General features: G+C 41.5%; 1 protein-coding gene across 9 annotated transcripts; it reads right to left on the minus strand.

The window, feature by feature from the left end:
- Nucleotides 1–31,694: 31,694 nt before the first annotated feature.
- Nucleotides 31,695–121,590, minus strand: COL6A3 (collagen type VI alpha 3 chain). Of its 9 annotated transcripts, XM_019553714.1 has the most exons (45): nucleotides 121,428–121,590; nucleotides 119,263–119,880; nucleotides 113,759–114,361; nucleotides 107,750–108,352; nucleotides 103,462–104,061; nucleotides 101,356–101,922; nucleotides 98,286–98,903; nucleotides 95,017–95,610; nucleotides 93,982–94,584; nucleotides 89,901–90,503; nucleotides 87,036–87,382; nucleotides 86,255–86,333; nucleotides 84,504–84,649; nucleotides 82,271–82,363; nucleotides 81,511–81,564; nucleotides 80,323–80,394; nucleotides 79,124–79,150; nucleotides 78,959–79,003; nucleotides 78,810–78,863; nucleotides 77,569–77,631; nucleotides 76,535–76,600; nucleotides 76,110–76,163; nucleotides 74,121–74,156; nucleotides 73,095–73,157; nucleotides 72,624–72,686; nucleotides 70,515–70,577; nucleotides 67,785–67,847; nucleotides 66,893–66,943; nucleotides 66,688–66,723; nucleotides 66,520–66,582; nucleotides 65,273–65,335; nucleotides 63,152–63,184; nucleotides 63,013–63,049; nucleotides 62,907–62,918; nucleotides 62,221–62,714; nucleotides 60,729–60,828; nucleotides 58,002–58,700; nucleotides 56,055–56,157; nucleotides 54,563–54,825; nucleotides 51,993–52,256; nucleotides 49,098–49,181; nucleotides 44,586–44,756; nucleotides 44,419–44,469; nucleotides 33,519–33,689; nucleotides 31,695–32,523 (listed from the first exon to the last, which is right to left on the minus strand). In XM_019553714.1, exons 1-45 carry the CDS (start codon nucleotides 121,513–121,515, stop codon nucleotides 32,483–32,485), a joined length of 9,621 nt encoding a protein of 3,206 aa, XP_019409259.1. In that variant the 5' UTR covers nucleotides 121,516–121,590; the 3' UTR covers nucleotides 31,695–32,482. The 9 variants fall into 9 exon arrangements, with proteins under 9 accessions (XP_019409259.1, XP_019409266.1, XP_019409265.1 ...); XM_019553721.1 differs by lacking the exon at nucleotides 119,263–119,880; XM_019553720.1 differs by lacking the exon at nucleotides 103,462–104,061.
- Between the last annotated feature and the right edge of the window lie 16,362 nt (nucleotides 121,591–137,952).

A 137,952-nucleotide genomic window follows, 5' to 3' on the forward strand; every position in this document is an offset into this window, starting at 1 on the left:
TGCTCCAGCCTCCATTAGCAGTTAAGTTGCCCTATTGGCCCACCTCCTGCTGAGAGAGTGGGAGAGGCTAAGGCTTCTTAATGGGGTCCTGCACCATGAGGTGTGTAATGTGGAGGAGAAGGAGGTGTTGTAGTTGGTCCTCCCCAAGGGGCAGCAGGCACTTGTGCTCAAAGTCCTACATGATGACTTTGGGCAGGTGGGTATAGAGTGCACACTAGCTCTGGCTTTGGAGCGGTTCTTCTGGCTGTGAATAGTCAATGACATAAGAACTAAGCGCCTTAACTGCGAGTGTTGCGTGAAGCAAAACACCTTACAGATGCGTACAGCCTATGTACATATTCTACAAAGCTCACAGCTATTGGAGCTGATATGCATGGACTTTTTATCTATTGAGGGGGAAGGAAGCCAAAAAGGAAACATCCTTTTAATAACTGACAATTTTACTCAGTATGTGCAAGCTTTTGCCATTCGTGATCAAACAGCAACGACTGTAGCAAAAGTGTTCTGGGAAAAATATTTCTCAGTGTTTGGGTTACCCGCCAGCATACACTCAGATCAGAGCCAGGATTTTGAGAGCAAGTTGCTCTGGGAAGTGTTGACAGTGTCTGGAATTAAAAAATCATGAACCATCCCATACCATCTGGAAGGGGACCCACAGCCTAAGCAGTTTAACTGCACCTTGTTAAATATGCTAGGCACACTACATCATGAGCAGAAAGTCACCTGGAGCCAGCACCTGGCCTAGTTAGTACATGCCTATAATACAACCTGAAATGATGCTATTGGGGTCAGCCCCTATCTCCTTACGTTTGGGAGACAACCCCAACTGCCTATAGATCTGTGCTTCAGGATAGAGAAGGCCTATGGGCAGTACTTAACCCACAGGCAGTATGCTCAGCAGTTGAAGGACCACCTGTCCAGCAGCGGATCTGGCGGGTCAGAACCAGCAGCACCATAAAAGAAACTACGACGCCCATGTTTGGGAACAGGGATTAAGCCCAGAGGACAGGGTCCTGCTGAGGAACCTGGGATTGATTGCAAAGCATAAAAACACAGGTCGCTGGAGAGCAGAGCCTTTCACTGTGATTAACCAAATAGGGAACCTCCCAGTGTATGAAGTCATCCCTCAGATGAGGCCTGGACGCAGTCAAGTAGTGCACAGGAACCTCCTCCTGCCCATGGGAGAGCTAGTGGGACCTAATCAACTTGAAAGGGAGCCACTGCCCAATAGGCCAACTTTTCCATAAGAAGAAGCTCCCTGAGAAAAAACCCACGCCTCCAGTGCCCTCCGTGGAGTCGGACTCTGATTCAGATTACAACGGGTGGTACCCCATAGAGTTCCACCCCAGCTTGGGGGTCCCCGCTCCAGCAAGTGGTGGGAATTCAGGAGCTGTTCCAAGTGAGGCCTTGGCTGACAGGCCTGAAAGGGAGGTGGACTCAGCTGATTCTTTATGAAGAAGACACCACCCTGCCATCTCCACAGGGGAGCAGAGGGGACTCCCTAAGTGAAAGGGGACCTACATCACCGGGACCCTCATGGAGCCCCACACGTGACAATACCTCTCATCTCCAACACGATCGGTGACCTGTTAGGAGGTTTGCTTATGATGCCCTGGGGCGCCTGGAGAGGTGCCCATCACCGCCCCATGGGCCCAGTAATCTTCAGGCCTGGGGGGTACACCCTTCACCAGGGACAGTGAAGGGTCCCACAGGGGAGAGTGTGGTGGGCTTACTGATAGCAGCCCAGTGCGTCCGAGCTCAGAGAATCCTCCTTGTGATTGGTGGAACATTTCCACCAATCAGGCAATTGCTGGAGAGGAGAGCATATTCTGGGGTGCACCTGGGTTACACAAGCATGGCCTTAAAGCAGCTGCTGCCTAGTGTCCAGCTCTCTCGAACCAGCCACACACTGCTGTAACCACACACAGCTTCAGATAGATGCCATGGACAGCTTGTTTATAGTGCTACCTCTGGAGCAGCTGACTAAGAGTATGCCATATAACTTCAACTTTTCTTCTCCACTCGGAGATACCCAGGGTGAGCATTAGCACATCTTTGCTATTCTATGCACCATGCAGTGAAACAGATCATAAAGTTCCATCTTTTTGAGCTGGATACAAAACATAATAGACCAGTTACATTCCTTCACACATTTCCCTCTTCCTCCTCCCCCCATCTCTACTTAATGTCTTCCAAACTACCACTCATTTGCATTTTCACAGACTTGCATGTTACAAATTAGCTGCTTTTCTACCTTGGAGAACACATCACACCAGCAAAGTCTCCCTATGCCTGAAGAAGGGCATTTGTACCTGAAAGCTTGCAAAGAATATTTTTTCCAACTATTAGTTGGTCTAATAAAAGATATCATATCTACCCAAAGAACCTTGCCTGCCTGTGTCCTTAGACCAACACGGCTACAACCAACAACCTTGCATTTTTTTCAGCTCTAATCCCATGGCAGGAATGAAGCTTGGAGGTAGCTCTATTCTTTTCTGCTAGGCAGAAGTGCCTCTTTCAACTATACTGTGCATACATCCCAACCTGTAACAGTCATCTTCTGAATTGCTGCAGATAAGCATGCTGTTATACATTAAAGTGATTTTGAGTGGCATACAGAGAGCCTGAATTCAGGTGGACCAGAAAACATTTAAGTCCTGAGTCCCTCAGTTATTCAGAGGTAGTTTATTTTCCTGAGGATCTATAGATTTGTTGTATTAGATTTTATTTGCTGTTAATATTATTTTCTTGTCCTCACAAAAAAAGATACTGGGTGCATCTACAAGTGTCTCTATGGCGCCATTGTTCCTGCACCATCTTTTAGTACTTCCAAAAGTAGCGGCCATGCACAGTTATTTTCAGGCACTGTGTCACCATAGCAATGTGCTATAACAAGGGAGTGGGTCAATACAGTAATCTAGCTGCAGCATGACGATTTTTGCCTACAGACGCTATCTCGCCTTAGTGCGTTGCTGTGGTGAGGTAGCATCAGAGTAGACGCACCCACTGAGTCAAAAGGAAAGAATGGCATCTCAGATGTCTCAGTTTTCTAGTGTAACTTAAATGGACGCACTGTTGCCCAACTGAGGATTCAGGATTGTTTCTAAGGGAGAGGAACACTGTTGTGATGACTGCCTAATCAAGTACCGCATGCTCTGTGGCACAGACAACACAGACCTACAATTGTTTCCCCCAAAGAGCTTACAGCCTAAACCAGTGGTGCTCAACCTTTTGGCCCCAGTGGTGCCAGGATTGGGCTCCGGATGCCTAGTGCCACTCCTTCCTACCCTGCATGCCAGGGTTGGGCCCCAGGAGCCTGGAACCCCACTCCCAGCTCCCAGCACTGAGATTGGACCTTGGGCCCAGGGCTACCTCTGCACCCCCTTGGGCCTGGCACTGCCCTTGCCTGGCTGTGTACACTGAAATTATGTGTCCAATGTAGCATGCAGGGCCCGGGGCTCCCCATTGGTCTAGATATTTGGCAGGAGGGAAGCAGTGCCTTCACTTCCATGCTGCCAAATTTCCAGACCTGTGGGAAGCTCCGTGACCTGGGTAACATGGCACTGCAGTCTGGATGTGGTGCATGGGTTGGGGGTTGAACATCCCTCGTCTAAATAGCTGGATCCATAGTCCATTATCCACCTCAAGCCCAGGCAGCTTTAGCCTAGCTGAAGTATGCTAGGGTCTGTAATCAGTGGCACAAAAGGAGCAATCTGGTAAATAAAAAAAAATCATGTCACCTGCCTTTGGTCCCCCAGGATGATGAGCAGATGAGTCAACACAGACCAGACTTTGACATAAATCCAGGACAAGGCTCAAAGTCATGCATCTGGACTGTAAAAAAACATGCAATCATTCACAAACATAACAGCTTGGGCAAACATTGACAAGCTTCTCAATTCTGTTAACAGTCTAAATGCCTTAAAATACTTGTTTAAAATCCCACTCATCACAGGAATGAGCTGTGTATAGTCCTCTCTACTCCTCCACTGAACTTTTTTCTTAATCTGCTCCCGTGATTAAAAATTAGGGCTGTAAAATGTCATCACTTGCACCATCCAACTACATCTCACTTCAGCAAAGTTTACTCTGTTCAGCCTGGACCATTAAGCTGACATCTTTCCACTCAGTTTTGCTAGACTAATTCTGGAGAAAATTCCCACTAAAGCAGACAAGCCAGGAGTACTTCTTCTAAATCCAAGGTCCATCCAAGCCGAAGGGTCCATGCAACTAGTGTAATGAAAGCATACCACTTTGTAATGTCAACAGCACACAAGGGAGTCATGTGCCTAACATAACATTGTGCTGCCATTGACTCTTCAATCTGGATGACCAGGTACCTAGTTACAGCTGGGATGACTGAGGGCAGCTTTTGCATAAGTCCAAAGTGGGGCTTGAATTCACATTTCCCATTAATGTAGCAAGAGGTCTTAACCAGTCTGCCACCATGTCCTGTAGGAAAGGAAAATATACTGCATTTGCTCTCAAGTACAATGCCAATTCAAAAACAAGTGGGGGGGAAAGCACATATGAAAAGAACATTATATGTCTAACATCAAAAGTGAGAGAGGGGCCTGTCCAAAAAAACAGAATCATTGCAAATTATGAAGCATCTAGCATATTTATATGGCCCCTATTACTGTAATAGCTATTATCGGACAAGTCCTAATGACCCTGAAAGGTGGAGAAATGTTACTATATCTGTTCTACAATGGGAAGCTGCAGTACAGAAAGAGTTAATTATTTGCCCATGGTCACACTCCTGTATGGCAAAGGAAGTCATTTATCCTAGGTCTGCCAGCACCTAGATTAGGGTTTTAACTACCCAAGTATCTTCTAAGTATATGCTTATTTGCTTTAAGTCTCTACATCCATAGATGAGATGTGCTCTAAGTGCTCTGATTTTTAAAAGTGCTGAGCATTTAGGTATGCTTTTCAAAATAAATAAATAAATAACTCTGGATCCAAGAAAAAATATCTACTGTGCATGACCTTCCTTCAGAATTTCATTATTAGAAAACCAATTTTTAAATGCAGGGGATTAGATTCTGTGTGTGTGTGTGTGTGTGCGCGCATACACGTGCATGCACAGGCAGTCTGGTTTCTTTTATAGATGCTATAAACTTAATACTGGCTAATAAAATGTTTCAGAACCACTTTAAATGTACTTATAAAAGTTTCCCAGGTTGGCTATAATTTAAAGCAAAACTTTAATATTAAACACAGCATAAAGGCCAAGACTTTAAGGCCTCAAATGTTAGTAAGTTCTAAAAGTTAAAGCTCCTGTTAGTGGCTAACTTTTCTACACTTCACATGCTATATCCTTATACATAAAAAGGAATAAAATGAAATATTACATTTTAGAAGAGCAGCAGGAATACTAAATGAGCAGTAATATTATGGATATGCAGCTTAGAAGAGTTTGATGTTCAAAAGGCAATTTCCTAATCTTTTCGATACTCACCATTCACATTATAATACTGCATTTCATTTCTCTGGGTGTGTTCAGGTTGAGAAGAAATTGAAAGCAAAAGACAAGGTAGGGGTGGGAGGGTAAAATCAGAGCTATTTAGCTTTGACTTTGCAAGTTTTTTTGTCATATTAACAGACTAGCTAATCGGTGTGAGCTCTCTGTTTATCAGTTAAGTAAACCTAAGCAAGAAAATCCATCATACAAACATCTGAAAGATTAGATCACCTTGGTACCATTCCCTGAATGTCAAAATGCCCGACTGATTTGAACCAGGAAGGGGAAGGTACCTTCAAGAGCCAAGCATGTTATAGAAAGTATATCCAGACAACAGCTCTTAGACATTACCTTCTACTTAGCAGTTTTACTTAAGCTGTTGTTAGCCATATTCTCATGTGTCATTTGCTATATAGACAGGATCTAAATCATAAAAGGCATTATAAATCAAAATGAACACCCCCGGAAACTAAAATAGTCTCGGACTGGTCCTCAAGATCCTGGACTGATCCTCAAATCCTCAAGGGTGGATTCTCAGTTTTGTCGTAGCCATAGGAATTGACAGGCCTATTATATCAGTGATTCATTTTATGACGTATTATGTTTGACATTGGCCACTTGAAGAATTTTTTGAGGAAAAATGATCTAATTATAGAATAATTTACCCATAATTGCAATTTAGTGGCCACTTGTATCATGGAGCATGGTGGATTAGTACGTCCTTATTTTTCTCCCACCTCACACAAATGGATATTATTATTATTATCTAAATGTTAAGCTTCTTTTGAATCACACCAAGCTTTAGGCATAAATGATATCTTGTTTCAGCCAGTTCCAGCGGCAAATTAAATTAAAAATATGATCCTTGTATTGGACTCTAATCAAAACCATCTTGTTCAATTTCCTTCTAACTAATGAAAAAAAAAAAAGTCTTCAGTGCCTCAGCATCCTAGTTTTCAGATCAACAACATGGCCACTTGCCAACGTCTAAGGGAGCTGAAGACCGCCTTTAGAATGGTACTACGACAAGCTCCATGAAAACTGATGTCCCGGAGAAACAATGAGATAAAACACAATGGCTCACCTCTGTTCTGCTGTCTCAGCCTATCGCTAATTAATGCAAATGATTTGTTAAAATAATAATAGTGCTCAGGCCTAATGTGGTGCTTTTCTTCTGTAGACCCTGAGTTCTTTACAGAGGCGGGCAAGTCTCATGCTAAACAAATGTCATATGCCACACATAGTGTGAACATAAGCAGAGCTCTTAGTATTTAAGCTACTCAGGACTGCAGACACCTACTGTTAAATTAATGAATAGGGAGATGAAGACTTCTTTTAAATGTTACCAATCACTGACATGACTCAGTCTCAGCATTCCCACAAATAACTGCCTTTGTACTCACACTATACTTAAGTATTTTGGACTTATTAAAGGCAGTAAGATGAGTCCCTTTCACTTTAGTCGGACATGTATGAGGCCAGTAAGCTTTATAAAGCCAACAGAATTAGCTTTACCTGGAACCCCATCATAAGGAAGAAGGGAAGAAGCTGTGGCTGAAAAAGGATGTTGGGTCATGCTGAATCTTTGATGAGGAATGTCAGTGATTAGTAACACCTTTCAAAAGATCTTTCTTGCTCTGTTCTTGGGGTAATGCTGATCCCTAACAGATAAACACAGATGTACAGAATCTGCCTGAATTATACTAAGACCACGGGATTTTCTGTGAGTAACACTGTACTAAGATGCTTTCTGTAAACTGAAGCCTTGGCTTCCCCATAATACTGGTTTCAAAATATTGATAGAGGTTGGCTTTGATCTCAGTTAAGTTTAATGTTTATCTTTGTCTTCTCACCATCAAAGACTTGGGGCCGGGGGAAACATCAGACAGTTTAGATCTTAAGACAAAATCACAACCCATAACAGATGGTGCAGGAGCCATTTGATATTAAAGGATGAACTTTCTTCTTTGAATGCAGGACCGGGAAAGTAAGGAAACTTGAGGTTGTCCAGGATGTAAAATGTTAGAGGACAGGACTCCAATATAGCACCTCTTGTATTCCACCTGTGCCTCTCCTTGATTTCCTTTGTTGCCAGGATTTTTTCCTCTTCATCTTCCTGTCACTTCTCTGGATTCTTCTTTCTTCTTTCTGTAGCATCATAGAAATATAGGGCTGGAAGGGACCTCAAGAAATCATCTAGTCCCACTACTGTGCTTATAAATAGAGAATTGCCTCTTACAAAGCTGTCATTCATGGTACAGTTCAGGGGACTTACAAACCAGTCTGCCCTTTTTTCTTTTTTTTTGGTCTTACTGTGGGATAGTGGGCCATTTTCATTTTGAAACCATAGTAACTAAAGCTGTATAGACATTTGTCATGGAAAATTTTTATATTGAAAAAGGGAGAAAACTTTTTTTTTTTCAAAATCACCTCCATTTTGAAAAAAACTTCAGTGAAAATGCATTTAAAATGTATTTGCTCTTTTTCAGACTCTTTGTTAAAAACTGCAAAACTTTTTCTAAAATATTAATTTAACCTGGGGTTATATTTTTATCTTCATAATCTTTTATGAACTAGCACCTAAAGTTTTGAAGTGAGAAATGGAATTCCAAGTTTCAGTTAACACTGCTTGAAGACAAGCTTTCACTGATACATTTTCCTCTTAATTTGTCTTGGTAGTACGTGACAGTGTCCTTATGTGAGCATGATTCTTACACTGACAGTATATTTATTTGCATTATATTAAGGATGGCTGCCTTCAAGTGAGATCAGGGCTCTTGTATAAGCACCTCAAAAGCGATAGTCCCTTCCCTTTAGAGTCTAATGAAGAAGGCAGGCTAAGGATGGAAGAAATAAAATACTATTTTGCCTATTTTTCAGTAGAAGAACTAAAGCACAATGAGATTAAGTGAGCTGCCAAGGTCAAAAATGACAGTCTCTGGCAGAACCTGCAACTGATCTCAGCTCCTCTGTGTCCCAAATCATTGTTCTGCTCAAAAATGGTCATTATTCACAGATAACTTACTGAATTTTCCTCTTAGGAAAGTTTTTAAATGAATATTTGTGAGTGCTGTTGCATTTCTGCTTCAGTATTTAGAAAAACAAAAGTCATCCTCTCTCTCTCTTTTGGTGGTGAAAGGATAGTTGGACACAGATTTTTTTCCATTGGGGGAAGCTATTGCTTTTTCCCTTGTTTTTCATTCTGGCCACAGCCAAGGAAAAAACTAGGAATAGGGAAAGACCAATATCTATGATCCCTGATCTGGGCTGCTTCTATTTGCTAAAGAGCTGCTTTTGGAGATCACAATCAGAACAAATAGAATGGTTGTGCAAGTTAAGAATGGCTGGAAATAATTAATGTATCCACAAGATCAGTCAGGACCATCTGCCCTATGAAGTAAATGTAAAGTGACTACAGACAAAGCTGTACTGCTGCTGCAAAGAGCTCTGAACTGCACTGAGTTATTTTTGGTCTGGCCACGCTGGCAGAAGCTCTCCCAGCTGAACAGCAATCAGTTCCATGTGTGCAGGCAGGAATGCAGGCATTGAACAGATTCCAGTGACATGATGTGCTTCCTTAAAAGGATTGCAAAACCTGATTGGAGATGCCTGATGTGGTAGGAGGGAAAATGGATTTCTTCCAGCAGTGCCACCACTGAAGCACATAAGTTTGCTCACACCACAAATAATTAATCATTTAAAACCGTCTTCCATGGAACTCGCCTCTGATCCAGGCAGATGCAATAGGAAACACTGTCTAGCATTAAAAATGGGTGGTGTGCAAGAGGGAACCATGAATCATCGGTAACTTCTTTGTATTTTCATAGATTCATAGATTGTAAGGCCAGAAGAGACCTTGGAAGATCATCGGGTCCAGCCCCCTGCACCAAGCAGGAAAGAGAACTGGGGGTCAGCTGGCTCCAGCAAGGTGACTGTCTAGTCTCCTCTCGAAGATTTCCAGGGTAGGTGATTGCACCACCTCTGGAGGGAGCTTATTCCACAGTCTGGACACCCTGATTGTGAAGAAGTTTTTCCTAATGTTGAGCCTGAAATGATCTTCCAGGAACTTGTGGCCCTTACTCCCAGTTTTCCCCTTGGGTGTAAAACAGTTGTTCACCGAGCCCTTGATGAACTCCTGTAATGTAGCAGAAAGCTGCTACCAGGTCCCCTCTCAGCCTTCTTTTCCTCAGGCTGAAGAGTCCCAGATCCCACAGCCTTTCCTCATATGACTTGCTATGCAAGACTGATCATACGGGTGGCTCTTCTTTGAACTCTCTCAAGCTTGTCCACTTAAAAGCTGAATCCTTTCTTTGACTTGATCATTCATCAAGGTATGCTTTCTTCTGCAATTCTGCTGTTGGTTAGCTGCTCCTGGAAATGTAGCTCCTAGCTAGAAACATTAACTCTGGCATGGAAATAACTTTCAGTGAATTATTGGATGCACTATCAAGATGCTCAAGAAAGCTAGATTTTGTTTTATGAATCTGAAAAAGAAATGTACATGTAATTTTAATGACTATAGGACTAAAGAAACAATTTTTTATTTTTGCCTAATTCGTTGTGTTGTTATACATAATATATGATATAGCAAATTAAGGCACATTCCAATACAGATCTTTTCTTTTGCTTAAATTGAATCTTAAAATTTAATAATATAACCATAGGCCCCTAGCATATTACTAAAGCTTTTACGTTTCTTTTTAACTAGAGAAAAATGTGTGGTTATATGTGATGATGTACCACACCATCTGCATTCCTAGATCTGCCCATGCCTACACCTCACCGACCCACTCCCACTCTGAACATGCCAACTTGGAAATGAGATCTATCTTAAAACCACCATGCTCAAAGTCTCTTTCTCTGGTGCACATGAACCAGCAGAGCACCTCAAGTGCCTCATTTCTGTGATGGGCATGTACTGGGCAGGCCTGTATTGTAGCATGCTTATGTGAAAACATTACAGATATGCTCTGATATAACAGATCAAACAAAAATTACAGATACTACAAAAAAACCCCAAACCCTCTCAACAAATGCTCCTTCTCACTTCTATAATTAGGTGCTTGAAATGCACTAGAAAACAAGTCCAAATAAACATTCACTTAACTCAGCTTCCAAAGTAGAGAAACCCAAGTCTGGCAAAACACTTCTTCCATGTAACACTTCTGTCTCTTGTCAGAGCTTCCCAACTCTTCCAAGCCTGTGCCCTAGCTAGGACAGCTCTGTAAAGCAGGAAAGAAGCAGACCAGTACAATGGCAAAGGAAGAGTGAGAAGGAAAATCTACCCTGAACAAAAAGTGCTTCCTGTAGATTAGGCAAACATCTGTCCTTTGTGTGGCAAGACTGAATCTTCCTGGGAAGTAGAAATGGGTGAGGATATAATACTGAAGTAGATATACTTGTGTTGCCAAGCATGCCCAGAATGGGAGGCAGGACTTTTTTTCATACAATTCATGGCATGCATGTGACTTCTTACCTTGAAGTTAACCAAAAGCCTGTGGGCTGGAAATCATGTCCTCATTCAGAAGTTAAGAACGATTCATATGAAATCAATTTGTCTGAGTATTGCAACTTCCATATGTACATTAGCTAAGATTAAAAAAAAAAATGCATGACATATAAAGTGCCCTGCTCTGGGGAATACATCAGATATTGCCTGACTAGCTTTAAGGAAGGATTACCCAAATAGGTAATTCTTTCCAGCTTCTTTTAATTACCATAAAAAGAATAAGTCAGGTCCCACATGGTCATGTGAAGGGTATTAAAATCATGAGATTTTTTTTTAATGAATTGGGGATTTGTTTGTCTTCTGAATTTTGAGTCATTAGGGTATACCCATGTCATGTTTACCAGCTTTTTAATCTGCAACCATGACAGCTAGAAATCTTTTTTTTTTTAATGAAAGCTGAGGTATACTCATATTTTTTGGACATAGACCTTTTAGAAAAACACTAACTATCCCAAGACCCATGAGTGACAGCAAGACTGGGGTTTATGTCTAGAAAACACTGTGACTTGCTTTTCCACAAATTTCATGGAAACCAGAAGCATTCTGCCTGCACAGCAGTAGGTAGTCTTAAGCTGCCTACTCCAATTATTAAGATCCAAAAATAAATCTACTGAAAGTTGGTGTGATAAACAGCTTGATCCTTTGCAGCTGTTGTAGAACATTGAATGGTGAATTCCATGTGTTAAGCCAATTTAATGAAATCATTTTTTATCTTAATGATGTCATAATGGGCAAATTGTCATTCTGAAGTAAGCATCAAACCTATAGAAACTACTACAGGGGAAGAATTTATCGTCAGTCTAGTTCAGTGTCTTCTGACAAAAGCCAGCACAAAATGGCAATAAGAAACCTACAGTAGGGAGATATAGTATAACCTGCCCTGTCCTAGGAAGATCACAACCTAATCCCTAAGGGTTAAAGTTTGGCCTTAGCTTCTAGTAAAAAGATCTGTCTCCCTTCCAAAAGTTTTATTAGCATTACCGTTTTAACTGTTGTCTCATGGAGCATATGAATGTTTAGTCTTGTTTGAATTTTACCAACTGTTTGGCTTAATGCATTAATGCAGCATCAGGAAATGTCTGGTGCCATATTTTCAGTCTCTCTTTTTTATTTTTTTGGGGTCATCATAGCAGTGCCTGCCTTGTGTTTCAGTTTCCTCCACAAACCCACACCAGCCTTCTCTCCCTCCCTCCCTTGCCCTCTTGCAGACGCTGTCACCCATCTCCCTGCCTTCCCCCAGGCAGGGCTCTGAGCATGTGGTGCTGGCCAGGCAAATGAGCACTTCATTATGCCTGGTTGGTTTCCCCTCCAAACACACAGCCGCCCTAGCCTTCACTCCCTCCTCCCTGCCTCCCCAAGGCTGTCACCCACCTCCCTACAACCAGTGTCAGCCAAGCAGGTAGGCACTACCTTGTGCCTGAGTTTCCACCACAAACTGGAAGGGGACTTCTTCTAATGACCATGCATCCAGCCAGGACGTTGCCAGGCAGCCTGCCAGCTGGAATGGGAGCTGGGCCAGGTGGAAACGTTTGGTGGTTGTTGCCAGAGGAGGGTGGATGGTCTGCAGCAAAGTATTGAATAGGGTGATTAACCCTTCAAAAGCCTACTCAGTCCCCTAACTAATTTTGCGTGAACCGATAGGCGACTGATGCCTCCTGATACTGGGGGTCCCCCAGTGACTGATCACCACCACCAGCAGAAGTGCCAGCAGCAAACCAGAAGTGCCACTGGTGCTTCTCTCAGTGCCCCCACAATCTCAGAGGGGGCACTGGCCATTGCTCCCCACTCCTTGGCCAGTGAAGGCCGATCTCATCACCTATGCATGAACCTCTGCTTGTTAACCATTGAATAGGAATAACAACATGGCAGTATATTTAAGAATGGGATTTTGACCCTAGTGCATTTAGAGATTGACATGACACCTCATTTGAGGAATGGCAGAAAGGCTTTATTAACTACACCACAGAACAAGCCTTAAACAAAATGACAGAAAGGCTCTTTCTCAATATTCAAATAAACAAGCTATTATTAAAATCCAGTGTATTTTAGCTGTAATAGCGTATCTCACCAATACAGGCAAAGAAGTGGTCTCAGTCTTTACAGCCTTCACTGGGCATGGGTTCATTGTTGAAGGTGATCAGGTAGGTGTAAGTTACAGTGTTACAATGAGTGAATCCTTTCTCTTGGAGCCCAACTTGCCAGCAGCTCCATTTCTCTCTTACACCCTTCAGGTGTGTGCCTTCAAAGCATTCTTTCTTGATAGATGGACAGTTAAAGCCCAAACAAAGCAGATAGGGAAGAGGCCTTCATATTTTAATTAGATTGCAATTGTTAGCTGCTCAGATCCTGTTTGGTTCATCCAGTTGTGAAACTTGCTTTTGCAAGCTCTTAATCGGCCTGGAGGTTACAATTTAATCAACTGAGATGGGACTTGATTGACTGTATCAGACACCTTGGGACACTGATCGCAAGGCACTGTTTAGAGAATTGTTTTAACAGTGGGGCAGAACGCAAAATATCTTTGACTGGTAGGAATCTATGGAGATAGATCAAAACCCCAGACAGACATTCTCTGTCTGTTCCAGGAAATATAAATTGATCAGGGAAGGACGTGTGGGTAAGTAAGAGACAATCACCTAGAGATGCTCAGTTATCCATAAATGATTTAGCATATTTAAACATTGGATATATCCAAAACTAGCATGGGAGGTGGATCAGCTGTGATTGCTTCATTTCAAACGGCCCCAGTCACAATCTTTCATTCTTGTGCAAGATGCAGCTGTTGCTATAATTTGGTAATTTAAACTTCATATGCAGGTCCAGCCAAGCTTCATGGCTAGCACATGGTCACAGTCAGAGCTTGGATCATGTCCTTGGAGTAGTCACCTTCCTGCTCATGTGTGGCCACTGCAGGGATACTGCTCTGTCATCATTACTGTCCTGGTTGTACCTCACAGGGCCTGCAACTGTGAAGTGCGCTGTGTGGTGGGGAGCAACAGCATGGTCCTCCTTGAGGATCCAAGACCGCTCCTTGTGGTAGGATCACTGATCCAGAAACCTTGTTCACGTCCCTACCCCAAACATACTAGGACTTGGCTGACTTGAACTTGGCATCTGTCTAAACTCAGTTCCACTGGTACCCCCAAACCTCCAATGCAACATGCGGGTAGAACTCCTGGTGTTGCCTGCTGCCCTTCAAGCCCTTGGCAGTGGTGGCAAGTATTTTTCCCTCACCCTGATGGCAATAGGTCCAGCACCTCAGTTGAGTCTTTGAGCTATAGTTCAAAAATAAGCATAACCATCCTCTCCAGATTCCTCATTTTTTACATCATGCCCACCTGCTCTCCTCCTGCATACTACCCTCTGCCTCAACTTCAGTTACGTCTATGGACTTCATTACCAAAGAATCTGAGCATCTCCTGACCCCTAATCTGGCAGCTGATCTGCCCCTTCATAGAAGAGCATAAGACCCTCTAGCCAGATACCAAGGAGCTTTCTAAGTACTGACCAGAAGCACCAGCTCACCCCAATCAAAATTCCTACCTTTCAGCTGTGCCAGTATGCAATGCAGAGGCAGGCAGGGGAATATGACCAAGCCAACCTCCTGGTCCCTACAGACAACCAACCAAAGCCCCAAAGATAGGATTACTTGGCACTTCCCTCACAGAGAAAGTTGTCTCTTGGTGATAACTTGAGGATTGCAAATACCTGAATCCCTGTAATGCCAGCATTGATTTACTGATTTAAGAACACCCCTGTCCCACCGTATTATCCCTTTCAGAAATCCGTTGAACTCTGTCTTGAAGTGGTTCAGGTGCTCTGCCCCCACTATTTTGCTCAGTAGACTATTCCAAATATATTGTTCTCTCCCCTGAATAGTTTTTTCACTGTCCCCAATATTCAATCTGTAAATGTATTTGTCAAAAGTAATCATATCCCTTCTCAACCTTCATTTTGCTAAGACGAACAAGACAAGCCTTATTTTACTCTGCTCTCTTAAGATAGGTTCTCTTTTCCTTTAACCATCTTTAGTGGTCTTCTTTGAACCTATTCCAGTTTAAATTAATCTTTTTCTAGGTGTTGGTGATCAGTGGGGTATGCAGTGTTCTAACTGGGGGGGTTTACTGATGCTTTGTACTATGGTGTTAGTACTTCCTCATGTCCGTGGAACACCTCCCCACACACACAAACACACACACTTAATGTATCTAATATTGCACTGCTATTTTTCATTATATAAGATAGTATCATGAATGGACCCTTAGTGCTCATTCTCTACCTGAGCTGAAGTGCTCTTCCTACCACCAAGCCCCTTTCTTGATGTACTCTCCTTGAAAACTTTTTTTTTTTACTTTAGTTCCTGATTTATTTCAGTGATCTCTCCTTAATTCAGCAAGGCATTACCACACTACATCATAGTAAGTTTGCTTCACTGAGCATCTCAGAGGGCTGTAGTGGCAGACAGATTAAAGCTCTGGAGGTATCAGCTCAGGCTTTGCTTAGCTCTGTGCCAAGGGCCTATCTGAACCAGCTTACCCACCTGGAAATGAGTACCCAGCTGTTCAGGGTGGAAAGTCATCAAAGGGCATCAGTTGCAATATAGCCATGTCCCTTGTATACCACTGACTACAGAAGGTGGTGTGCTTTAAACATGCTAGCCTTTAGATAAAGTAGGCTGCTAGGCTTGGATACACTTTTCGTACAAAGCAGCACTGTTATATATGATTCTTTCTATGGTAGTTATTTATTCTTTTTTCCCCATAATTTAGAGCTTACTGCCCATACCCTGCTCTTCTTCCTAATTTCCTTTTATCTCTATATGGTAAGATTTTTTTAATAGGAGGAAATAAACCTAGAAGTTAATAGTGTTATATTGCGTTATACTATTCTTCATACATGTGAAATCTATCTGCTGCTTTCAAATGTAATAGCATAGAGCAGGAAAAATGCAATATAAATGAATGAACAGTAGTAGGAAGTTATGGAAGAAGAGTAAGGATGCAGAAGGAGACAAAGATGGGGGTTGATTGTTTTCACTTAAAGACTAGGAGGCAAGGGCTCCTTGGTTCTATTCTCCATTCTGCCAACTGACATATTGCATGACCATGAACAGATCTCCTTTCTGTACTTTTGATATTTCCCTGTTTTTCCTCCAGAACTCTGCCTGTCTTGCCTATATTTAGACTATAAGCTCTTCGGGGCAAGGATGGCTTCTCATTATTGGCACCTCCAGGGAGTATTCTAATATTAATAGTAAACCATAATGCTGATATTGTTCTCTGCTACTTTATTTATAAATTAGTTCTTCTCCTGAATGCCATTTTAAAAAATCCTTTAGTAAGTGATGTCTTAAGGATTAACGAGCATGATTCACAATGAGTGAGTCCTAATGGTGACTTGAAGCCAACTTAGAAAACTAGCTCTACTGTTTCCTATAAAGGTTCATTTAAGAAAAGAATTCCTGAAATCTCCCTCTGATCCATGCCTTTCTTGTGACTGTTCAAATGGTAAATCTTCCACCAGATTGCCTGCTTTGAGGCAGTATTTTTGTCTCTGAGCTGCTTTCTTTCTAACTTGGATTTTCCAACAGATAAAATTATTTGGATAAGGTGGGGAAAATTATCCTGCTCTTCTAAAATTCTCTTGAAAAACAGATGCCAAGTTCTAACTATGTATGAAATCTTTCTGCAGCCCACAAAAAGCTATCATGAGACAATAGTATTGGATATCTCATCATTCAAAGGAAATATAGTAAGAGACAAGTATTAGGTCTTCTGTTAGAGCCTGGGGCCAGCCTGCTTGTACTTAGTGGCAGGCTGGAGATTGATATATGGACCTGGGAATTGTGCCTCTTGCAGAGGAAACTTTGCAGAGGGACTGGAGACTGAAGAAGCCCAGCTTAGCTGGGAATGTGACAGGAGATGCTGGGGGATGTGGTGATTCCATGCATCTCAACAACAGTCTCATTTTTTAAAGCTTCTCCGTTAATGCTGATCTCTTCTGGCAGAACTCTAGGGCCAGTGCCATAGACTATGCTACTTAGATCTCATTTAGCAGGTAGAGATCAAATCAGCATTCTCTGCCCTGGGAGTCAATCTGAGATCTGTGTGTTGTAGGGTTAATAGCACTAACATGTATGGGTGTTTGTACATGTCATGTTTTTGGCCCTTTCTTGCACTCCAACAGCGTGAAAGTTTGCACGAGTGGATTTTCTATGTGCTTTTAAAGTCTCTCTGGTGCATTAAAGTAAAACTCCTCGGGTGTAATTTAGTTTGGCTGGCCACAAATTAAAATGTCACATCCATGGATTCATTATGTGCAAACACAAAGGCACTCAAAGACATGTAATAAGCATCTTTGTCCACCAGCTGGCACAGCAACATTTTTGTAGTTCACCTCTTTGTTCCCCAGATGTCACTTCAAATTGCAGCTTCCCCATTTTGATAAATGGATGCAATATGTTTCACCAAATGCTAGGTGTAGCACAGCAGATGCAGCAGTCCACCCAGTCCAACATGCATCAGTATTCATGAATCAGTATTCAAAACTCCTGGAAAGGCTAGGAAACATCTTTTAGCCCTTGCTTGGAATGGAGAGTCTACATTCAGCCAAAACAGCTATGGGCATCTGTTCCATCCTTAGTATAGTCAAAGAGGTTCCTCCCCAATCTAATTTCCAAAGAATATATAGAGGGGCATTGCTTCCTTCCTGTCTTCAGCTCTGATTGATACGCCATTGTTGCCACCGCTACTGGTGCTGCCACTGCCGCTGAAGAAAAGCAGACCATATACAAAGCCTGAGAACGAGGCCTGAAAATGCCATCACTACCTGTGCAGCATGGTCGAGATACATCAGTGTTAACTTACAATGGTACTACAATTGCCTTCCATAAAAGCCATGCACAGTGGATGCGTGGTAACAGCTAATAAAACTCTTGGTTAGGTCCTGATTGCTGCTACTGTTACTTAGTTGGTTGCATGAGGTGGGGCTGAGAGTTTGGCGGTTCTACACCTGTCTGCCTGCCTGCTGCCTCTGCTCTCTGCTCCACTGGCCATGGGATGCCCTCCCTACTTGCAAGTAAAAGTGATAAATAAAGTATGATAAAATGATAAACAAATAAACAAAGATAAGTTTTAAAAGGACAATAAAAACAATAAATAAAAATAGTAAAGTATTTTTAAAACCCTATCCTGGGACAACGTAAAATGAAAATGTCTCAGACAGCTGATACTGTGCCCATCCTCCATGAAAATCCAGAAATGTTTGTGCTTAAATAACCATTTAAAAAAATAACCCACAAGTACTATATAGACAGTACACAAAACATTTCATCTACTTACACAATAAAGTTAAAACTGTTAGCAGCTCAATATTATTCTTCCAGTGGGCAGTGCTGCTTATGCTCTTGTTATTGTTTGAAAAAGAGGTAAATAGTTTCTAAACAGGTACAAAAAGCACCTCAAGCTCTGCCTTGCAAAGTGTTTCATCCAAGACAAATCCTACTCCAGCCTGGTTCCTTCTTATGGAAAAATACCAAAAGCTCATTAATAATACATATCTGAATTAGTTATCAGGCACTGGAAGAAGCCTGGGGCAGGTTATGTGTTAACTGTGTCATTCTCAGTTAAGGGCTGCCAGCTGCCATGGGTCTGTCTGACTGTGGGGTCACCTCTTGTGCAATCATGAATGGTGCAGCAGGGAGCCAGTACATGGCACAAGAAAAAAGAAAAAAGTGGTAACTACGGGCTGCATTCAGTCAGGGACAGGGGCAGGTAATGGGGTGATGGTGCCATTGACATCCTGGCCAGGGCATGGCCGGGGCACTCATGCGCCCCCTCAGTTGCCTGCACTGTGTTTTGGAGTACAAGCTCAGCTCAGCTGTAATGCTCATGGCTACCTCCTGGAAGAAGCAAGTCAAATGAAGCTAGTGTGCCCTTTTGGGAGTGGGACCCGCTTATGGATGCTGCACTTGTTAACATGCTGCAGGACATTCTTAATCAAGCCTGGTGTTGTCTGCACATCAACATGGCACTGCGTGACCTGGTCAAGAAACTGGCGTGTGTGGTCTAGGAACTGCTTCCTGAATTGTATTGTGTTGTCCATGCTTCGATTCTCCTGGTCCTCATCAGACCTAAGCACATCCTGGACTTCATTCTGCCAGCCATCTGCGGCGGCAACTCAGGTTTGTGCCGCCCCCACCAAAGCCTCCATCATGCTGTCTCTGGAGCATCGCTGCCTGTGGTGATAATCCTATGAAGACTCTGATCTAAGGCGAGCTGGGATCCGAGGTCCAGAAGCATGTCCCCAGCTGGCATCGATCATGGTAGCCTGTAACAAAAGGAAAACAAAGTGTTCATGGTGTAGTGAAATTTCCCTTCCCTACCCCCAAGCATTCAAGAGGATGGTGACCCACCTCCAGTGCTACATGCACTAACTCCCCAACATATATGCAACCCACAGGCACCAAAACAGTTCCTGCCACAGTGGCACAAATGGATAAAATGCCCATTCCCCGATACTTACAAGTCCCTGGTTCAGAGGCGCATCCCTGGCTGGCATTGGCCATGGTAGCTAGTAACAGTTAAAGGAAATCAAAGTGTTTATGGTGTGGTGAAATATCCTTTACCCACCCCCACAAGAGGACAGTGACCCATTCCCTAATGCTTACAAGTCCCCAGTCTTGCATCCTCTTGCATCACAGGAACAGAAACCATTCTTTGGGTCTCTGAAGGAATCACATCCACATCCTGTTCCTGACACAGGAACCACATCCAAAGCGGTTTCCTCCTCCACCTCCTCCTTCTCCTCCTCCCTCTTATCTGTGCTGCTCTGCAGAATCAGGGGTCATGATCAGAGTCACCTCCTTTTGAGTGTCCCTCTCATCCAGCATCATGGAGCAGTTGCCCCACTGCTCCAACATGGTTGTGATTCCCCTCTCAGGACACTCTGAGACTCCTTCCGTAGGTGTGCTCTCCAGGACAATGCCAGTCCCAAACAACCAGAGTCAAGAAGCCTTGCCCGCATTCTTGGAGCGAATGACGGACAACTGGCTGTTGAAAGGAGCAATTGTGCTCCATGCCCCAGAACAAGAATTTTCATCCTTGGCCCAATGAAAAGCACTTCTCAGGGTCTTGATCTTGCTCCAGCACTGTGGCCAGTCCTGGTCGTGCCTTTGTGCCTGCATTTCTTTTCCTATTGCAATATATAGGGGCTTATTCCTTCTACTTCCCAGCTGCTCTATGATATTTTCCTCCAACTAAATGTCAATCAAGTCCCTCAGTTCTTTCTGGGTCCAGTTGGGGCCCCGGTTGATGGATGTTGGGGCCTCCTGCTCCATCACCTGCATACTTCTGGACTTGGTTTTCTGAGAAATCAGGGAAACTGTTCGTGCCCAAGAACTTGTCAAGACCAAGGTATTCTGACAACAATTGAATCATAAAAGGTTGCTGGTAAATGTGGCAGGGCTGTTATATAAAAATGTCTTGAATGAACCTTTTTGAAAACTCCATGTACTCATAGTTGTGAAGGTGTCAACTGTGTCTCAGAACTGGCAGTCAGGGATATGTGATCAAGCACTATATACAAACAAAGCAATGGTGATAAGCTTAGCCCGACCCAAATTGACCCCCATTATCCATTTGGATAGCTCAATAATGTCACATAATGTCTCAGTGATGATCACACCTAAGTGTCTGTGCCTCGCTGCTCATCCTACAGGCCAAACTTCTTCTAACCTTGCTGTGCCACTGAATCAAAGGTACTTTGTCCTTCACTGCCAGAACCCCAACTTTTCTGGCAATGAACAAACTGAATGATGGAATTGTATCTGGGAGGGGGGTGGGGATGCAGAATTCATTCTAACATGTTAGGAGAGGAGAGCAGGGCACAGGAGGCTCTAAAGCTCATCCAGCACTAATAATGCAGCACGTCTGCTAACAAAGGCCCGTTCCAAAACCAGGTAGGGGTCAAGTACACAGAGACATTTTTTGGAAGAGAAGTTGATGGTTGTGGCAACTCTGCCTGCCTTACCCCTCTGAGAGGTGTCAATGGTAGGTATCGAGACATAGAGCTGTCCATCACACACTCCTGTTTCAACTCTTGGCTAGTGCAGGGGAAGGCTCTTTTCTGGGGCGAGGTCACTCTCAAGCCAGGGATCTTGCAGGGAAATTTTTTTCCTGGGGACAGGTTACTTTCAAACCAAGGTTTTTGCAGGCCCTGGGCTCCTGTCTGGGGAGAGATTGCTTTCTAATCAGGGTTCTTGCAGGCCCAGGCTCTTTTCTGGGGAAACATGCTTTCTTCAAACCTGGGCTACTGCAGAGCAAGGCTCTTTTCTGGCAAGATGTTGCTTGCAAACCTGGGATTTTGCAGGCATGGGCTTCTGTGTGGGGAGAAGTTGCTTTTAAACCAGGGTTCTTGCAAGGCAACTTTTTTCCCTAGGGAGAGGTTGCTTTCAAACCAGGGTCCTTGAAGGCCCAGGCTCCTGTCTGGGAAGAGGTTGCTTTCAAACCTGGGTTCTTGCAAGGCAACTTTTTTTTCTGGGGAGAATTTGCTTTCAAACCAGGGTTCTTGCCATGGGTGACTCGTGCCTCCTGAGTCTGGAGGGGCACATGCCCTCCCAGCAGCCAGTCAACAACTGGGGGGGGGTCCCCCACAGCTGATCTTGCTGACTGGGGGAGGGGGTCCCTCATAGCCAATCTCGCCAACTGAGAGGGGGGTTCCCTCACAGCCAATCATGCCGACCCACAAGTGGGCAGTCCCTCACAGCCAGTTGCACCAACCCAGAAGCACCAGTGACTCTTCTCCTGCTGCCCCCATGCACCTCCGTGCATCCCCTACACATTGCCACTGGTTCTTGCAGGCCCAGGCTCTTGTCTGGGAAGAGGTTGTTTTCAAACCAGGGTTGTTGCAGGGCAGTTTTTTTGTGGGGGGAGAGGTTGCTTTCAAACCCGGATTCTTGCAGGCCTGGGCTCTTTTCTGGGGAGACATGTTTCCTTCAAACCTGGGCTACGGTGGGGCAAGGCTCTTTTCTGGGAAGATGTTTGTTTCAAAACAGGGTTATTCATAGGCAATGCATAGGGAAGGCACGGGAAGGCACATGCCCCCCTGAGATTGGCCACCATCAACACTGCTGCCAGCATCTGCAGATGGGTGCCCTCCCTGGCCACTGACACTGCCGCAGCTGCCTGCGGGTGGTCCCCACTTGGCCTACACCTGCGACTGATGTCACCGCAGCCACCTGTGGGCAGTCCCTGCTTGCCGCCGCCACACCCCACCATGTCCCCGCCACTGACACCATTGTCACCACCTGTGGGTGGTTGCCATGCTCCTGCCAGCTTCAGGAGGCATGAGACATTCATAAAGTTATTACAGGTCAGACCTGTTTTCTGGTGAGATGCTTCTTTCAAACCAGGGTTCCTGTAGGGCAGGGTTGTTTTCTGGGGAGATGCATCTTTCGAAGGACAATAACTCAGAAATAAGTAGGCACACCCGAGAAGTATCTATCATTTTCTGGGTAGATACTTCTCGGACATGCCTATTCACTGATCCACTCCATGCCAGTATCATAAACCCAAAGCACATGAATGGGTTCTAGAGGTCATCCTAAACCCCACATTTGAGTTTGAAATGGACAGAAGGTACATCACCTTCCCCACACCCACCAAGCACAGTAAAGGGAAAAGGCTCTGCTGCACCAACACCCAGCACTTGGACACCTGACTGAGGTAATCATTTACGTGCAGATAAGATGCAACGTGCAATGCTAATTGATTGTATGCAGCTCCCATTACCGTTCAGAGCCTCCCCGCAACCCAGTACCCCCCTGCTTGGTGGTGGTGCTGTGAGCTGAGAAGCAGCCCTGCTGCATACATGTAAAGGATCTGGCTTTGTGGAATCCAGACAGGATGAGCGAGGAGAACCAAATGGAGATTCCAGATTAAATGCATGAGGACAAGTATATGGAGAAAGGTGGCGAAATGAATGAGGAGCCAAAATGGAGAATCTGGATGACATGGGTGAGGACGAGGAGGACGAGGAGGAGGAACGGTTGTTAAGTATCCTGCTGCTGGCTTTGGACTTCCTACATAAAATAGAGGTGCAGCTACTGATGGCAGCATATGTTTCTAATTCTAAACACTTGCAATGAGATACCTGAGCATAGACGTGCCTAGCAAAAAAGGCACTGAGATGTGTGGTGGAGTGGGATAGCTGAGAGCCAGGTGCAGAAGTGGACACTGACAGGGCTTTGTGGACCACCCAAAAGAGCAGCAACTGCAGGGTATGGGCCCACATGAGCAGCTTGGACTGGTGGGAGTGAATCGTACAGACCACTTGGAATGATCAACAGTGCCTAGAGATGTTCCAAATGACTGGGGAGACTTTTAATTACATCATCTTGATGCTGGGGCCAAAAATTGTGAGACAGGACACTATCATGCATCAGGCCATTGCATCGAACAAGAGGGTGGCCATGGTCATCATGAAACTTGCCACCCTGTCCAGCCTCCACTACATCATGAACCAGTTCAGCGTGGCCAGGCTGGTAATTTGCAAGGTATGCCAGCTGCTGAAAGACATTGCTGTGATCAACTTTATTTGCTTCGGTAACCCCCAGGAAGTTATTGATGGCTTCAATGCCATGGGGTTCCCTAACTGCATGGGGGCTTTAGAAAGCACACACATCCCTGTGCAATTCCCCTTGGGTTGGAGGGGTCATTCATGAACAGGAAGGGATTTGCCTCAGTGATCCTGCAAGCCATGGTGGATCACTGGGGCTGGTTCATGAACATTTATGCAGGGTGGGCAGGCAGTGCACATGATGTGTGTGAGTTTAGAAACTCTCTACTGCCTGGTTCAATGCAGAAAGGGCACTACGCACCTGGAGTCCCTAAGACAGTGATCTGTAGTGTTGCCTTCCCCCCACTTATTAACAGCAGATGCTGTTTATCCCTTCAAGCCCTAGCTCATGAAGCCTTATGGAGGGTACATTACCAACCCACAGAGGATGGCTTCCAACTACCATCTCAGCAAATGCAGGATGGCTGTTGAATGTGCCTTTGGCCATCTCAAAGCACAGTGGAGAGCACTGAAATGCAGACCCCACCCATCCCAGTGATGTATTATCCCATGGTCTTGGTGGTGCACACACTGCCACCACCACCGCAGGTGGTGTACTTCCTCCCCCAACACCAGCCACAGTCACCACTGGTGATGTGGAGGAGGATGAGGAGCAGGCAGGCCACCTGCTTCTTACCCCATAAAAATGTATATTTATGCATTTATAAATAAAAATTGTATCTCTTGTGTGTGTGTATGTATATATATATTTACATTAATTTTTTTACATGGTTCGGGGATGTAGGAAGGATGATGCATATGGCTTGGTGTGGGGGTCCCTCCAACAGGCCACCTGCTGGAGACCGGAGCCTAGGGGCATGCAAGTAACAGGGCACCTATTTGGTTGGGTGGGGGAAGCCGAAAGGTAGGGGTGTTCAAAGCAAGCCCTGTTTGATTTGGATTTAGCCTGAATCAGAAAGAGTGATTCGATTCATTGATTCGGATCACTGTCCCTGACTCGATTCGGCTGACTCCAAACTGAAGATCCAATGCTGATTCAGAGAATCAGCGATTCAGACATAGACACAGCTTTAAAAGTTTTTTCTACATACCTTGAGGTATCAGGCATGGCTCATTATCGCTGCAATGCTGGGGCACATGGAACGTCCCACAGGAGTGCAGGGGGGCCCTCCACGTGCTTGGCGGTCAACCCAGAAGTGGACCAAAAGTACTTCCGGTCCACTTCTGGGTCTACCAGGGAGTGTGCTACCCACCCCCGCCACGCCTCCCTGGCTTGGCAATCGGCCGCAAGGGGACCCCGGGTGCCCCCTCAGACCCAGGAGGCACCAGTCGCCAAGCCAGACGGGTGCAGGGGGGGCCCCCCAGCATGCTCCCCAGTGGACCCAGAAGGGCTTCTGGTCCATTTCCAGTTCTGCTGCCAAGGTGCTGGGGAGCTCCCTGTGCTTCTGTAGCATGCTCCATGTGCCCCAGCATCGCAGCACTCATGAACCCCTGCTACCTAGAGGTATGTAGAAAAAATATTTAAAGCTCTCTCTATGTCTGAATCTTTGAATCTTTCCTAATCTATCTGAATCGATTCAGAGGGTTCTGATTTGATTCAGAGAGATTAAAGGGTCCTCTGATTTGGTTATGATTTGGCGATTCAGCCACCAAATCTCCACCAAATTGACTTAGGGACTGAAGCTTTGCACAGCCCTACTGAAAGGTCCCCTCCTCCCCAGGTGGGTTTGGGGATGGATGGGGTGGGGTTGTGTTGACCACAGGCTACCATAGAAATCCCTTGCTTGGGGGGTTAAGAAGGGTCATTTAGGGGTATTGGCATGGGGAGGTTAAAGCAGGGTTCAGGAGTGAGAAGGGAGGGGATTAGTGGTGTATTAATGGTTTACACGTGCCCCCTGCTATAATTTATATGTGCCCTCTGCTGTTTACAGCAGTGGGGTAGATTGGTATGTGGCTCTCCCTCCTGGAATTTACAGAAAACCACAAACTGGGCTTAATTTTTTCAAAAGCAACATGCAAACAACATGCAAACACTGATGTGGTGCTCTAAAATAAACAATTTTAAATTTTATAAACCTATTTAATTTAATAAGGATTAAACCCTGTGACGTGTACAGCTGCCCATAGTGTTAATAGCACTTGAAACTATTAGATTTTAAAGCAACTATATTTTAAATCAAATATAGCCCTTGAGGGGAGGGTCAGGGTTTCAGAATCACATTTTCACTTTTTTAGAGCTATGAATATACCCTGGCTTTTTTCCACTCATGGAAATGAATGCCAATTCTGGTCTTGCATTGGTTCTCTGAAGCCCTTCTCCTAAATTTCCTAATTTAGAGGGGATCCTTTTAAAGGTAACAGATGCTCCTATCAATATGTTGACTACTGTCTGTGTTTTATAATCTGGAATAAATCTGAGAATAATCAGTGCCAAAAATATTGTGGACAACATGGGAAAGGTCCTGAAGTTCTAGCTCCTGAAAGATTTTAAATTTCACTTTTTGTTTATTTACAACTTTCACTAAAACAATACAGTAACATTAACAAAATTATAATATTAGATTGTATTAATTCTAGTTATTAGTAAGAACATAAATATTTTATCAATTTGAACAAAATTGTAAAAGCATAATATGCAATGTTACAAAAATAATGTAAACAACATACAATAGTAGAAGAAAAGAATAAAAACAGGGGAATTGCATTTGATTTTGGCACTTATTCTATGTGCAAGTAACACAAATTCACCTAGAGCATATAGCACATGCTGCAGGTTATTAGTGAGTAGCCAAATTGCTTTTTCCTCAGCAGTTTCCACCAATGAAGAGATGCATTTTCCTGTTTTTGCTTCATAAGGAGACCACAAATAGTGATTGAAATAATCTATCTCATTCTTCTCCATAAAACATACCCTGTCTCTATATGGGGTCAGCTATCAGCTGCCCATAATGACTGCACATCTCATTTGAGAAACTCACAGTCTAGTAATGACTTCTTGTTGTTTGCAGTTTTGTACTTTGGATAGGTGGGTTTCTAGGACTAAAACAGGCCCTATTAATTTCAAAAAGGAGAAGTTTGAGCAGATCTCACTGCCTGTATATCTGTCTGCATGCTGGCATCTTTTTAATTCTTAAATTTATATCGTGTTTTAAATATAGCCGCTATGTTGAGTCAATGACTGTCAGCACATTTCCCAGACCATTTGTCTTGAGAAGAAAGTAAACGTTATTTAACCATCCAAACAAGGGCTTATTTGGAAGAGGAGAGGCTCTTAAAATGTACTTCTTAGGGTACAGAATCTAAATGTTATTCAATAATTTATAATTCTTAATTAAGCTGAAGTGCTCAAGTTAAGCAGCCCCATTTCAGATTGCATGAGCCCCTCCCAACCCCTCTGTTCCTGCACTTAAAAAATGGTGTCAGGGCACTTTGAACTAAAGCTCATTGAACATGTTTTATATCGAAGCCCCACCACCACCACCACCATTTTTTCAGAAGGGGGATGCATGGGGACATGACGCAGAAGGTTTCCAGAATGCATCAATTTCTGTGCTCCAGCAGACTCAATTAATCAAGTCTGCTCCAATTCACTGGGTTTCCAGCATGTAGGAGCAGGCTCCCCACAGGTGTATAGGAGCCCAGTGTGTCTGCACAAGGAGTTTCTAAAATGCCTCAAATGCAAAAGGAAAGTCTACAGGCAATGCAAGAATGGGCAGGTCACAAAAGACGCATACAAGGAAATAGCAAGAACCTGTGCTGCGCTTAATTAAGTAATCAAGTTAGGACAAGGGGCAGGCAAAACAGATTAAATAATTGATGAAGCTATTCTGGCTTCAAAATTAGATTTCTTAACAGTAACTAAATACAATTGGGACAGAAAAGGGTATATTTACTTAGGCCTTTCACTCAACTCCAGAATTTTACTGGCCAGGCTTCCTACAGGTGCTGGGGCTGGGGTCCTCCATATATCTTTTTTCTCCACAAAATTATTTACTTACATGCAGATTCCCCACACAAACCATATACACCAGCAGTTTTCCAACTGTGGAAAGCACCCCCCTGTGGGGGCATGAAGGAACTGGGGGGGAGACGGGGGCACAGCATATAGGCTCCAGCAAGCTCCCCTCAAGGAACCAGTGGATAAGGAGAGAGAGACATCTGAACTCCAGCAAGCAGTGGTGGGGTGAAGGGGCAATTCACCAGCTCTTCTTTTCCCTTCTGGTTTTGCCTCCTGGGCATGGAGCTTGGAGGATGCTGGCTGCCCAGCATGCAATGTGTATGCCTCCTGGCCCCTTGCCCAGGCTGCACCATGTGTCTGCAAAGTCCCTGGTCCTGGCGGGCACTGCAGGCTCAGCCCCAGCAGGAGGCGCCGGGGGAGCAGCAGGCGCCCTGCGCCAGGAGTGTTATCCCTTCTCCTCCCTGCTGCCTGAGCATGTGGTGCTCCCATCCACCTGGGAATCCCACAGGGAGTAGTTGGGTTACTGAGTTCACCGAGGAGCCAGGTGCCACTAGGGGCAGGAGCAGCAGCAGCAGTGCTAGCTGGGGCATGGCAGCAGCAGCAGGTGAGACTGAGATGGCCCCAGGCATCGGGCTTCCTGCCTGCAGGACACATGGTGGCCCGTGGAGCATGATGGCAGCCGGCGTTCCAAATGCTGCTCCCACTCCTCCCGGGATGGACCACTGAGGCCCAGCTGCCGGCACCGGGGAAGTGGTGCCAAGGTGCTGCAGCCTTAGCCCTGCAGTGGTGGGGAGGGCTGGTCTGAGCCCTGCTCATGCTCCTGCTCCTGCAACAGGTGCAGAGCCCACCTGCAGTCCCTTGTGGCTGCATCTTGAGCTTCCTGACCTGCTCAGGCAGAAGATCTCATTGAGGGAAAGCAGAGAAGTCCTCCCAGCCTGGCTACTAGAAAATTAGCCCTGAATGTGGCTTTAAGGAGCCTTCCCTGCACTCACTGAGGCTGGGCTGTGGACTCTGATCCTCCACTTTCCCTGGGTCCTGACCCCCCAACCCCAGGCAGCTTCTCCTTTCCCCTGGGGGAGCTTGCAGCTGAACCCTTTTCCTGTAGTGATATGGCCCTAAACTGCAACTAGAGGCACTTCAGGCTGGAGATTAGGAAAAACTTTGTGACTAGGAGGCTTGCCAGGGATGGGAACAGGCTGCCTAGAGAAGCAGGGGCATCTCCATCCTTGAGAGTGAACAAAATTGTAACTCAAAGGTCAAAGTTTGAAAACTGCTGAGCTAGGGGGAACCCCTAACCAAAAATGCCAAGAAGGCAAAACTACTCAACAGCTACTATGTTTCAGTCTTTGCAAAAAATTAGCTGTAGCCTAATAGGATAAGGCTACAGCTGTAGCCTAATCTGGATAAGGAAGGGGGCAAGCTTAGGGAGGAGATAACCAAAGAGACAGTCAGAGAGCTTTTGTTGGGTCTGAATGAATTCAAGTCAGCAGACCTGGATGAACTTCAGCCCAGGAACAGAAGGACTTTGCAGAGATCTTGGAGTAATTGGCAATGATCTTCATGACATCCTGAGAGACAGACCAGGTACCAAGGGACTAGAAAAGGGCCAACATAATGCCGTCTTTAAAAGGGCAAAAAAGAGGACGTGGGGAACTACAGACCAGTTATCTTCACCTCAGTACCTTAAAAGGTACTGGAACATATCCTAAGGAAGGCGATTTGTAAGCATCTGGAGGAGGAAAGGCTGATGACAAGCAGCCAACGTGGATTTATGAGAAACAAATCATGTTAAACTAACTTGATCTCCTTCTTTAACAAAGTAATCACTTGGGTGGCTAAAGGGAATGCTGTGGATATAGTGTATCTGGACTTCAGCCAGGCTTTTGACAAGGTCCTGCACAACCTGCTCATAAACAATTTGGAAAATGAGGGTGAGATAAAAATACTACAAGGTGGCTATATATAACTGGCTCAATAGCCACAAGCAAAGGGTAATTATTAACAGGTCCATTTCAGAGGGGCAAGAGGTTTTGTGTGAGGTCCTACAGGGGTCTGTGCCGTGCCCAGTGCTGTTCAACATAGTTATTAATGATTTGAATGCTGGCATAGAAAGCTTCTTGAGCAAGTTTGCAAACAACACAAAACTGAGAAGGGTTGCAAACACACTGGATGATGAGAGTGAAATTCAGAAGAATCTTCACAGATTGGAAAGCTGGATAAGAGCTAATGATGCTACAGCTTGGGAGGAATAATGAAAAACACAAACATAAAATGGGTGACAACTGTCTGGATGGCAGCAGTATGGAAGAGGCTTGGGAGTCTTTGGAGACCACAGATTCAATACGAGTCTGCAGTGTGACATAGGCAGATATGATTTTGGGGTGCATTGGTAGAAGCATTAGGTGCAAGACCTGGGAGATGATAGTGCCTCTCTGCTCGGCACTGGCTAGGCCTCATTTGGAGTACTGTGTGCAATTGTGGGCTCCGCATCTTAAAAAGTACATGGAGAAATTAAGAGACAGTCCAAAGGCAGGCAATACCAATGATAAAGGGTTTGGAAAGCAAGTCGTACAAGGAGAGGCTGAAGGAGCTAGACATATTCAGCTTACTGAAAAGGCATGCAAGATGGGCATGATAGCAATCTTCAGATACTTGAAGGGCTGCCATAAAGAAGAGGGAAAGCACCTTTCCTCTTTTGGTGCAGAGAGGAGGACGTGGACCAATGGCTTGAAGTTGCAACAAAGTAAGTTTAAATTGGATATCTGGAAAAACTTCTTCACTGTTAGAGTAGTGCTTTCTGCTTTGTGTCAGGGTGTTTTAAGCCTTCCCAGAGGCATGGAGTGTTGGCTACAGCCAAGGCTGGGGACGTTGACTGACATGTGCCAATGCGCCTCTTGAAAACAAAGCTGACTAGAGGGTCTTGTCCCCCTGCTCAAGGTCAGGCCGACCACCACATTTGGGGGCAGGAATTTCCATGGTCAGATTGGTATGGACTGTGGGGATTTTTGCCTTCCTCTGTAGTGGGGGGCACAGGATACCACCTGGGATCTCTTGAACATATATTGACCACATTTTATAAAAGCAGGACATTGGCTGCTGTAATTTCTGTGCTTTACCTGTGGCAGGTTAAGATGCTATGTCTGTGTTGTGTCAGGGTTGATGGTAGTTTTATGTAGAGTCTAGATTATAATTTGTATGGGATGGTTTGGATAGGGATCATCCTGCCTCAGAGAGGAGGCTGGACAAGATCAGTGGCTCTCAAACACTTTTGTACCAGGGCCCATTTGTAAACGTTGATGGCCAGTCCTGACCCAGTGCCCCTCACTTCCTAATTGCTGTCCCACCCCCAGGCCCCAGCCCTTCAGTGTGAGGGGCAGGAGGTGGGGGTATGTGTGGGGCACAGAGGGCCACAAACAGCCCCTTGCAAGCTGCAACTCTGACAGCCTGAAAGGGAAAAACCATGGTTTCCCACATTTTTCTCCTTTTCATGAACATGGAGACGAGTACTTGTACATGCGTATTTTTTACTATGAAAGCTTTCTAAGTGTATGACCCTTCACTCACTTAAGTTGATGGGAGTGCGGTGATTGCCTTCTCCTGCCCCACTCTTCATTTCACCTCTGCAGCTTCTGCCCTTTCTCTGCCTTCTTCCCCTCTTTACTGTCAGGCACAAATCAGTTCCAGCTATGGCTGGAGTCTCCCCTGGGCATAGAGCACATGGAAACTCTGCTTCATGCTCAGCCAATCAGACCCTAAATGACTGAACAACACTTAAAATGAATGTCCTACATTCTTTTGTGAGTCAGCCTGGCCCACTAGATGCACCAATGGATAGTAGCTCAGAAGAGCAAGTTCTATTCCTGTCTGCATCACTGATGTACTGAGTGACCTTGTACAAGTTACGTCCCCCTCTGTGCCTCAACTTCACCTACAAAATGGGAATAATGGTTTTGTAAATTACTTTAACATTTATGGGCAATAACTGTGATAGGAGAGTGAAGTACTATTATTGCCTTGTCTCTAAAATTCACTTTTAGTGTTTTGCTTGCCCTTACAAAAATAAAGGATAAGTACCTTGACCATGCGCAGATCTATGCATGCGCTAAAGTTATACACGCAAGTAGTTTCCCTGAAGTTATGAACGCAACCATAATTTTAAATAAATAAGACACAACATACAAGTCTCAAAATCTCCATTAGACTTCATTTAAAAGTTCTTTTGTATAGACTTCATAAAAACAAAAACCACAATAAAAATAAAATCCCCAGCCCCGCAAGAAAAAAAATTATAAAACACACAACATTAGAGGAATGCCAAAAACATTCTACACCACAATTTAAAAATTCTTTAACTGAGGCATTGGTCCCAGCAGTGCATTTGTATTAAAAAATCTTGCTTTTTTTTTTTCCCTTTACTGGTTTGATTGATCATGTATGTTACAAATGCATAAAAGACAGTTAGTTTGAGATCTAATCCAGCAAGAGTAAAAACAGAATGAACAATTTAAACTGCTTGTTTATCAGAATTAACTACTCTCCTACACACAGGCTTTCCATCTAAAGTTATGCTCAGATATGAAAATGATAAAAGCAGGTACATAAACAGTTGCAGTGAAATGATTTCCCCCCTTATTTTCTACATTTTACATTGCCTTAGATAGGCGTAATGCCGGAATCCAAAAGAAATGGTAATTTGTAGACATGTTCAAACAAAATAACCTGCAGTGGGTAAATACTACATAATGTTTAAGCTCTACAATATAACCCGGACACATGTAGCACTCAGTCCACAAACAGTTTAGCACCATATTGATAGGTCATGCAGCAAAACACTTTCTTCAAGGCTTGCTTGGAATTTAAAGCATGAAATAGTACAGTGCAAGGTAATTTATACCCTTAGCTTCTAAAAGGGTAAGATGGCAATGGCTGACTCCTGGTTCTCTGAGAGGTATATGTTGACACATTGCCGTCTTTAAGTTCCTATCATCGTAACAACCCCAGGATTAACATGACCTGAAAAAATGAAGGAGAAGAAAAATAAATCATTTATTTTGTGACCACTGCATGTTCAGCATCTCTTCTCATGGCTGTACTGTATTGACCATATTTACTCAAATATAAGCTGATTTTGAATTTAAGATGATCCCCCTCCCACTCCCTAATAATTTATATATAGAAAATTTATCACAACTTGAGATGGCAAGCAGTTCCATTAAAGGATTCAACTTATGTATTTTTATGTAAATAAAAGCTGATTCTTTTTACCTTTTGGGCTTTTTTTATAATTTTCCAGGTATAGAATATAATTTTTGGAGGGTTTTCTTAAATTTGTTCCCTCCTCCCACCAACTGCTACAGCAAAGAAAATAGTGTCTGGGGGGAGGCCAGGTGGACACATCATCCTTTGCTCCCCACCCCCACTTCTTCCAGTCACCAACAGTTGCCCACCCCCTTCTCCTCAGTCTCTGCCTCTTCCTCTACCCCCACACCTTACTGTCAGATGCTGCTTAGAACTGATTTAATATATTTTCTTCTTTCTAGTTTTGTGTACTTGGCCCTTGTGAGCAATGCCTTTTTCACAACCTTGCTTTAATTTACTATTGCAGTTCCTCCTAAATTAATGAGCAAAGACAGTCCAGCAGGAAGATTCTCATTTATGCCACTTGGTTTTAAATTAGACCTTGTAAGAATAAAAGGAGACTTCATGATTGTCAGGACTAATACTTTTAAAAGAACTCTCTTTCTCGAATGTTCATATGATGCAGATTCTGGGGACAAAAGTCTGTGTTTTCAGATCACACCAATGATGTAACTTCCTAAAGCCATAATGGCTATAGACTGGACCTTCAACCAGTGTATATCAATGTAGTTCTATTGAACTCAATGGACCTACTCCAATTTACAGTAGGTGAGATCAATTAATAATTATTATGACCAGTAGTTCCTTTGCGTGCTTCCAGGTAATATACCGTAATGTAAACTGGTAATAGAAGATGAGACTCCACTTACCAGGAATGCAAACTTTTTCACATTCTTTCTGTGTCTTAAATTTGTTTTCATTTCCACCGCAACCACCATACCAGAACCTTGCACAGCTTTTGGTATCTGGGTCATAGTACCATTTTAGCGTAAAATTCCTGCAGGTTCCTTCTTCTTTTTGCAACCTGCAGATATCTGTAACTATAAAAGAACAGAGAAATAGAATGACTCGGCATTAGACAAAATGGGAAGACCGTGCCCTGCTTTTCTGTAGTTCCACAGACGTACAAAGTCAAACATGTCCTGTTACAATATGCATGCAAAGACAGAGACTCACTGTTTTCAGCGGCCCTATGGTTATGGATACCATGCAGTTTTAAAGAAGCAACCTCCTTATTAAAACAGAAATCACAGGTTGATGCTGTGCTCCCTGCTGCGATGTACAGTGTTGGCCAGAGCTGCACCCCACTGAGCACCTGTGCCCTGAGCATCTCACCTGCTGCTGCTGCACCGTGGGAGCAGTGCAGGGGTTTCCCCACACACCCCCTGCCCTCCCTCACACCCCACAAACCCGCAGACCTATACCGTGCTCCCACAAAGCCCTACATATACACAACCCCCCAACATACTCTATGCCTCTGCACACACGCCGCCACACCCCCTCACAAACCCTCCACACACACCCCTACATCCTACCATACACATACACCTACACCCTCTCACACCCCACCACACTCACACACACACACTCCACCCACACCCAAACATACAAACACACACACCATACACACACACAATATACAAAACTAAGAATTTATTTTTGAGTCAATATACAGCCACCTCTATATACAATACACAAACACAAATCATAACAAAATATTTTTCATAATAAAATTAAAATATGTTATAGTCAGTGTTTGACTTAGTGTATGATTTGGGGTTTTTTCTGGTACTAAGATGGCAAACACCCCCCACAACGAGGATTTCTGGGGGGCAAAGGGAGGGACTTCTAGTGACAAAGGTCATAGGTTAGGGGTGGGACTTCCAGTCCCAAGATGGCAACAAGGGGGCAGGGCAACTGTCAAGGGGTGAGGCTACCCATGCAGCCCTCAACAGCTCAACAAAACTTATTAAGCGACTTTCCACCTGAAATAATTGCCAGTCCCTGTTGTAGAATATCTATCCCTGGAAATTTTCAAGAGCAGTTTTGACAGACATTGGGTGCATCTATACGTGCAATTAATTAGAACAATAAGCTCTGGAGCAGTTTGAGCTGAAGTAAACTACTCCCAGGTGCCCAGGACAGCAGTAATTTGAACTAGCCCAGAGCAATTTATGCCAGGGCCACTCCTGCCCTGCTCTGCCCCAGGCTCCAGGTGGCAGCATCAGATGGTGGAGCAGTTGGCCAGGGCACAGGGGTACTTAAAGTGTAGAACCATGTGGTTAGGTGGCAGCAGAGCTGTCCCTAGGGTACAGCGAATTGGGGTGACCACCCCAGGCCCTGTGCTTTGGGGGAGCCCCATGGAGCTGGGCAGAGAGGCCACGGCCCCTCCTGTGGGGGGCTGCCTGGAGCTGGTGGCTCAGACACATGCCGTGGAAGAAGCACAGAGCCCACCCCCGGCCTTTGCAGGGGTACCACAGCCCTGCACAGTGTTAAGGGGACCCTGCACAGACTGATTTTCCCTGGGCCCCGCACCCTGCTAGGGTTGGCTCTGGGTGGCAGTCAGGAATCTGGCCCCTTGCTGGCTGGGCTGACCAGATATGATTTAAGCCCACAGTCAGCATCTAAATGTGTAATTGCAGTTAATTACTCCACTGTAAGATAGTACTGTCTCTGACAATACTATTTTATGGCAGTATTAATTAGTTAGTTTACTGCAGCCTAATAGCATTGCACTTGTAAATGGTGACACTTTGCTCTGCAGCTGAATAGTCTACTCCACAGTAAAGCACACGTGTAGACATGGCCACTTGGTTTAGTCAGAGCTGAGCCTGTCTTGAGCCCAGGAGGACATCTGATCCAACTGAACCAAATGACTTCCTGAGATTTCTTCCAGCCCTACTTTTCTATGATTCTGTGAACTGCTCAAAATTACTGAGATTTAGCTTCCACTTACTTGGAGATAAAACAGACACATAAAACTATTAGAACAGCTTGAAACAGGGCAAATCCCCCTCTCTCCCCCTGCCATCAGCATAGTTGTGTTGTTTGTCCATACCCTATGTCACAGATTAGTAAATATTTGCTAACAGATTATGCAATTACGATCATTCTCACAGTGGCTTCTGGCTACACTGTGCTCTGCAATCCCAGGAGGCTACAAAAAATGAAAGTGGTCAAGTTTTTGACAGCAACCAGAAAGTAGAAGTCTCTCAGCTGGGCTTATTGTGTAGCAACTCATACAAAAGACATAATAACAAACCGTGTATCATCCAAGAGATTCACCACCCAACAGAGTCTGGCACAAGCATGAAAAAAGGATTAACAGAGCCACAGCCTTTCCTAGAAATACAATTTACAGCATTCAAATAATTTGCCATGTAAAAAGTGCTGCTTTCTGCTGAGCACTACAGTATCAACTATTGCCTTAAATGGCCATGATGTGATGGGCAGAATCTGGCAAAAATATTTTACCATTATTAGCTGTAGTAGTTCTGCGCTTGGCCAAGAACAAAATGAAAACTAATGAGAACACATTCCATAGAGCAGTGAGTACAGTGGCAAAATGTTTGCAAACAGATAAAAATAACATAGGAACTCCTTTGTCCTGTAGAAACCTGAAAACTTATAGCACAGGATCAATGGTCTAATAGTTATTGTTAAATAATGGTTGAGGTTCAGGTCCTACAGTCCTATTTGTATTGCCCCAGTGCCTCAAAGGGCAAGGAGGGGAAATGAAGAGGACACTTCTGGTGTCATGTTTCTATGTTCAGATGACCTGTTTGGCACAGCAGTCATAGAGAAATTTGAGAGCAAAGAGTGAAAGTTAGAGTGGTCCTTAGCTGCTCAAATTTGCATTAGAGATCTAGCAGTTCCTCTGAATTACAGGGTGGGGTTAAAAATTGTTAATACCCTTTGGGCATGTCTACATGTGATGCTTTAATGTGTATTAACCTAAGTTAATGTGCATTAAGGGTGCATGTCTACACGTGCTCACCCTTAATGTGCATTGAAAATAGTGAATTTAAGCTATTCGGACCTAAATTTGATACCTTCAAATGCAGGTATCAAATTTAAGTGCAAATAGTTAAACCGCATTAATGCACATGTAGATGTATTGAAGTGCATTAACACTGTGTGTGTGTGTGTGTGTGTGTGTGTGTGTGTGTGTGGACAAACTTGGGACTAACTTTAGTCCCAAGTCAGTCCACACATAGCATTAATGCACTTTAAATCCTGCACATGAAGATGCTTGCCTAAACCTACATAATTTGTATTAAGTTAATGTGCAGCAAATTTAGGTGTGCATAAATATGTCCTTTGTTTCCTTTCCTTACGTGCTGTACCAAGAACAGCTTAGCCAGACCCAAATATAGTTTTAAGTATTTCCAGTTGCTTGGTCTCTTGTTTAATGCTGGCATTCTTCAGTATAGCACATGACTCTAATCACATGCAGCATATGAAAACAAACAAATAAATATACAAATCCCATAAATGGTCTTAATTAAATTGAGGAAAAATCAGATACTTAAACTGTAGGAATATTTTTTCATCTCTTAGCTACACACTTTTTTGGTAACAAATTCACTGTTTATGAAATTTATAAACAGTTGCAAGAGTGATAACACTCTACAGCTAATAAATGGCCTTCAGCATTATAGCATATGCATTCAATTCTGTAAGATATGTGCGAGATTTGACAACAGGCAAAATCAAAGCACCTTTTAATTGATTGATTTTTTTTCTTTTAATTTATGTCACCTATGTACTTTTAAAAACTTTCCTTTTCCTGCATAAAACTTAGATGAGACTTCTGTACACTGTATTTAAAAAAAACAAAAAGAGTTTATTTTAGGTAATTCAAGTTTTGGGCTCCCAGTTTGAAACAACCTAAAATAAAAGCCTTTTGTAAAGTGTTGCAAATTGGGCAGAGAACATTTTCAGCTACCTAAATGATTAGAACTGTTTAAAAATCCTTGCCTATGTATATGACAGCTTCTGTAATTTGCAATCCTTTCCCCAATTACAAATTTGAATCAACCTTAACAAAACCAAGAAGGTGAAAAGAATTAGCCTTTTTTAACATAAAAATGCACAGCTCAAATCCTTTAATGGGACTATTTACCACGTGGGGCAATTAATGAGAATAAAGGTCCTAGCTTCCCGAAAAGGGAATTGTAAACTACCATTTCTACTAGTTTCATTTTTCCCATTAATAGTATCAAACATCAACTGTTCACTCACTACAGCAATGGGTTTGCCAAATAGAAAGCAATGACAGTTCTAGGATCCCAAAGTGCCAGACTGGGAGGAAATGGAGAATGAAAGGTATATTGGCAAGTGCGCTTATTTTAATCAAGATAAATGCCAAAGAACACAGCATAATACTCCCTGAACTCTGTTTTGGGAAATAATTTGGGATTAATTTGAAACTCTGATTAAAAACAGGCTTGGCAAAGAACCCCTTAAAAATGGCCTCTCGGGACAGGATTACAGTATTTAGAAATAAGAAGACTGGGTATTGGAAATTGTTTTGGGACCTGGAACATTAGTATAAGTTTTAGGGACTGGATCAAAAAATTGGGGTGTCAGATTCAATTTAAATTTCTTCATCACATACCTGTGCACTTTATCACATGGCCATTACCTGCACAAGCACCGGGACACTTAGCTTCTGATATTGGCATTTCATTTTAATTGTTTTCTTTTTACTGCTGAAATGTTTTGAGCTGTAAATCCCTCTGCTTTATGACACATGTTTTGACAATCTTTACCAAATGTGAGTCTCATATGTCAGTCAGTTCAGTTTCTGCACTGTTAACACACTGATAATTTGCTGGGGTTGCTTTAGTTAAGACAGTCCCTCCTTAGCAGCTAATGAAGATGCTGTTAAGAGAGCATCTTTGATTTATTCTATATGATGCAGCTCTACTCTGCTTTCTGTCTGACTTCTCAGCCAACTACCTCTCTCTGTTTTAGTTAAAACAAGATTATTCATATAAACTATGGAAAAGATGAAGTAGCAATATCTCCTTTCCATGTCAGGAGAAAGTTTTAATGGTAATGGCCAAAAAATGTCTTTATTTCCCTGTTCTGTTATAAAGACAGCTTTTTGCAAAAGAAAAAATTAAATTCATTTTCCCATTTTACATTTTGTGAAGGAGTTTGCTTTTTAAAAAAGAACCCCTTACCCAAGTTTATTGTTTTTATATATCAATTAAACATGGACAAACATTTTAAAAAAACCCATCAGATGCAAACAAAAAGCAGCTCTACAGACAAGGACCTGGGGCTACAGTAGAGAAGAGGAGACTGAGCAGGGATTTAATAGCAACCTTCAACTACCTGAAGCAGGGTTTGAAAGAGGATGGAGCTAGACTGTTCTTAGCGGTGGCAGGTGACAGAACAAGGAGCAATGGTTTCAAGTTGCAGCAAGGAAAGTTTAGGTGAGATAATAGGAAGAATTTTCTTACTAGGAGGGTAGTAATATACTGGAACAGGTTACTCAGAGAGGTGATGGAATCACCATTCTTGAAGGTTTTTAAGACCCAGATAAACAAAGCTTTGGGTGGGATGATCTAGTTGGGAGTGGTCCTGCTTTAAGCAGGGGGTTGGACTAAATGACCTCCTGAGGTCCCTTCCAACCCTAATTGTCTATGATTCTATGAAAAGCAACATTTTCCTATACACTTAATTGTTTCTCATTTGATTATGTGATTTACAGCCTTATGAAAGATCATGCATCCTCGGTAGTATCCCATCCTGTTTTCAAGTTCCAACCATTATCACTATATTCTGACCAGTTTTACTCTTCTTTACTTTTAGCTTTATTTCATGTGAAATGTTATTTTAACATCAGTCTGTGGGTTGTAAACCATACATCTTTCCAAATACTGTGCACTCAGCATTCCTTCCTTCCTTTGTCATGTCCTTGTGACAAGGTATTTAACAGAATTCACAGATTCATTGGAATCTGACAGGTTGCACCATAAGCACTTCTGCCGTGGCCCCAAACTTGCACGCTTTGCGCTGTCTACCATGCGCCTTAGCACTTGCTTCACCCCAGCCACACTCACCATTTATAAGAGAGAAGTAAATAATGCAGAGGTTAAGCATGATCTCCTAATCCAGTTCTTTAGAATACAGTGAAATATGTGTTTTTTTACATACATCAAAAAATTCTGTAATAAATCTAACCATTATCCTTTTAAAAACCTCCATTTTTTCTCTTTTGGTTTTGGAGGGGTGGAGGGCAGGGATTGGCAGGTTGTGGGTTTGCTTAGGCCAGACAAACTCTCATGTATGAGTTCTATTTCTGTTTAAGTGATCAAATTCTAATGTTAGTTTCCTGTGCAATTGTTAATAGATCTTTATCTTCAGTTTGCAGCCAAAAGTACCAGACTAGCATGGTGCATCCAACCAATCACCATTAACTGACAGTGAATGAACCAGTGATCTATTCACAACAAAAGCACAGAATTTTGTTTCAGACGTTGCAAAGAAATATCAAATAATTTTGAAATAAATCTAAGAATAATCTTTGGCTAATCTTTGCATTTTTCTTATATTGTTGTGAAAAAGAGCTCTGCCTGGCTAATTCTGTATAAGATAAAGGACTGCATCTTTTACCTCAATAATCCTCTTGTGACAGAGAGCCTGGGATGCTCTGTCACTTTGAGAGAAGCAGCCCAGAGCGAGCACTGCAGGGCAGGCAGGGCACAGCTGTGACTGGGGGGCCACTAGCTAAAGAGATTAATTAGCAGGCATCTGCAAACAACCAAAGAGAGTCACCTAACCAGAAGAGGCAGGGCCCTGGGAGAGATATAAGGCAGGGCCAGAGCCAGGGTAGCCTGTCTGGCCATGGAGGCTGAGAAGGAAGAGCTCTCCAGAGGTGCCGGTGACTATAAGCAAACTGGGAGAGCCTAGGGAGACTCAGCAGCCCAAGAGAGGACATAAATAAAGACCTTGGAACAGATGGGTCTGGGGCCCATACAGATAGAGGGGGTCCAGGGAGGCTGCAGGGGCTTGGATAGAGCCCGATAGGGCAAGACAAGAAGCAGGGAACCCTGAAGCTCAGTCCAGTCCATGAACTAGAGCTAGAGCTCTCAACTAGAGTAAAAAGATGGAGGCCAAGAAGACCAAATTCTGATATGGGAACAACAGTAGGCTCACTTTAGGTCCCTCAGGCAACCTTCCTCCTTCCAAAATAATACCATCGAAGGGATGGCACGCAAGTGGAGTTGAGGGCCTAGAGCTGGAGCCAGGGCAGGAATTTTGTGGCCACCAGGATATGTCACGGCTGCCCCTGGGATCTCAACATATCACACTACCATGAAAATTTCAGGTGTGCGTGGGAAACTGTGTGCTGTTAATGAGCAAATCATTCATATAGTTGACTGAATTATGCTAGTGGTTTAGGCACTGAGGCTGTCACTGGCTCCAGGGCATCTAATTTGTATCTAGAGTTTACAATACAGATAAACATACTGGAACAGGAAAATACCATGGAGTTAATGCTGCAGTACCACTTGCCAACCTAAAGTGATGACAAATTGTGATAATAGCTTGAAAACCATGAGCAATTTTAAAATTAAACATGGCAGGTGGTCCCTATTTGCCTCTTGTGGTTTTTGAGTTTATAGGAAGCAAGAGGGGCATACTTTTAAGTTGATCACTTATCTGCATCTCTAAGAGCTAAGAACTTGATCTTTCTATTTTCAGCTTAAATCTGAGAATATCCCATCATCCTGTAACTCCATGACCAGGGACAATAAGCAAAGTACTAAATTATTTGAAACTGAATTATAGCATCAGAGGTGGCAAGCAAAGCAGGTTGGGAATATTCTAGCCAAACAGTTTTCTGACAGGAAACTCCATTTCTACAAATTTCAGATTTTCCATGAAAAAAAATTCAATTTTGCTGGAAAAATATTGATTTTCTGCTGGGTATGCTAGGAGTATTAGGTTTCCACATTCCCTAGGTATAAAGTTCCACACTCAGAGCTGCTAGGGATCCAGGGAACCTTTGACGCTGAGGCTCTGTAACTCCCCAAATGGCTAGGTTACCCAGTTCTGCTGCCGCACACCACATGGAAAGTTATCCATGCCATATATATCAGTTAGTATTTCAAAATATATATGTTTGAATATTTGGAAGTAATACCAAAACATGTTAGTATTTCCTGTATGAATGTATGTGTGTGTGTATGAAAATGTATATATATAAAATTCCAAATCCGGGGGCGGAGGAGAATCCTTAAGATTTTGATGTTGTTTGCAGAACAGAAAAAAAATCTATATGTATATGCTTTAAAATAGATACTGGAAATACTAACATGTATCACAGAAATTAAGGATTGAGTCCAACCACCCTCCTCTGAGCAGGAATACTGCTGAGATCACATGATCCCTGCAAGATGTCTGTCCCATCTCTTCTTGTAGACTTCAAAGGTTGGGAACTTCATTACCTCCTTGGGAAGTCTATTCGAGAGTCTGGTCACCCTTACCATAAAGAAGTTTTTACTTACAACCAACCTGAAACCATCCTATTACAGATTATGGCCATTGCTCCTTGTCCTCCCCTGGAGTGCCCTAGTGGACAGTTTTTATCCCAGCTCCTGATAATCACTCCTTACATACTCATAAATGACCACCAAGTTCTCCCCTCAGTCTTCTCTTCCCCAGGCTGAACAGTCCCAGATCCTATAGTCTTTCCTCATAAGGTCTGTCTTCCAGGCCCTTAATTATTCTTGTGGCCCTTCTCTGGACCCTTTCAAGATTCTCCACATCTTTTTTGAAGTGCAACACCCAGAACTGGACACAGTACTCCAGCTGGGGTCTCACCTGTGCCAAGTAGAGAAGAAGGATCACTACCTTAGCCCTTCTTGCAATGCATCAGCTAATGCACTGCAGTATGCTATTAGCTCTTGACTACAGTGTTGCACTGGCAGCTCATGTTCCTCTTGTAATCAACCCCATAACCCCGAGGTCCCTTTCAGCGATTGTGCTGGCCAGGACATCTCCTCCTAACATATATTCATGTTGCTGGTTACTTCTCCCCAGATGAAGTACTCTGCATTTATCCTTATTGGACTGCATCCGGTTCCACGTCACCCACCTTTCCAGCTTATCCAGTTCCACTTGGATCCTCATCCTATCCCCTAACATGACTGCTTTTCCCCATAACTAAGTATTGTATGTAAATTTTATGTAAACTTGGCCATCGTGCTTTCCACATCCTCATCTAAATTGTTGATAAAGATGTTGAACAGCACAGGACCAAGAACCGAACCCTGCGGGACACCACTGGCCACCTCCTGCCAAAATGATACAGACCTGTCTAACACTCTCTGGGTTTGACCTCTTAGCCAGTTCCCAACACACCTGACCATGGACTCTGCCAACCCACAATCCCCCAGTTTTTTTATGAGTGTCATGAGAGGCCATATTGAAGGCCTTCATAAAATCTAAGTGTATGACATCAATTGCATCTCCTTCACCTAAGGAGTTCATTACTTGATCATAGGTTGGTCAGATATGACATGCCCACAATGAAACCATGCTGACTATTCTTCAGCATCATGCCTTCTGGCAGTCTCTTATAAATAGACTTCTTGATAACTTTTTCCAAAATTTTACCTAGTATTGGTCAAACTGATTGACCTATAGTTTCCTGGATCCTCCCTCCTCCCCTTCTTAAAGACTAGCACCACACTGGCCCTTTTCCAGTCTTCTGGGACCTCTCCCAAGTACCACAAGTCTTCAAATACCATTGCCAATGGTCCCATAATGACTCCAGCCAATTCCCTCAGCACTCTTGGGTGTAGAAATATTTTGGTATTCTGCCTGCCTATGTCCTTAGACCAACACAACAATCACCTGAAACCTCCAAAACCTCAGCATTTTTCAAAGAACTGAAATTACATTTCCTGGTCAGCTAAGTGAAATTACATTTTACTCTCAGCAAAGTGTCACTGTATGTAATGATCACCAGGCTGAATAGATACAGTGTAAGAAGACATGATTCCATTAATGGTAGCATGATTCTACTACATTCAGTTTCTTGTATTATGTCTGTCAATTTAGAGGGAAAAGTTCTCCTATTAGCACCGATAGTTCCAGTTCTCTGCTTTCTATTTTATTCTTCCTGACCCAAAATGTACCCAAGGTCACATCTCCTCTTCCAGTCTACATGGCTGGAAACCCTTGGGTCTAGAGCAGAGGAAATTCTTGAAGAAATCTTTGCTATTTTTAGTGAATTCCTTCCTCCTTGGTTTTTTTCAGCCCTGCATAAGAACAGCACTTAGACTCAAGATTCAAGCCACAAGGCACATTTTTTCACTTACATAAATGCTGATTTTATACTTGTCTACTGAAATATTTAAGAGGAAAAAGCATCCAACTAGACAATGACATGTTAGTTACAGAGTGATAACTTGGGTTACCTGCTGATAGCACTTCTCTAATTTAGTGAGCACATGCTTAACATGAAATAAAGTGCACCATTTTGAGACAGCTATGTTCAACTTGCATCACTGTTGCATTTTGTGGTATAAGACAATCCATGCAGACAACATATTCATGCAAAGCATGTGATGGGATCTTACTCAAGTCAACCAATGGAGGGGGGAAAAAAGAAGACATACAATCCAATTACATTTCACCTAGTCCCATGACAGCAAAGCTTGCAGCAGAAGTGCTCTACACAATGACACAACTGTAAAATGATCTAAAGATTAAATACAGAATCTGCTTCATTTGTGCTTTTACCTGACAATAATCTGTTCTCAAGGGGTGGTTGCTGCATGGCATTCTCAGTTGCTGTAGGGGGGAAAAGTGTGTTGGAGGTTGTTTTTAAACCAGTATTTTTTGCCAGTTGGAAACTTTATTTGACAGTATTATAAAATGCAAAATGATGAACCCTGCATGGTACTTACATGGCTTCAAGCATCTGCTAATGCAATCAGCTTCTGTCTCAAATCTATTGGCATTACCGCCACACCCACCATACCACACCTGGGTGCAGATCTTGTTTTTGTAGTCAAAGAACCACATAACCTGATACTCCTTGCACTGAGTGCCCATGTCAAAATCCAGCAAGCAAGGATCTGTCAAATTTGAATTTCAAAATGTGCAAAGGTTAAATGACTCTGAAAGGGTTAAAAGCTGAAAAGCCAAACAGCAAACAAAGAGAAGTCAAGCTTTTAAAAATGTCATAAATAGAACTGTTGTGAGCCTGAGCTGAACCCTGCTTGTGGCTCCTACCACAGAATAGCATGTGCACATACATTGCACTGATCCCACTAAATTAAACATGCTAAGCAGCTGGTGCATGCACCTCATTTGCATAGGCTTGCTGTCTTCATGCCTCTAGTGCCTAACAGAGCATAGTGAGTGTGCCAGAACAGCATAAAATATTACATGGCCCATATGAAATTTGTGGCATATCACTTTTCTGTGATTCCACAAATAAAACACTTCTTCCCATTTCCCCTCCCCTCCTCCCTCCACCAAATTTCACTGCTTCTCCAAATCCAGGTTGGGTTTCAGAGTAATTTATCTTACCTGAAGGGCTGAAGGCTCAGTTATAGGCCAGAGTGCATGGGGCTGCCCTTACCAAGCAGAGGTAAGGACAAGCATCATGACTGCATATGGTATAATAGCATAATAATTTCTGAGGAAGCCCAGCACAAAATGATACTAGCTATACCTGTTGAAAAGGTAAAGGGTGTGCTGCCTTGGCACTGGCTAGAGGTGCTTCCAGTGGTCAGGATTTGCCCATATTCATGTCCTGATCAAGTTAGCTCCTTTTGGATTGCATAAAATACTGCAATCACTGCTAGACATGCCCTCCTCAATTCATGCACTCACAAAGCTTTAGCAGCCATATTATCACTCCTTTATGTATGAGTGCAGTGAGAAGTCCCTCACCAAGCATCACACTTGAACACGGCATCTCCAAATCCATATTGGGCCTCCCTCACAGAAAGTAGAACCTGACTCAGTGAGCACTGACAAAGGAAAAGGAGAGTGCTCCTGGACACTGGCTCTTCTTAGCTCATGCAAGGACTGCACAGCTTGGCACATAATTTTCACCCTAAGTAATTAATTAAATGAAAGCAACAATGTAATTGCTACATAATTTATCTACCACTGAGCTGTACTTGGTATTTAGTAGTACATGTTCTACAATATGGTTTCATAGTTTAACATCTAACTAAACTGGATGGCATGCCCACACCTACCACAATCAGAGGTGTTTGCTTACTGAAGACCAGATTATGAACCTCTGAGGAGCTGGCTGCTATTTACACAGAAACATCCTCCTGAAGTCAGAGACTATTCCTATGTGTGCCCAGATCCTACCAGTTAAAAAACTGTTCAACTTGGGTGAATTTTAGTTTTAAAACGCTTTTTAAATGCTCTTACTGGGTGCCTATATACCTGCTCGATGGTGGCAGAGATGGCATTTTAATTTAAAGCAGTTTCTGGACAGCTGCTACAATTAAAACACTACAGCCTAATATGTATTAAGCCCCCGCACATTGAAAAATGGCCACAGGACACTTTAACTAAAAATCATTCAACAAGCTTTAGTTAAAGCACCCCATGGGCATTTTTAAACCCACAGGGGCTTACACACATGATGCTACAGCAGTGCCTGAGCATTCTAAGTACAACACTTTGAAATACCTGTCTAGGCACCCACTGTTTTCAGGTCTCATTTAAAATTAATACAGACTAGAGTATTTCACTTGTGATCCTGAACTAATATTTTGGGACTATATCCTACAGTTCTTCCTCAGCTCCTATTCATTAATATCAGTTTTTGTCTATATAAGGACTGCAGCATTCAGCTTTTACTGTGTGACATGTTAGAACTTTTAAATGCATGCCTCTTATCCAAGTCAGATGACTGCCGCAAAGGTTTGAAGGAAAGTTTATGTTAAGCAGTGCTTTTCAAGAAGAGCATTCTGTTTTATGTTGTATGCAATCCAGATAAGCAATGCCATCCATGAATTATTTATTAAGTGGTATGTTTCTACAAGATTGCTAGCTACTAGACACTCTTCCTTTTTTGGGACCAAAGCACTCACAGCAAAAGTCTCAGTGTACACAACATATATTTCCTATGAGCCTGTATTCCACGTTCACATATGCCTGCTAAAATACATACAGTACGACAGCTTAATGTATTTTGATGCTGCTTTGTTCTTCACATCAACCCCTAAGAGTTCCTACAGTGTGGTGTACAACCTGTGAAGTTAAATTTGGACAAATGGACTCAGTATGACATGAATCTTGTAAGGCTGTTTCTGAAGAACTGAAAAACAAGGGTTAAACATACAGACAAGAACAAGTACCCTCACATGCTGGCAATGGCACTGCAGATGTAGAATAACACATGGTGGTGCGGAGAAGAGCAGAGGCCAATAATGCACAGAATGGAACTATTAGAGTACACATAATGGACAATGAAAATGAAACAAGTGAGTATGGTGGCATGTATCAAATGAAAAAGGGACACTGAAAAAAGCATTTGGTGTACTGCAGCAAATCCAAGCAATGATATGCTGTCCAGAAAAGCACGGAAATGAAATGTTCCCGGTCTGGAGCCAACAAGTTCAAAGTGGTGTTGCTGAACAGTACAATTCAGATGTATTGACAGTTACACACACTGAGCCAGTAATAAGATTTCCCTTCTGTGCCTACATCAACTCTGGGAAAGCTAGTCATGCTTTTTCAGAGCTCTCAGAAATGTCACTGCCTCAGAGCACCTTGAAACTGCCAGGACTTGTAAGTTTCTTTAGTAGTTTATATACCACTTGAAGAAGCCTAAACTTGGTTTCCAGAAAACTGCTGAATTCTACCATGGTTTGCACTCATTCTTCGGCAATCCCTCACAGTCGAGGATGATTGTCTTCCATGATTGTCTTCTCTGTGTCTCAGATACACAGGGACACATATACCAATATACACAGGCACCCATACACAGGCCCCTGTACAAATCCCTTGAAATCAATGCGGCATGTGGACTGGCATTAAAGTTGTTTGACTCCCACAGGGAACAAGAAAGAACTGGGTGCCTGAATCTCCTAATCCCCTACACTGCTGTAGAAATCTTGCCTGTTCATACATTTTTAACTCTCAAAAGTATATAATCTGTTTACAATGAAAATAACGTTACAGTAAAGACAAGACTTTAAAATAAACAAAAGATTAAAATAAGCCCTTTTTGCATGCTTTTGGTGGTGTTAATAGAAGGTCTCTATGGCCAATGAAAACAAAATGGAGATGTTATTAGCTATAATGATTATATGTTAACAATGAATGGTAATAAACAAATTGTTAATCACTGAGTCGGGTTCCATGAATTGCTTATTACAATAAAACAGGGTGGACTGCTTGCTCATGAACTGCTTGCTCATTAATTGTTTATTACAATAAAGCAGGGTGGAAAGAAATTAGTGGGAGGATGGTCTGGCAGTCGGAGGTACAATATAAGGAAAACCCAATAAATCAGTTGCATTACTGTACATTTATAAAATATCATGCGACTAATCTTTTTTGGATGCCCTGGAAATATTTTACCATTGTCTGCCTAGTAGATAACAGGATTTTGGTAGAGCTTTTTGTTACATTGTGGAATGGAGACTGGTGACCTGACTACCACCAAAAGATACCATATGAAATAAGCATCTGATGATGTTGCTGGTGATGCTCAGTCCCTGGACAGTTCATCCTCTTCCAAAAACAGGACCCAAATACAATGAGGAATGTCAGGAGCACAAAGCATTCCTTACAGCTTCTGCCAGGGAGCAGATTGTTGAGAGATGTGCTAACTGGGTGGCTCTTAGCCTCTACTGAAGGATCAGATGCTGCCAGCCTTATTTGCATGAGCCCTGATGCAAAGCCTCACTGAAATTGATGGAATTCAAATCAGTGACATGAGCAGGCTTTGTCTCAGGTCCATGGAGTACTACCTCACTCCCTATGCAATTCCATTAAAATCAATAGTCTTTAAGAGGAGGCTAGATGTACACTTTTCCTGCCATGGCAGGGGGTTGGACTCAATGATCTGCTCAGGTCCCTTCTGACCCTAGAAACTATGAAACTATGAAACAATAGGATTGCATAAAGTATAATGCAGCATTCAGAGGCTGGACAGCAGACTGTGGCCGTAAGGGAAAAGAAACTTTCCAGCTCTTAGCACCTTAACTACCTAAGTAAATTATTTATATCCTGACAAAAATAAAGGGCCAGCTTTTCAGCTGGTAGAAATTATCATAGTTCATTGATTCCAATGGAGCAACTCTCATTTACAGTAATGGCTAATTCAAGGCCCACTTAAGTCACTAACTTCAGTAGAATTGCAACAGATTCTAGCTGAGAATCTAGTCCAAGACATCAAAACTTCCTGTTTCAGTGATTCTTGCTGCGTCACTTACCCGTTTCTGGGACTTCCAAAGGCTCGGTGTTCACCATGAGGTTGGCAGTTGCTACTGAAGGTGCCCTGGGCTGGGGTGGACTCTCTGTAGGAGCAAAGTCAAATGGAATGGTCATACAAAGAGAAAACATCCTGCAATGATGTATGCAGTGAAAGGAAAGGAAGCACACCTCCTAACCATCTTTCAAAACCCTTACTTTATCTTGCTTGCCTACTAGAAATCTACAGTCTTCAATGACAACTCTGTCTCTCAGCCAGAAACAGATAAGTTCAAACAGTCAAGGACTGAAATAAAAGCTGGTAAACAAAATTGTTGGCCCTGGTTCCAGTATGGAAAGGGAAAGCAAAAATGAACTACAATGTTCAGATCTGGGCTTGTTTACATAAATGTTAGAAAAGTTTATTGGTTGCAGCTGAGACAATGAGTAATAAATTTCAGGTTAACCGTGGCAGAGCTGATTTAATTTCACAGTCTCCACCAACAACATTAACATGTCTGCTTTATTCTGTATTAGAATTAGAAGTAAGGGAGAATTTGCTTGCACCCGTGGATTAGTTCTCAAACTCTAAGCACTGCACTGGAGCTGCATGGAGTTGCTGCAACTTCACACCTGCTCTTCCCCCACACTATCAATTCCCAGAGGTTGGCCTGACAGCCACATTGCAAGGGCACTACTGAGAAGAGTCCCTGGATGTAGCTTCTTTCAGGAACCTTGCAGGGGAGAAGAAATCACCACAAGGCATCCTGCCTAACCTACTCCTTCTCCCTTCCAGTACAGCCACTGACCCACTTTTCATGTTGTTGGAATTGCAAACATGGCTGAAACTGCTCCTTTCTGTGTGGGATGGGGGAAGAACTACATGTGGATTTGGGTGGGGAAGAAATGATCCAACCCAGTGGGCTAGATTCTCAGCTGGTTGTAAGACTGCTGCTTCATTGGTGTTAATGGAGCTATGCTAATGGACATCAGCTGAGGTTTTGGTCCCCTCAGGGCATTTTGTAATTGCAAAGTTGTTGGAGTTATACTTGTGATTTGTAAATAATGTTTGGACTGAATATAATCAGTGACACACAGATCTACTCAGCACTTGGACAGTGAATGTAAATTCTGCTGGGAAAGATTTTTCTGCACATCGCAATGGATAATTTTATTAAATAGATTTTGCTAAAAGTAAGGGAAAAATTAATTCAAAAGTATAATTTAGCTAGAAGAAAGCCATCCCATCCACAAATCCCATAGTACTAGTTCCACAAGGAGGATTTCTGCTTAAATTATGGGCATACATGGGCATCACTAAGTGTATCTTTATGGAAATAACTGAACTAGACATCATTGGTTCTAATTCAATGTGTGCAAACACCTCTCTCTCCTCTGGGTTGATGTCTTTACTTAACATTTTTGTGGGAGAGTTTATTGCTTGTGAACACAAGAGATTTCAAGCCTGATCCAAATCCACCGAAGTCAACAGAAAGACTCTCACAGATTTCATTGGGTATTGGATCAGGCACTAAGAACACTGGGCTAAGCCAGGCATAGTGTTGGCAGGAACTACGCAAACTACCATCAGCTTGCCAGTGTACCTTAGAGCTGACCTGCCAGGAACCTGGGCTTGTATTGAGCAACAACAGCCAGCTATGCTAGAGGGTTTGGTAGTTTTCTACTAGTTATGTATACATGGACTCAAATCTTCAAAGGATTAGCCAGTGTGAGCCAACCTTTTTTGCAGGCACCCCACATATCAGCTCCAAACCCTCCCAGAGTACCATTTTGATCCCCTTCCCCTGCCCAATCTGCTGTTCTGCTTTTTGCTCCCCAGCTTCCTGCTGTATCTGCCGCTGTGCTTCCTGCTCTCTCCCTGATCTGCTGCATACCACACACAGAGGCTACCCATGCCACTTGTGGCACCCCTGCTACAAGTTGGCCACCCCTGGATTAGACCATGTTTTGATCCCATCCATATGAACACATGGAATAGGTGAGAGTAGGACAAATAAAAGGTTATAGAAATGGTGATGAAAACAATAGCGTATTTGAGCAATTTTTTATTTTCAAGGCCTAAATCTATACTGTTTCCCTAGTATTATTATCACTAATAATATTAATGTTAATAATAATCAGCTAACCATCACAATCAAGATTGGGGCTCCAGTGTGTCAGACTTTTAAGCTATACAGTAGGAGACAAATACCTAGAGTTTGTGTCAGTTTAACACAGCTGACATGATAACTCATATTTGCCAAAAAAATCAAATCTAATTCATGTTGTACTGCCACACCATGGCACTGAGCTAAAAGGAAGAATGTGAGCCATATTTAGAATTTAACACCAGTTTACTCTCTCTTGTTTACACAGATCTTCCATTTAACCTTTCCAGCATCTCAACTGGGTTTGAATGAATGATCCATTTACTTTAGTGTAAACTGTCCTTCCACCAAAGTAAAAGAGATGACACATGACTTTTATCACTACCCTACTGTAAATGACTAGAATCCAGTGAACGTTAGCTCAGGAAAAATCAGGGGTGAAACTACACTGGCATAAGTTACAATGGATGGATATCATGTGTTGTCTCCTATTACAGGTAGAAGTGCCTATTGTGGCAACTGGCAGTCTGTCTACTTCACATACCCATGCAACTTATATGATGAAAAAAGAGGTAGTTAGCTATGTTACTTTGAAGTCAGATAGAAGGCAGGGTGAGAGAGAGAGCACTTTAAAGACTAACCAGTTCAGAGAGTCATAAACTTGTAGGCATAATCTCATGCCCCTCTGAATCAGTTAGCCTTTAAGGTGCTACCCTGCCCCGCCTTCTACGCTGGTGTAAGTTACACTGTTGTTAACATGTCTTGTGTCCACAGTTTTTTTCATTGCTTGTGTACATAAAACCAACTTACTTGTGCTGAACGTTGCCATGTAGTTTAGTTTGATTTGTGATTTTTGATAACCAATAATTACTACATGATATTTCTGCCCACTTCTGAGGCCTCCAATGACTCGTTCAGTGCCAGTTACATTTTGCTTCAGGACTAGGGAGTGGTCATGTGCTGATGTGACGGTGATGTCAAAAACATAGGCAGACTGAGGCTCAGGGTTTCCCCAGCGGAGCTTAGCACTGGTCTCAGTGATGTCAGTGATCTGGATTTCATTTGCCATTTTAACTGCAATGCAAAATCAAAACAGAAACTATAATAAGAGGCTTCAAAGGAAAAACAGTGCAGTGTGGCTTCAAATCAGCAATTACTTAGGATGATAATGTGAAAGTTAATCAAGGTGTTGATGCCCACTGTCTACAACAGATTACAGAAAGAAGAAGTGTTGCAGAAGTGAACTAAGTAGTTGGGCTGTCTCAGTTTATGCCCAACCTGAAAGACCTTAAAAAGACCAAATATTCAAATACTAGGTGACTGCATCACAGCCTATGACCAACCACAGGCCATGAATAATCCTAATTAATCAAAGTTCTGTTTCAGACTAAAGGTATTGAAAGTCTCCCATAGACTGCAGTGAATATGTATGACCCTATGGGTCAAATCATCAGTGTAAAGAGACATAGCTCCATTGAAATAGTGGCACTCTGGATTACATCTGCTGAAGATTTTAGTCCAGTCTCTGTCCAACAACAGCAGCTGAGCAAGCAACAGTCTAAATGAGCCTAATTAATTTAAATGAAAGAGTTTTCCCGGCCCTAGACAAAACTGCAATAAAACACTGGATGAGAAATGCTGCCTGAAAACGTATTGAACCTTGTGATGTGTACAGATGCTGATGAAAAAGTTGACCCCTAATGAAATCATAATAATACGATTATACTGAGGCATGTTCCTCTACAAAGATCTAGCATACATCCACTTTGCCATATAGTGTTGTTGGTTTCATTTCCTAAAGAGCTGTACAAACCCCTGGACCAAAGTATATGTTAAAACTCTGCTAAAGTTGGCATTGCTCACACGAAAAGACACTTTGTTTTCTTATATAGGATGTCTGCATTGCCTTTGTTTTGCACAATCTGTGACTTCTCAGTATAACTGACCGAACCAACAATGCACTTAAGTATATGCAATATCTTTGAGCCAGGCTTTATATAAATATTGTCTGGTTTCTGATTCAGGGAGAGCCACACAACCCCCAAGGCCTTTGGCTTTAACTCTGGTGGCATTTCTACAGTAGCTGGGGCAGTGGGAGTGGATGCAGCTCTGCTGGAAGGAGGAGTTTTTTGGGTGCCAGAGCTACACCAGCTCTGGCACCCGAAGGACAGAAGATTTGCTAACGGAAGGCACTTTCTGATGCCAGAGCTGTGTCTATATTGGGGATTTTGCCAATGCTGAAGTAGAGGCTACAGGGTGTGATCTTTTCACAGCCATAGGCAGCCTAACTCTGCTGACACAACGCAGACATGTAAACATGGCCGCTCTGCGTGGAGACAGGCCTAACGCTTGATGCATTCCAAAGTGCAGCTGCACTCTGAAGCAATTCCAAAACGCAGCGCTTCAGCCATGGACACATGTGCAGCCCCCTGCCATGCTTCCCAACAGGAACATTTCAAAATTACCAGGTTACATGCTCTCCAAGGAAAGAGCACAGCAGGGAGCTGCTGCATCCTGCAGGTCTGCTTTTCCCCCACCATACAGTAGTGCTGCAACATCAGTGCAGCTCTGCAGCCCCCTGTCTCCAAGAGGCAGTTGCTCTATTGTCCTTCCCGAGTTGTGGGGAGCAGAGGCAATGTAAAAGTGCTCTCCTGTCCACTTTGCCTTGCGTCTTCTAGAGCATCTTCCTTGGTGAGGGGGAGGGTGCAGTGGTGGAGTTGCAGCCCTCTTTGATTGCTGATCCACCCGAAGTTTAAAACTAAGTGTTTGGCAGCAGCGGCAGCATTTCTGTTCAGGCAGCAGTGAGAGAATCAATTCAATTCATGGGTCATTAAAATCTACCTAATTCCTTCTGAACTCTTCATTCTACAGGTGTTAAATAGCTGCTCTCCTTTTTAATAGTGTTGATGTTCCACTAATCAAGCTAGCCTTTCTTTTTCAAATCTACTGTTTTAGCTGCTGCTGGTAGCTCCTATTTCACAGCACTGCAGACTCTTTGTAGCTTATTCCAATAAAGTTATATTTGTTTTTGCTTCACTCTCAAAGAATAATACAGCCCTATGCCTTTGGCATAGTAGTAAAGATTCTAGTTTCCTTTTTTATGTGGAGAAAAATGTGCTGTGTTATATGTGCTGAGGCACCACACCATGTGCACCTCCTTTTCAAAAATGTCATGGGAGAGGCTGTGGTCTCATGACTCTGGTGGGTGGAGGGGCAGGGGAGGGGGAAGATAGAAATGCTTTGGGAGAGTGGAGGTGAAGCAGACAGGAGAGTGTTTTCTGACTTATTTCACAGTATTTGAGACAAGAATGCAAAATATCATTGATCAAATCCCAAACCATGACATTAAAAATGGGAGGCATGACTATTCCTGTACCCACCTGCTGCTTTTTTTTGAGGACGTGCAGTGGCACTTGCAGTGGTAGTGGTGGTGGCAGTGGTGGTGGTGGTGGTGGTGGTGGTGCTGGTAGTGGTAGTTGCTGTAATGCTGGTCATGGGGCCCACTGTGGTGCCTGCAGTGGTGTGTGCAATGGTGCTGGCACTGGTGACTGCCATGGTGTTGCTGTCGCTGGTTTTGGTCCTAGCACTGGTGCCAGTACTTGTACCTACACTTGTGTTTTTAGTAACATTGGTTGCAAAATACCTATTTAAACAAAAAAACAGTTATCAACAGGCATATTTTTCTAGATAATATAACATATCGACACATCGAGCAAAAGTATCTTTAGTGTTATATTACAGTTCTGAAGGTAGAGGATCTGAAGTCCATAGGGATCAATGGAATTCTTGCCATGGACTTGCATGAACTATATACCATGCCCACAGACGAATTAGAATATGTTTCTTTTCCTTGTCATACTGGAAGAGACCACCCTTAAGGCTATGGTGGCAGGAATATTACAAATGGAGTGGGTTGTTGCTTAGATTGGTATACAGATATGAAAATATCACACATACTTGTTGGAAAAGAAATTCATCTTTCTCACTTTCAAACACATCTGGTTGTCTGCCTCCTGGTCTTCGTTCATATATTGCACCTATCACTATACAGATTGAGTCATCCTGGCATAGCCACTCTATGGTACAATGCTTGTGCCAATTATGCTGATTATGTTAAAATGCAACAACTGTCACCATACATATTGCCTGATAGCAGACTCATCTTCATGGTCATTTACAGTGATACAAGTGAAAGAACAGAAAGAAGGACAACTAGAGGTGTGGATATGCTTCCATTTGGAGGCTCTTCAAAAGGGCAGCAGCTGTTAAGTTCTTATTGTTATGTGCAAACCAACTGACAATGATTCAAATGGAGTGATATTGCTATAATTTTAACACCGCTCCATCCAGATGTTTGTATGTCCACACCCTAATAGACAAATGAACTAAAATGTAGGGAAGATAAGGACCCCATCTTGCTTGCTCCAAACTTGGAGTTATCATTGAAATCACTGGGATTTTCAAGAACTGAGAACTTATAGATTTGAGTCTACTGACCCCACTTAAAGGTTTCACTCCCAAATCATGACTAAAATTTATAATTATTGTTTCCAGAAGCAATTCGCACTTTGGAACATCTCAATTTTTGGTGTTCTTCTTGGGACTAGTAATTTTTGGAAAACATAGCCTAAATAACGAAAATAGCTGCAAATAACGAATATGCTGCAAAACATGACCAAACACACATGACTCCAGAGTGGAAAAGTATCTAAAAACAGACAGTCCCTTCATAATGCACTAGGAAAACTGAAAAGAGGCTAACAAACTTGTATGAAACTTAGAGAACATTAGGGAAGTTCTTATATCAGGGTTTCAACAGAATTTTAAAAGCAATACAAAGACAGTGATTGGAACTCATTTGGTTGAACTTACATTGTTTTTTGGCCAAATTTAGTAGGGTTCTTAGCTGGCTGATCACCCTGGAACCAATCACATTGCTTCCTTACGTCTGGAGACAGGTAAAAAGCATTTTCACCTACAGAGAAATACAACTCAACATTAAATATTGTTTAAAATGGTATTAAAAATGGCGAATGCTTCAAATGAGCAAAGCAATTACTTTGTGTTAATGCAGATCCCACTTTGGTCTTAAGCTGTGTGTAAAATGGAAGTCAGGCTCTACTCTTAATAGCTTTATGGCACATCTGATCTCATTTGGTTTGATTACTAAAATTTAAGTTGTTGCTTACAAATGTAAATGTATTACTGTGAGGTATAAAACTTTAGAGGTGATCATCAGTTTGCAATTCATTTCAGGACAACCTGCAATAATATACATAACATAATAGAGAGTATCTAATCCTGTGATTCTCAGCTAGGGTACTGGGGTACTCTGGGCTGCCACCACATCTTTTGCAGGGTGCAAGGAAATAAGTGAGGTGTGAGGAGATAAACAGATAATCCAAGATCAGGCTTGTCTCTACCTGGACAATGCCCCACCCCTACTGCCCAGCCCCTGTGTAAGGAGGCAAGAGAACAGTATTTTTCAAGATATTGTCTCAGGGGAGATATTCAAAGTAAACCACATGGAACAAAGTTATCCTCCTTCTACATAACAGAGAGCTGAAATAATGAGTATGACTTGTATTTCTGGCTAGCAGATGCTGTGGTGGGGTTAAGAAGGACAAACTCCTAGGGAGTCTTTAGCATGTGTAGGACAGCAAAGACAAGAAAAGCATTCAAATCAAATTCAAAATGAGGTAATAAGCAGGGTTAACCACACTCTTTCCTGCATCAGCAGGAATATCACAAGCAGGTCTAGGGAAGTGATAATTCCCCTCTATGCAGTATTGGTGAGGCCACAGATGGAGTACTGCATCCAGTTTTGGGCGCTGTACTTCAAGAGGGATGTGGATAACCTTGAGAGGGTTCAGAGGAGGGCTACTCGTATGGTTGAGGGCCTGCAGGTAAGATCCTATGAAGACAGACTGAGGGATCTGAATCTCTTCAGCCTCCGCAAGAGAAGGCTGAGAGGCAATCTTGTGGCTGCCTACAAACTCATTAGGCGGGGCCAGCAGGGAATAAGGGACACTCTGTTTACCAGGGCACCCCTCAGGGTTACCAAAAATAATGGCCACAAACTGAAGGAGAACAGATTTAGATTGGACATAAGGAAGAACTTCTTTATGGTAAGGGTTGCCAAAATATGGAATGGGCTTCCAAGGGAGGTGGTGCTTTCCCCTACCCTGGAGATGTTCAAGAGGGGATTAGACAGGGATCTGGCTGGGGTTACCTAACCCCAGTGTTCTTTCCTGCCTGGTGTGGACCCAATGATCTAATAGGTCCCTTCTGACTCTAGAAATCTATGAATCTATGAATCAAGTCCTTGAGTATCTCTACAGTCTCTGTGATTCACTGCTTTACAATGACTTTGCAAGCATTTCATATGGATAAAGATTTTGCACTGCAGAAAGCAGCCAACACAGAACTCTTCTCTTAGGGAATTAATTTGCAAATGCAAAGTAAAAGGATGAACATTTTTATAATTCGTTCTATCTCTGAGCTTCAGGTCAGATTGAAATCTAGACTTCCCAGGAGCTCCAGAGTTTAGGGTTAGGGTTTCATTCATCCTCCCTCATGATTCAGGCCAGTTGGATTAGCTTATTTCGAAGTCAAATTTTCATACCATTCCTGGATCTTCAGATTTGAGCTTTGGGCTTTTAGCCTTTCTCTAGTTAAAATGTCAGATTAGTAAACAAAAAAGGTATCCCAGCAACTGCTATTTTCCTTTACTTTCTTGCTTTCCCCATCCCCATATTATACTATTAAAGATTCATATTGACACTTTCCCACGTTTGTGCTGCATGTTGTTATACTTACTGCTTATAAAAGATGGTAACAGTCTCCCAAAACGCAGTAAGGAATCTTCCTGCAACTCAGATGGCTTATCAACTAATTTGAAGAACACATCATTTGGCTCACTAGCCAAGCTGTAGATATTCTTGACATTCACCCTCTTCCCAATCCCCATCACAACAAAGGCATATCCTTTGCATTTAGCATGTACAACAACTCTTTGAAGATATTCAAGTTCTTCTTTTTTAACTTTTCCAGTCATCATCAAAACTATGACTTTCAGATCCCTTGGGTTAGGTGCACTTTCAAAAACTTGTGCTATTGTGTATTCAATTGCACTTCCAAGAGCCCTTGTGCCATGTAGCTGAGTCATTTGATTCTGAATAAAATTAGTGATCTTATCTTTGGATCCATAATCTGTTAGTGACATCACTACTTTCACTGGTGATGAGCTTGTGTTTGTTTCATACTCATAGGGAGCATGTTGAAGAACTGCTACTCTTGCGTGGTGCTGTGATGCCTTTGGATCAGAGCTGATTACCATGTGTCTTACTATGTAGGAAATATACTTTTTTATCTCACTAAACTGGAGAGGAGTTGTGCTTTCAGAGCTATCTATGATGAATGCCATGTCAGTGTCTACATCTGTAGAGGCTGCTCTTTTGTCTCTGACACCAGTCCTTCGAACAACAGGTTCACAGTCAGTATCAGGATCGCATGTATCTGGGAAAAAAAACACATGGTGTTTAATATGTAAATCCTTAAGAATATAATTCCTTGACATAATTATAACCCATTGTCTGATGAGACTAAACCAATACAAAGATGGTTTCCTGTAGGATATTTTGGTAATTTACCTGGAGAATTATATAGTTTTGCTATGTGAACAAACAGGTCAAAGGTCTACCAAGTCTTGGTAGCCCAACATACTACAATGGTTAAGGCACACACCAGTTTCTGTAACCAACAGCTCAGATGGAATGGACAGCATCACATCTAGTCACATTTAATTTCTCAGTCTGTGTCACTGGTGATGACCTTCAGTAAGAGTTTGGAGAGAGGTTAGAAGTCATGATGCTGGAGCTAACGTAAGTTACTTTAACCACTTTACTACCTGCCCCCCTGTTTTGCTCTAAAGGCAAATCAAGTAATAATCTGGCCTTTGTTTCCATACCATTGGTATTCATATCACTAGATGCAAGTGAATTGATTTTAAAAGAAAAGGCTTGATTAGATCACATAGCTACAGAGTAATATGATCAAATTACATTTCTCTGTATCCTTTGTATCTGTACTATGTTTATATATTCCATAGATTAAATATTTTTACATTGCAACCTTGACTCTCATCACATAAAATGCTCCCGAGCTTTGAGCATAAATCAGTGATACAACACAGACAATATTTCATCTTGAGATATCTTAAGATACTTGAACACATTTCTGAAGAATCTGAGAATCTCTTGCTATGGAATCCACTGTGATCCTTCAGGCTTCTGCCCAGCTGCAAAATTTGGTAATAGGACTAGGCAGTAGAGGACTGAATCTCAGAGAAAAGAAGTGAGCCATTTTGAGAGTGCTCAGAAAAATGTTCATGCTGCAGAGCTACTGTTCTAAAATGCAATGGAATAAGCAATTTTATTCTGAATTTCTCTCAAACCTAAGAGTTCAGCAAAGAAATATGCACATTAAAGTAACCCATCTTAAACTGTGTAAGAGCTATAGCATGCTGGCACATTCCAAATGACATGGCTATTGTCAATTTGACTAGCACCATAGGTGATTGGTGGTGGGGCACAGGTACCTGCGGGTGTTCAACATGCCCCCACTGCCAACGCCACCAGTGGTGTCTGTGGGAGCTTGCCAGCTCCACCCCTGCCGCCGATGCCACCAGCAGCATCTGTGGATGCTACCAGCTATGTCCCCACCGCTGACGCTGCTGGCGGCTTCCATGGGTGCCCCCCAGACTCAGGAGGCACCAGCCACCCGTGACTAGCACCATGACTGAAAGCGACCGTGGGGTAATAATAGACCATAGCATGAACATGAGCCGTCAGTGAGATGCTATAGCCAGCAGGGCAAACAATATTCTGGCATGCATCAACTGATGCATCTCATGTAAAACCAAGGAAATGATTCTTCCACTTTATTCGGCATTGGTGAAACCGCAACTGGAGTATTGCATCCAGTTCTGGATGCTGCACTTCAACAAGGAGGTGGAAAAGCTTGAGAGAGTCCAGAGAAGAGCCACCCATATGATTAGAGACTTGCAAGGGAAGCCACATGAGGAAAGGCTGAGGGACTTGGACCTCTTCAGCCTAAAAAAAGAGAAAGCTGAGAGGGGACTTGGTAGCAGCTTACCACTACATCAAGGGAATACATCAAGGGCTCAGAGAACAACTGTTCACCAGGGCACCCTTGGGGAAAACCAGGAGTAATGGCCACAAACTCTTGGAAGACTGCTTCAGGCTCTAGGAAAAACTTCTTCATAGTCAGGGTGTCCAGACTGTGGAATAACCTCCCCCCTGAGGTGGTGCAATCCACCTTCAAGAAACCTTCAAGAGGAGACTGGACAGTCACCTCACTCGGGTCACCAGACCCCAGTTGTCTTTTTGCCTAGTGTAGGGGGGCTGCACCCAATGAGCTTGCGAGGTCCCTTCCAGCCCCTTACAATCTATGACACAGGCCTACAAAAAAAGAATCTGACACTAACTGATCAGAATCACAGAGAAGAGATATCAAATGCCTTACCCAAACAAATATGACATCTCAGTAATCTCTGAATAGTTCGATTCAACTGATCTCCGCCAGTCGGAAGGACAGTAGCATGTCCCACTGCGGTGTTATTGATCTGGTTTAGACAAAAGCCAAAAAAAACAAAAAAGGCATGGGGCTCATTATACAGTATTTTTCAGATGTAAACTTTAAGGCTCTAGGGGTAGGTGGGAGCTTGTGATTAAGGCACACAATCAAGGATGTCGATCTATTGTTGGGTCTGTCTTAAACTCTTTCCCAGTCATGTTGTTTGGTGCCAGCTCCAAACAAGGATTTAGCTTATTAAACTTGAATTTAGGCAGAAATTCCAGGGTTCATCCCCTACTCCAGGGATGTGTTATGTTTTAATGCCTATTTAATGTAAAATACACAAACAGCACTGGGAGCAGACACTTGAATCACAAAATACCCTTGCTATCACCTGGCTGTTGCGATCACTACACTATGGAATCTTGTTCACTCTTGCTCCCTCCTCTTCTTTGGTCCAATGACTCTTGCATTCTTTTTTCTGCACATTGGTTTGCCTTCCAAATTGGTCTGCTCCCCCATACACACCCTAGAACAGGCTAGGGAACGCCCCTGGGTGGTGAGAAATGTGGGTTCAAATCCCCTCAGCTCAAGCAGGAAATTAAACCCAGGGCTCCTACTTTCCAGGTGAGTGTCTAACCACTGAGTTTTGGACATGTTCTAAGCACTGACTCATCTGGCTGTGTTCTTAAAGAAAAAGTAATCATTTGTTCAGGCTCCAAAAGAATAGGAATAGACACCTTCCTTGGAGAGGCTTCCTGGCTGTGAATTCTAAATGGAAAGAGACACCTTCTAGTACAACTGAAAAAGGACTGAAGTCCTGTGAATTTAAAATACACCCTTATCTTCAGTATTTCCCTGCTGGCTAGCACTATGCTATTCCTCACTCACTATGCTGGTTTTGTTGGATCCACACTCTGCTATGCCTAACTTTTCCCAGGCATTGTATATGTCCCCTAGGTACCTAATTTACAGCTGTGGATTCCATTGTGAGAGCCTGGTGTCTACAAGTTAGGTGTTTCAAGACTCAGCATTATGGCACCAAGGCCATTTCATAAAGCATGGCCTTGCACTCCTACACTTCCCCTTTACTTGTAAACTCTTTGGGGCAAGGATCATCTTGTACAGTGCCCCACCAAGTGGATTCTTGGTCTATGGTCTATAATACAGCTAAATAATATCTTTTCACACAATGCACTGTGCTGTGAAATAATCTGGTACTGTTCAAATCTGCTCCTTGCTTATATAGTCTTTTTTCCAAACTACATAGATGTAAAATGTGATCCAGGGCCTCTTGAAATCAACAGAAACATGCCTTTGGACTCTACTGGGAGTCCAGAGGCATGTTTCTGTTGATTTCAAGAGGCCCTGGATCACATACTGGGAGCTATATTGTGGCCATAAAAGAAAAAGCCATAAATAAGGTATTAGTGATCCAAACCTTCAGTGCGTTTACGAGAACTGAATCGTCTCTGTTAGTAAGGAATACAGGCCAAACTCCAGCATCATACAGTTTCAGCACAGCATCAGTAAGTTGTGAAGATGACCTTGTTGGTCCATTGCTGAAGAAAACAGCCACCTTCTTCATAAGAAAACCACTGCGTGAACGCTTGAAAGTATTCCTGGCTACAAAAGCCATGGCTGTTTCCAGGCTACGTTGCTTTGTTGTCTGAATTGGTTGCAGGTTCTCAAGTTGTTGTATAAGGCTTGATTTCTTTCTGGAGTCAGCAAAACGAATCTCTGTGGTAACCTCATTGTTGTAGGTAACAAGAGCTACCCGGGCACCTCGTGGGCAGTTGCTCTCAGCAATAGTCAGATTGTTAACCACCTTTAGCACCGCTTGTTTCATTCTGTTGAAAACATCCCTATTGACGCCTTGAGAGGTATCTATAGCAAATGCCAGTTCTGTTGGGTAAACAGGGCATTCCTTGGGACCTGAAGGAAATTCACGTTTAAAAATGGTTAATAATAGTTCTTACTGATAAATGGCAAAGGAAGGCCTGATCCTGAGATGGCATAAATAGAATCATTTCCATTCAAGTCAGTGGACTGATTCATACCATTTGAGCATCTGGCCATTAATATAGAAAATCTGGACAAAAAAATAATAAATTAGAAATGACTTACCATAGCAGCAAGCTGCAAATAATAAAAAAAAGTTGGTCAGTTACTTCAGTTTATACAACATGATCAATTGAGCTACAGAAATACAACATAGCATGGGTATACTCACGACATTTGTCTTTGATGTTCCGAACAAGTGCACATTCCTTTAGAAAAGAGGTAAATGAAAAAGAGAAAGCTATTGCATACTGTAATGCAGAAAGATATTTCAAAACAATATGGAAACAGAAAAGTAATATTCAACTTACATCTCTGGCTTCTCCTCTATCACCCCTAAGTCCCTGTCAAAATTTTAAAAAAACAGAAAAAAATGAATTAAAACATGGAAGTCACCTAGACTTATTGCTTACTCATGAACTGTCCAGGTATAAATAGAAAACTCTGCACATTTTAATTTCCTTTGCCAGGAATTGCCTTTCTAAACTTGACACACACTCCTTACTATGTAATTTATAATTGCACAGCATTGTTGTTGCAATTAAGCTAAATTTCATGTGGTTGAATTTCATCCCTGTGCAGAAGGTGAACATCAGCTGAGTTCTTAAAAACAGGGGATTCATGATGCTCCTGAACTTTGGGCTGATCCTGGGTGAATGGCTGAATATCACTGTGCAAGTGTTTGGGATCCATTATGTTTTGCCAAAAAAGAGTATGCAGCTTGGTGCTGAGACAATAAGAAGCCTTCCCTCCCACACTTCAGTTTCTAGGCTTGTGTTTTCACACTGATCCTGGAAGCTCTTTGCTAAGATGACTGCCAGAAAACAGATTGAGGGCAATGCATTTCAGTGGGTGCTTCTACACATTTAATGCATAGTGGTTGCTGCACGTAACATTTAGTACTTGTATAATCAAGTAGTAAATTAGTATGCAGTAACTAGAATTACTGCACAGTAGTGCCATTGAATGCCCTTTTAGTGACACTACTGCACACTAGCCTAATAATACTGTGCAGTAGCATATTAGCACTGTTTGTGTGGTGCCGGGATATTGCACAGTATTATTAGGCTACCGCACAGTTAGCATCTCATGTAAATGCACCCACTGAAGGCAGAAGGGTGGCTAGTGGGTCCACCTGCTCAGAAGAAATTGCATGCAACTCATGTACACTCTTGATCAGGCAGCTTGCACACTAACTGTTGGTGAGCTCTGCAAGACCATCTTGTAGAACAGTTGTTCTTTCACATGCTGCACTAGCTGGCATGGGACTTACCCCGTGCCAGATACCCTTTTCTGCCCAAAGCTGCCACAAAAGGAAAACTGGCTTGTCAGTTTAAGGGAAAAGGAAGTGACACAACATACTAGGCACTTGACATAACTAGCCTGTAGCTATCAAACAAAGACTCCAGGATGCATGCCAGCAGCTCAAGAGATCCCAGCAGAGTAGGCATACTGGTAACTTCCTGCTACTTTAAAAAACAAGTAACCACACAGTCTTGTCACCTGCCCAGGATTCCTGCAGCTGCAGGCTTGGCAACCTGTCCCCAAAACCTCTGAGGACTAGGTTTCTGTGTGCTTACACTGTTATGAAAAGGGCTTGGGTTTAACTATTTTATTTGGCAGGTTTCCATCTGATCAAATGCAGCAAAGGAAAAATCCTACAAGGAACAACAAAAGCCCAGATGTCAGAAAAATAAGAGCTGAGAAATTCTGTATTGTCCCTTGATGACTAGTCCCACATATGAAAAGAGAAAGGACCTAGGTCTTGTGACAGGGGCAAAAGGTTCTACATCCAGAATAAAGACAAAGACTACATTTCCCACTCTCTCTCCAAGCCCACTCACAGCTAGATATGCACATGCAAAGACCATTTATTTAATGATACTTAAGTTTCCGCACTGGTTTAACAGATATTTAGGCCAGAAGGGACAATTATGTTAAACTAGTAATTTACAGGACAAAATCCAAACAATCTCAACCCATAGCTCTTATATTAAGCTGATAGTATATGGAAGGGTAAGAGTTCACCACAATATCCAAGATAGCTTATATGTGGTACTAAGCACAAAAGATTCAACAAGTTCCTAGATAAGACTTTTCATTGGTATGTTTCCACTGATAGCCTTTACTGTACTCAAGAGTGCTCAGACATCTGCCTTCTCCCTTGCATCGCTCATTGTACCTTAAGCAATGTGAAATTTCCAGTGATAACAGCAAGTTAAGTACTTAAAGTAAGAATCATGACAAGTGGTACAAGATAAGTTAGGAGGAAATTGTTCAGTTTTAAGATGACGTGAGGTAAACCTGGGTTTATGTTAATTATTGGCATACAGGCTAAACATAAAGTGAAACAGCAAAGGAAATTTGGAGGCTCTCAGGGGGCAGTGGTGAAGCCTGTCTGTAGATTGTCTATTCATAACATGAGCACTTACAGGTGATCCTGCATATCCGTAGTCTCCTGGCTGACCTGGATCTCCGGGTTCTCCTGCATTTCCCTAGGAAAGAGTAAAGTAAATATCTCTGATTCATATTCTATATAACTAGGGGTCTACCTAAATCAATGGGGGACTTACCAATTTTCATGGGTTGATTGTGGCATAAAGATCTAATTTCGCAGTCTTTTGCGGTGGCCCCACCCCTTGGTGATGATTGGAAAGGCCCTACCCCTTGACACCAACTGGCAAAGAGGCCCCAGGGGAGGAAGGATGAGGGGGCAGCCACCACTTGACTGCTGGCTGCCCTTCGTGTAGCCCCACCCTTTAATTCTGATTGGCAGAAAAGCCCCAGTGGGGAAGAGAAGGGAGGAGGGGACAGCCAGCATCTTGTCTGCTGCTCATCACACCACACCAACCAGCACCTTCCCCCCAAGCAGTGAGGACTGCTGACTCTCAGTGTGGAGCCAGCATTTTATTTTTATTAAGGTTTCTTTTTGTTGTTGATTTCACAGAACTTGCACACCATTCCAGACTTCGCCGAAATTCCAAAACCCGTGAAACTGTGAATTAAGTAGGTCCCTACATATGAGCTCACACCAGCCTTGATGATTGCCCTAAATGCTCTTAAAAGCAAATAGAATCCAGAAGGTAGATAGGCGTTAATGAGTTAAGAGCATTATAGTCTATAGCACCGTAATGAAACAGCAAAGCAGGTTTATGAACAATGCACTGAAAAGCAGATTAGGGTTTTTTAAAGAGTAAAGGCATCTCTATATAAAGGCTGCTTCAAGAAAAATATTTTGTCCAGCTGACTATTTATGTTAATAAACCATTTAAGTGTGTCTATGTTTTAGGAGCAAAGTCATACCCAGGTAGAGAGGTTGAAAAGCAGTGGCATGCAGGAAGAATCCTCCTCCACCTTCCTGGTTTGCAGAACTGCTGTGGCATCAACATTCAGAGGTTATGTCAGGTAGTAGTTTATCTGTGGCATGCAAAACTATTCGCTGTGAGCAGAATGAACTCTGTGAGTACAGCTGAAAGCTCTAATGTAACTCAGAGCAAAATGTGGCCCAGCACATTTTTCTCCTGGAACTACACCATGACAGTACTGAGAATCCACAGGAGAATGGAAATGAGCTATCAGTGCTGTACGACAAACCTTCCAGATTCCTGGAACCAAGCAGCTTTCACTCCATTATTACCTAGGGGATTATGTGAAACGTTATATTGTGATAAAAGCTTACTCTGCGGCCTCTGTTGCCCTTGAGACCAAGACCTCCAGGACCACCACGGTCTCCAGATGCTCCCTATTTAAGAAACAGCATAAACAGTATTTAAAGTTCCAGGCTCCATGGTGCACAAACTGCTACGCTCTAAGAAATGAGCTGTAAATTACATTAGCTGCTTGATACCTTTTGTCCTGTGGGTCCTGGGAAACCTCTTTCTCCCTGAAATACAGAAGAGTTCATTAAAATTAACTTCAGTGAGATCTCTAAAAAGCTGATCTACACAGATCCAACTATAGAGTGTAGACCCCTGTTAGCTCCAATATTTACGGGTAATTTTTAAGCTCCATGAAGCTCTACTATTAGACAGACACAGGGAGGTTTGATATACCTTTTTGCCTTTAGGTCCTGAAGCACCAGTTGCACTTTGTCCATCTTCTCCCTAAAATTAGCAAAAACAACAGCAACAAAATTACTATGTATTACACATGTGCAGGGAACAAGACTGGACACTGCTTGCATGATCCTGCAGACTCTTAACCTAACACATATACAAGCACTTGCAAAATTAGGACTTGTGTTTGTTCTTCCTTATTCCTCCTCCTCAGCTTCTGTCCCACATGGAGTAAGGGGAATCAGGCCCTGTGACGTGATACCTACAGTTGACTTTTAAGGATGGTTGTATGCATTAAGTTTAGGATACTAGGAACTTGGGGTATCCATCCGGGCTTTGTGCAATGGGTCAGGAAAAACAGACACCACTTATGGGGTGGTGCTATCCCTCTGCAACTGGGTAAGTTGGAGCTATATAGAGAGGTTGTAGTCCATTCATAGTATCGAATGAAGGAGGTTGTTGCCTACAGAAGCTTATACAACAAGTTAGTCTCTCTATGGTGCCACCATAGAGATAGAGATAGCAATACTTCCTGTACTGTTCAATATATCCACAAACAGAGAGAGTAGTTAGTGTCTAAGGTACAATATATCCATTCCACTCCTGCTCACTGTGAAGTATTCTAGGATATTAATAGTTTACAAGAGACAAAGGAATCAACTAACAGTATCCATACAGCAGTGTAAAACCTCCTCCTGAAAGTGACTGCCATCTTTAAAAAAATTAACACACAAGTAAAACACTGAGGCATAATTTTTCTTTGTATCTTTTACAATGAGCTATAGAGAGGGGATAGCAGGAAGCCAATTCTTTGCTTCAGGCAATTTTGCCAATCACATAAGAAGAGGCATGGACCACAACCCTTAGAAGTGTTCAAGTCCATGCTTACTGTTTCTCCTCGTTGGCCGGGAAATCCATTTGGTCCTGGGGGTCCGGAATCACCAGGTTCACCCTGAAAAGGGTAGTAAAGTTTTAGCATACAACAAAATGTAAAATTTGACTTATTTCTCTCAGTCTCCCCAGTTATACCTTGGTTCTATTCTACAGATTGTCCTGCAGTATTCCCTACCAGGAAGAAATGCATGGCCATGTTCATACGACCAAAAGTGTATGAATCGAACTCTGCTTGTTCTTTTGCCTGACCAGCCATTTCACAGACGCTGATAGTGTGATTTAGGAGTCCTGCCAAATCCTGCCCAATGTGCCACCATTTGTTGTACACCATTCCATACCAAACCATTACATACCAGACAGTGTGTGTGTGTGTGTGTGTGTGTGTGTGTGTGTGTGTGTGTACACAGCATAACAGCTATAATGATCATGAAGTAAAGAAAGATTCAGATCATCATCTGGTGTCAGTTAACAAAAGCAGTGTAGTTTTACTGACAGATACCAGCTGAGGAAACAGCTCAGAACAAGGCTTACCAGTCTCAAAGACATTCACATTCTAAAATATACCTTTTAGGGCCTTGTTACATATTGTACTTTGAGCTGCTAAACTGTTAATTGTTTTTAGTGCTAGCTCAGGTTCACAGCAGTTGCACCTTGGCTGTCTCCACACGAGCAGGGGCATGCCTTTGCAGAAGTACAAATAGTAGCACCAAAAATTTGTGCTGCTAGTTTGTGCCTTAATGCATTCCCCTGTCCATTTGCTTTGTAGCAGGACAAGTTGTCCCACTCCTCTATATGTTGCAGGGGGGGCTGCCTGGAGCACAGGGTGCCTCAGCAGAGGCTAGCCACCCCCTGAGCTGAAGCACTCTGTGCCCCAGACCGCTGGGGATCAGCACATGGAGATAGGGGACTGGCAGGCCAGGGCTGCCTGCTCCCCCATCTCTGTGCACTGTGGAGCCCCACGCTAAGGCACCCTGTGTCCCAGCCACTCCCTGGCTGTTTAGGGCACAGTGTGCCTTAAGATGGGGAAGCAAGCAGGCAGGCTGCTCCCCCATCTCCATATGCCTCAGCACAGGGGTTTCACTGTGGAGCCCCCAATCTGAGGCACATGGAGCCCCTAAGTGGAGGGAAGCTCCCAGCCACAGAGCAGCTGGCTGCAGCACAGTGTGCCCTGAGACAGGGGAGCAGACAGCTCTGAAGCAAATGGAGACAGCAGAGCAGCCAGTTGAAGGCACCCTGCAGCACCACAAACCATGAATGCCTCTATGTCTGGACTCAGCCATTAAGGCTAAATATCTTCTCTGACTGCCCCTACCTACACAACTGTGACTTTTTACTAGAGGGTGGTAAACAGAGGCTTCAGTAAGACTTACAGCTGTGAGTTGCCACTACAGGGCTCATGAGACAGAGTAGACTTCCATCCCTGCTCTAGACAGGGGGCATATGAGAGATGTGTTGGGGAGGGCAGGGGACCTGGGATGAGGGATGGGGATGGATAATGAAACAGGAGGAAGGGTGGTGAAATGAAGGAAGTCAGCCACTGAAGGATAAAATCAGAAGTAAAAAAAAAAAGGAAAAAAAGAATTTAAAAAGAAATAGAGCATGTAAATTAAAGGCCTCATGTCTAAATAAACTGGGATTTGGGATTGGGTGTAGGAGATCCTAGTTGTTCTTCTGAGGTGGCTAAGAGGTGGGAACAGAGAGGGAAAGCTCTTTTGGGGGAACTCAGCCCCTGCCCTGGGAAGGAAGCCCCTGCTCATGGGGACCCAACCTGGCCCCTTACCTTGTTCCTCCCCCAACCCCATACACCCCACTCTTGGACCCATCTGTGCCCTGTGACCTGGCTAGCTGTCATGTGCTCTGCAGGCTGTTTGCATGGGGTTGTACCCCTTGGCATGGGACATTAGCACCCCAAGGAGCAGGAGAAGGAATTGGCTTGATGCCAGAACCGCCCCCTGGGCAGTAGAATTCAGGGGGTGGAACGTTTGTCCACACAGAACAGGAGGTGGCAGGAAGCAAAGAGTGCATCCTGGGATGCTGGAGGACTACAGCTTGAGTAGCTTATCTATGGGGAGTGGCCACACATTAATGGAACATAAACTGGGTAACACGGATCAAAGATAAATCTGCCCTGGAATGGTGTAACTTTAAACTGCCTAAAGTGTGCTTAAAACTAGTTTCAGGTGTTAATGTGTGTGGACAATACAGCAGCTGCCTAAAATTAATACGTAACAAGGTCCTCAGTTAAATGAACTCAGATTCTAGCGAAACAGCCAGAGACCTGGGCTCTGCTTTGTTTCATCTCATGCCTTTCCATCGGAGGACAAAACACAGTTTACTAAAAGTCTGTTGATTGACAGTATCATAACAAATTTAAACTTGGATTTGGCAACTTTTCATTGCTGTTTTAGGGCACAGACAAATGCATACTTGGAGCTGCTTCAAAAGGGTGAGCAAGCTACTTCACACAACTTTCAGCTAAAGTTAAGCTGTAACAGTTAGCCTGCATGAGTGATGTAGCAAATCTCCTCCAGCTTTACCCCTACTTTATCCAGCTTCAAAGTTGGAGTAATTTAGTTCATTTCTATCACTAGCACACATTACTGCTGCAACACAACAGTTGCTGCTCATTCCCAAGTAGGGGCTCCTTCCGCCCTTCTGAGGTTGCTCCAAATATAATTTTGTCCAGACCCTTAGATGTCCATGCTCAGCATTTTTCAGGAGATACCTTTCGTCCAAAGGGACCAGTCCTGCCACGTTCTCCAGGTGGTCCAGCAGCACCTCCAGAACCCTGAAGGAGAAAGACAAGATCTTAAGTTTTGCAACCTGTCAGTAAAGCTTAGTAAATTGCATCTAGACATTTATTAATAACAATATCAGGTACAACAAATCATAAAAAGATTTTGTATAAGAGTGGAAATCCCTTATTACCTATTAAGTCTGACATCTACAACAACTCTGCAAAGAGTTCAAATGCTCAGTCCTCCTTCATTTAATAGGCATTATGGGTCTATTTCACCAATTCAGTATATAAATAGACTTAGGAGCCTAATACAATTCTATTACAGCCTAACTGAGTCTCTGGAAAACCATTAATAACAAAGTTTGGTGAGTCCACCTACTCTTCACTGCTCTTTTGTGACACAGTGTTAAGCACATGAGGATGATGCGTTACAAAAGACTTGCAATATGGGTTTTCAGGCACTTGAACAGGGTGGAATAAGATCACACTGAAGCATTTAAACTACGTAGATGCCCAATAGGTAGAACAGAATTTGACCCTAAGCAACAAAATCTCCTTAGTGACATTGTTAATTTTAGTCTATGTTGTCTTCAGAGGAAGTTAATCATTTTTTATTTCACCATATTGCTGTTATGAACCCAAGACCTGTTCTGCAGTCTTGCCTCAGGCAAAACTCTCACTGTCATGAAGAGAAATTTTTGACTGTACAGTAATTATTATGTATCAAGATGTCTGATCCAAAGGACCAGTTTATTTTAATTCAGTTTCACATCTCCCAGGTGTGCTTGCAGCTCCCAGGTGATATTCTACACAGGTATGAGCAAGTAAAAGTAACAAATGAGCCTTTGTTCTTGCATTCAATAAGCATTACATTAGGCACCTGCATTTTGACTAAGGTGGATAAGCATGTCTGAGGTACCTGCTGCTTACAACATCCTCCTCCCCACGCAAGTATGGTAAGTGTGCATGGGAGGACTCAAGGGCAGAAGAAGGAAAAAGAAACATGGGGCTCTGCTTATGAATGGTAAGAAAAGAAAGCTCTAGAAGAGACCTTGGTGCAACCAAAGTTTGTTCTACTGTTTTATAAGTGACTGTGGATGCATCTACACATCGCCTACATCGCCGTGGTGACACACTACATTGCCATAAGGCAAGCTATGGCAACATAACAATCACATGAGTCCACACATGATTGGCAGCTACTTCACCATAGCAGCACGCTCCCCTGTCTTAGCATGCCGCTACAGTGAAGTATCAGTGAAATTAAACCGTGCACCATGCGCATGGTGCAGTACAGGCAATTACTGTGTCATGCTTCAGTACTTCCAAAAGAAAGTACTAAAACATGGCACCATAGAAACATCACCATAAATCAACATGTAGACATGCCCTCTATCACTTAATCCATTCTGCCCCATTTTTAAGCTGAATGGATGAAGTGACACGGTAACAGCAGGAACAAATGAGTAGCTGTCACACCAAGTGAGTCACACTTGGAAATATGCAGTGTTGTGCAATCCATATTTTTGTTTTCCAAATTCTAAATACAGAACATCCATGACAACTGCCACTAAGAGTCCAATAAAAATAAAATACTGTCATGGTTTTAAAATGATATTTTAGACTGCAACTCCTGCTTATGTTGTATTATCCCCTCTAAAAAACCTATGCCATGCTCCCTCTTCCATACTAGGAATAATTAGGAGCTGCTAGTAATACCATTCGCACATTATAATTCTTACGTATCAATTTTTGAACTGTCTTAAGTCAGAACAAACCAGTTCCCAAAGTACTGACTTTCTTCAATCCAATTCTCCATCCAGACAGCACTTTTAAAAGGAGTTTGCTTGAGAAAAAGATTCAAATGCAATCCAAAGCTGATTCAGTGAATTTAAAATTATCATTCATTTTTAAGCCAGCAGCTAATGGAACTTTAGAATGAACTAAGAATAATGTTTTATTAATTAGGCAGAAAGAGAAAAGCAGTAGGTGAAGTCAGTGGGAAGATTTTTATTGACTTCCATTAAATCACACCAAGTAAGACTGTCTGAAGCATTTTTTGATGTCTGAGCAAGATCAACGAGAAAAATTTACCCTTGGTCCTGGCAGGCCTTGTTCTCCTCTCATACCTGGAGTTCCAAGCTGACCAGGAGGACCCTGTATATGAAAAAAAGTTCAGACTGTAAGAGATAGAAGATTAAAGACCTAAAGTTTGTTAATATGAGACAGCAAGGAATATCAAGACCAAAAGACAAATTTTAAACTATCCAACCAATTCTCTCCTTGAATGGTGCAATCAACACCCTCATTTTGAGAGGTGATACGTGTTCTGGGATTGGAGTACTTGGGTCTCCGGTGTCCTATGGGTCTCTGGTGAACATAGTGTAAGCCAGAGATCATGAAATCAAATCCCCTTGCAGTGGTCTTAAGAGTGATTATGGAGCAATTTTGAAAACAATTACATAGGACAATTGCAAGGTATGGCATATGTCAGTAGGAAAGTAAAGGATACAACGTATCAAAGCAAGCATATTTAGTCTTGAACAGTCTGTAAAATCTACTAACCTGAACCCCTCTTCTTCCCTGTTCTCCTGCTTGTCCTGCTTGTCCTGGTGTACCTTTGGGACCCTTAAAATACAATGCAATACAATGCAGGTTAGAATGGGCTGGTATGATATAGAGCATGGGGACTACAAGCAAGCTAGGGCTGTGAGGACCCTCTCTTTATTGCTGGTTAGGAAGTGAGAGCTCCATTTTGTTTAACAGTAATATGAGGTTACAGCACAGAAACGGACCTATGTGTATGCTAAGGCTGTTTTACTTCATTCTGGCACCGTAAGAAGGCCTTGGTATAAAGGTGAGCAAACACTGAACATTAATGTATATTAATGTTTTATGCATAGTCAATTACATGCATTCAGGGGTATATTTTCACATTTGTTCTTCTGTTTGACTTCCCACAAAAGCTAATCTTAAAATGTCACCCAGTTACCCCTGCTCCAGTAAATGATTATAGGTTTATGATTCAAAAACTTGATCTTGACAGGTGCTGAGCACTCTGAAGACCTATTTACTTCAGTGGAAATCAGGGGCCCCTGAGGAGATGCTCAGTATTTTCCAGTATGAAGCCTTTCTGATACACTTCTTATTCAAACCTTTGCCACTTCATTCCTCTTTTCCTTATCTAAAGAATACCCAGCCAGAGGGACATAAAACACTGAGGGACTGTTTCTTGTCTGTTTACCATGGGATTGCTCCTACTGATTGATACCCATGGGTCCATACTTTGTATAAGAGAAGGGTAGAATTGCTGATGACTAGCCTGAATGGAAATTAGTTTGAAGACCACCATTCTGCACATATGGGGGCCCAGTTTTACAAAAGCAACAAGACTGGAAGGGGCTGCAAAGTGTGAGGGAAGAAAAGAAGACAGAAACAAGACTCAAATATCCTTCTATTGTGCATATCACTCCTACCTCACTGGTTAAAACATGTTCATTCTGCATCACTTATTCTATCTCCAGTGTAAAAAGACTGCCTGTAATAAACTGTGAGTCCTTGTAGTTACAGCACACTGCTTTGAATACTTACTTTGGGTCCTGGGGGCCCTCTTCGTCCTACAACACCCTGCAAATCAATAAATCACAACAAATCATGTCAAATGAAGCACCTTAACCTCACTGATTACTAACAGCTTACACTCTGAATTCCTTTAAGCATGTGCTCATGTGAGCAGCATGGGAGCAGTGTTTCAAGGCAGTGGAGGAAGGTTTCTCTGCAGGTTTCAGGCTCACCAACTAAAAGAGCAATGGCTTCCTATTTTCCCTTTTACAACTAAGAGCCTGCTTCTACTGCCCTTTCCATCAGTGTAAATCAGGACCAACTGAACTTGTGTTAGAGTTACTTCAGTGGAAATTAGATCAAAATTAGATTTTTAAAGTCTATGAAAAGTGTGAAGAAGTTCCTTTGAGGAACTTAACTCCTGCTCAGAGTTGTAAGGGAAATATGAAGTAAGGCCAGAAGTAAAACAGGTCTCTCTCAGCACAAATACTTAGGCTTTCCAAATCTCTATGGACCAGATCCTTAACTGAGGATCCAACCCATTGTAATATGAACTGCAACATCAGCAAAAATATGCACCTTTGAGTCTGAAGGTGTAAATGTATTAGAGAAGTTAACATGGGAGTCTATAGTACACAATTGTTCAAACAAATCTAGATAGGACATACTAATAGGGATTGGTCTTTAAACAGGTGCATTTATATGTCCATTAATGCATTTTAGTTAATGTGCATTAAATCTAGTACCTCCATTGTGTGCTACTAGGAAAATGTGTATTAGCTTGTCTTAATGTACATTAACTAAAGAGCACGGGGCACCCATAAATGAGTGCCGAGGTTGCTCTGACACACTGGAAATCCAGCACATCGGAGCAGACTCAATCGAATCTGCTGGATCATGGCAATTACTGCACTCCAGCAGCTTCCTGCATCTCATGTATCAGTGTCCCCATGCTTAAAAATGATAGTGGGGGCACTTGAACTAAAGCTCATCAAACAAGCTTTAGTTCAAAAGCCCTTCTTCCCCCTATTTTAAAGCATGGGGACACTGATACATGAGACGTGGGGGTACTTTGAGTGGCTCTCAGAGCCACTCAAATTAAAGCACTGTCCCCTCCCACCCCCGGAGCACATGTAAAAGTGCCCATGGTTTTTAAGTGACGCTTAATGAGCATTACCGTATTTTAATGAGCATTACCGTATTTTAGCACTATTTTTTAGTGACCCTTTAATGAGTGGGAGGCAGGTTGGATCTCCAGTATCTAGATGTGAAGAGGGATTTAACTTAATCTGTTTGCACACTGGTTTTACATTGATATAGTGTCAGCATCAGGCACTTGTTCTGGAATGTGTATAGTGTATTCTTCATATGATCTCCACTCAGCATTGCCATCGAGGGATTGGTCTTTAAATGGGAGCTCTCTACTACAGATCAAAGATCTTCACACGTAATGTTTGTAACACTCATTTTGTTTCAACATTGGGTAATAAGATAGTGTTATTCAATTTTCTTCATATCCTGATTTTTTTGGCAAAGCTTACTTGCACATTTGCATGTTTGCTAAAGTGATGAAAGAGAGGCCAAAGCTGCAGAATTTATACCCAGCTTTCAACTTTCCTGAAGTTTGATTTGGGATTTTGGTTTGGACCTATCCCTAATAAAAAAATACACAAATCAGAGTTTTAAAAATGACAGCAGTTGTTTAAATATTGTGTCTTAATCCCACCTAAACAAAATAATAAAAAAAAGATCTTTAATCCTAACATTTCTACTCAGTCCTTATTCAGGAAAAACTCCAATTGATTTGGGGCTTTGGGAATTTGGATTCAACAAAGATGGAAGCAAAATAGTACGATAAGGTACAGCCTGTCATTATTAAACAGAACTGACCTAAGTGACAAAACTCTCTCTTCTTCCTTTGGCTTCCATTCAGTATAATTTGACTGGAAGATTTCCCTTCCATTGTACTGGATGCTTTCTGAAAGAAGTGTTTATAATTCCAGACTTAAGGATACTTACATTCTTTCCAGGTCCACCAAGGGAACCTGGTGCCCCATCTACTCCTGGATCTCCCTAGAATAAATAAAAATGCAGGTCACTCAAAAAGTTCCATTTTGATCAAATAAAACATTTAGGTGTGAGCTTGATTCCTCATTTCTAAAAGAATATAAAACAAATTTCAAAATAAGGATCTGTTTTGAAATTAAAAATGAAAATGCTTCAGTCCAATAAGGATTTGTTAATTTTCCCCTAAAGAGCAAAGTACCATTGAAATTAACATCTTCATGTCAAAAGTCTTGATGTCAATATGCTGGCGTTTTCTAATGGAAAATATTCATTCTGAAAATGTCTAACTGGCTCTGGTTTATCCACATGTGTTTGCAGTGTTCTATTTTCTTGCTGTTTTTGGTCTATCATACAGTACAAAAAAATCAATACTTTACCATTGGGCCAATTTCACCCTTTGAACCTCTGGGTCCTCGCTGAGTGTTATCAACTCCATTCTCACCCTGAAAGCAGCAAAAGCAATGAAAAACACCTGTGTAAATGAGGCACTGACACATACATTATGAAAATGTTTTTCTATACTTCAGTGTTAACATTTTGTGTTTTACAATGAATTCTATGAAGTATTGGAACGGTAGCTTGAGCCATATATATTGCAAAGGAGAATAAAAAAAATCAGAAAGGACTGTTTATATAATGAAAGACTGTTTTCAAACAGTGCATAAATGGCCAGTTTAACATAAATCAATATCAAGAGACTTATGTTATCCAAATGTGGATCCCAGTCAGTCTGATGGCTATTACAATTGGCCCTTTCCTTTGTTCACGTAGTCACTTAATTATGATTCAGTACAGTATTGTCTTCATTGCAATTGCTTTACCCCCTCCACAATGTGGTTAGGGCCTGTGAAACATGTCAGATTTTTTTAGATCGGTCTCATGCAATGCAAAGTGGTTCATGTGTCTTCCTTATGTTATTCTGATTCCCTTTATGTGTCTATCAACATCATTTATTTAGACTTAAGTTGCGAGCTTCAAAACAGGAATGATTCTACTACTTAATTATGAATAAACATGTATAACTGTAATTTTTACTTCTCCAGTTTCTTAAGAAGCCATCGTCAATATGTTCAATGGGTCAGATTTGGGCAATCACCTGAAAACAGGCATAATGCTGCTGTATATACAGAAGCAACAACCATATTAATATGTGACCCTACTCTAGGAGTATGGGTGACACAAATATAACTCTCCTATCCAATCTGTTCTTAGAAAGGACCTCACTGTACAGTCCTAATGCAGATTGGGTCAGATTCACAGGCTAGTGTCTTCAAATGAAACACAAGGCCAAAGATCCAGCTCCTAAACAGTGGGAAGTCTGGGTGCAGAATTGTCACCTTAAAGAATGTGGCTAGGTCTGTGCAGGGAGCCTAGGGGATGTAAAACTTTATGAAGATTAAACACTATTTACCGGATCACCTCGAAGCCCACGATCGCCTCGTTCTCCTTTTCCTCCTTTAAACCCTTTATAACCCTTTAAGAAGATGTACAGAGAATTAGAAACACTGCAGAAAGACCTTACATGCTTATACCCAAGAATTATTAACATTAGCATTACTCAGAGCTTCAGCTGCAATCCACTTTGCCTCATTCAAGAGAAACTGCTTAAGGATGAAGTAAGGAGTATAGGCTTGCACTGAACTCAGTGTGTTTAACTCATGGAATCATACTGATCACTGGTCTTGGTACAAATCTTAATGAAAAAAGTATGAAGCCACTCATTAAGAAGACATCTGAACCTGGAGTTCAGCTGCATATATAGAATAGCCCAATAGTCCATGGACCTGGTCAGGGGAAGATCCCCTTAGTATATGAACAGGATCTGTTGATGTGGGACTGGCATAATGATTTCCTGCGCTCCTTAGCTATCTACTGACGTAAGGGATAAAGCCAGCAAAAGAAGATGTGGGCACAAGACTTCCCTATGCCAGGCTTTATTTCCTAGTATGGACAGGCATAGTGCGAGGGACTTAGGGTGGTAGACTGGTTAAAATGCCTTGCTATGGCTCCAGAGACATGTATTCCAGCTCTGCTCTGAACATACTAAAGGCAGTTCCAGTCAACCCAGGCATATATTCAAGCTGGGAAGCCACAGGCTTTCCATAGGCTATACAAGTGATCATCACTTAACCATAATAGCCTGATAGCCTGTCCATCTTGGGTGGACCTTTAACTTCTGATGGGGAGAAGGGAGACACGGCCAGGAAATTTCTCCACTCCAGAAATCCCCAATTGGTATAATACCTTTCAGAGGCTATAGAGAGCTGATGTCAATCAGAGCAGACTGACAGATGCTCTTCTACCTTGGAATCAGGCTGGTGCACAGTGAGCCAAAGCTGTGGGCTTATATCCATCTTTCTGCACCCCTTCAAAAATTGTACTATGTGGGCATGTCTACATGTTCATTAATGCATCTTAGTTACTGCACATTTAGTTTAGCACTTGCTTAATGAAGTACTAACTAAATGTGCAGTAACTAAGGTTTCTGCACCGTAGCGCCGATGCAGTTATTTTATGATACTTACTACGCAGTGGTATTTGGCTAATGCACAGTAAGCGTCTCATGTGGACTTGCCCTGTGTTCCTCAGCCCAGCCATGCACCGGGATGATTTATTTAACTATTCTGCATTAATCAACATAATAAAACATACCCTTTGTCCAGGATTTCCTTTCTCCCCAGAAAAGCCTGGTAGACCTTTGTTTCCCTGCCAAAGAAAAATGTATTAGTAAAATTCTGCTGCACGTAGGGAACAGGACCAAAGCTTCTCAGGAAACAAGAAAGCCAGTTGAAATGACTTACGTCTTCACCATCTATTCCATCCAGACCCATTTCTCCCAGTTCTCCCTATGGAATAAAAGCAGCACAGTGCAAAATGATTAAATGTATATAAAGGCGAAGGGGCAATATTCAAAGTGTCCACATATTACCAATCATTGTTGCGGTGTTTCCAAAAGACTTACATACCTTTTCTCCTGGGAATCCACGTGACCCCTGCAGACAACAGAGAACATACAATCACTTTTCCAAACAGACCTTCTATAGTGGCCTGCAGCTAAAGGAAGATGGGTTAGTCTTTCACTTGGTATGAACAGGAGCTGGAATGTGCTTCCATGATAAGACTAAGAAGACCTAAATAGGAGTAACTGAGGGACAGACTGAGTCTCGAAGTCTTGAGTAAATGGTGACATAGCTAAACAGCCCTGGGAAGGTTATTTACTATTCCCTCTAATTGTAGATGTTTCTAGAGTGCCTCCTTCCAGTAAACAGGTACTCTGACCAGTGAATAGTAGAGAGAGGATTGTCATGGCTCCACCCATTCCTTGACCTTCCTGGGCTTCCTCCCCATCTGAAGATCAGGGGCTCTACTCTATTACAGACCTAGATAAGATATGGATAGGTATTCACTAAGCAAAGGGACTGAACTAAGGTATCGCAGTCCTTTATTGATCTCATTTCTCTGGATAAGAATAAAATGTGGTCCTTCCAATTACTGCATTGCGGCAGATCAACCACAAATACTGTATATGAGGCAAAAGAGCCAGGGTGAAATCCCTTGGGCTGCGTTAAACAGCAGGCCAGAACAGGTTATTAGAATGGTCCCTTATGGCCTTAAAAATCTAGAATTAGTTGTAATAAAAGTTGCACTACTCCCCTAGTTCATGCTTTTATACATGGTCTCTCTTTTGAGCTGCTACTTAATGCATCTATTCAAAATCATAGTCATATCCTCACATTGCTCCCTGTCTCCCAGTTGTAGATTTCCTCTCCAACACAGTCTCAGAGCTGAGCCAAGACTCACACATGATCAGAGTGTTAAGAAGATTAAATTCCTCTCCCCTATGGTCCAATTCTAAAGCCACCCAGCAATAATATTATCTCCTCTGCAGGCTACATTTATGGGGTATTAGGTTTGCCTAAACAGTACTGTTCCTTCATGAGTACCATGCTGTCACATTACAATGCAATGGAATGATGATACCATGTAATATGCTTGAAGGCCTCACATTTCTGCCAGGGTAACATTTCTGTCTTCCAGAAATAGTCCTTTATTGCTTTGGCATAAGACTGTTAGCCAATGTAAGCTTGCTACAATGAAGCAGTGATACTGATTGACTCCTGTGGTGCATCTGGCTATAATACCTGTAGATTCATTAAAAACATACCTTAATTCCTCTTTGACCAGGACATCCTTGGAACCCCTGAGTTCCATTGACACCTGGTGGACCACGATCGCCCTGTCACAAAAAAGAAAAAATGAAACATTTGCCCTTTGTCTGCCATAGACCTCCTCCCCCTAACTGCTTTTATTGATATGCTTGACTTGTGGTTTTACAGTACTAGAATTTGAACATATACCAAAAGGCTATGTGTGCCCTAATATAATAATTACATAATTACATAATACAATGTATTAGTGCTTTTCAGAGGTCAGGCCCCAACAGGACATGCAGCTGCAGTGTACATTTCCTCCCACTATCCTGCCAATGACCTGTCATACTGCACTGAAGTTACATCTAGTCTTACAAATAACTGAAAAATACCATCCATGTCAAATGATGTCTAGGCTCTAAACTATGAAATCTTCTCATCACTGCTTCTCAAAACTGGGCTCTGGATGCATCTATAATGAAATCCTGCCCTTAAATACCCATACAAAGATCCCACTGCAACCAGTATCTGACAGCAAGATTTTGGCTTTTTTGTATTGTATTGTAAATCAGATGAAAAACGACAGCCAGCTGGCTTCCATCATTTTACCATGTGGTGTGAGGGACTAAGGGATGTTTATTCCTTTGGATATGTGCAACTTCATGATGAAGTAACCGTTTGGATGAAGAAATTAAAATCATGGGACTCATGCTATTATCACTGTTACTGTCTGATAGTCCAAAAATCAGATTGTAAAGGGCAGCAAAGTTACTCTACCTTAAGAAATTTCAAAATGAGCTCAGTATCAATCACTTTTGGGTATTCCGCCATTTTCATGGTCAGGTATCTTACTCCATTTGTTTGACTTTCTCTGTATAGCTGAAACCCTATTAACAGGACCTATGGTATACTTTTCACCCTGTCTTGGGTACAGTATGGCATGTAGTTGCACAAGCAAGAAGCAGAGCAGAGACTCAGAGTCTCTGTGGGAATGTCTACTTCACTCCACACTAGGCGTAATGCTATTTTGTCTAGCAACTAGGGGAGGCTGCAGGTAAAGCTTTTCCTACTCCCTGCCCTAGCCTAACCACTCTTTCACAGGAGGAAAAGACTCTGTTCCCTTCTCTGTAGGCAGAAACACAATCTGAGCAGTAGTGAAGAGAATAGCAGCTATAATTAAATATCTCTAGACAGGTACTTACTGGGCCTCCTTCATCACCAGGATACCCTCTGTAACCATTCTCACCTGGGACACCCTAAAAATAAACACACAGATGTTATTGTAGTTCCTTTTTTATAATACATGTTCTGCCTTTAAATCCCCATGCAAAATTCCCCTGGATCATCACAGAAGAGAGGCTTGTGTCATAATCTAATAAATCTATAAATGAATTTACCTAAAGAAGGAATCCATTTAGGACTTCCACAAACCATTTAACTGGCCTATGTAACTGCATAACACCATCACTCTGCCGCTAATTTTCTTTATCCTTTCCCTCTGCTTGTTTGTTTTTCCTGCTCATTGCATCTTGCTGTAAATTATACTGTAAGCTCCTTGAGACCAGGGTCTGTCTCCTGCTATGTATTTGGATAACATCCTTCAAGAAGGCTCTGATCCAGATTTGAGTCTTTAGGTACTTGTGGGATGAATATTAATGAATGAATAAAATTCTAAGGTAAAATGAGAATGATACCCTGCAGTTTCATAAGTGTTGCTTCAGATGACTATCTTTGAATATTCTACCTTCCCCCTTCATTTCCCACCCTGCAAAACTACAAAAAGGAAAACAGTACCATTTAAACTTGAAACCATATTAAATACAAACTTTAAAAAAAATAATAGCATATGCCCCTTTGAAGGTCAGAATGGATGGTAGTTGGATAAGCGCTACCTGTGTTCATTGATTTCTGTGCATAGCAGACTTCTGTTTGGAAATGATGAAACCAAATGAAGCAACATACCTTTGGTCCAATGGGACCTAGCATTCCTTTGTCTCCTCGCTGCCCAGAACACTTACATGGGATTCCACAGCAGTATCTTTCTGCAATGTTGCCCTAGAAAGAAACAAGCAAATTCAAAAGAAAGACATGGAAAATTTGTGCAGAACGTGAACTCTGAATGCAACATTAATTCTGACATAGATGTATGACACAGATGTTCGTAGGCTGCTATGTTATTTTTTCTGCATGTAAGTACACAGTCAAGGCAAGACCTCCTTCCCACGCCACCCTCCACCCCCCATCTTGCAATGGGCCCTATCAAGCAAAAGATCTCCACTGTAGAATGAGGAGCTATGTTGGTGTACATCTACAAACAGTTGATACGGCCTTATAAATAGGGCTGGACTAATACCAGGAGAAAACATTCACAGGTAGTCTAACTAGAATTCTGCTTCTGCTGTATTTGAATCATTTTGCCTTAGCATCTCATATATATTCATACAGACAAAGAGTTAGCCACACAAATGTTCATGGAAAGTGAATCCCAAGTGAATCTCTCAAAATGAGATTGAAACAAAGGGCTGCAAGCAATTCGTTCATCCAAACTAAGTTATACCATAAGGGAAACAAGCTGATTTATACTGAGGCCCAAGGAATTAGTTGAAATGGCAATGGAGTAGTACACTGGTCTCATTAAAACAATAGTCTATATGGCATCATTTTCACCCAAGAACAATGCCCTGTTATGTACGGGAAAGATCCTAGTGCTAGAATAGCAAATCCCAAACATGCACTATCCAAAGAAGCTTTACAGTAAATAATATCTAAACAGTGCACAGGCTGAAAGGAAATTATACAAAACTATTTCAAAGAGCAAATGCAGTCACAAAAATCACAATCTAATTTTGAATAGCCACAGGAATAATACAAAAATTAATTTTGCCAAGTAACCTGTTACAAATGTTTTGCCCTTCTCAACTCATTACTGGAAAAAAAAACCCTGATTTGCATGGTCAAGGACTAACTCAAATATGACAAACCAAAAGTGAATATGAAATAACTATTTTCTGATTTGGACAGGAGGTCCCAGTAGAGAAACCACTGGAATCAATGGTAAAGTCTTATTTAATGTTTTCATTAAAATCTGGAAGAGAAAGTGAATAAAACTGGCAGCAGATACTAAATTGGGAGGAACTGCAAATATTGGTGAGGATAGAAAATTAATTGAAATAGCTCTGGAGAGATTACGTAATGGCTAGGGATTCATAAAATAAGATTTGGAAAACTGCAAGATGGCACTTTGGTGAAATGATTTTCTGAAAGACAGATATTCACATAGAGGGAGAAACTTAAAAGACTCTTTTGCTGAAAGAAATTTAACAATGATAAAGGACGCCTACAAATTAGCTGCTAGCCTGTAATGAAATAAGTCTATAAAAAGGATCAGAACAAATATGGGCAGATGCCCAACCTCTTAGAACCAGAAAATAATTATCCTACTCCTACTGATTATCTCTGAAATACTAGACTACAGTCTCAGCTGGTATAAATTAGCCTAGCTTCCTGGGCTAGGGACAGAAGTTATAAATATAAGTGATCAGAAACCAGTTCATATTTGTAACGCAAGAGAAGTTCAATGCACATAAACCACTTTCAAAATGGAGAAAGATAAACCTGAATGGATCAGACTTAACTGATTTAGGTTAAATCAGTTTATTAAATTTCTGTCCCAAATCCCCTCCAGATTCAAGTGAACTCACAGTCTCTCAGCATCCCAGGATGCTTTGTATCTCCCCCGCAAACTCCCCCTCGCAGGGGGGGCAGACTAGTCTTGGCCCAAGCTGCCTGTTCCAGCCAAGCAGAGAGACATGTTCTAGTGCTGCCCAGCTTCTGCCTGGGCCACTGCAGGCATGTGGCTGCATTTCCAGAATCTAAAGTGGATGTCTGTTCACTTGTTTATCGGTTCAATCTATGCAGCTTAACCTAACCTGCAAAGATTGAACTGATTCAGCCTCAGGCTTTTAGACTGTCTGTACTTAGCCTTGGAGTTTAACAACACTAGACTGATTTACGCTAGAAAAGTCTGATGGGTGCCACAGTAAATAAACCAAGATAACAAAGTGCTCCAAGTGAAGTGAGAGCCAGGCTGGTGAAAGTCAAAGGAGCTTGACTGATCTACATCAGTTGCAAATCTGACCCACAGCATTTGTAAAGCTTCTCCAATATAAAAGTGAAGCGGCCAGGCATTACTTACGAGTTGTTCTGCCAGTTCATAATCTAAATCCAATAGGTTTACTCTGAGTGGCCTGTTATATGTAAACCCACGTCCAAATTCTATTTGCATTAAATCTTCTAAATTTTGCACTCTTTCCAGTCCAACAAAGATGAGAGCCTTTACACCTGGAGGATTGAAACAAAATTTATTTCTATGAGAGGACATAAAACAAGGGAAAGCCCACATGTTGACATTTTAGAATGGATTATTTTTATCTGTTCAGCTTCAAATCTACAAATATGTGTGTGTGTGTGTATATATATGTAGTTATAGATTTGCTATATGGTCAGTAAATGCAATGAGTCAAGGGTAATGTAGGAAATTAGTAGTCTGCCTAACTCCCCTAACGTTTGCAAGCTCCACTGTTTTAGCTGCCAGTAGGTAACTACATACACAGCTTTTCACTGATAAGTCTCCTGTTTAAGTTTGCTTCATTTGGTGGCTCAAATACCTGCTGGTTGATTATCTGGTCTTTAGGAAGCTGAGTTGTCTTAGCTCTGTACAGGCCATGTCCAGATCACCAAAACTGTCATCTTGGGGTTAAATGTAAGCTAGCTCACACTTGGATTTGTAGTGTGGAAAGCACAAGGAACCTTCTACATAAGATTTGATTGGATTTGCAGCTATCAGTGGCATGTAGGTCTGTACCTGAGATGCTCCCCAGTGAAGTATTGTTTTCAGAAAGTGGTAGGAAGTAGACAGAATCACAATCAGTAGTAAAGCGTGCACAGAAAATACACAGCACTCCTTAAAGGGGAATACAAGTTTGTATTCCTTGTGGGCTGCTCCTTTCATGGGCTGCTGCAAGGCTCTGCTTTAATGGTACAATCAAGACCAGAGAAGTTAAACTTCCTAACCCTCCTAGCTGCAAACCAACATTTTGGCATGGCTGAGAGCTTCAGGAGGCAAACACATTTCAATTCTTGAAATGTGCATGCCCCAGAGTCAATGATCTGTGCAAAATGCCTCAGTTCAAATAATAATGTGTTGAGCCAAAGAAAATCAAAAACAGAAAATAAGAAATGAACAGAGAAACAAAAGATATTTCTCCTTCTTCAGAAGCTGCATTTAAATGGCTCTGGAGTGGCTTTTGGTTCATGAGTTTGACCATCTCTAATCTAAAACAAATACAGTAGTCCCAAATGTAAAAGCCAAAAGCAAGAGGTTCAAGCTGGAGAACCCCTCACCCTGAGAAATCAATGGGGATTCCTGTACACAGGAGGCTTGCAGAACAAGTATAGGTGGGCACTGAACTCCCATCATAGTCCTATAGGTGATTCCTTCAGAAGAGTGTGCTGGGGAGGGGTGACTTTGCACTGCTCCTACCAGTGCTGCACCAGAAACCTGCATTAAAATTGCTTTGGTTTAGACAAATACTCCTCCAATAATACCCCTCCACTAATCATCCTCAGTTACATACAACTAATTAGTTACAGCTGAAATAAGAAATGGGCTTGTATAGCTTATAACTGGGGATGGAGTTGAAGTGCATCTACATGACATCCTTGCCTCCAAACTCTGGTAAAAATCAGATTCAGGTCTGAGTGCTTTAGCCTGGGCCATTAGAAAATGTGGGTGTGCTTCATTTATCCAAACTTTGAGTAAAAATGTAGAATTATAGGGTTGGAAAGAATCACAAGAGTTATCTGTTTCAATTCCCCCAAAAAGGAAAAAGTAAGTCCATATATTATATATATATGTGTGTGTGTGCTTGAATTGGCATGTAATACCTTCCTTTTGCAGAGCAGCTGAAGCAGCCACTAAGCGATTCATTCCATCATCTGCACCATCAGTTAGGTGGATTACAACCTGGGAATGAAGCAAATTCACATCAGGTCCACTATTAAACACAGAAATGTTCCATCAGGCATGGCTGCTCTAGCATAAATAAACATCATTTCATGGACTTCACTGCATTTACAGCAATTTCCATCAGCATCAGAACTGCCCCAGAATGTTCAAAGCAGATCTTGTAGTTACATACTTCTACAATGCACTTTATCTGAGTTCAACTAGATTACGGCAGTAACTCCTCCCACCCTTTGGATTCATATGCCAGATCATGAACATATATGCTTAGTAACAGATGGAGCTGGCTAATTATTCTAAAACTGAAATAGCATTTGCAAACATTAAACGGAATGATAGTCAGCATGTTTGTGTCTGACAATGTTCATTACAATGCCAGGTGAATGCAGCAATAATTTAGGGTCTAGGTGGCTATTCATTAATCTGTTTATGCCAGTTCAATTTACATATGCAAAACAATATCCTAAATACACATTATTTCATTAAACTTTTGTTTATTTACAAATTTTAGGTGTTTAAGCAATTGCAGTGTTAGGAAACCCTTCACATTTCTTACACTTCAAGGACAGAAAGTCCTTGCTAGTGTTAATTAACTGCCACAGTACATTGATTTTAACTGAACTGTTCTTGTTTATACCATCAGCTAGTCCAGCTCAATGTATTTATTTTTCACAGCATATAGAAAAATGAGAGAGGACTTACTTTCACACTGTCACCAGGAGCTGTTCTAAATTTGTTCTGATAAGACTTCAGCGTGTCTGCTGTTAGATAATATGGACCACGGTTGAGCATGGCTTGGAACTTCTCAAACAATTCTGGCTCGTACTCAATAAAGTCCAGTCCTTCAATTGCTCCAGTAGTGGACTGGCCCATGATGGCCACTCGTATAGTTGGCCGTTGGTTACCAGTACAGCTGATCCTCTGCATCTGAGTAATTCTGTTCAGAATGGCCTCTACGTTTGACTCCAACCCTTTCTGAGAATAAAGTATACTTTGTCCCGGTGCAGTATCTGAGACATCAAAGCCCAGTATCACATCAAGCTTGCAGTCTGAAGAAGAAATATATAGGAAGAGTCATTCAGACAGACTAGAGATGGGGAAAGTCACAATTGTTTCACAAGAGAGTATTCACAGAACCCCATTATTGAAAAAAATGTTCTCTCTTGTTCTCATGTGAAATATTAGATTGTGAATTCTCTAGCAAAAGAACTGTCTTTATATTATGTATTTGTATAATGCCAAGTATACTAGGGCCCTGATCCATAGAATTCCTGCTTCCCTTTAAGAACTGCTAAATGAACCTGACCTAAGGCCCACTGAAACCAAGGGAATTGAAGTCAGTAAGCTTTCCACTGATTTCAAAAGGTATGGTTCTAGGTTCAAGTGATTCACAGAATGAGGCTGAAACTAAGCAAAAAAGCTGTGTTTTGATGAGCATTCTCTCCTTCATCATTTTAAGATCTTTTTAGGGCACTGTGTGAAATGTTTGCAATGATGTATGATAATCTTAGAATTTCAGGAGGTTGTACTTCGTTGCAATTTCACAAAATGGAAATGATTTTTATAAAAAATAAAATAAATTGTATTTCTTATATGCTACATATGGCACAGGGAAACTATTTAAGAAATATTAGGTTGCTTTAATGTACTGGATTTATTATTTTGCATCGCTTCACTTGCAAGTCCAGGTGCCTTACTATAAATTTGCGAGAAAGCCATTAGACTCAGGGACTCAGCCCAATACGCTAAACAATGTCACAAATGTATACTTCTTTCTGCACATGTACACCGACTGGTCTCTCAAATATTATGGTTGAAAGTGGGGGGAATAGTTTAATATCAACTCAAGCATACACAGTAGGGTTGCTTCCCCAGTACCTACTTTATATCAGTAGTAACACTGAACTACACAGAAGCAGACAAAAAGCCAGGAAAGGTCTTTCAATACTAGCTTCTTGTGCTGGCTTGTAGGCAGTATTGCTGTGCAAGTAGGTAATTCTATATTGCCTGTCAGTTTCAAATGTTCATCAAGGGGTATCTTCATGCAAAGAAGCAATTAAGCAATTCCAATCTAGTCAATTCATGTTCTTACCCTGTATGCAACAAAATGACATCTAAGTTCCTTCAGTCCAACTAGGAAGTCACAAAGGCATGAATCACTGGGGCAAGGCTCATATCAGAGATTAAATGCCACAACAGTTATGCTAAATACAGGTGAGAAGAGCACCAAAGCAGGCACCAAAGCAAAGAGGGATGCTAAGAGCAAATGAGGATCCAGAAGATGCACTGTTCTGAGCATCTAACTGACAAACAGTGGGCAAACTGTTCAGCCATGAAAGGAGAGGCTAATCTATCTATGCCACAGGCTAGGCACCACAACGCCTGTCAGCACAGCTAGTTGGAAGGGACCTCAGGAGGTTATCTAGTTCAACCCTCTGCTCAAATCAGGACCATCCCCAACTACATCATTCCAGCCAGGACTTTGTTGAGTTAGGCTGTAAAAATCTCCAAAGATGGTCCACTGCTCTAGATAACCCCATTCCCGTGCTTCACTACCCTCCTAGTGAGAAAGTTTTCCTAATATCTAATCTAAACTTCTCTTGCTGCAACTTGAGATCATTTTTCCTTGTTTTGTCATCTGACACCACTGAGAACAGTCTAGCTCCATCTTCTTTGTAACCACCCTTCAGGTAGTTGAAGGCTGCTATCAAATCCCCCCTCATTCTTCTCTTCTGCAGTTCTCTCAGCCTCTCCTCCAAAGTCATGTGCCCCAGTCCCCAAATGATTTTCACTGCCCTCTGCTGGACTCTCTCCAGCTTGTCCACATCCTTTCTGTAATGGAGGGCCCAAAACCAGACACAGCACTCCAGATGTGGCCTCACCAGTGAAGAATAGAGGAATGTGGGCTCAACAGATGGTGATCAATGGCTCAAGGTCTAGTTGGTAGCTGGTACCAAGTGAAGTATAATTACCAACTGGGTATAATTACTTCCCTCAATCTGCTGGCAATGCTTCCACTAAGGCAGCCCAGTATGCTGTTAGCCTTCTTGGCAACAAGGGCATATTGTTGACTCACATTCAGCTTATTGTCCACTATAACCCCCAGGTCCCTTTCTTCAAAGCTGCTGCCCAGCCAGTCATCCCCCAGGCTGTACTGATGCGTGCGATTATTCTGTCGTAAGTATAGGATTTTGCACTTGTCCTTGTTGAACCTCATGAGATTTCTTTTGGCCCAATCCTACAATTTGTCTAAGTCTCTATGAATACAATACAGGAATCGGGCCGAATCTCTGCCAAAGCGAATCAGCGAGCTTTGCACGGCCCTATTATTCATATAGCAGAAGCACCCAACCTTCATTATCTGTGTGTTTGGAGACATGTTTCTTGTGCCAGAGCGCATACAGGCTGATTGCATAGGGTGGCCACACCTGTGCTATAGGCATCACAAAGCTAAGGCTTAAGACCATACAGGAACAGGATACAATTGCACTATTGAATGAATCCATTTAAAATTTTCAAAGTGTTCCAGTCTCTGGATCATCCATGGAAATAAGTAATTATATTTACCTCTTGAAATATCAGTCACTCCTGGACAGAGTTTCTCCTTCATAACAGCATCCATTGTAACTAAAATTTGCTCATTCAATTCTGACAGCTCTTGGGCAGCTTTCACTCTGAACCCAGTAGCAGGTTCACTGGACAGTTTGTTCACTTCATCCAGATCTATGTTTTTCACACCAACTGCAAATAGCTTCACCCCAGACTGCTTTAGTGCCAATGCAGCTGTCTGTCCATCATCCGCAGGTCTGCCTCCTGTTACGATAAAAGCAATTTGAGGTATCCTCTGGTCTGCCCGGCTCCCAGCCTCCTTCACAAAGTGTTTGGCCTGGAGATGTTTGATTGCTGCTCCAGTATTCACCACCCTGCCTCCTTTATATGCTACTTTATTGATAGCATCTAAAATCTCTTGTTTGGTGGCATGATCCTTGAGAAAGAATTCATCAGTCACATCTGAGTTGTACTGGGCCAGTCCTACCTGAATAGAGGCAGTATCATCATAGATAGCATCAACTATAGAAGAAATAAATTGGATAACTTCTTGGAAATTGTCTCTCCCTAAATTGATGGAGCCATCCAGCAAAAACACAATATCAGCTTGTTTCTTCCCATCTGAAATAATCAAAAAGAAAATGAGTTTTGAATCCTTTGTAGCCTCCATAATATTGTACTCAACCATAAAAAGAAAAAACTAAACAAACCATTCTTAAACTACATGCAAACACTACATGCTGCTCATGGAAGTAATTTTACCCTTATTTTAAAAGGTAGGGGGAGGTGGGGGAGAGGGTTGACCCATAAAAAAAGCACAAAAAATAGCAGCCTATTAAGAATGAGTGATCTAGTGAAGACCAAGATAGATGCAACTATATTCCAGCAGACTCCAGTGTCTTGTGTATCAGCATCTCCACACTGAAAAATGTGGAGATACTTTAACTAAAATGTGTTCAACAATCTTTATTTAAAATACCCCACCGCCATTTTTCAGTGCAAGGATGCTAATACTCTGGACACTTTAATTAGAGCAGCTCTTAGAGCTGCTGTAATTAAAGCACCTCCTCCCCACTCCTAGAGCACATGTATAAATACCCTCCATTGTGAGGTACATTAGCCTATCTTACTGTGCATTAACTAAAGAACATGGGGAATTAGTACACATGCTTGTGTAGCATCACCAGGCACTTTTTAAAGTGCCCGGGGCTGCAGTGCATACATTTATATAAATGGCGAAATGTGTGCCAGCACTGAGAAAATAGTGGCAGTCCACTTTTGAACTAAAACACATTGAAGGTGTTTTAGTTCAAAAGCACACCACCACCATTTTCTCAGCACTGATGCATATTTCACCATTTATATAAATGCATGCGATCCAGCACCGGACACGTCAGCTCGCATGTAAAGCAGACTTGATTAATACATGCCGGATCAGACAAATGTATGTGTATAAATGCTAATGGTTTTTAAGTGATGCCAAACTATCTTAATGCACATTAGTGACAGTGCACAGTTTTTTTAGGTCATGCTTTCATGCACATTAGCCTATCTTAATATGCATTAAAGCTAATGTATACACATGCCCAATAATGTGACTAGCTGCCTCCATTTCTCAGTACCCAAAATGTAACACCTCAGAGAACATCTGATTTAGTGGAGAGGCAGCAAATATATTGTGCAAATTGTACCCTTTTATGAGGTCTCACATTTTGGGCACCCAAAAATGAAAGCACCCAGAAACACAGAAATGATTTGTCACTTCTGAAAATCTTGGCCAATGTTAGCAAACTAACAGGATCTCTAGCTCAAACCTGAATCTTTTTGAAGAACTGTGTACCTGGTCTCAAAGAGCGCCTATATACAAGCACCATGGCTGGTCTGACGTGCTGGAAATCCAGTGCATTGGACCAGACTCAATCTATTGAGTCTGCCAGAGCATAGCAATTGCCATGCTCCACCAGCCTCCTGCATCTCATGTATCAGCATCCCCACACTTAAAAATGGTGGTGGACGCACTTAAACAAAAGCTCGTTTGATGAGCTTTAGTTGAAGCATCCCCACCACCATTTTTAACTGCAGGGAAGCTGATATAGGAGATGCAGTGGCACTTTAATTAAAGCAACTCTTGGAGCCACTGTAATTAAAGTACCTCCTCCCCCCTCCAAACCCTGGAGCACATACAAATGTAAGAAGTCTGTCATGCCCACAAAAAGCCTGGATGTTCACTCTCACATCTTTTGCTGTTTCAGGGTAAGTTTTTAGCAATATTTCTTATAGCAGGACAGGGCTGGACAGGCTGCTGTCTCCAAATTTCACATGCTCCCAGATGTCTCCCCAAAATGTGGGATTGGTAGAAGCCAGTTTGGAGGAACATTAACTCTTGAGAGCAAAATAAGTAATAAAGACAGGAAGGAGAAGTCTTGAGGGGACTGGGTACAGGATACTCGCACAATAATACAAGTGCAACTTTAATGCACATCAGGGTTTTTATACAAAGAGAGCGGTGGTTGCATGAAGTGGAAATTAGTTATTTAATTTCAAAAGAATAAGCAGCCAAGGAGTATAAGTCCATAACAATTCCTGTTTGTGGTACCATTGGTTCATTTATTACTGGATTCCAGTGAAAAATAAAAGAATTGCTAAGCAAAAAAAAATTGTAAAAAAAAAATGTGATTCACAAACGATCACAAACCATAAATCAAGACGCTTGCTGAAACTAGCGCACAGCTAGAATACAAACAAAAATTTGCAAATACAAAATGAAATACGGATTCCTTACTATTCTAGAAAAATGCTTTAATATGCTTTTAGGTTAGCAAAACTTCTAGATATATGTCTGATCCAAAAATGTTTGGCATCGAGAGTCCTTCTATTGACTTCAGTGGAATTTTGAGCAAGTTCTATGTGAACTAACATTAGGTATGCCAACAGTTAGGGTCAAAATCAAAGTGTCCCTCAAGTTTGGACCCATCAACCACCTACACTGAAAACACATAAGCTTCACCACTGGCTTTTCTGAACTGGGTTTGGTGTTAACACTAACACCCACCCACTTTCTGGCTCACACCTTTTTTGTCTGCAGGCCTCCCTACAGGAAAGCCTTCCCATAGGACTTCTCATAGGAAGTCTGCTAGTAGCAAGTCTGTCTGCATCTCACATCTTATTTCTGTGACCTACAATTAGAAGCAAGCACAGAAGGAGGGACAAGTAGTCTGCAGGCGGTTCCTAGAAAGATCACACACATAGAATAGAGAGTACAAGAGAGCTGCTTTGGTGTGGCCTAAAAGTAAAACAGATCTGTCTGACTTCTAAGCAGCTGGGGGCTGCACCAGTGGGGGACATGAGCCCCTAGGGCTGTGCTTCACATGCGTCTCCCCTGGGTGCACTGCACCCCCAGGCAGCCTTCCCTGCCACTGCACTGTACACCGAGGAACACCTCTCCAGCCCCAACTGCACTGAGCATCCCACCTCACTGCAGGTTTTCCAGCTGCACCTCACCTCTCAGAGGGCTGCAGCTGCAAGCTCCCTGAGTCCTGTGTGCTGCGCTGCACTGCCCTGTCAGGTGGGGGAGATAAAAGGAAGCTGGAGAGAGGGAGACCTGTGACTCTATCTGTTTTTGAAGCCCCTGGGGGCTGCAATTTAACACCTTGCAGGCCACATGTGGCCTGTAGACCACCAGTTGGACAGCCCTGAGATAGGAAAGGCAGATTATGTAGCTCTGATTGGTTAAGGCCCAACCCTCAAGGTTGACCGTAAGATTAGGGTTGACATACCCATTGAATTTTGCTATTATTTTCATCTCATTTTGAATTTTCTTCAGCCTTGTACTTTTTTTCATATACCAGAAAAAAAAGTAATATAAAGCAGTGATGAGATGTTATTTATTTTATGAGGAAAATATTTCCTCCTACTATCCTAAATTCTATTATTTTCTACATCCTTCAAGTTTCTTTCAGCAAGTATTTAGTGTGATGCAAAAAAAAAAAGAAGTAACGAAAGGCACTATTTCTAAATTGCTTCACAGATTATTAGAATTGTACCCCATGCTCTATATCAGATCTCTGCAATATTTTCCCAGCATGAAAAAAAGCCTTACCCATGTCTATAAATTCAGGTGCTTCGGTTGTCTGTATTTGAGATTGTAAAATTGGTTGGAGGAACCTGCTTTCTATGCTTGGAAGATCTAGAAAATCTCTGACTGTAAATACAAGTCTAGGATCATTGGTTATCCTCTCCAGCTGAGTTCTGTCTGCATTCCTTGCTCCGACACCTTGACTCTTAATCCCAGCAATGTTGATCACAGAAGAAGGTTGGTTAACATCATCCTGGGACCTCTCTCCAAGGAACAAAACTAAATGCTGAGGGACCCCATCTTCTCTTCTGCTTCCTGCAGACTTAATGAAGTAATTCTTTACAACATAGTCTAGAGCTTTCCCAGCATTCAGTGGAGATCCTCCTCTGAATCTCAGGCGGCGTATGGCTTGTAGTACTGCAGTTTTGGATTTGTGTGTTTTTAAGTAGAACTCAGGAAACACATCATTACTGAACTGAATCACACCAATTCTCACTTTGTTTGCACCAACATTGAGCTGCTGAACAATTCTAATGATGAAATCTCGAATGTGAGCAAGTCCATCAGTCCTGACACTATCAGAGCTATCAATGAGGAAGACTATGTCCCTTTCATCACCATCACCTTCTGCAGGAAAATAAAAATATTAAGGAGAAAGGAAAATTATTGAAGTATCAAACTTTTTTTGTCTCATCTTTACTACAAGGTTCCTTTTAAATTGAGACATCTACAATTCTAAGCACACAATTAACTAGCTCCATAATTCTTTGACATCTATTTTTTATTCAGTTACTTTTATTCAATGTTCCTAGCTTCATCTGCCTCAGATTTGTGTTTGTTTTAATTAGAGAACACTTTGAATGAGTAAGGACAAGAAAAGTAATGCAGCTTTTGACCCAAAAAACCTATATGCTCATCTACAGGGATGACCAATAGTCTGAACGGTCTAATGAATCTCCATTCTCCTGATAATGGAAATGTGCCATACTTGTTTTTAAGGGGGAAAATATTTCATTTACTGGAAGAAAAGGACCCTAAAGTTATTTCAGTCATTCTTACCTGGAGGGAGAGAGACATCTCCCAGGATCCCTTTTATGTCACCAGCAGTGAGGGAAGTAAGAGGGGTCAGCAGCTTCTGTTCTATGCTGGGCAATTCCTGGAAGTTTGTGACCTGGTATACATATTCAGGGCTAAGAGAAATCTGAGCCAACTCCTCAGGATCCACATTTTTTGCTATAATCAGAGGTGCTACACCAACTTGTTTGACTTGGACTGCAGGGGCCACTACTTCATCATCAGACTTGCGAGAAGAGAGAAGTATTAAAAACTGAGGGACACCATCCTCTATGCGACTTCCAGAGGGTCTTGTAAAGATATTCTTTGCTACATACTCCAGAGCATCTCCTACATTAACTTCTCTGCCACCTTTGGGCCTTAGTCTTCTCACAGCAGTTTGCACGTCATCTTTGGTAGAGTGGGTGTTAAGCAGAAATTCAACCTTGGGGTCTGTGCTGAACTGGACCACTGCAACACGAGTGGTGTCAAAACCTATATCGAAGCTGTCTACTACCCTTAAAATGAAATCACGAATTAGCTGGAACTCAGGGGAAGCAAATTGGGAACCATCAATGAGAAACACCACATCTTTCTTGGCTGTGAAAAAAGAACATAAGTACTGGGTCAGAGCAACAGCCAATCTAACTCAGCATTCTGTCTCTTACGGTAGCAATTAGTACAAGCTTAGATGAGACAATACAAATAGGGCATGTCTAGAGTGATCTATGCCCTGACATGCCCTCCCTGATGTCAAATATCTTTGATTTAGGATGCATCCCTGATTTTTTTTTTTTCTGTTTAATAGCTCCCAGTCAACCTGTCCTCCTTTTGTAATCCGGTTATACTACCTGGTTCTATAGACTCCTGCAGTCCTGAGTTCTATAAGCTTAACTATGTACTGTGTAAGAAGCTACTTCCTCTTGTTTAAACGTTCTTCCTTCTCTTGGTTTCTCCCCATAGTGCCCACTTAGTTCTCGCATTCTGGGGCTTGGTGAACAACAATTTTCTATTACTTTATCCACTTACTTCATAATTTTAGAGACCTTTATCCTATCCCCTTCAACCTTCTTTCCTAATTGAAAAGTCCTAGCCCTTACAGTCTCTCCTGGCGTAGCAGCTGTTCCATAACCCTGCTCTTCTTTGTTGCCCTTCCCAGCACCTTTTCTAATTCTACTACATCCTTTTCTGATATGGAGAACAGAACTGAACATAGTATTCAAGATATGGGTACAGCATCGGTTTATACAATGACATAATGTTGTTTCTTATTTTGCTTTCATTTTCTTCTTAATGATGCCCAAAATTTTATTAGCTTTTTTAGTCTCTTCTGCACACTGATCCAGCATTTTTAGAGCACTATCAACAACTGAGTTATAACAGTTAGTTCAGAGTCTAGCATTACATGCATATAGTTGCAAACATATAGTACATATAACCTATGTTAACACTTTTGCACTTGTTAACGTTTAAGTTTATCTTCCACTTTATTGGTCATTTGCTTAGTCTTGTGAAATCTATCTGCAGCCCCTTACCACCAGACTGGGATTTGGCTCCCCAAAAGGATTTAGTATTAGCTGCAAACTTTGCAAATTAACTAGGTATTCCCTTTTCCTGGTCATTCATGAAACTTTGCAAATTCCCTCTAATCCCATGATAAGTCAATCTTCAAGAGTGTTCAGCAAGAGCTCTCATCCCAAGTTTTTGAAAATCTACTTTTGATGGATCCCAAAATGATGAAATACAGTTTTCTGCTGCTTATCTGTCTGGCCTTAAAGATGTTCAGCTTCAAATGAGTTATTAAGAAGCCCCTGGACATTTTGTATCATCTAACAATTTCCTCATTTTAGAAGTTAAAAGGAAGGTTAAAAGGCCTACCAGAGCTGGGAAGCTATTTAAAAAAACTTATCAGAGGCTCAGAAAAAGTGTATAATCAACAGCACAGATCAAAAAGGGTACCAAGTGGAAATCAGTTCCCCAATGAAGCCTTAAGCGTAGGACCAAATAGTTAGAAAAAGTCACCTCCAGTCACCATGCATACATAACTGCAATTTATGTCACAAGCTTCTAAGGGAGACCCAACCCTCCCGGCCAAATTCTGTCCTTAATTGAATTCATATAGCTTTATTCTGGTGCATCCACTAATTTTAAGAAATGGATGTTAATAACCAGATTCTAAATATAGGAATAATTTAGTGTATACAAGGCAAAGATTATCTCAGCTCCTACTTGGCCATGGCAGGAGGGACTTATGGATATTAAGGTCTCCATTATTTCCCTACTGAAATTGTGATTGGCCATAAGGGAAGAGTAGCAGTTGTTCCTGCAATATGCTTTTTGTGGGAAAATAAGCAGGGGAGTGGGCAGACTCTTGGCTTTGTACTCTTCCCTATTCACTGCCCAGACTTGGTTTTCAGATTCATACCAGAAAATAAACTGTCTCAAGAAAAGGAGTTAAATAATTTGCCCTTTCCCCTGAGCCAGGAGAATTATCAGTGGGGGGGCGAGGGAGATTGTGAGGAGTGTATTCTAAATAACATTACTATATTAGTTTTTTCTTAGAGACATTCCCTAGTGAGGACTTACTGTAAGTTTTCTCTCTAACCCAGAGATATATTTTGAAAGTGAATACATTGCCCCCTCCCCCACACACACACAACACTCTTCTCCTTGCTTTCTCATCACTCAGTTCTTTTGCATTCAACACCTATAACTTATTTTCCTGGTTACTCTTATCTCTAGAGAAAAGTTGGCTTCTTGATGGTAGGGTTTCATGTCAAAGCAAAATGTGGTACCTGAATTATAAATTTCTGGAAAATAGTATTTATCAGCATAGGGATTTTAATTTACAATGGTAGGAAAGCACCATTATAAAATCTAAATTATTCAGTTTTCATTGGAAGGGGAAAACATTAATATTAAGCTACTGACTAGTGTAATATCCCATTCATCTATTTTAAGACTCGGATCCAGATCCTGTATTGACTTCAGTTGCACTCTGTAGAGGTATCATGAACCACAATGTACAACTGGGGACTATAAGCGCTTTTGGGTGGCTGATTGTAATTACATAGTTCCTAGCAAAGCAAACCTACATCAGTAAAGGATAAATTAGCAGTTAGAATTGGAGCCTCAATTGTAAATGTGTTTGCTTTTTCTCTATTTGTGTCACAACCCCACATTTTTTAAACATCAGGGTTTTTTAATCTTGTTGCAGATACTGACTAGCACAACAATACCTCCACATGAAAAACAGCTGATAAACATTTGCCCACCTGGACTGGGTGATGGAAAAAGCAGATCCGGGGCTAGTGTTTCTATTTCTTTTTTGGTTAGCCGAGTGACTCGGTCTGAAATGAGCTGCTGTACAGTATTCAGTTGATTGAAGTCAGGGACAACAGCAGCAAAGTCTGGGATGAATGAAATTGTCTGCATTTCTGTGATATCAGCATTTCCAATGCCAATGCCAAAAGGCACAGCGCCAGTTGTCTTCAAGACCACTGAGGGCCTTCGCACATCGTCCCTTGATCTGTCAGCAGTCAGCAAAATCAAGAACTGAGGGACATTTTCAGCAATCCTGCTCCCACTCTGAGCAGTGAATATCTGCTTTATGAGATAGTCCAAGGCTGCACCAGTGTTGAGAGGAGACCCTCCCATAACAGACATGCCCTGAATGGCTCTAACAACATCTGCTTTATCATAGTAGCTGTTAAAAAGGAACTCAGGTCTGATGACATTGCTGTATTGTGCTACAGCAACATGGACTCTGTCACGACCGATGTCCAGGTTTTCAACCATTTCTAAAACAAAGCCCTGTAGAAAAGGGAACCCTCTTCTCGCACCATCTGAGCCATCAATCAGAAACACCACATCCTTCTTCTCATCTCCAACAACTGTGGTTTGAAAAACAATTAGAGAAGAGCCTAAGTAAAATTATCTGTATAGGTAGACATTCTTCTTTTTGTGTATCATTTTGTGCACAGAAAGTCTTGGGATTCTAGGTCAGGCATCACAATTGTTGATTCAATTTATTTAAAGTTTGTCATCTGTATTCAGTCAGCCTATATCTACTGATGGGTAGGATCAACCATAAGCCCATACCCACTATCCAGTTACATTGTACAGGTTTTAAATTCAACTCTGCTTGGCAGTCATGTCCAATCCTGCAAGTTTGCTGATGTTGTAGGTATGACATTAACACTGAGGTCACCCTTTTTGATAGTGTTTGAAACTTAGCTGGGTGTACAGACCCGAAATTACATTCCTCAAACTGCCTGGTTCTGATTTCCAGGCCTACTTCCTCCTCCCTCTCTCTTTTGCCCATGAGTAGGGACAAACCCAGAAGGACAGACAAGTTATCCAGAGACCAATTCCTAGAAGGGCTCTGCAAAGGAAGAAAGAAGAACCATGTTGCTAGGCTTGCTGTTGGATACAGTGTACAGTATGGATCAGGGAGACAAGATCACTTGGCTCTGGTTGGTTGGAGATGTCTTAAGAGCAACTCTGAATATCAGTATAGACATACCATCAGTCAAACACTCTTGGCTAATAAACAGGTGGATATAGTATACTGATAATCACTACATGGGCAACAAGAGCTGTGCTTGATCAGTAAGGTGTCTCCTTAGGCATCTGCTGCTGCTTCTCTGAAATGCCAGCTGTCAAGCAGAGATGCTCAATGGGAGGTAATGGAACCAGAGGTTAGGTCCCGGAGCAATCCAGGTCTTGAAAGGTAGCACATTATATTAGCACTCTGCATAGCATGCTCTATGGAGCTATGGAGGGTGGGACAAAGATGTTGAAAAACTTTCATTGAGTGTCTCTCTAATTTAGAAAAGAATAATACCATGTGCATACAAAATACCTGCCGATAAATGATGCTGACTGAAAACAGTAAAAACCTTTTTGTAAAAGCATTTTGGTATTTCGATTTTTTTAAATTTTCAAAACTTTTCAGAAAAAAGTTCTTGGTAAGCTTTTGGTCACAGTTGCCATTCTTCAGGCATAGTGAGTCTCTGCTGGTCTGAGACTGCAAGGAATGAGAGAAGATTCAGTGATGTCAGTGGCAGGATGTCAGTGAAAATTTAAATGGGTAGAAATTAGAAAGACAAAAGGTAAAGCAGATAAGGGAGGTGGAAGAAGGTGGGGGCTGGAGTCCAAAAGGAGACAGCAGTGATAGAATACAAGGTAGAAAAGAGGCTGTCTGTGAAAAAAAGAAATAGTAGGAGATCAGGAAAGCAGGAATAAGAGAAGCTAAAAGTGTGACAGGACATCAGTGAAAACGTAAATGGGTAGAAATTAGAAAAGGTAAAACAGGGAAGGGAGGGGAAAGAAAGCAGGGGAAGACAGGCCAAAAAGAAACAATTCAAGGTAAAAAAGTGTCTCTCAATGAAAAAGGAACTAGTTGGAAATGAGGAAGACAAAAGGCAGAAAAGGAGGGATGGGGAGGGGAGGGGAGGGGAGAAAAGGTGGGGGAAAAGAAGAATGTAAGAAGTTAGGTCAGGCAGGTATCTGGTGAATCAGATGTGAGGCAGGTAGTAATGTATCATAAATCCAATGTCTATACTGAGTCCATGATTTTTTGTATCCAGGAGGTTGATGAAGTGAAGTTAGTAGACTCATTTTTCATAGCTCGTCTTTCTCACCTTTCATAGATAAGCCTACAAACTTCGCTTCATAAATCTACTGGGTATAAAAAAAATCATGGACTCGATATAGACAATGGATTTATGACACAGTACAACCTGCTTTTCCTTCTGTCTTTTGAATTTCTACCTATTTACATTTTAACTGACATCCTGCCACACTTTTAGCATCTTTCATTCCTTGCAGTCTCAGACCATCAGAGTCTCCCTATGCCTGACAAAAGGGGACTGGGCCCCAAAAGCTTGCCTAGAACTTTTTTCCATCTCCTCAGTCGGTCTAATGAAAGATATCATGTCTACTCAAAGAACCTTGTCTGCCTATGTTCTTAGACCAACACAGCTACAACCAAAACCCTGAAAGCTACTTAAGATTTTGAGGACAAAGTCTGCCTATTATTGTAAGACAGGCTTTTACTTCAGTGGGATTATTTGTGTTTAAAGTTAAGCCTGCACGTCAGTAACATGCAATGCAATGGCATTTTTTAAAATCATTTCAAATACATTGGTCTTGATTTAAATCATATGCCTAATCCAATCACTGGGAGTCTTTCCACTGACTTCAGTGAGTTTTAAATAAAGACCACAAAACATCATTATGTATATAATGTTAATTTACAAGTGTTGTCTACTACAATTTTTCAGTCATCTAAAAGACATCTAATTCAGCATTTTAGAAACAAAGGAAATGGCATCTCTGTACCTGTTGGTTGATACTGTATGGTTCTCAATAGGTTTACTATGTTTGACTGAATTTCTCCAATTTTAGAAAGGGCATCCACAGGCAGAATAAACTGTGGAGCGTAAACTATCCTTTCAAGTTCTACTTGCTCTGCAGTCCTGGCTTTGATAATAAAAGTGACAACACCAGCTCGTTTCAGGGCCTCCGCTGCATCTTCCACACTATCAGTTGATTTCCCAGCAGCAAGTAGGACCAAAAACTGAGGAACTCCTTCTTCAATCCTGCTCCCAGCGTTCTTCACAAGCAGGTTCCTCACTGCGTAATCCAGTGCAGAACCTATGTTCAGTTGCTTCCCAGTTTTTATCTTCATCCGTTTAACTTTCAGAAGCATGTCTTGCTTCGATGGCAACTCACTGAAGTTGAACTCAACTTGGACATTGTCACTGAACTGAGCTACAGCAACTCGGATGGCATCTGGACTCACATTGAGGTCAGAAATAATTCTGTACACAAAGTCTCGGACTGTAGGGAAGTGACCCAATAGGTTGGCTGAACCATCAATCATGAATAAAATATCTTTCTTGCTTTCTAGAATGAATTCAAAATAAAAGGAAATAAGAATATGAAGGCTTTTTCTCCTTTTCAATTTCATCAGAGCAACTTTTCTTTAAAGGAGCAGAATATTAATATACCATATTTTCTCATATACCATATGCACCCTGTTTTTGAAATTCAGAATGAAGACAAAAGATCTTTCTTTGTAGTAAGAGAGCTGAGCTAATGAGCTGAGCCTGCTCACTGTTGTGTTCCCTATGGGAACTGAGTGCAGAGTTACTTTCACTTTTGCCCAGGAAGCAGCAAAAAGTGTTCTAACCGTATTTCTTCCCTATATTGCACAGTCCAACTTTCTACAACCGGGTTTTGGGAAAGATGAGTGTTGCATTCAAGAAAATATGGTATAAAGTATATGAGTGGTTTTCCTCTCCTGAAATATCTCAGTGCTAAAAGGGCTTGACAGTGCCCTTGATTTATTTAGCTAAATAGGGAATAGAGAAAAAGAACCCCTTCTCACAGACTTCCTTGGCTCTACTTAGAGTTTTGGTCTGAGTTTTAAGTACAATGTATTGCTCACTGTGATCAAGTGAACATGGACCTAGCAGAATTATGCAGGCACTAGGCTTGATTTCCCTGCCCAACTCCCCCAGTAGATGACCAGGCTCAAGCAAGGAAGTGAGCTGCACCCTTTAAAGGACTGCTGTAATTCACTCCACTCTCCCACCATGACCTCAGAGAAACGGCTGAGGAAAGGGCCTTTAAAATCCATACGTGAATTATATATGGGAACCTTTCACCTATTTTATTGGGAGGATTTGATATCCATCTGCCACGTTGCTTTTAATTGTCTCCTTTCCATCGCTAACTGATCCTAGTCTTTTTAATGTCTCCTAGTGGTCAGAACCAGAATAAAACAATTGTTGAGAAAATACCTGTTTAAATCAGGTTAACCCTCCCAGATATGTCAAAAGGTCTCAATGACTTTTTAACTCATTAAATTATTCTGGGAGTAAGATTTTGCCCTCAGCTACAGCCATGCCAACCCACTACTACTGGGGGGAGGAAAGGGAGCTGTGCCAAATGGAAATAAGTAGATTCCAGACTTACATGCTTTGGTTTTGTTTTCATTCATCTATCCTGAATGGTACTATCTTAATAATTCCACTTAATTTACCTATAACCATTCCCTCTGTGTGAGCTGCTATATATACAAGCACATTAAGTAGATGTCAGTATATTCCACATTATCAAAAAATAAAAAGAAAGACAAAAAGACTCATAGCATAAGTGGACAGAATATTTGGTACGGTGGTCAAAGAGTCACTCTGATGTCTCTTTTGGTCCTGATCCAGTGAAGCACTTAAAAATGTGCTGAACTTTAAACATGTTAAATTTGACTTCAATGAACTTAAGGATTCAATGGGCATAGCCACTGCTTAAAGTTAAGTGTAGATTTAACTGCTTTGCTGGTTCAAGACCTTGGAAAAAAAAGAAGTTTGTAGTACATTTAAAGCAAAGAATCAAGAGAAAAAAGACCAATATTAAGTCAACTTGAAGAAAGGTAGATATTACCTGATGGAGTGAGTGGAACTTCTTGTACACCTCCACTAACATATGTTGTTAAAGGTTTAATTAATTCCTGTGGTAAAGCTGCCAGAGAACTGAAATCATCCGTAAAATATACCATTCTTGGATTAAATGCGATCTGCTCAAGTTCTGCCTTATCAGCATTCCTAACTCCAACACAAAAAGTTAGCACTCCGGCCCGAGCCAATGCATTGGAAGCATCCAAGTATGCATCAGCAGATTGCCCTGCTGTAACCAGGACTAGGATCTGTGGAACTTGTTCATCTATCCTGCTCCCACCTGCTTCAGTGAAGTGTTTTAAAAGGACAAAGTCTAATGCAGATCCAGTGTTCAACACTGAACCTCCCTTGGGCTTCAACTGGCCCAGGCGATTAATTATATCTGATTTGGTTAGGTATGTGTTTAAAAAGAATTCAGTTCTGGGAGTGTCACTAAATTGTATTAGGCCGATTCGTATATTGTCAATTCCAACATCAAGGTAGTTAACTAGTTTCAAAACAAAGTCACGCACAAATGGGAAGTTGGCATTTCCAACGTTGAGTGATCCATCCAAAAGAAAGATGATATCCCTTTTGTTTACTTGAACTGCAGTAGAGCACAGAAAATAACATGAGACATCATAGAAAACGTAACAGACATTTTCATGTGTGCATACAGTATATACTGTACACACATGCATACCTTGTTAGAGAGATGGGGGAGAAGGGAGAGCAAGCAAGAAATGAAACAGTGTCCAAGAAATAAACAGCAAGAATAACAGTGAAAGTTATTGGACATTTTGTTGCTTGAATCATTCTATAACAAGTATTTTAATAGCCAAGGTTTAGTAATGGAGTCTAGTCTCTGATGCTTCAGAGGCAATTTTATCCACTGCAAAAAACTAAGGACTTCCTTTTCTCTTGGCACAGTGGGCCAGATCCTTAGCAAATATAAACTGGTTTCACTGACTTCAGTGGATCAGTATCAATTTATATACCCACTGAGGAGCTGCTTCTATACTTATTCAAATTTACCCTGGTAGAAGGCAGATACTATCTAATAATACTTTGTGAACATCACTGGAGCCTTATCGAAAAAGTTAACCCTGCAGCACCTGAAAAAACCCTCTTCTACCAGGCACTGACAAATGAACCAATGCCAGCAACCAGCCTCATCAGCCACTTTTCTATTCCTTGAGGAAGCCAAAAAGGCAGACTCAAGTATAGTGAACCAAATCCTCCTCTCAAAGTCTAAAGGAACTCCACTGTTTTCAGGAGAGTTACTTCAGACGTATAATGTGCATCTGGGAGCAGAATCTAGCCCACAGAGTACAATTTGGCTCTACTTTCCATAGAAGACTACTACTGTTAAGTAACCAATTTTGAGTGGTCACTTTAAATAAATTTCACTGGCACATGACCATATGGAGGTGACTATGTAAGATACTGTTACATCCAAACTGTCCCTTGCTGCAGATTTGGAAATAAGCATTTTTCTGTCAGCAATTACCTAAGCAGAAGGAATGCTCAACATTTGGCTGAGTCTTCCTTACATACAAAATAATCCTACACCTAGAGTCATTTTTTTGCTTAATCATATCACACAGAACCTGGATGCACCCATAGCCCCTTTTAGCACAAAAATGCAGGCTTAAAAGCCATGATACTAATTCAATGCTAGCAGAACATTCCCCCTACATCAGCTGTTGGGTCCTTTTGCCTAAAGAGATGCACAACTACAGGATCTGAAGCAAAGTATCACAATGTTATAGTAGTATTTAAGCTCCTTCACAGAGCTTGAAGTCCATGCTAAATCCCATTGGCCGGTTTATAATAAAATCCTGACCACGTGGAGGTCAATAATAAAAATCCTATTGTCTTCAGTAGGGCTCAGGATTTCACCATGGAATCTCCCTTTTCCAAAATCAGAGAGCTTCCACTTGTAGTTCTTAAAGGACTTATACTACCAAACTGAAAAGCATGATATTTCTATGTACTGAAAAGCTGTAACTGTTCCAGGAGTGAATCAGGGACTTAAGCTTGGATCATTTTGTTGGGGGAGAATCCATTTTACAGGGATGAGGAAGGGAAGGAATCAAATCTTTTCTTATAGCTGGTGTAAAAAAATACATCAGAAGTTTGAAGCTGCTGAAGGATCTCAGATGTTAGTGTAAGGCCCCAGATAATGGATTAATGGGCAGGACATGAGGTCATAGATATATGATAAATTACACTGTAGGTGACAAATTATTTATCATCTGCCATAAGATTTAATAGATATCCATGTCATTCATCAGTGTGATACCCCTTTCACATATATATGGTACAAATGCGTGTATACATAGTCTTGTTACTTTAATCCTCTTTTGTCAAGGACAATGCTTAACAACTGTACATTTTCCAAGTTTGCTTATTGACTATCAGGATCACTATCCCTTACCTTATATTCACTACAGTAATAATGCATTAAAAATGAAAGAGAAATGTTGGACCCTTTGGAGGGTAATGATTTCTGGCAAATAACAATGAGTAGATCCGTTGTCTATATTTCTAATCTATACTATGATAATAGTTCCAATCTGGGCTAATATTTTCAGATAAACAAATGGAAGTGTATCACTTGAAATGTCACACTGGGCGCATCTACACAAGATGCTAGAAGCCCAGTAGACTAATTCCACTGTGCATTAGCATGTCACAGTGAAAGCTGTGTTAATGCGCTAATGTGCAGTAGAATTAGTAAAAAACATATGCCAGCACTACTGTGCAGTGGTGCCAATTATGGTGCGTTAATACTTGTTATTATAGGTGCTCAACTGAATACATGATAATTACAGTGCATTAACGCACATGTCAACATGCCCACTGAGTGGTAATAATTAGCAATGGGCTGTTGCAGAGGAAGACTTACTTGCCTACAGAGTGTGCTTATGGCTATCTGTACTGTATAAGAGAGAAAGAGAAACAGACAAAAAGAGAAGCAGTGTGTATAACATTTTAAAGAATGAGGACATTTTTAATTTATATATAGAAATAAAAATGTCAGGTTTGATACGTAGCCATGCAACACTGTATTAGCAGAAAACACATTTTGAAATAGCTTATTAAATGATAGACTATTCCGTGATATTCATCTTAATTAAGGACAAATATTGGTGAATTTATTTTAAAATGTCAGCCTTCCATATAGAATTTTCCAATTTTTTCCAGCTATTTAAGTTGGTCTAATAAAAGGTATCAGATTCGCCCAAAGAACCTTGTCTGCCTATGTCCTTAGACCACCATAGCTACAACCTACAGCCCTCTATATAGATCATTTCACTGAGTTTTGAAAGAATCCTTAAAACAGCAGAAATTCCCTGCACCCTAATTTATAATTTCAGTAGCTTGGAGAAACTGAAAAATAATGTGACCCTGACTATATAAATCAATGGAAGCCTCTCTATTGAACTGAATGGCAGCTGGAAGAGGCTCAGTTTCTCTAATGTTCCTATGGTATGGGAATGCAATTCAGAATGAGATCATTTATATTTTATAATGACACAACTGCAGTCTGATATGTTTCCCTCACTAAGAAACCCTGAGAAACTGTAGCTCAAAATCTTTCAGCAGATAAAACCATCTTTTAAAATACATGGTAAAATAGAAGACATTTGTGTATAGTTTTTAACTAAAAGCTACTCAAGTCAATGGAAAGATTCAATATAAAGTATCCATTGACTTCAATTGATATTATTAATTACACACGAAATAGAAAAAATAAACAGAATAGTCCTAAGTTCCACTCTGCACTAGAACTAAGTGAATGATGTAGAAAAAGGTCTGCAAATTTTTTTTGGGTCTGAGGGTGATTTTGAACTCAACAATGTGCACAGACTTGTCAGATTTTCTTTCACTAAAAATCTCAATGGTCTAGCTGTATTACTACAAGCACATTACTTTCACTAAAATCAAGTATCCTCCAAAACTGAATTTCCAACTATATTTGCTGATAGAATTCAAAAGTTGCTAATTAGCTAATCAGAAGAAAGAAACAATACCTCAGTACTTAAGCAACAAACCACTAAAGCATATACATCAATGTTAAACATTTAAATATTTCTGACAAATAAATTAATGAAAAAATAAAGAGCAAATATATTAATCTTTCCACAATCATTTTGCAAATGGAAAAAGTGGCCAAATTTACCAGCTCTGAATTATTCATTATGGATTCTTCAGTAGCTCTACCTGTGTACAATAAGGAATACAAACTAAGTCAGAGGCATCTACTTTGTTTAAAAAAGCATGCTCACCTGATGGTATTTCTTGAATGATTATTGCTCCAGAGAGTGTTTTTAGAGGTGTCAGCACTCTAGGAAGAATGCCTTGCAGGCTTTGGACACGGAATTCATCTGCAGTGAAAACAAGTTCCGGCTCATAGGCAATTTCTTGAAGCTCCAACTTGTCTGCATTTTTGGATCCAATGGTAAGAACCATTATCCTGCTCCTTTTCATCTCTGCTGCAGGTTGGGTAATACCATCTTTGGATTTGCCATTCGTAACAAGGACTAGCATAGGCAAAACACCTTCATCAATCCTACACCCTGTAGAACTGATGAAGAAGTTGTTTCTAACAAAGTCCAAGGCCGAACCAGTATTGAGTGTTGAACCACCCATTAATTTTATTTTCCTCACAGCAGAAGAGACCTCTTTTTTGGACTGATGAGCATTAAAATGGAATTCTGGTCTTACAGTATCTGCGTATTGTGCCACAGCTACTTGGATGAGGTCTGGTCCAATTTCCAGCCTTTGGACGATTTTGGCAATGAAATCACGGACTGCAGAAAAATGGGTGCTTCCCATTGCAGTTGTGCCATCTATCAGGAAGACTATGTCCTTCTTGTTTACGTCAATAACTGCAAGTAACCATATATACATATAATATACACATCTCATCATTGAAATAATTCAATAAACAGTGCTTATACCAATGTGAACAATAAAGCTGAAATCAATGAGGCAACATCCTATATGACCTCTTATCTCCTAGAAGTAAGTTTTATTGTTATTTTCAGTGTCTCTTCTTCATACTTTCATTGTGTATCATGACCCTCACTCACTTACATTTTAAACAGCCTCTTTTCAGAACATATTTCCTTTTTTCTAATGTACATTGCACTCAATTCCATTATCATTTGACTTATTGTAACATTATCCCTTTCTAAAAAGCAGAACGTTAGAAAAAATTCATAAGTTAATTATAACACAATGCTACATTTTAAAAGGTATTCTAACACGCATGACACAGATGAAAAAGCTTCATTTTAGAAGTGCATAGTCTCTGTGAGCAAGATCATCAGTTAACACAGGGTAGTATAGCAACATTGGGTTCAGTGGAGTCATGCTGATTGACCCCAGCTGGGGATCTGCTCCCATGTGGATAAAATAGGTTATGCTTACGGAAACAAGAAAAGAACAGTTCCCACAAATTCTGTGTACCTGTTCCCTGTGTGTCTTCATGTCCTATACATTTCCTTAGCTAACAAATACAAGTTACTACCTCTCTTTGTTCAGCACAGCCAACCCAGTTATAGAGAAGTAGAGTGGCTTTAATTATGGCTCCCATATTACTAAAACAATTGTCACTTTTATTTACATCTCTGCACTTTAAATCTTTTATTACAGATGATGATGAAAGAAGCAGAAAGAACACTAGATTTTCAGTTCCCTGGTGAACTTGAAGGAAGACAGGGCAAAAACCAATACACCGTTTAAAGGAGAAAATAGATAAATAAGTATTGATAATATTAAAATACTTAACTTTATGAGAAAACACAATCATGGCATTATAAATAATTATTAACACAAGGGGGGTTTTTGCATTTGACAATATGATGATCAGAGGGCAGGAAAACAGGCCTTATGATGAGTGGCTGAGAGGTATGGGACTCTTCAGCCTGGAAAAGCACAGGCTCAGAGGGGACCTGGTGGCTACCTACAAGTATATATAGGGTGTACATCAGGATCTAGGGGAACACCTATTCACCAGAGTGCCCCAAAGGATGAAAAGGTCAAACAGTCACAAACTTCTCCAAGACCATTTTAGGCTGGACATAAGGAAAAACTTCTTTACTGTCCAAGCCCTCAAGGCCTGAAACAGACAGGTGATGCAAGCACCTATTCTGGACTCCTTTAAGAGACATTTGGACGTTTATCTTGCTGGGATCCTTTGACACCACCTGGCTTCCTGCCCCAGGGGCAGGGAGCTGGACTCGATGATCGCCCGAGGTCCCTTCCAGCCTTAATGTCTATGAAATCTATGAAAAATGCTGTGCATTTTTTGGCCAAATTAAAAAAATACCAATAGTCTACCTCAACTCCAACACAAAAATGGGAATCACTACATGGATTTCAAATGACATTAGATAAGGCTTAACTGGAAGCCCAAATTCTCTCTGCTAAAGTATAGGCATAATTTCAAGTGAGGTATGCAAATATATATCAGCAGAAAATATAGATCAGATGAGGAAAACAATGAAAAACCTTTGGCATAAATGTTATTTGGGAAGTTTATCGACAAATTTAAAATGTATCTGGACAGCTGAATATTGGGCAGCCTTCACATGACTTTCATAAATTTCATAATAAGTGAAAAATCAACATATTATAGGATTGAAGAAAAAGCACTATATTCATGGTTTTCATATTCAGCTTCAATTTACACTTTTTTTATAATGATCTTAATTTCTTGGTTTCTTTGGATGACATTAAACACAAATGAAAAGCAATCAATTTTTTTCCAGGTATTATTATCATCCTAAAACGGCCACAACATTCAGAAGTGATGAGTTACTTTGATTGCCTTATTTTGGGTGCACAACTTGAGATGCTGATTTCCTTAACAACTAAAAATGAGACTCCTTTACAATGTCTCAAATAGGTCATCCAAAAAAATGAGGCATCTGGAATCACAAGTTAGTTTTTAAAATCTTGCCCAGTTTTTTTATATTTTAGCTTATCTAAAAGAGAATGGCATGGCCTTTCATATCGACACTGGGAACATCTACACAGGACTCTGACTGTGCAGTAGCCTTATATTACTGCGCGGTAACGTCGCCTGGCAAAAACCATGATACGACGCTACTGTGCAGTAGTATTAGGCTACTGTGCATTAGTGGCACAAAAATGGTGATTGCCGGTACGACTGCAGTAACTCAAGTATAAACAAGTACTAAATAAATGTGCAGTAACCACTGCACAGTAGTGCCTCATGTAGACACAGCCATTGAGTCTTAGATAAGAAAGTATAGCGGTATATTAACAGCAGCACAGCTAGCTAGTAAAAAACTTTAAAATAACTTTAGAGTTTGATGCTCTCATGAGACAAGATCCCATTTTCACAGCTACATTTTGAGAAGAACCAGAGGCTCCCAAATAGTTGGAACTGCCTTGCATTTTGCTGCATATGCAGATTGTGAAAAGCCTATTATAGAGACTCAGCACTCTCTGTTGCACTACAGAGCCCAGAGTTGTACTATTTCTTTCTGTGACTTCATGAATTGGGGTGTGAGGAAGGGAAAAGAGAGAGAAACTGGGGCCTGGCCATGACTAGGATATTCCACTGAAAGGTTCAGGAAGAGGTCTGAAAATGGTTCATGTTGGGAAGGTAATTATTATTGCTTATGAGAGGCAGTAACAAATACTCCAACAGGAGAGTGAAGAGCTGATTTCTATGAACTCTTCAGAGATCTCCTGGGCAAGCCTGACTTTACTCTGGCTTTGAATAGAGAACTGAAGTGTGCCCTTCATTCCTTTCTCAGACAAAATATCTAAAAGCCTCAAGGTTTCCAGTGGAAGCATCAATTAATAACTGAGTAAGGACTGCACAACTTGTCCTATGTATGAGGCAAAAGCCAAGAATAGCCTTATTTTTATGCCCCAGGACCCCAAATCTATGCAACCCACATAGAAGAACATGGAGGTTTTTACTTTCCCCATCCAGGCACATACTCCAGTCACAGTCTTGCATATGCTTCCATTGTCCAGCTTATAAACTGTCAACAACTGAGTTTTTCACATATTAGCAATTATTCATTTATACTGAACCTCTTCCCAGACCCTTGAAGAATTTCAGTTCCCTTCCAAATTTAACTTCCACAGAAGCCAGCTCTGTACCTTATCAATTAGATACTAGCTATTTTATGTTGGTGCAGACAGATATTTTCTTCAAATTGATTGTTCTGTGAGTTGAAGTTATACAGGTCCAAACAGAACAAACTGTGCCCCTTCCCCCAGCATACTGAGTGATTTCTGTGACTGAGAAAGATTAAAAAGCTATAAAGTACAAATGCTCAAAGAAAAAGAAATTAATTCCAAACTAAGATCCCAATCTTCCAGCCTTTCTATGAAGGGATAACCAACCCATTAACACAGCATGATCTGAAACCCACTATAGTCAATAGTGGGTAGGGCCTTCTCAAAGACGTTAATGGGTTTTGAAATGGATGTTTTAATCTAAATAAAGATTCTGTGCTCTGATTAAATTTTGAAAATGTTTCATGTAGGGTAGTTAGACACCCAAACGGGTATGATAACACAGTAGGTCAAATTTTGCTCTCAGTTATATCTATGAGGGTCTAATAATATAAAACAGTCAGAAGGAACTAATGAAAACATTTGGAGTGAAATACCTCAATGCCAATCAAGCTGGTAAACTGAATGCAGTTAACAAAATTGCACAATGGCTTTTGGATTCATGGCTATTTATGCATTTCATTTCAGTAACTGTATGGACAAAACAGATATTTGTCCATACAGAATTGTTGGCTAAATGGATGCATGGACTTTGCAAGATTGACTCAATGCAGTGGCCTTTTACAGTACTGCTCATAGTGTCTATTATGAAAATCTTCTGTTAGTGATTTTAACTTAATTAAAGCATTTTAAAATTACAATACCAGACAGTCCTAGTGTATGAGCCATAAAATGCACAAATTTATGCCTGTGTGAATCTCTAGTGCTGGAATAAACATGCTACTAGATATATCCATGCATTAGGTTACAATAAACAAGTTAAAGGCATCTCATAGATAAACTACTATTTTAAATCCTCAGTGAAATTAAATAATTTAATGAAACCCAAGTTGGCTATTTCTACTGTCTCCATGTAAAGCTGCAAACCAAATCAGCTACAATATTAAAGGGTAACTTATGATAGCAGTAAAGAGAATGCCTTTAAAAATAATTGAGGGTTATTGTTCTTTTAAATTCTGTGCACAATTATATTATCCTCAAATATTATCCAAAATCCCTAGGCAGAAAGTCTGCACAACCTCTATGTTCTGGTTATGTTGCATCACAAAAGTCTTCAACATAGGGGACATAAATAATGAATAAGCCTTTGTACAGAAAATAATTCCTTTGTATACAATTCTTGGTTTCTAGGGCTGGACATGAAATAGGGCTGGTTGAAAATCTTCCACCATTTTTTTTTTATGGAATAAAATTGGATTTTTAACCACATGCATTTATTTACATGTGTCTGTTTTCCCCAAAGGAAAAAAAAAGTTTGTCAACAGAAAACCAAAAACTGATAAATATTCATTTTTGGTTGACTATTTCCATTTTCTTTTGCTATGCTGAAAAAGAATGCCCCATGACAAGTAAACATTTTCAGCTTAAAAAAGAAATACTTTTTTTTTTCTTTTTGACCAGCTCTAGTCTGAATTAGTTCAAACTGAATCCAAATTTCTTCTAACACTGGGGAGTTGTTCAAAATACAGATATGGATATGAAAAGTATACTTTGGGGCTATCTATACTAAATAATAGTTAAGAAATATCAACCCCATCCAGGGAAATGACAATGTCATTAATACTGCATATTCCTCATCTGGATTCCACATCTCTGATAACTCCCCCAGCTAAATGTCATATATAAGACTTCTACTGAAGGTTTATATCAACCTTTAATGAAAGTTTTCATGAGACAAGCACTTCTCAGAAATAGGCCATGTCCTCATCTTCAGGCCTGTTCAGGTATTATCATGGTAACTGCAGTACAAAGAACTTATATGGGAGGTTTATATTGCTTTTTAATTCCCTGATTATTTTGTTCAAAACTCCATGTTGCGATAGTCATTGGTACAACACTTCAGAGTGTTCAAATTGTAATTTGCTGGGCAAATGACTATCCTCATAATATGCCACCATTTATTTGCTTTCTCATTTTTTTCTAGAGCATAGCAGAGAAATGTGCTCAAAAATATGTTGTAATAGTTCATTAATTCAACAAAATACAGCAGTCTGTAAATGCATACATACCTTCGGTAACAATGGTTGGGGCCTCTAATAAAATGAGTCTTTGGGCCACTCCAACAATGTTTGGTAGTAATTGTTCCTGAAGACCATCAAGGTTACGGATATCCAGGGCAGAAAATGCGAAGCTTCCATCAGTAGCAATCTGCTGCAGCTCTGTACTGTCAGCATTCAGGACCCCAATGCTAAGTGAAAATATACTAGCTTGCTTCACTGCTAACACTCCCTCTCTGACATCATCACTAGACTCTCCACCACTTATCAGCACTAATATCTGAGGCACAGCTTCCTCTATTCTGCTGCCTCCTGCCTGGGTGAAGTGGTTCTGCACCACAAATTCCAGTGCTGCACCAGTGTTAGCTTCCTCGCCACCAAGAAAACTAAGTGCTTTCACTGCATCCAGAACATCAGCTTTTGTGGAGTATGTGTTCAAAAAGAACTCAGTTCTGGGTTCATCACTATACTGCACCACCCCAATGTGTATCTGCTGAGCGCCAACTCTGAGGTTTTCAACCAAATTTACAAGGAAATCTCGTATGGCTTGGAAATTGACACTTCCGATGTTGTTTGATCCATCAATAAGGAAAATAAGGTCAGCAGAATCTTGCGCTTTAAAAAAAGAAATGCAAAAGGTGAAAGCATTAAAACAAGTGATTACATGCAGTTTTACAGTGTTCTGACATGTTTCTTTGGAAGCTGGTAAGAAACACGAAAATAGAAAACAAATATGTGTTCGCTAAAGATAGTGATATTTGCCTTTTAGTTCTGCATTCTGATTGAATATGAGCCATCAGATCAAATGTGTTTCAGAAGACAGTCTTCTGTTTTGACAGACTCTAAATTCATGACTGTTATTAAATATTAGGATATTTCTTCTTTTGTGGGGAGAAAACTCTACAGCACAGAACTTTTTTATATATTTAGATAATTTCTAGGATGGTGTCTACTATTTGTCTAAAAGCCTAAATATTTAGAGACACAAAACTCAAAAGAGCAAACCAGATTTCCTGGAAATACACAAAAGAGAATATAAATTATATTCAAAATTTAATTCATAGAAGGTTATCTCATTACATATTTTTAAAAATACAACTGCCAATACAGTTTCAAAAGTAAATGTTATTGCTATACTGTAAAATATTATTCACAGATGGAATCATGTTTTATACATGGAAAGTTTCAGCCTTTCTTGAGATTTCTAGTAAATGTTTAAAATGTTGGCTGAATATACAATGGTGGCTTTTCTCATCAAAGGTATAATTATTCAAAGCCATTTTGTAAAAAAAAAAAGTCTGTCTGATTGATGAATATTATTTTCCATTGTCAAGTGACAATTATGACAAGTTTAGCTGTATATTTACTATACCTGTAATGACAAATAACACATTAACTTGCTATTTGATTTTGTACAAATATGATAACTTCTGCTGACGACTACTGTAGGTGTCTGGTGTGTGTTTTGCACATAACCACTGAATATTCAATCAAGTAATGCAGAATCATGTTAAAACAGGGTGATGAAACCAGCCATGACATAATTATCCAACCTGTGACCATATCTAGATGACAGGAAATGGCTAATCTGATCATACACATCAAATGAAACTTTATATAGCATTAGAATTAGAGAAAAGACGGGCATAATTTAGTTTCATGACTTATCAAAGTAGACTGAAAATTTTCTAGAATCTGCCCTTGTCCTATATCCTCACATAACTCCCATCAATGTCAGAGAAAGACATATGCAGGTATCAGGGGAGAACAGATCTTAGGGAATACTCAGATGTTTCCAGGGCACTACTCTTACAGTCTTTTTAAAGTTACTGGTGTGGGGTGTGCACGCATGCATATGAATGCACACTACTGAAAATGACGAGGCATCAGTTTTGAAAACATTGTCTGACTTTCGGCTGAGGTGAAATCCTGGCACCAGTGAAGTCTCAACTCTTATTGACTTTGATGAGGCTATTATGCAGTACCATCACATGATTCAATTACGTAATTCATACACAAAGTCAAATGTTCTCTATTCTATTACCTATCTCTTGAACCTTTTTCATCCCCATGAAACCTGCCAGTTAAAGAATGGAGATATCTGTGAATTATTTAAAGGCTCAGAGATTATTTTATGATTTAGTCAAAAGTTATGAAAGTTTTTAGGGTTGTTAGTTGTAGCCGTTTTGGTCTCAGGACATAAGCAAGCAAGGTTCTTTGGGTAGATGTAGTATCTTGTATTAGACCAACTAAAGAGTTGGAAAAATTGCTCTTTGCAAGCTTTCAGGCACAAACACCTTTCTTTAGGTTATGACTCTCTTCATGCTTGAAGAAGGGTGTTTGCACCTGAAAGCTTGCAAAGAACAAATTTTCCAACTATTTAGTTGGTCTAATAAAAGATATCACATCTACCCAAAGAACCCTGTTTGCCTATAAAAGTCCTTAACATTTAATTTAACTGTTCATTCCTGGTTGTGGCATATGGAGTCCACAAAAATAGGAAAAAAGCAAAGAAAATTACAGGACAGTGTTGTTTGTATATATTTCTTAGTTCTCTTTTTAGTAGTGATATTTAAATTCCTCATAGGTATTTCTATTATAGGAATACTTCCCATATAAGACAAAACAGAAACACAATAACTCTAAATGTTGGATAATTTGTCATCACTGTAAACACCTTGTACTTAAGTACACACTAATGGAACAAGCCAGTGCTGGAGGACAAATAAAAGCATGCTTGTTACACAACTAAGCAGAGAGTGTCAGATGAGACAGACAGCTAAGATTTAATGTATGCATCAGGGCAAATTCAAGACTGGCCTTGAACTCTGGGGCTGCCAAAAGATTGACAATTTGGGCTTTTCTATCATATAAATACGAAGTCTGTTTTTCCTCTCACACTCATGGTCCATACTACATAATCTCTATGTCATTTATAGATGTAGAAAAATGCAAAACAAACTACCTAGAATTGCAAAAGCATTTCCTAAAGGAATAAATGGCACCTCAAAGTCATCCTAGACAGATGATCAGTTTGCACTATGCCTTACATAATGCTCAATATAATCCAATATAAAAATGATGTATATATTGGCCATGTAAATTACACAGCACCAACTTGCTATACAAAGAGCAAAATTACTTTTCACTTTCTTTACTGAGCAGAAACATTTCTCAAAAGGATCTCCGGATTGAAATACTCCCTTTCACCTTAGAAATACTCCTTTTCATATATAAAAACATGTTTTGCCCCTTAAAATATTTGCTTTTATGAAGATGTGCATAAGCAAATAGGATACTCTACACAGTCTTGTTTCTTATCAAGACATACATAAACCCCAGCCCACCCATTAAAGCCAGTAGTGAAATTTTTATTGGCTTTAAAAAGTGCATTTTTACAGTAAAGGGCCTGATCCTATTATAATTAAAGAGCAATCTGATGTCACATATATTTTGTTTACTTAAAAAAATGTCTTTTATCATTCAGAGAGCTTACATCACTAACGGAAACAAGTTTAATTTCTCCATGGCTTGCAAATCAACTGGCTATTTGCCCTGCCAAACACCAAGCACAAAAATATGTGAGCACAGCTCTTTGTTTTGCGAAGTATCATGCAGTGATATATAGCAATTGATGGGACTGAAGTAAGGGGTTAATTAGACAAGACAAAATGAATGGATTAATGTTATACCTTGCATATTGCTACTGTTTTTTTCATCAAAATGCTATCAAGTTTTAGATGGAGTCTCAGGAATAAAAAAAAAAGGTTTGCTCCTTTAGTATTTCTTAAGCCAAATTCAGCATTTGTTTATAGCAAGTTCTACCAAAGGCAAGAGGGTCAGGTAATATTTCCTTCACTTACAAGTAGATCCCACTAATGAATGAGGCCCAGATTTTGGTATGTGGCAAATATCAGCTGCTAACCCCATGCTATAAATGCTATATCAATAACAGACTTGTCAAATCACTCAAAGTTAGTCCAATCTAACAGGGAGAAAGGTGTACAGGAATTAGAGGTCACTGCTCTTCTCATAGCTGCTACCAGCAGAAAGTAAATAGGAATTGGAAGTCATTTTTTGTTGCACTTGATCTGAGCAAGTAGTAGAAAGAACAGCTAGACTTTCTAAGGCCCAGTGTTCCTGTAAGTATCAATATACCCTTCCAGAGACTTCCCATTGAGGTTTCAGGCCCTGTTCAATGGACGGGATTAATAGGGTCCCACCTTCTCTTCTCTCTGATGAAAAAGTGAAGATTTCTCACCTAGATGTTTCTCCTTCTGTTTACCATACCCTATTTACCCTACCCAAATTATCTTACCCAGGCTCACAGGTAAGGTCCCTTCCAGCCCCTAAAAACTATGAAACAGCTTTGATCCCAAAACCCATTCAGGCCCATGGAAAAACTCTCATTTACTTCCTTTGGGGTATGGATGGGAGCAGACAAATGAGTTACCCTGTATTTCACAAATTGAAATATATAGCTGCTGAAGGTTGAATTAATTTGTGGCTCCACTGGCACCAACAAGGTTTAGATTATGATTTTACAAGACAATGTGGGATATAGTGCTAGAGCTGTGAAGGTCTGCTGTCTACCTCCAGAGTTGTGAGTACAAGCTTTGTTCCAGACTTTCAAGTGGAGACTATCCTTAATCAATGCAACTGTGAGTTGTATCTGGTTATTCAGGCTGGGGAGACCAAGGAAGTTGGAAGTGTCTCCCCTGTGTGCTGCTGGCTACCTAAAGTGGCATGCCCTAAAAATGCTAGTCTAATGGGCTAGCTAAGCTGGCTCAGACTTAGGACCTTACAGGACAGTAATTGTATTACTGAGGACTTTATTTTACATTTCTCCGGCTCTCTTGGAAGCTGATAAACAGGGATAATTTGGCAAATTTGCAGCTGACAAGGTAATTACTAGTTGTGAAATGAGGACCATCATGGGATATTAAAGGCAACTATAGTGAAATTGAATTTTTACCCACATCTCCAAAAATGTATTCTGTAATAAAATGAACAACAATGGAATTTTTGCAGTCATTTGCATGATTAACCTCATTCATTTAGAAATCCTTGACCAGAAAGGAGTTTTGCCTCTGCAGTGGTTGCAATGTCACACAACTAATGAATGAGGCCCAGATTTTGCAATCAGACTCCAACAAGTGGGCTGACATTTGGGTCATGAAGACAGGACTACAAGATGATGCCTGTGTGATGCTTGTTTCCTTTGACTCCAACAGGGAAAGGTTTGCAGACATGAATGATATTAGACTGAAAAATCTGACAGGAAGGACAGCCTCTTGTGCAAACAGTGAGCAACTTTAGCTGTACAATCCATTGGAAACCTGTGACAGTAACACTGAAACCTTTTTTTTTTAAACCTTTCAAAAAGGTTTTAAACCTTTTAAACCTCCATCTCTGACTTTCCCTACAGAGTTTTTAAAACAGTGCAATACCAGCAATTGCCATACCTATTTCAGATATCAGTATGGCAAAGACACAGCACAGCAGTTTGCCATTACCTGTGATGTCTTTAACCACTCCTTTCTCTCCAGCCATTTCTGGAGTCATAGATGTACGAACACTTGCCACTAAGTCTCCTACTATGTTGTGGAGAGCAGTAAAATTCTCTAGGTTGAAAATGTGCAAATCGAGTGGTTCACTTGCTATTTCCTTTAATTCCCCTTCCACTGCATTCTGCACTCCAATTGCAAACATGTTTATATCAGCAGACTTAAGGACAGATGATGGCAGAGCCACATCATCTTGAGATCGTCCATCCGTTAACACTATAATAATCTGGGGGGTGCCATCACTTGCTCTGCTTCCAGCAGCTTTAGTGAGATGGTTCTGAATTAGGTATTCTAATCCTTTTCCAGTCTTGGTGCCTCCCCCCATATAAGGCATGTTCAAAATGTGGGACAGGACATCTTGTGTAGAGCGATACGTGTTTAACTGGAACTCTGTGTGTGGGTTTCCGCTGAACTGGACCAGAGCAAAATGGAAATCATTCTCTCCCACATCTAAAGATTTTACAACATCATATAGAAACTCTCGAACAAGTTGGAAATGTTCCTTTCCAATGCTCCAAGAGGAATCCACTAGAAATATTATATCAGCCGCAGCAACGATTTTGACATCTTTAAAAAAACAGATTTTCTACAGGTCAGCTGAATATTTCCGTGTTGCCCAAACACTTTTTTAAAGCATGGCCTATTTCACATCTTCAGCGTGAAACTCATATTTCTTTTATAATGCAGGACAGAACAGAAGGATCTCTGTAAATTGGACTGTGAATACCCCTACATAAGAACGCAAGTAGATGAAAGGGTGCAAGAAGCCATCCTCCTTTATATCTGCACAGGGGCTTGTCCCAGACTTTGTACTTAGAGAACACGAAGGTGAGAAGGGACAGCATTTAGCAGGGGAGGAGCATGCACTGCACCATTTCATAGTGCGTAGCAGAAGTCATGTTCCTTCTGTCTTCAAGAGCCATTGCACTTGTCTGAAAGAATTTCTTCCATGTGCTTTCACTGAAGTTCTGTGCCTCTGCTTCCCCTTACTGGCACCACAGCCCCATCCAGCAGAGCACTGAATCATGTGTGCAACTCCAAGTAGGCAATTAGCCCTTCTGGGGTGGGACTCCTTATGAGCCTTAAGTCAGTCATGCATTTGCTCCCGTGCTTTGCTGGATTTGAGTCTGAAAGTCACAATTACTGTTTAATGTTATTACAGGTTTAAAGTCCCACTAATACCCAAACCATATGATAATGGATTTTTAGGCCCAGGAAATCTTTCTGGCCAGTCAAAATGCAAGCTTAGATATTGAACACTGCTAATATATACAAATATTTCTTGCATGAGATTTACAGCAGTGATCCCCAAACTTTCTGAACTGGCAGACCACTGTTAACCCTCATCATATCTCATGGACAACCATACACTCTTATCGTCAAACTTTTAATTGATCAACAAGGGACAGGTCCTGGTCAACTTACCGTGGTCTTGTTGACCACCACAGACTACAGTTTGGGAATCGCTGGTTTAGTTAATATGGGCCAAATCCTGCAATATTTGTTCACACAAGGAGTCCTCTGGACTTTAGAGAGACCATTAGTGTAAACATGACCTAAGTAATTGAAAAAATTAAGGTGCCAGATTGAATTCTGTTCCCCAGTAACATTCACCTTATGCCAAACCCCTAATAAATTAATTACAATATAAAATAAGCTATAATATCCTTTCAAAAAGCTAATGAACCTCTCTCCGCAACAATGCAGGGGAGTGGTAATCCATGTCAATGGCTGAAATTTGGTGGTTTTGCCATTACAACACTCAATTTCCCTTTTCAGGTTTTTCCATACATATAAGGAAGGCAGAACAGTTCTGCATGGATAATACATAGATAACACACTGGCAAAGTCATAGTCTCATGCAAAACATCATTATTTGCTATTCACATGCCTACATAAGAAAACTTGAGTGTTTTCTAAGGGATGTACATGAAATGGTGCTCAGCCCAATGGGCTGGCAAAGAGTAAGCTAGTAGTATGCTTGGACTAGTTCTCCGTCAGCAATGCTGGCAAATTACAATGCATTTTCAACATACGCATTTAAAAACATCCTAGAAACATCTCATGAGAAAGCATCACATTTTTACAAATTCTCTAAAGACCCAAGGACTTACCTTCTTGTTGCTGAGCCTCAACCATACAACAGCCAGAGAGTATGATAGAAATGATTGCCACTATGGGCAAATGTCGATGTTTCCTCATATTGATTTTTTTTTTGTTTATTTTGTTTTTTTGTTTTTCAAAGCACCAATGTGTGACCTAAATAGAAACAGAGACACTGTCAGTGTAAATAGCATTCTCAGTTCAGCTCTAATAATGATTTCACAACACGGTTGTAGGGCTGGGCCTGGGCATGAGCGTATACAGCACATGGCACAATGGGGTCTTAATCCATTAGCAGGCCTGCAAAGCACTATGGATACAATAAACTGCAGTAGAAATAATAGTGATGATGATGATAATAAGCACTTTCCTCAGTCAGTGATCTCTGCTTTGCAACTTTCCCCTCATGTCCATGGAAAACTCTACTAATGAACAAGAAAAGTATAGGGTCCCTAAGTAATACAGGACATAAGCCTCTTATGGATTTTTCCATAGAATTCCCGTAGGTTTTGATGAGAGGTCTGTAAATGAAAAGATGATAGGATGTAACTCATAATAGGCCAAATTCTCCTCTCACTACTCCATTTCTACCACCGTACTCTAGAAGTGTGGTTGCAGCATGTGTAGACAAAGTTATCAAGGTTAGCTTTAATCTCCTTAGTTCAGGTACCAAGAACAATGAAGCCCTAGTAGCATGGGCTTCAGACTAGGTTGAAAAATCCTGCTTGTGCCCAGAAGTCTAGGTGCTTGCTTGACTAAAACCAAGATCACTAGGGATTTACTGCTACCAGTGCTCAAGCTAACTAAATCAATGTTAGTCAGGGTATATTAGTTATGGATGAGTGGTTAAGGCACTAAGCTAGTAAATCAGTGAGTTCTTTCAGGCAAATTCAAATCCTATTTACTAAGGACTCTATGGTGTACTCTTCTTTTAAAAAGTAAAGGGCTGAAATTGCAAGGCTGATATAAGCTGGATACTACTTTCTGGCTAGGAGAGCTGTTAAGCACTGTCACATTTTACATAGACCAGTTGAGGAATCCACCTCATTTGAAGCTTTTAAGGGCAGGTTAAAGCAAACATTTGTCTGGCATGGTTTAGACAGACATAGGGAGTTGAACTAAATAACCTCTTGAGGTCCCTTTCAATCCTATTTTTCTGACTGTCTGATTCTATAAATATATTGCAAGAATACCTCTGAAATGTCATTGGACCAAATTAAGGACTAGTGTAAGAAAATGTAACTTTTCCTGATTCCAGGGGGAGACCTGACTGTTTATGCCAAAGCTGAATTTAGCTCAATAGATTTCCACTACGGTAAAAGGGAAGAAAATCTATAACAAGTCAAGTCCAGTTGTCAGTGGCTCCCTACCTCCCAATAATTTATACAACTTCAATTTGCTCTATAGCCTCAGTTAAACAAAATAATATTTAGATGGTGTTCCTATCCTAACATTGTGGCCAACAAGGATGCATGAAAAGCACTGTTTATTATGGGGCAAAAAAAGAAGCAGCTATTGATGGACATTAAAAATAAAATAGGTAAGGAAATTGAAGACCTCTTCAAAAATAGGAAAAATTAATGTTTGCTAAATGGAAATCTGGAAAGGAAAATGTTTTCTAACTAACCAGTAAAAGATATTAGAAACAGAATGGAAAATAGACTCCTATGTAGCTGCAGTTTGTTGAAAAATGATCAGTGCAAATTATACGGGGGGGCGGGGGGTTTGATCAATTCCCCAGGGGATACAGCTTTGTGGGAAGGAATGGTATCCGTTATCAGCAATAAGATACTGTTCCCCTGCCCCATATCACTGCTTCCGCAATGAAATCTAGTAAACTTCAGAGGCAGAGCTGTGATTCTCCTGTTCTCTGCCTGCTTACTCATATGCATCTAAACCAGTGGTTTTCAACCTTTTTTTTTCATTTGCAGACCCCTAAAAAGTTTTGAATGGAGGTGCTGACCCCTTTTAAATTTTGAATGGAGGTGCAGACCCCTTTGAATTGTAAGTGTGGGTATTCACATACTTTTGATTGATCATAATCATCTTTCATGGACCCATTAGACGTAGTCTGTGGATTCCCGGGAGTCCATGGACCAGAGTTTGAAAACCACTAATCTAAACACAAAGCCAAGGTCACCTACAAATGGGAATAAAGAAGATTCTTACATATCCTTGAAAACCTGTGCAAATGAACTGTTCAGCTCATTGTCTAGCCCTAAATGAAAATGAAAGGCCAGAGACACCGGTGCCTTAGTGCAGCGCTGTTTCCTACCCAGGACAGAGGGTCGGACTCAATGATCTACTGAGGTCCTTTCCAACCCTAAAAATCTATTAAATGTATGAAAAAATCTAAAATCTATGTCCTATCATTGGACAAAGCAGCATGAACTGGAAACAGTTACACATCTGTCAACTACAGCGGTTGTAATGCATTAGATCCACAACTGATGCAAATCAGTTGACTCCACTGAAGTCAGTAGAAGTATGTAGATTAATATCATCTGGAGAGCTGGCTCATAATCTCACTGCTGATCTCTGTTTCCTACTTGGTGAAATGTTTCTATCACCAACACTAGATTGCAAGTCACTGATGGCAGGGATGGCCTCTTTATTCCATGTTTCTACAGTGCTTGGCACCACTGGGTCTTGTTCGGGTCTTGTTCACGATGGGATTCTACATGTTAATCACAATGTGAATTAATTAGTTACAAATATGTGCATTGTGTTCATGCACACAAAGAATTATGTATAACTGAAAATCATTAGCAAGTCAAAAAGATCTAAAGAAAATTATATTTTATCATGGCCAAATTCAGCCTAAGATTACTGCAATTTCAAGAGGAAACTGGCAGTGCGTGTATTGCTTTTATTAGTTAAAACTACTCCTTCAATAATGCATAACCAAAATTAGGGCTCCATTACATAGGCACTGTACAAGACAGAATAGTGGGCAGTCTTTGCCACAAATTACTTGCAAGTTAAATAGACTTAGTAAGGGAAGGGCACTGAAAAGAGAGATAGCAGTAAATTAGCAAATTAGTGTTAACTCTTTTTTTCTTTCTTTTTTTTTTTGGTCCTTGTATTTTAATAGAAGGACAAAAGGGAAAGTAGCTAGAGTGCAGCTGAAGTAAAGACACTATGAAGAAGGAGATAGAAGAGATTGGAACAAACAGCAAGTCAGCATAGGGAAATGAATCCCCAGCCACAGCTGTAGAGAATCGTGTGTTGGCCCCTCACTGATTTAGAATTTATTTCTCCCCAAAATGAGATCAATCTTTCAAATGAGACAGGAGAGACTCAAACATGCCAGGTGTTAAGTCAGGTCAACATCAATAATTACATTCTTTTTCCTTTCTGCTATTCTTAGCCCTCACTAAGTTAGCTGAGTTGGCAAGTGGTACAAAGGATTCCAGGACCATTAATGAAAAGAACAATAAGTTTGCTTAAATCCTTGCAAGTTACACAACTGACAAAAAACAGCTGGAAGTAAATCTACATGTCCTGAATCTTTGAAAATCCAGGAACCTGAAGCATAATTGGAGAAGTTAACTCTACACAGAGAAATAATTTTACACATGGTCTTTTCATAGTGGGTTTCATCTGATCCGGTTCCTCGGCTCCTATAAATCATCGTCAGTCCATTGACTTCCACAGGACAACAGTGATTGACATAAGCTAAGAATATGGCCCTATATATTTCAATGAAATGCAAGAGATCCAGGAAACATACACTCAGTTTGTTATGAATTATTGAAAATCCAAAATGCATACATATTTTCCTATTCAGGAGAAAGAATCCACAATGTTTACTGTTCCAGATGGTATGCGTGGCTGTTTCCCTCATTTCTCTTCTAGCTTTGCTTCTTTGTGCACAACATTAAAGCTATTTACTTTGCATGAAAGAAATCAAAGTCAATGCTTTAATTATCCATGAACATGTAAATGATTATATTGGTGACTGCCATTAAAAAGTCAACAGGAGCCAATACTTAGCATGTAGCAATTATTTTATACTCTAATTATTAAGAATGTTGGCAAATGTTGACTTAATAGAGACAACTATCATAGCTGAAAGTAATATTACCATCATTATAAAACTTAGAAAAGTATTATTTTAGCAAGCAAAAGCAACTGCACTAGAGGTTGTTTCATGGCAGAAAGAGCCATGAACCCAATCATAGGGAACCAGGCAGGAGCAGCATCATGCCCAGCACTGTGTCTGATTGGCAGGAAAAGGAGGCGGGATGATGCCCCTTCTCCTGGGAGGCTTTGCCATGGGAGGGTTAGCCCTACTCATGGGAACAGGGAGGTGAATGAAGCACCATGAGGGACCCTGGATCTGCTGTGTGTTCCTCTATGGTAGCAGCCCAGCCTGTGCTGTTAGAACAGCAACAGTAGCAGCTGGCACTCAAGTGAGGAGAGCCTAGGCAGGAATGACTCCTGTCCCCTCCCCCTCCCCCATGCCCTTCCAGTGGTAAGTATAATTCCTTTCCCACCCCCACAGCCCTGGAAAACTTCGGACACTGCTGATTCCAGCCCTGCCTAAAAATACTTTCCAGAGCAGTTTCAATGGAGTTACCCCTCGGAAGCACTCTGAGTAGGGTAGCAGAAGAAGATAGCAAAAGAAAGCAGCTGATGTCAGCAGTACCATCTCCTCTCTGTTCCCAGATTCCTACACAGAAATCCTGTATCGAGTCCTTAGCGAGTAATGCACACGTATAAAGAACACATTAAAGAACACATGTATGTGGCTTTTGCTGAACCCTCTGGTGAAAGGCAGAAGAATGATCTGGCTCAGCCCTTCCCCACGTATCTGTAAGGCCTAGAAGCCACAGGTCCTGGCCATTCCATGTGTATACTCACCTTACTCTCAGTAGACAGATAAGTGCTTAAACCCCACTGACGAGGTTCTTTGGGTAAATGTGAAATCTTTTATTAAACCAACTAAATAGTTGGGAAAATTGTTTTTTGCAAGCTTTCAGCCACAAACACGTATGAAACACCTACCATGAAACACACTTCAGGCATATTAAGAATCTGCCTGAAGAAGGGTGGGTGCATTATCAATACAATGCTATTAGCTTCAATAGAACTCAGCCAATTTACATCAGCTGAGGATTTGCTCCAATATATTTTACATTCCATCAATCTGTCAAACATAAGACAGCAGTTCATACTGGAAAACCATATGACAAACATATGATAAGTATTAGATAATAACTTTGTATAACTAAAAACAGCCTTAGGCTATATGAGTTAGTTTTCCCCAGTATTTTATCCAATAGAACACCTGACTCCTTTCTCTGAAAAGCCTTTTTAACAGACTTCTCCGTTGTTTTCTTCTACATGCAGCTCCCTTGGAGAGCTGTTTAATTATTTTAAAACTGCAAACAACAAAAGGTGAAAACGTGGCTCTCCTGAGTCAATAGCAAAGCCCCCATTCCCTGCTCCTGCAAACACTCAAATACACATGCAAGTTTAGCTGTGGGGACAGGCTCATTCATTGCCTGCCGTGAGATTATTCACCCGTGTACTATGACACAAATATATGTATCTGTGGCATAGGTCCTACTTTTGCACAAAATGCAAAGAATGATTCATGCTTATCTCCCTCTATGCCTTGTTGGAAAACTTCCTCTCTGTGAAAACTGGGTTCTACAAGCACTGCAGGGATTCATGTTAGGTTGATTTATTAGCATTTGCTGCAACAGTAAAAATGAAGCTACTAACTGATTAGATATCTAAAATAAAATACACAGTCCAAATGAGTGGCCTCACAATTATGTTGGCTTTATTCACATAAGTCTGACTAATGTGTGTTATCTGATTAGACTGCTAATATTTTTTCTAAAAGGCATACACAGTAGTGTAACTAGGGGTGGGCAAGAAGGGCATCTGTCATGGGTGCTGACTTAGAAACATTGCCAGAATCACCCACCCCTCACCCCCTGCAGAGTCCATGCCTAGCATCATACTTATGCCAGAAACTCCAAAAAACTCTGTGGCTGCTGCTGCTGCTGCTGCTTCTTAGAGCAACACCTGAGGTGGGAAGAGTACACCCCCATGCCTCTCCCCTCCACCCCCAACTCTTGAGACCATCCCCACCCATGCTCTCAGAACCCACATCCCCCACCCCACCCCACTCTCCTGTAGGGCTTGCCTCAGGCACCAACTCTACTTGTTATGCCACTGGGTATACATTTTATATTATTATTATTCTTCCATTTATTGACTACAGATGGTCTGCCTTTCATCTTTTAGTCAAACTTCTTAATCTAGAACATCTGGCCTGTAGGGAGATGGAAGAGCATATGCAATGAATGAATGAATGAATGAAAAATAATCTTTTCTCAGCTAATATAAAAGAACCAATCAGTGGTGACACATAGGGGATACATGGGCTGCATGTGCACCCCCTGACAGCACCAGTGTACCCTCTGACTGGCCGCATTTGCCGCTTAGGCAATGGGCGGGGGGCCAGGCAGGAGCACTGGTGCCCCCCTACAAACACCAGCTGATCGCTGCAGCCACTCCCAGAAGTGGCCGCAGCCACTCTTGGAAGCGGTTGTCGGGATCAGGACAGTGAGATCAGCCGTGGGAGACCTCCCCACCCCCGTCGGCGGGACTAAGGCAGCACAAGTTGCCCATGGAACCAATGTAAACTATTTGGTTTTTTAGCGTTTGATATTAAGAGTGCATAGGATCCTACTAGCTTGTTTACAGGCTGTTTGATATTAAGATTTCATAGATTTCATAGATTTCATAGGCATCAGGGCTGGAAGGGACCTCGGGAGATCATCGAGTCCAGCCCCCTGCCCAAAGGGCAGGAAGTCAGCTGGGGTCATAGGATCCCAGCAAGATAAGCATCCAATTTACTCTTGAAGATGTTCAATGTAGGTGCTTGAACCACCTCCGCTGGCAGACTGTTCCAGACCTTGGGGGCTCGGACAGTAAAGAAATTCTTCCTTATGTCCAGCCTGAAACGGTCTTGCAGGAGTTTGTGACCATTCGATCCAGTCATCTCCAGGGGCGCTCTGGTGAACAAACGTTCCCCCAGATCCTGGTGGTCACCCCTGATAAACTTATAGGTGGCCATCAGATCACTCCTGAGCCTACGCTTTTCCAGGCTAAAGAGTCCCATGTCTCTTAGCCTATCATCGTAATCATCATCTGTTTTCCTGACCTCTTCAGTACTTTTAACTGGTGCATTCTAGGCTCAGGCTAGAAAAACTTGGATAGTGTGCTATAAGATATGAAAAGATATCCAACATGTTTTCAAACTGTCTGAGTAGAGATCAAAATATGAAGTACTGATCATGATGTATTGCAGTGTATCTTGAGTCCCTTGCACTCTTTGTTGTTTATATTTACCATGCTCTTGTCTCATAGCAAAATGCTGTTTATCTTCATGATGTAGATCAGGGTGGCTAATCCATGACACATATGCCGTAAGTGGCATAGGCGCCTCTGTTCGTGGCATGCAGCAGATTGGGGAAGGAGCAGGGACTGGAGCAACAGATTGGGCAGGGAGCCCAGGACAGGAAGCAGAAGGCAGAGCGGCAAAGTCAGGATGAGAAGAGGTTTGGAGGGTGTGGGACTTAAGTTGTGGCATGCCTGCCAAAAATGTTTGGCCATCACTGGTATAAGTGGTGAATTGAATCAAGAAATTTAATTAAGGGTGAGACATCTGAGGCTACCTGGGTAATTAGGGTGTGAAGTCCCATCTAAATTTTCTAGATGGCTTTGAAAATCTCAGCCACCTGACTAATAAGTCTGTTGGGGGCTTGTGGTAGTGCCAGGAATTGAGCCTAATTCCTCTAAGTCCACTGCAGTGACCTAAGCATGAAGCACACTTTCCCCTTGACTGGCCTTCCTTTGTGCACATCAAAGAGTTTTTTTCAGAATAATACTCTATTGCATTTCACAATACCCTAGCAATGTCAATAAACACCATTTTCATTTTTTCAAAGTGTTTCTTATGGTCATACCTTTAAAAAATGGCAGGTCCCAAAATAGAAGTTCTATTTCAAAATCATGAAATAGTTAAAAGAAACTGACACATTGTCATGTTATCTATTTTGGCTTAAAACTCATGAATTAAAAAAAACTGAATTTGCAAATCTGTATTTCCATTCTGTTGCCTTTCAGAGGTATTCAGAGCATGTTTCTAAGATTTTCTCTATAATTAAGTGCTTCAAGCTTATTTTTGTTTATATGGAAGCTGAAATCCTCAAGAAACAATATACATACAAGACCAGAACTATTAAGTACAACATCAAATCTAACGACAATTGTAATTAAATTATGAGAGCTGGCAACAAACACCATGTGTTTTCTGTTCTGAACAGAAGATATAATTTCTACTTTGTTAATGGTGAAAGAGTTTGTTTGCTTATTTACTAAATTGATTTGCCATTCTCCCCGAAATAGGCTCAGGGCAGCTTACAGTGAAAGCCAGATAAACTATAAAAGTGGATTAATATATTTAAATTAAATGAATAAGTGAAATTGCGTTACATTAAGTAGGTACATTGGTCCGCCTCTGTGGACCAAAGTCAGTCTGAGACCGCAGAGGCATCAGAACGTCAACGAAACTGAAGGTTTACAAAGCCATCATTTGCCCGACCCTCCTTTATGCCTGTGAAACCTGGACCATCTACCAGTGTCATGCCAAGAAACTAAACCACTTCCACCTGTGCTGCCTGCAAAAGATACTAAAGATCAAGTGGCAGGAGAAAATTCCAGTCACTGAGGTGCTCAAAAGATCAGCTCTCTCCAGTACCCACACCTACTGAACCTGGTGCAGCTAAGATGGGTTGGCCACCTTTCAAGAATGCCCGACACTCGCCTGCCAAAGAAAATCTTCTATGGAAAACTGTCAAATGGAGTATGCTTTCGCAGAGCACCAAAGAAGCGATACAAGCATGCCTTAAAGATGTCCCTAAAGAGTTTCAGCCCAGAGTTGTGGGAGCAAATCACTTGTGATTGTCCATCCTGGAGGTCATCAAAGCACTGGCTTTCGAGCAGCAGCGCACAGCAGAGGCAGTGAGAAGGCATGTGGACGGGAAAACAAGGACCTCTCATGTCCAGTCCTCATCACGCTCCTGCCCCTGCTGCAGCAGATTGTTCAGGGCAAAGATTGGGCTTATAAATCACCTGCATACCCACACGACATAGCCTGCACCCCACTCCTCTCTCTTTCCTCTCTTTCTCCCTTTCTCTTTTCTCCCTCCCTTTTTCTTTCTTGCTTCCTTTCTCTCTTCTCCTTGCCCTCCCCCCCCACACTGGATGTGGTTATCTTTGCTTGCAAAGGATAAACAAGTAGGTACCTGAAGCAGATAGGAGGGTAACTTCCTGTAAAGAACTGCAGATAAGATGGAAGTAATGAAGAACACCACTGGATAGGTAATACCTGTTTGTCCTTTTATTGTTATGCTTCCCGCTGGCAGAAAGCCTGGGAAATAGTGTGGACCACTTCATTTTTCCAATGAAGTCAAAAGCGAACCTCTCAGTACTTCAAGTGGACTGAAGCAGAAATAGGCTTAATGATCAAAGACTACTTAAATGTGGGTGCCTTAAAGTTAAATACATACGGGAATATTTAGGGACCTAACTTAAGTGTTTTGTTTTTCATGGAGGTCAATGATGTGAGGTGATAAGCCAGTTGTTATTTTTTTCTCTGTATTACTTGCCTTGAATACTAAAAGCATTATACTCCATATAGAGACACAAATACATTTCTTTATTTATTTTCTTTATTTATTCAAGTCATTCAATAGGAAGGGACACGCATCAGATGAGAAGAGGCAGATGGATGAATGAAGGCTACAGGAAATAAGCAAATGCTGTTGCTGAGGTTGATTGTGCATCTCTTGACACTGCTGTCATGCTTGCCTTGTAATTATCAGCATCCCCATACTCCCCTTTGACTTCCATCACGTGCTCTTACTATGGCCACATTCTCATCTGCTAAGAAAAGGCTGCAGCCCATAGAAGAAATGTGTTTTGAAGAAAGACTTCTAAAAGGAAAGGATGGAAACATGACACACAAGATCAGGAAAGGGGCTGTGTGTGGACATAGGACTGGAGACAAGAGTGGAAGGAAATCTATATTCTGGTTGCTTAAAAGAAGTAATGTAACAAGATGATTATTCAAGGACGCATGATAAGGACCCATTTCATTCTCTCCCTTTCCCAAATAGGAGAGGGAGAGAATGAAATGAGGTAGTCTTCCTGACAGCAAGGGGAAGATAAGAATTTACGGTTGGCATTGGAAACTTAAGGCTAGTGGCCTCAGAAGTAGGTCATAAATAAGTCAAATTGTGACAATTGATCTTTCCTCCAGGACAAAAGGAAACTTCTTTTGCCTTTTGCCCTGCACAGTTACTTCCCCTGCACACTGCCTATGCAGGCCACAGTCCTCAAGATAAAGCGTAGGGAATGCCAAGGTTTTCAATTATTCCCATGTCACCTAAATAGGAGCTTTTTGGCATAGGTCTTCTTGTTCTACAGCTTCCTAAATTTCTGGCTTTCAAACAGTGGCTTTTTCATAATAGCATCACCAAGTGTATTTGCTTAATGCTTTTTGTTTGTTTGTTTATTGTAATTAGAACAACATTTCTAAAACATGATGATAAATAGATACTTATTTGCATTACCCCAATGGTAACAGGGTTGGTTTTTTCCCCCACTTGGGAGTTTTGTGTTTGTGTGAATGCATGTTCTCACAATCATCACACATAAGAACTTCATGTAAAATTAAACACCACATTTTGCAAATAATGGGACTTAATGCCTGTGGTTTGAATAAACTTGGAACAGCAGGACTTATTCTAGAGCTGGTGTGGATTAACACCAAATGCTGCAGAACCATTTTGCTAATATTTTATGTGTTTAAAGGTTAAATTGTGTAATATTCAAAAATCTGAAGCTTTACGTCGGTCTAAAGTGTGTATAAAATGTACTAACCCTTAAGCAACATATGTACACTGCTACATCAGATAATATACATCTGTTACTAATAACTCTTTCAAAAGGCAATCATTTCTTATAACTAATGCCATGAACGGATTTCCTTAAATACTTCCCCAACAACTCTTTTCTGCCTGTTTCATACTTTTCTGTGCATAATGTCTGAAAATTAACATAATTTTATATTTTAGTAAATGTTGAACACTCTCCTTCTAAACTCCTTCATTAATTTTTTTATGAGAAAAAATAAGTAGAACCAAACAGTGCAAAGCAAATAACCACATCTGAAAGACCTGAACATGAAAGGCAGGAAAAAATTACCAAAGCTGTTACATATCATTCTGATTCATTACATATGTCTCAGCTGGTCTGTCTGATCTTGAGAGGCAGAGAGGGTACATCCATGACTGTAGTATGTATGTGGGTGCACATGGAGTGTATAATCAGTGTTATTTCAAAATGTTTCTTGAATTCAATTCCCAGCTATGATTTGGGGCAGAGTGGGGATTTGGGGAGGGACAGATGTAGAGGGGAAATTTTGGGAAGAGAGGATGGGGAATACCGAGTCACTGAGTCATAATATAAAGCATACAGGGATATTTGGGCAACTCTAGATTAGCAGGGGACTTTTTATATTCACTATCTGCTATTCTTTGCAGTTTTAGTGCATGATGCAATTAAATAGAGGGCATAGTAAGTTTTAGATCAGGCATGAATCTGGGAATTTTTCAACCATACAGCCATGGGTAGGGAATTATTTGTGAAATTCCTGCCCACAATATACCCCAAATGGTATTAAAAAACAAACAAACAAAAAAAACCCTTCAGGATGGAGGACGTATTTTATTCTGGTTCTATTAATCATTTTCTAATAATATTGTAACCCACTGGGCATATCTACACATGCATTAACATGCTTTAGTTAGTGTGCATTAAATCTAGTACCTCCATTGTGAGATGCTAGGAAATGGACATTGGCCTATCTTAATGAACATTCACTAAAGAGCATAGAGCATTTATACACATACTTTTTTGTCCCATGATGCACCAGAGATCCACCATTTCAAAAAGATTAATCGAGTCTGCTCCACACGTGAGCTGAGGCGAACTGCACTGCACCATGTGCAATTGTATAAGTGGTGAAATGTGTGTCAGCATGCAGAAAATGATAGCAGTGCACTTTTGAACTAAAGCACCACAGTCAAACAAATCTAACCACTCACAGTTGACCAAATCTAACCACTCATGTAGATTCTTAACCTGCATATAGGACCTCCACCTAATGCAGAAGGTATACGATCCCACTAGGGGAAATGCCTTGTGGGACTTGGTGTTAGCTACAGGGGATGACCTGGTAGGAAATCTGCAAGTACAAGGTGACCTAGGGGATAGTGACCATCAATTGATTGAATTCACTGTCCGGCGAAGGGTGGGTAAACTAACCAGCAGGGCTGAAGTGCTAGACTTCAGAAAGGCTAACTTCAGTGTGCTCAGAAGATTAGTTAGTGAGGCATTAAAGCTCCGGAGCATTGACAAAATGGGGGTCCAGGAAGGGTGGTTGTTCCTCAAGGGAGTGATCCTATGGCTGCAGAAGGGCACAATCCCATTGCACATAAAAGGGGGCAAAGAGGCCAAGAAGCCCTCTTGGCTGAACAGGGAAGTCCAAGAAAGCCTAAAGGCAAAGAAAGAGTTATACAGGCTGTGGAAACGGGATAGCTACCAAGAAGGAGTATACCTCCCTGGCTCGCACTTGCAGGGAATCAGTTAGGAAGGTCAAAGCAGGATTATAACTTAGACTAGTGACAAAAATTAAAGACAACAAAAAGTCCTTCAGGTATATAGGGAGCAAAAGGAAAGCATAGGATAGCATAGGACCCCTACGGAACGAACGGGATGGGCAATTATTTCGGATGGAGCGCCACTTACTGAGTTTTGGCAAGCCATTGAGGGCCACATGACAGGCAGCCAGGGGCAGATAAATATTCATTTTCTAAATTTGGCGGGGGGGCCCTCAGGCCAGATAGAATGGCCTTGTGGGCCACATCCAGCCTGCAGGCTGCAGTTTGCCCACCACTGAATTAGGACAATTGGTGCCAGAGAGTGGGGACAAAGCTGAGCTCTTCAGTGAGTTCTTTGCATCTTTATTCCTCAACACAGACCAAGACAAATCCCCCAACTGGATCATAGATAGACACAGGAGGGACACCAGCCCACCAACTGTTAGTGCAGACTTAGTGAAGGGGCACTTGGAGGGGCTGGATGTGTTCAAATCAGTGGGCCTGAATGAACTTCATCCAAGGGTGCTGAAGGAACTGGCCAGTGTCAGTGTCATGGTGCTCTGGTCAGGTCCCAGAGAATTGGAAAAGGACCAGTATGTTCCCTATTTTCAAGAAGAGGAGGAGGGAGGAACTGGGAAACTATAGGCCAGTTAGTTTCACCTCTATCCTTGAGAAAACTCTAGAAAAAGTCATTAAGGATCACATTTGTGGGAGCCCAGCAGGGAAAATGCTGAAAAGAAATCAGCACAGGTTCATTGCAGATAAATTCTGCCTGACTAACCTTGTTTCTTTTTATGACCAGGTCACAAAATGCTTAGATGCAGGAGTCGAGGTAGATGTCATCTACCTAGACTTTAAGAAGTCCTTCAACACGGTATAGCATTCTGTTCTCGTAAATAAACTGACAGGCTGTGATGTAGATGATTACATGGTCAGGTGGATGGCAAATTGTCTTAGGGGTTGCACCAAGAGAGTGGATGGGTGATTATTGACCTGGAAATATGTGGCCAGTGGAGTCCTGCAAGGCTCAGTCTTTGGACCAATGCTATTCAGTATCTTCATCGGTGACTTGGACAAGGGCGTGGAGAGTACCCTGTCCAAGTTTGCAGATGATACCAAAATACCAAAAAAGTTAACACACCAGAGAGTATGGAACAGATCCAGGTGGATCTGGACAGGTTGGAAAAATTGGCAGAATGAAATAGGATACAATTCAACAAAGACAAGTGCAAAGTGCTGCATCTGAGCAAAAAGAACCACCAACACACTTACAGGCATGGGGGTGACCTTCTCAGCAGCATAGCAGTGGAAAGGGCTGAACATGAGTCGTCCATGTGACAAAATGATCAACAAGGCTAACCGCACTTTATCATGCAATAGCAGATGCATCACGAACAGGACCGGGGAGGTGATGCTTCCCCTCTATGCAGCACTGGTCAGGCCACAGTTGGAGTACTGCATCCAGTTTTGGGCGCTGCACTTCAAGAGGGATGCAGAGGATCTGGAGAGGGTTCAGAGGAGGGCCACTCATATGGTCAGAGGCCCTATAAGGAGAGACTGAGGGACATAAATCTCTTCAGCCTTTGCAAGAGATTTTTGTGTCTGCCTATAAATTCATCAGGAGAGGGCAGCAGGGAATAGGAGATGCTCTATTTAGGGTACCCCCTGGAGTAACTAGGAACAGTGGCCACAAATCGACAGAGAGCAGATTTAGGTTGGACATTAGAAAAAACTTCTACATGGTAAGGGTTGCCAGAATCTGGAATGGGCTTCCAAGGGTGGTGGTTCTCTCTCCTACCCTGCAGATCTTCAGGAGGAGCTCTTTCATGCCCAAGGCAGGGGGTCGTACCTGATGACCTACTGAGGTCCCTTCTGACTCTAACATCTATGAATCTATGATGCGTTTTTTCTCAATAGATTTGAACAAATACTATTCAATTTTGTATTGGCTGTTCTACTTCTCTAAACAGCCATGCATATCAACTGAGCTATTATTATACAAACCTGGGCCTAAAATCTGTTTTCTGTCTTGAAGGGCATTTTTTACATTCACTCCGCATATGCAGCTAGTAATCCATGCTATGTGTTGCCTCAGAAGAATAAAGGTCAAGGAGGTACAATATTTTTGCAAGTATCCAATGTATCTCAAGGATATATTAGACAAACACATGCATTGCTACTGTGGCAATAAATCCTAAAATATAAAGAACACGTTTCATTTCACAGAAAAAGAGATTGCCTGTACCTAATCCCAAATCCATATGGCACTTCATATACCAAAAGGAAATAAGACAGTAATACTCAAATTAGCATGTGTTGCAGGTCACTCTCTGTGCCAGATCCACAGAGAATATGAGTTTGTTACAGTCTCAGTAAGCATACCATAGTCCTTTAACCCAAAAGCTGCCCCAGCTTGTGCTTTTAGCTCTGGAAATTGCTGGTTTAGTCCTCCATGTGACAGCCAAAGCACAGAACTGTGGCTGACCTATTGCATCCTGGTTTTATTGTATAATGAGCTAATGTTAGTTGAGCTCTATGCAGGCAATGGGAGCTGAAAAAGGGGCAAGGAGTTGAGCTCAGTTCTGTCTGTAAAGTTCCCTGAGAAAGATGGATAAGTGTGAGGAGTAATGCTGCTGCTGTACCTAGTACAGGTAGTTTACAGATTACCACGACCACTGGAGAAGCACACAGCAGCTGGGAGCACCAATATTTGCCTGGCTGTGCTGCTAATGTTTGGTCAAAGACTGAGGAACAAGTTCAATGGCCAGTGCCTTTTTTGTAGGCCTTGGCCCTGGCCCTTCACTTGTAGGTCTTCTCTTCTAGAGAGACGTTGCAGTGGACTGTAGCTCTTTCACTGTAGCTCTTTCTCTGGGCATCTCTTTGATACAGTTATTACCATTCTGTTCTCTAAATAAACTGACAGGCTGTGATGTAGATGATTACACAGTCAGGTGGATGGCAAATTGTCTTAGGGGTTGCACCAAGAGAGTGGATGAGTGATTATTGACCTGGAAATATGTGGCCAGTGGAGTCCTGCAAGGCTCAGTCTTTGGACCAACGCTATTAGTTGGTCCAGTATCTTCATCGGTGACTTGGACAAGGGCGTGGAGAGCACCCTCTTACATAAGAGGAGAGTACTCCTCTTAACATAAGAGGAGATATGGGGATCTTACTTGTGGAAGCACAGTGATAAATCCAACATATTCTAATTCAGTCTCATGAGCCTTTGTACTATGCAGCACTGAGTGCATCTACACACACAAGTAATTTGAAGCAATAAACTCCGGAGCAGTTTGGGTGGGAGCAAATTATAGGGCTGTGTGCTAGCCCAGAGGGCACTCACCAGGGGTGTATCCCCAGCCAGGGACATAAACCACCTCATGTGGCAACATCTATTCCACAGTGAGAACTCCCGATCTGCACTGGCTCAGCTTTACCTCCACGTCAGGTGAAGCAAATTGGGGCCAATCTGCAGCATAGGCTATAACCAGAGGCTGAGGGCAGACACAAGGGAGGGTTGAAGGATCGGGGCAAGTAGCCAAGGAACCAGAAGCATGGGTAAGTGGCTGGGCTGAAGCTGAAGAGGTGGCGGCACCCCCACCAAAGCGGAGGGTGGGAGAAGTCAGGCACAGGAAGGGAACCTGGGGAAATCCCCTGGGAGCAGCAGAGGAGTTAGTTAGGGTACTTCTGGAGAGGCTGGACGTGTTCAAGTCCGCTGGTCCGGACGATTTTCACCCTAGGGTTCTACAGGAACTGGCCGAGGTCATTGCGGGACCCCTGGCGC

Source organism: Crocodylus porosus, unplaced genomic scaffold, assembly GCF_001723895.1.
Source record: "Crocodylus porosus isolate Cpor-Errol unplaced genomic scaffold, CroPor_comp1, whole genome shotgun sequence".
Classification (NCBI taxonomy): domain Eukaryota; kingdom Metazoa; phylum Chordata; order Crocodylia; family Crocodylidae; genus Crocodylus; species Crocodylus porosus.

What these genes read in the sequence shown, in the direction of transcription:
- COL6A3 (XM_019553714.1), bottom strand. Translation starts at nt 121,515, where the DNA reads ATGAGGAAACATCGACATTTGCCCATAGTGGCAATCATTTCTATCATA. An exon ending in CATACAGTATCAACCAACAG is followed by an intron (nt 98,904 to 101,355) that starts GTACAGAGATGC and finishes TTCAAACCACAG; the next exon opens with TTGTTGGAGATGAGAAGAAG. An exon ending in CAGGACCTAAAGGCAAAAAG is followed by an intron (nt 66,724 to 66,892) that starts GTATATCAAACC and finishes TCTGTATTTCAG; the next exon opens with GGAGAAAGAGGTTTCCCAGG.